General features: G+C 52.2%; 2 protein-coding genes across 6 annotated transcripts; one reads left to right on the top strand and one right to left on the bottom strand.

The window, feature by feature from the left end:
• The first annotated feature begins 7,449 nt into the window (after window positions 1-7,449).
• Window positions 7,450-43,694, top strand: RASAL1 (RAS protein activator like 1). Of its 5 annotated transcripts, none has more exons than XM_025401717.1 (22): window positions 7,450-7,610; window positions 8,086-8,287; window positions 12,703-12,759; window positions 15,428-15,541; window positions 15,732-15,793; window positions 21,298-21,427; window positions 23,473-23,554; window positions 23,656-23,787; window positions 26,046-26,134; window positions 27,154-27,271; window positions 27,416-27,569; window positions 27,936-28,000; window positions 28,284-28,396; window positions 30,924-31,116; window positions 34,883-35,023; window positions 35,882-36,026; window positions 37,236-37,408; window positions 38,815-38,952; window positions 39,040-39,175; window positions 40,905-41,025; window positions 42,290-42,342; window positions 42,901-43,694. In XM_025401717.1, the coding sequence occupies exons 2-22, from the start codon at window positions 8,223-8,225 to the stop codon at window positions 43,038-43,040; spliced, it is 2,421 nt and encodes an 806-aa protein (XP_025257502.1). In that variant the 5' UTR covers window positions 7,450-7,610; window positions 8,086-8,222; the 3' UTR covers window positions 43,041-43,694. The 5 variants fall into 5 exon arrangements, with proteins under 5 accessions (XP_025257502.1, XP_025257505.1, XP_025257503.1 ...); XM_025401720.1 differs by having other exon boundaries at window positions 7,450-7,625; window positions 34,886-35,023; window positions 37,239-37,408; XM_025401718.1 differs by having other exon boundaries at window positions 7,450-7,625.
• Window positions 43,695-44,954: 1,260 nt separating this feature from the next.
• On the bottom strand, window positions 44,955-87,240 carry DTX1 (deltex E3 ubiquitin ligase 1). Its single transcript, XM_025401722.1, has 10 exons — window positions 87,005-87,240; window positions 85,498-86,499; window positions 65,846-66,533; window positions 49,764-49,825; window positions 49,290-49,451; window positions 48,917-48,978; window positions 48,076-48,234; window positions 47,821-47,982; window positions 47,609-47,698; window positions 44,955-46,266 (listed from the first exon to the last, which is right to left on the bottom strand). Exons 2-10 carry the CDS (start codon window positions 85,754-85,756, stop codon window positions 46,042-46,044), a joined length of 1,869 nt encoding a protein of 622 aa, XP_025257507.1. The 5' UTR covers window positions 85,757-86,499; window positions 87,005-87,240; the 3' UTR covers window positions 44,955-46,041.
• Window positions 87,241-104,932: the final 17,692 nt, after the last annotated feature.

Here is a 104,932-nt window from a genome sequence, read left to right as displayed (position 1 = left end):
TTTTTTTTTTTTTTTTTTTTTTTTTTTGAGACGGAGTTCCGTCTTGTTGCCCAGGCTGGAGTGCAATGGCACAATCTCGGCTCACGGCAAGCTCCGCCTCCTAGGTTCAAGTGATTCTCCTGCCTCAGCCTCCCGAGTAGCTGGGATTATAGGCATGCGCCACCACGCCCAGCTAATTTTTTGTATTTTTAGTAGAGATGGGGTTTTTCCATGTTGGTCAGGCTGGTCTCAAACTTCCAATCTCAGGTGATCCACCCACCTTAGCCTCCCAAAGTGTTGGGATACAGGCGTGAGCCACTGCCCCTGGCCATTATGTGGTTTTATAAGTGGTTTTTGCAAATATTTATTGAGCATCTTACCCTATGCCAGACACTGTGCTCAATGCTGAGGATATAGCAGGGGACAAGACAAAACCTGATTTCCTGGGCTTACAGGCCAGTGGAGAGGTCAGAGGAATCAAATCACCCTGCAGATATGTGATGGGTTAGGAGGAGAGGCCTAGAGAGCAAGCATGGGGGCAGGCAGGCCTCCTTGAGGAAGGGATGAGCCCAGGAGGTTGCAGTGAGCCGAGATCGTACCACTGCACTCCAAGCTGGATGACAGACAGAGACTCTATCTCAAAAAAAAGAAAAAAAAAAGCATTCAACTTCCCTCTCCTGAAGCTGCTCATGGCTTAAGGGAGGGGAAAAAGTCCTTGCACAAACCACTTCTCTTAGAGGGCTGGGGCTGTGGCTTCTTCTCTGCAGCCAGCCAATCCACCCACCTACCCAGGCCTCAGCATTCCTCTCTGTTCAATGAGGTGCTGTTCCCAAGCCGTCCCTCCATGCTTCGGGGTGGGAGTCCCAGTTTCTTGCCAGCTCTGCCTCCTTCCTGCCTCTGCCCCTACCTCCTGGAGGGTGGGGACGCTGAGTGACAGCAGGACACAGCTCAGCCGGCTCTCGGCTGAAAAGCTCTGGAAATATCCCCCAACCCGCCCATCTCATGCTTCTGTGCCTTCCCCTTTTCTACTTCTCCATTCCAAGGTGGGGTGTGGGGAGAACTTTGGGGAGTGGGGCTGAGGCAGGAGGAAGTGGGGGTGCCGACTGAAAGACAGACACCTTGTTTTCAGGCCCTGGGAGGAGGGAACCTGTGGGGGGCCCTGCTTCCTCGGCAGCCAGCCTGCAGGAGGGGGTTTGGGAATTCCTGCCCACTCCTCCCACCGATGCCTCCTGTCCTACGTGGCTCCCTGCCCAGAATCGTGCCCAGCAATCACAAACGGGGCTTTGTGTTCCTGAGACAAAGAACAACTCGTCACCCCAGCCTAGGCCGAGGCCCGTGTCTGCTCTGCCCTGGTCTTGGCCACAGAAGGGAAGGTGCCACTTCCCTGGAGGGGACACAGGCCTCCTGGCTTGGGGGTGTAGGTATACTGGGCAGGTGGTAAATTGGCAATGACGTAGCCGCCCTCCTAGGCACTGTAGGGAGGGAGGAAGTGAAAAATAATATGACTATTATCACATGAAAAGAGGCCAAGTTCCAGCCCTCCAGGGGAACTGAATTCTGTTTAACCCGGTGTGCGTGTCGTGAGTCTTTCTAATGTGCCAAGCTGTGTGGGAGGCTCAACATGAATCAGACACTGTCCCTGACATTTAGAAGGTAAGAGGAGCATGTAAATCGCCACAAAACAGGGGAGCAAGAGACCAAGGTCACACAGTGGTACCACCGGGGCCTGGGGTTGGGGGAGCATCTCTGCCTCCCTACTCCTCTGCAAGGGCTTCTCAGAGACTGTGGAAATACAAATAAAGGACAACTATTCCATTTATTTATGTATGGAGATGGGGTCTCAGTACATTGCCCAGTGCTGGTCTCAAAACTCCTGGGCTCAAGAGATCCTCCTTCCTTAGCCTCCGGAGTAGCTGAGGCTACAGGTGTGTGCCACCACACCCAGCGAAATTTTAATTGTTTTTTGTAGAGACAGGGTCTTGCTATGTTGCCCAGGCTGGTCTTGAACTCCTGGGCTCAAGCAATTCTCCTATCTCGGCCTCCCAAAGTGCTGGGATTACAGGTGAGAGCCACTGCACATGACTTAGGACAGTGGTTCTTTTAGAAGCTGGAGGGACCATGAATCCTTTTCTGATGATAAAAGAAGCACATGGGGTTGGGTGTGGTGGCTCACGCCTGTAACCCCAGCATTTTGGGAGGCTGAAGCAGGAGGATCACCTGGGGTCAGGAGTTCAAGACCACCCTGGCCAATATGGTGAAACCCCGTCTCTACTAAAAGTACAAAAATTGCACTTTGGGAGAACGAGGTGGGTGGATCACAAGGTCAGGAGATTGAGACCATCCTGGCTAACATGGTGAAACCCCATCTCTACTAAAAATACAAAAAATTAGCCAGGTGTGGTGGTGGGCGCCTGTAGTCCTAGCTACTTGGGAGGTTGAGGCAGGAGAATGGAGTGAACCCAGGCGGAGGTTGCAGTGAGCTGAGATCGTGCCACTGCACTGCAGCCTGGGCGACGGAGTGAGACTCGGTCTCAAACAAACAAAACAAAACAAAACAAAAATTAGCCGGGCATGGTGGCGGACCCCTGTAATCCCAGCTACTTGGGAGAATTGCTTGAACCCGGGAGGCAGAGGTTGCAGTGAGCCAAGATTGCCCCACTGCACTCTGGCCTGGGTGACAGATTGAAAGTCCATCTCAACAACGACAACAACAACAATACAAAAAATTAGCTGGGCGTGGTGGCACATGCCTATAATCCTAGCTACTCGGAAGGGTGAGGTGGGAGGATCATTTGAACTTAGAAGGCAGGGGTGCCACTCTACCTCCCAGTGAGCCAAGATCACTCCAGCCACCCAGGCTGCAACAGAGCGAGCCGAGATCGTGCCACTGCACTTTAGCCTGGGTGACAGAGCAAGACTTCACCTCAAGAAAAAAAAAAAAAAAAAAAGGGACATGCTATTGTGTGTAAGGAATCCCTCCAGCTCCAGCTGTAGCCCCCATGTCTGCTCCATCATCTTCTCATAGTTCTTTACTCTCTGTGAGTATATTATTGAGCTGTGTTACTTTTGTCGCTTTCCTATTTTACTGAGAGCCCCAGGAGAGCGGCACGGGGCCGTCTTATCCCTCACTTGCACCTCGCTATATCCATACCATCTAGTACATAGTAGGCGCTCAATACATGTTTGTTCAACAAAAGATCTTATATATACATACATAGACTATTTTATGGCCTCAGACTCACACTGTGTATATGGTTGTATATACCTTTTCCTCACCATTTATGCTTTTTCAGTATTTTCCTGTTATTAAATCTTCCTTCAGAACATTTTTGAAAGAGCCATGCAGTATTCATTTACATTGATATCTGTGCTTTACTTCCCCCTACCACCATCTCTTATAATCTTTATTAACCTATTGGGAGGACTTTTGCTTATTTATTTATTTGTTTTTGAGACAGAGTCTTGCTCTGTCACCCAGGCTGGAGTGCACTGGTGCAATATCGGCTCACTGCAACCTACGTCTCCTAGGTTCAAGTAATTCTTGTGCCTTAGCCTTCCAAGTAGCTGGGATTACAGATACATGCCACCATGCCTGGCTAATTTTTATATTTTTAGTAGAGATGGGGTTTCGTCATGTTGCCCAGGCTAGTCTCTAACTCCTGAGCTCAAGTGATCTGCCCCTCTCCGCCTCCCAAAATGCTGGGATTACAGGTATGAGCCACCACGCCCAGCCTTATTTACTTATTTAATTAAAAAGAATTATATAATAGAGACGAGGCCTCACTATGCTGCCCAGGCTGGTCTCAAACTCCTGAGCTCAAGTGATCCTCCTGCCTCAGCCTCCCAAAATGCTAGGATTACAAGTGTGAGCCACCATGCCCAGCCCATTTACTTATTTTTTAAGAGAGAGGGTCTTGCTATGTTGCCCAGGCTAGAATGCAGTGACACTATCATAACTTACTACAGCCTTGAACTCCTGGGCTCAAGCCATCCTCCTGCCTCAGCCTCCTGAGTAGCTGGGACTACAGGTGCAAGCCATCACACCTTGTTAATTTTAAAATTTTCTGTAGCAATGAGGTCTCAAACTCCTTGCCTCAGCGATCCTCCCATCTCAGCCTCCCAAAGTGTTGGGATTACAGGGGTGAGCCACCATGCCTGGTCCTGTAAAGGCCTTCTTGAGAGAAATGACTGATCAAACAAAGGCAGTGTGTGTTGGGGGAGCAGATTGGGAGGATATGAGAAAAGTCTTAAGGGTGTTGAATTCAGGAACGGTATCTAGAGAGCTATGTGACTAGGGATTCCTGTGCCCAGTAGTGTATTGGGAAACTGGCTCTCAGAAATAAATGTAGCTTTTGCCAGTTTCCATACTGTAAATCCTACCCTAGTCAATTTCAAGTTCCCATGTGATGTGGCTAAACATGGAATTGGAAAGTTATGAGCGCAGTCGGCTCTCCAGTGCTGATGGGAGCAGGCTCCAGGACACCCCACCATGCCCAGTCCTGATCCCTCTTCTGGGATGAGGAGCCCTCTCTCCTCCATGTCTCTGAGCCCTCCCTGGGCCCCGGGCCCAGCATCTTAGATCAAGTGAGGACTCAGCCTGTCCTGGACAGAGGGCCCATTGGGAAGGCCGGAGCCCTGACCTTGGAAGCTCTCCATCGGATTTCTCAGCCAGGATGAAAATCCTCAGATCCCCCCAGCTCAGCGATCTGGAACTGCCCTGGCCACTGAAGTGTGGGCCTTCGTCCATACCTGTAATCTGGGGCTGGACCGGCATTCCACCTGGGCAATGTCTCCAGGACCTAGCCTCAGAGCTAAGCCACCAAATGGGGCTCAGTATCAGGCACAGGACGTCCCACAATGGCCATGACATTTATTGAGTGCTTGCAGTATTCCAGGCTGTGCTAAACACCTGGCACTTATTTCTTTTCCAGCCTCATGCTCATTCTAGAGGTGGATGCTATCAGTATCCCCACTTTATGGATAAGGAAACTGAGGCACTGAGAGAGTAACTCACTTGCCCAAGAACACTTGGCTTGGAAGTGCAGGTGCCAGGGTTCAATCCCAGGTCAGCCTGATGCTAAACCTTCTTCTGGTAAACCCTGAACTCAGCATTTCTCCCCACTTAAGTCTTTATGAAGCACCTGCTGTGTGTATCTCATGGGTGTTAGACTATGGAGGGAGATGGCAAGAAGAAGGTTATGAATTTGCCTTTAAGGAGCTTGGGGATGGGGTTTGGCCATTTCTTGAGCACCTACTATGTGCCAGGAATGATGCTATGTGCCTTACTCTGCCCTCGAGATGAACTCTCATAATAACCCTGGGAGAATCACGAGCCTGCCCTCGCCCTGCCTAGCTGGATGGTCCCCCGCAGGCCACATACTCTCTCTGGTCTGCCTTTCCCACTTTGGTTCCTTGACATGGACTGCCCTAGGCAACCTCCAACTCCCTGCTAGTTTCAGGTCAGAGCTTCTCAGAACAACAGGAAATGGCTGGGCCATGTGGAAACTTTGGGGAGTGTGGCCAGTGCCCCAGGCAAATTGTGGGGTCACACTCCAGATATTGCACAGGTGACAGAGCTGGCTTGCTGGAGGCCCAGCTGGCACAGTCTATATCCTTGGTATTTCCCCCTGGGGAGCTGGGGAAGGGTGTTTGGGTATGTGACTTCCTGCTTAGCTCTGGAAGATGGGCCAAGATTGCTGCGTGGCAGTTTGGCTGGCATCCCATGGGGGCTGTAGGAACAGGCCCCTCAGGTTCCATCATCGGGAGGTTCCAACAGGGGTCCTGGGGATCTGGAGGCCTGTCTGAGGTCTTTGCAGGCTCACAGAAGAAAAAGGCTCAAAAGGTAGTTTCCACTAAATGTATGTGGTGGGGGGCGGTGGGGGCGGGGGGCAGGATTCCTGTCTTAAAGCTGCAGTTACATAGCAAATACCATAAGTACCATGCCCCTCACCACCTTAGGTGGTATCTTTTCTTTGGGGGAGGATCTGGGGTAACTGATAAAGATCACAGTGGGCCAGGCGCGGTGACTCACGCCTGTAATCCCAGCACTTCGGGAGGCTGAGGTAGGTGGATTGCTTGAGATCAGGAGTTCAAGACCAGCCTGGCCAACATGTGATATAAAAATACAAGCTACAAAAATCTACTAACAATATAAAAATTCGCTGGGCATGGTGGTGGGTGCCTGTACTCCCAGCTACTCAGGAGGCTGAAGCAGGGACTTGAACCTGGGAGGCGGAGGTTGCAGTGAGCCAAGATGGAGCCCCTGCCCTCCAGCTGGGCTAAAAAAAAAAAAAAAAAAAAAATAATTACAATGGGAGGGGGTCTTTAACGACTCCTTTGGGCTATTATTGTTCTGGATCTAACCCTGGATGACCCCTCATGCCCTGCTGAGGATGTTGCAATACTTCTAAGCCTTGGAGCCTGTTCCGCTACATCCATTTCCCAGACGGGGTGAACTGAGACCCCGTCTCTGGTGGGTCAGAGACTCACCAGGCAGCCACCAGCTGGGGAAGGAATTCCAGGGCTCTGAGTTCCTCATCAGCCCATCTGGGGTGCTGGGTGGGGAGTCAAGTAGGGAGACTGGGAAGCAGACCATTGGGCTGCTGGTAGAGCCGGGCAGGGCACTCCTGGTCCCGCCGGTCTGGGCGTCGTCTCCCGCACTCAATCTGCAGGGGCACTCCCACTGGTGCCTGGCCTTTCTAAGAGGTCTTGGGCCGGTCAACAATGAACTCACAGGGAGAAATAAGTGTCTGAACAGATCCGTCCTGGGACAGACCCTGCCTGTCATATTATCTCATTTAAAATCAGAGAAATGTACAAACCTGGAGCCACTGGAGCAGAGAAAAAGGAAAGAAAATCTCTGCCTGGAGTGGAAGAGCATCCTGGAAGCCTTCCCAGGAGAGGTGACGCGTGGGCCACGCCTCAAAAGACAACAATCAGAATATCAAACACTTTCTGGACGTGTATTAGGTACTTGTCATTGTCCTGAGACTTTTATCTTCATTAACTCATTTAACTCTTTCAAAATCCTGTGACTGAAATGCGATGTCATCCTCACTCAACAGATGAGAAAACCAAACCAAAGCACAGAGAGGTTGAATGGCTTACCCAAGTCCAGACAGCTACTAAATGGAGAGCCAGGATTCAAACCCGGGAAGGCAAATCAATTACTGACTGTGAGCCCTCCGCCAAGGTATTTAACCCCTCTGAACCTCAGTTTCTTTATTCATAAGCTGCGGGTAATGGGGTAATAGTGCAGCAGTGTGTAGTGTACATCTGTGAAGGCAAAAATGAGCTAATCCCAGTAAAGCGCTTAAAACAGTGCCTGGCACCCATGAAGTGTTCAAACAACTGTAGATGACTTTTTATCATCGCTGTAGTGGTTACCTTCAAGCCTTCCCCTCCCCCATCCGGCCGCGGCTTCCTCCCCCGCAGTGCCAGCCCGTGACGTTAGAACAGAGTCTGGGTTCTGTGTTTAACTGGAAACTAGAACGAGATGGAAGAGGATGTTCGAGGCCCCTCCCTTGACTCTGAACGGACGCCCAGGGAACATGCGACCCTCTCTCGCGACGCCTCCCACCCACCGCTAATACTTGCTCCTGTACCGGGGGTGCGGAGGTTGGAGAGAGGAGGCTGGTGTCTGCATGGTAGGCAAGGAGGGGTGGGGGCGGAGAAGTGTGAATATGTTGAATGAGGGACAGGCGGGGACACAGACCATGTCTTTTGAGCCCAATGCCAACTCACCAGGAGCCAGCGGCCACGCCCATCAGGATGGGGGCCCCTCCCCACCTGGTAGTGCACCCTGGTCTCCGCCGCCCGTGCGCTCTGGCGCGCATGACTGGGGTGCCGGCAGAGGGCGCGCGAGGGGGGCCGGGGTCAGGCGGGGTACCCCATGGGAGGCGGGATTGTGGGGAGGTCCCTGGCCGCCCCTCCCGCCCCCTGCCCGCTCAGCCCGCTTGCCTGGAGCTCCAGACGCCTAGGCAAGAGCCCGCTGCACCCCCTGCGAGCTCCTCCTGCTCGCGGCACGGCTCCTACCTGTAGAGTCCGGACGGGCGCTCCCTCCCCGGGCACCTACACCTTCTCCTCCTTCGGAAGTCTCCCGTCCAGCTACCCGGGTCTTGGACAGGCGGCACCGGGACCCCGAGGCAGGGCGCCAGGCTTGAAACAGGTGACATGTAGACGTCCCCTGGTCCAACCTCGGAACCTGAGCGCCCTTCTGCCTGGAAAGTTTGTGGCTAGGCGCCATGGCCAAGAGCAGCTCGCTGAATGTTCGCGTGGTGGAGGGGCGCGCGCTGCCCGCCAAGGACGTGTGAGTACCTCTCGGGCGCTTCGGGGTGATGGGCGCGCAAGGCCTGGGGTGGGGCTGGGATCGCCCTTTCCACGTGCCAGAGCGGGTTGGCAGGGGGGCGAGGGGTTCTTGTCTAAGACTGGTATTGGGGCAGATCCGCTTTAAAGGGGTGAGAGGCCCCATGCCCATGGCTGTCCCGGTGGCAGGGGGGCACCTAGACTTAGCAGATGCCCCGCCCCACCCCTGGGCAGGGGAGGGGATGTCTTTGTTCCTGGGATGTACTAAAGGGGGTCTTCCAGAGCTGAAGAGGGGATTAGAGGGCCAGATTCTGTCAGATCTGGGAGGGACAAAGCCGGGGGTGTCTTCCTTAGTCCAGTCACGTGTTGGAGGCGGCTCCTCCAGGCCTGAGTGGGGGCCTAGCAAGGGAACCCTGGGGAGGACCCTTGGAGGGCCTGGGATCAGATGAGCCCCAACATCCTGTGTGGATCTGGTGCTTAGGTTTGCAGAGTGTCACCAGGTGGCCCTCCAGGGTCCCTTTTACCCTAAGCCCTGAGCTCCCCAGTCTTGTGGCTCCCAGCCTCGTGTGGGCCTTCCCCGGGGGCTGAACTGCTTGAAGAGCCAACTCCCTGCTGGGAGCCCCTCCCCAGCCAGATGTGATGGGACTGGGGGACCCTACGACTCCCTTCACTACCAAGTCCCGAGATATGCTTCCCCCGGGGCTGAGTCAGCAGCTGCTGAATCAGCAGAATGTGTGTGTGGGGGGGTCCCCCTCCTGCTTGGCCTAGAGCTCAGGAGGGGCTCTGAGGGCCTCAGCACCTGCGACAGGTGTGGGATCCTCCGGAGGACATGTGCTGTGTGACCTTGAACCTGCTTGTCTCTGGGCCTTGGTTTCCCATTTGGACAATGAGAGCTCTGGACCGGAGTCCCCGTCTGGTTGCCTGGGGTCTCCCATCCAGCTGGGAGGGTGGAAGACCTGTTAGGAGTTCCCCTGTGGCCCAGGTGAGCCGGAGCATGTATTGGGAGCCTTCGCCTGTGTCGAGGTTCGGTCTTAGCTCTGTGCTGATTCCCCAAGCTGTGGGTTCCCTGAGAGGACTTTCCTGCCTGATTTTATGACACTCCCAACCCCCAAAACACTGCAGCTGTGTTAAGGGGGCAGCTGTTGAGAGCAATTTTTGCCACCCTTCATCCTCATCGGCTACTCCAAATAAACACGCCCTGAATGAGAAGCAGAGTGTGTGCTGTGACAGTTCAGTGACTGGACAAGCCCCCCTCTTTCTGAGATGTCCCCTCAGAGCCCCTGGGAATGAGATAGCCTACACTGTTAGGGCATTGAGGCCAGGCTGGGAGCCTGGCAGCTGCTAGGCGGTGAAAGGAGTCCTTTCCAGAAACAGGGTTCTCACTCACCGAGCTCTGGCCCCTCCACCAGTCCGGGTGAGAGGTCATGAGGGGGCGATGGGTGTCTCCCCTGCACCTGGACACTGGCTCATGGTAACCTGCTGCTTCTCTGGAGAAGGGACTTGAGTCATTCCTGGTTCCTGCAGCTCTTGACCACCCTTCCTGCCCCCAGTTCCTGGGCCAGTGAGCTATGAAATAGGTCATGCCCTAGAGCAAGGGTGGGGAGGAGTCACTTAGCCCCAGCTGGGGGGCGGTCCAGCCACCCTGCCTCAGTTTCCCTAGCTGTCAGCACCCTTCTTCAAAGGGGCTCTTCCTGTAGGCTTCCTGTAGGCTTCGATGCCTGGGGGCTCTTAGTTGGGCTGTGTTTATTCCCTCTTCTCCTAAGGGAAAGGGCCCAGACTCTGCCTAAAGCATTGCCAGGTTTGGGGGGCATCCATTCTGGCCTGGGAGGAGGCCTCTTCAGGTAATTTTAGAGTTTTTACTATTAAAAATAGTAGCAGTCAGTCACTGAGGGCTTAGTATGGATAGGCCCTGTGCTTAACACTTCATATAGTCCTATTGGCGTCTCTTATTTTACAAATGGGGAAACTGAGGAACAGAGCGGCAAAGTCACTTGCCTAAGATCACCCAGCTGCGATTTGAACTCTGACTACTCCATGCCCAAACCAGACTGGGCAGGCAATGGCTGAGGGGCCTGCTTTCCCAAGCTCGAGCTGAGTCAGGGACCGTGGGAGAGGCCACAGGTCTGCAGAGATCAGGGGTCTGGAAGCAGCCACCCCCTCTTGCCACTGTCGCCCTCCCTGATAGGAGTCTGATAAGGCCCTCATGCGTCAGAGCCCTGCAGCTGACTAGTGCTGAGCTCGGCTCCCAGGAGGGCCTGGAGGTCAGGCTGGTTCTGCAGGACGGGGCGTGTCTCCCAGCCCTCTGCTAGTGGGATCCCAGCCCATCTGACTCCACATCTGTAGTAGGGGAAACTGAGGAATGGGAGCCTGCATAAAGGAAGCTTGGGGTGGAGAATCCAGGGAGGGAAACTGAGACACAGGGCATTACCCAGCCACAGGTGTCTGAGGGTGAAGCCCAGATGGGGAAACTGAGGCTTCTGGGGTTACCCAGTCCAATGGATTTGGGATGGAGCCAGAAGGGGAAACTGAGGCCTGGGGCACTCCACAGAAGGATATTCAGAGGTGGGACCCACAGAAGTTCATTAAGACACTGACCATCACCTGTCTAAAGTGTTCAGGGATAGAAGCCAGGTAGGGAAATGGAGGCAATGGAGCGTCCAGCCAGAGGGGGATAAGGGAAGGAGTCTAGAGAGGGAAACTGAGGCACAGAGAAGGGCTTATCCAGCAAGATAGGTTCAGGTTGGAGCCAACTCTTAGCGCCAACATCCCTCTTTCCTGAGGCATTTGTGGATCTATACAAACTGGACAGAAAGACGGTGGCAGAGATCAAGGGAGTGGTGCTGGGGCATCGAGGGAGAGGGCCATTTGGATGGGTAGAGGTGGCATTGGTTTAAGAACGCGAGTGCGAGCCCACAAAACTGGATTCCAGTCCTATCTCCACGATTACTCCCTGCCTCCAGAGAAAGCACTCCATAAACCCAGTCATTCAGAAATAGCTCTGGAGGGCCAATGCATGCTAGATGTGGGGGCCGGGGTGGGGAAGAGGGGGACACAGACTCTCCCCAGGAGTTCACAGTTTGGAAGTGGCAGGGAGGTGGGGAGACAGATACTAAACACATAGAGAAATAAGGGAGGCTGGGCATGGTGGCTCACTCCTGTAATCCCAGCACTTTGGGAGGCCGAGGCGGGTGGATTACTGGAGGCCAGGAGGTGGAGTCCAGCCTGGCCAGCATGGTGAAACCCTGTCTGGACTAAAAATGCAAAAAATTAGCCAGGCGTGGTGGTGTGCACCTGTAATCCCAGCTACTCAGGAGGCTGAGGCAGGAGAATCGCTTGAACTTGGGAGGCAGAGATTTCTGTGAACCAAAATCGCGCCACCGTACTCCAGCCTGGGTGACAGGGTAAGACTCTGTCTCAAAAAAAAAAGAAAAAAGATGATTTTAGGTAGAGGTCATTTTAGACAGGACAGTGGTGGCCAGGGACAGCCTCTCGAGGAGCCTCTCAGACTTTGGACTGAGACTTGAATGGCAGGAAGGAACCAGCCATGGTAGTATCAGGGCTAAAGTGTCTTAGGCAAAGGGAACAGCAGGTGCAAAGGCCCTGAGGCTGGCCCGGGGCCTGATGAAAGACAAAGGAGGCCTGTGTGATGGGATGGAGGAGGAAATGAGGGGCCTGTTACACAGCTTGGGATTTGCAGGTGACTGTTATTATGAAGGGGGGATGGAGCTGGCCTGAATTGGCAGATGACTCACAGCTACTTAAGGGGCTGCAGCACATCTTAAGAGATTTAGAGGGTTGATTTTGAGGCCTGGGTTCCCTGGTCTTTGCCTGTAGGGAGGGTCCGCTGAGTCTGTCCTTGTGGAGGGCTGAGGAATGGGGAGTCCCCTCCCCAGGGAAGCTCCCAGTGAAATGAAAAGCTGGGGACACAGCGTTAAAGCCCCTGCAGGGGAGAGCTGGGGGCCAGACCATGATCCAGCCCCGCATTTGAGTTCCTCCAGCCCCCTAGGAGGTGTGTGTGTGAGCATCACACCTGATTTATAGAGCAGAGAAACTGAGGCCGAGAGGGAAGGGGCCTTGCTGGGATGGCACAGCTAGAGGGTGGTGAAGCCAGGCATTCAAGACGCTCCCCCTGACATGCTCTGGGCCTCTGCATTGGGCTTTCGGGGCCAGGACTCTGAACCTGCTGGCCTCAGGCCTCCCGGTTCCATTTCTATGGGTGGAAGCCCAGAGCGCACAGATGTGGTGGAGACATCTCCTGCTGGTCTCCTGAGGTTCTACTTCTGAGCTGGACTTGCTGTGTGACCCTGGGCAAGTCCCCTTCTCTGTGCGTCCGTCTCCCCTGCCTGCGTCATGACGGGGACCCTCCACCCATGGCTGCCCTGTCAACCTGCTTCCTCCCTAAACCCCCTCCTTCTGCAGGTCTGGGAGCAGCGACCCCTACTGCCTAGTGAAAGTGGACGACGAGGTGGTGGCCAGGTGAGGGGTGGCGACACCAGGCCTGGGGGGAGAGGAGGAAGGGAGGGGTCTTTCTAGACCTGGGTATCTGGGACCAAGAATTCACATTTAAAGGGGTGCTTACCCTGAGGGGGACTCGCAGGCCTGAAGGGGGGTGATTTGTGCACAGCTGGGACTGCCAGCTCCTCTTCCCGACCAGCCCTGCCTTCACCCTCTGGACCTGATGCTGTCCCTGCTGGCTCCCTGGGGCTGACTCAGCGCTGCCAGCCTATGCCTCCTACAGTGGCCTCCCTGGGGGCGGGCAACTCACGCTTGACTGGACTGGCTGGTTCCGGGCCTGCCGGGTGCTGCGGGCACTGGGGATGTCTGTGTGCATGGGTGCGTGCATGTGTGTCTGTGTGTGCACCTGCCCAGCTGGGCCTGCTTGTGAGTTGCAAGGGTGGGGGATGTTTCGGGGCTAGTGTGAGCGCCTGTGACCATGTGCCTATGTCCTCATGGGTGTGCAGGGCACAGGCTCAAGTGTGTGTACCAGTGTAGTGTGTGTGTACATGCACGTGCACATGGCTGCCCTGCACACGCATGTGAACACCAGTGCCTGCCGATTTGGTCACACAGGCACTGGTGTGGACACATGTGAGGGTGTGAGGATGTTTGGGGTGTTGTGAGTCTTGCAGGGGGACATCAGGTTGGGCCTTGCTTGGCTCCCACCCCCGCAGGCCGAGGGACAGCTCTCAGGGGCCTGATGGGGGTGGGTGGGCTGGTGGGTGGCTGAGGCCTTGGTTCCTATGGAGACGGCAGGATTCAGGATGCTCCTATTCGGGTCCAGATGGGCTCAGAGCTGGGGGTGGGGAGCCTGCCTGGGGGAGGGGCCAGCTGCAGCTCCTCCCTCCACTGACTTCCCTCCACTGTCCTCCCTGTGCTCATGCTGGCGCCTTGATACAGTCCCTGACACCACCCCAACCCCACAGATTGATTTTCTGTGTGACCCCAGGCTGCTGTCTCTCCCTCTCTGGGCTGTAAGAAGCCTTTCAGCTCAGGAGCTGGGGAATGTTCAGAAGACATTTGACTGGGAAAAGGTCAGGTTGGGGGAAGAGGGTATTTGGGAGGAAGCACTGGGGGTCCATCTGAGGTTGGTGCCACTGGGCTGGAGGAAGAAGGCAGTGTGTGTGTGTGTGCGCGCGCGCGCATGCACATATGTGCACTCTTTCTTAGGGCACAGTGTGGTGAAAGGAGGGAGGAAGGGAGCAACAGGTGTGAGGACCAAACTTTGCATCCACAAATGTGGGTGTGTCTTTACTGGGCAAAGCGGAATCTTTGTTCTCTGCTGGGTAAAGGGAAGCACCCCTGCAGGGGCGCCACGGCAGAGATGCTGTGTGTGTGTACCTGCTTCTGGGCTTGTCTTGGTCCCCATTCCTCCTGTGCCTCCCTCCTGCTCACTGTGTACTTCAAAGCCCTGAGTGCTCCGTCCCTTGCTCACCTCCTGTCTCCTGGCCCCTCTCCCTCCCCCATTCCCACCAGACACCTTCCTATTCTTCAGCTCACCAAACTCATTGCTGCCACAGGGCCTTTGCCCATGCTGTTCCAGCCTTCTGGAATACTTGTCCTTGTCCTCGTTATCTCTCCCCACGCTGCCTGACTAGCTTCTACAGGAAGCCTTCCCTGATCCCCTCCGACCCTACCCCCAAGACCCAACCAGGGGCCCTTGAGCTAACTCCAATCCCAGGACTTCTCCCACCATGTCCTAATTGCTGGGAGACAGCGCCTGCCTGTGGAAGGGGGATCTGTGGGGTAAACCCTCACACCTCTTCCTCTGATCCCTGGAACTCAGCACAGGCTGGGCCCATAGTCCAAGTGAATGTGGAGTAAATGAATGAACAAATGAAGGAATGGAATTGTGTGTGTGTGTGTCAGTGACTGTGTTTGTATGACTCTGTGTGTGTGTGTGTCTATGTGTATCTGCTTTATATCATTGTATAAAGCTGTGTGTGTGAGTGTGTGTCTCTGGATCTCCGAGTGTGTCTCTGTGTTCCTGACATATGTCTATTTTCATGAATGTGTCTGTTTTCTGTGTGTCTCTCTGTATGTGCCTGGCGTCTGTATTTTCCAAACCCAAAGGCACATATTTTTAGGACTTTCTGAGGGTGCATATGTGTATCTGCTTATGTGTAAATGTGTCTCTGTCTCTGGCCTCCTTGATGTATCTGTGAGCGACTCTGTCTCAGTGTGAATCCGTGTGTGTATATCTGCACATATGTTTCTGCGGGTCGCTGTGCGTGTCTGTTGGTCTCTGTGTATCTGGGACCTTAGTTGTGTATTGGGGCCTTGTGTGTGTGTGTGTGTGTGTAGGACCATGTGTGTGTTCTGTGTATGTGCCTCTGTGTGTGTGTGTGTGTTGAGATCTCTGGTGTATGTCTGATACTCTGGGTATGTGAGTGTTGGGGTGTGTGTGTGTGTCTATGCCTGGATTCATACATGCTCCAGTGTCCCTGGGTGAGTACATATCTAGGATCTTGGAGTGGCTGTCCTTGGGTGTGTGTGCGTGTCTGGGCCTCTAGCCGGGTTCGTGTGGGGGTCTCTGAGTGTGTGTGTTTGTCTGGATTTCCGTGTGTGTGTGTGTGTGGGGGGGTCTCCAGGTGTCTGCCTCCTGTGTGGCCCAAGGACCCTCAGCCCCCTGCACCTCCTTTTGCAGGACAGCGACTGTCTGGAGGAGCCTGGGCCCCTTCTGGGGGGAGGAGTACACTGTGCACCTGCCTCTGGATTTCCACCAGCTGGCCTTCTACGTGCTGGACGAGGACACCGTCGGGTGTGTGGCTGGGGAAACTGGAATGTGTGGGTTGCAGACCCAAGCCTGGGCACCTGAGGGGAGAGGGGATGTGGATCCACACCCCTGAGGGTGTGCCCTCCCACCCAGACCTTGACACCTGCCCCCACTTCTCTCTGGGTGGGGCAAAGAGACCCCTGACTCGGACCCTCACGTGCCCGCCTTCCTGCAGGCACGACGACATCATCGGCAAGATCTCGCTGAGCAGGGAGGCGATTACAGCTGATCCCAGAGGTGGGCGAGGGGCACGGGCAGAGGGAGGAGGGGGCCATGCCCAGGGTGAGCATTTGCAGGGGCATAGCATGTGGCACAGGGAAGCACAGAGCCTTCAGTGGAAACTTATTTCTCTTGTTGCTTTTGTCTTTACTTTTTGTTTGTTTTTAATTGTTGTTGTTAGAGACAAGGTCTTGCTCTGTCACCCAGGCTGGAGTGTAGTGGTGCTATCATAGCTCACTGCAATCTTGAACCTCTGGGCTCAAGCGATCCGCCCATCTCAGCCTCCTGAGTAGCTGGGATTACAGGTGCACACCACCACACCCAGCTAATTTTTTCAGAAATATCTTGTAGACACGGAGTCTTGCTATGTTGCCCAAGTTGGTCTTGAACTCCTGGGCTCAAGCAATCCTCCCACCTTGGCCTCCCAAAGCGTTGGGAGTACAAGTGTGAGCCACTATGCCCAGCCTTGTCTTTAGTTTTTGAGCAGTTAATTTGTTTGCCTAGTTCAATATTCAGATTTTACAATAAGCACCCCAGCTACTCTGTTCCCTTCCTGACATTGTCAGCTTCTTGTGTGTCCTTCTAGAAATATTTTAAACATATATAAGCAAGTAATAGTCATAATAGCAGGCTGGGCATGGTGTGTCACACCTGTAATCCCAGCACCTTGGGAAGCAGAGGCAGAGGCAGAAGGATCGCTTGAGCCCAGGAGTCCGAGAGCAGCCTGGACAACATAGGGAGACCCCCTCGCTACTAAATATAATTTAAAAATAGTAATAGCAGCAAACATTTATATACTGTAACTATAAATATAAACATACAACATATATTTATATGTAATAAATACAAATGTATAAATATTATTCTGAACACTAAGTTCTTTACATGTATGGACTCAGTGAGGGAGGTTCATCATAACCCTGAGAGGTAGGTGCTCTAATTATTAACGCCCACTTTATAGGTGAATAAACTGAGGTACGGAGGGTTCAATGATTTGCTCAAGATTACATTATTAAGTCAGACAGCCAGGATTTGAACCAAAGTTGTCTAGTTCCAGAGTCTGTGCTTTTTTTTGTGAGACAGTGTCTCATTCTGTCACCCAAGCTGTTGTGAAGTGGTGCAATCTTGGCTCACTGCAGCCTCAACCTCCCGGGCTCAAGTGATTCTCCCACCTCAACCTCCCAAGTAGCTGGGACTACAGGTGTGCACCACTACGCCTGGCTAAGTTTTGTATTTTTTGTAGAGGCAGGGTTTCACCATGTGAAACCAGGCTGGTCTTGAACTCTTGGCCTCAAGTGATCCGCCTGCCTCGGCCTCCCAAAGTGCTGGGATAACAGGTGTGAGCCACTGCACCCAGCCGAGTCTGTGCTCTTAATACTGCGTTTTTCTGGCTGGGTGCGGTGGCTCACGCCTGTAATCCCAGCACTTAGGGAGGCCAAGGCAGGCGGATCACGAGGTCAGGAAATCGAGACCATCCTGGATAACAAGGTGAAACTCTGTCTCTACTAAAAATACAAAAAATTAGCTGGGTGTGGTGGCGGGTGCCTGTAATCCCAGCTACTAGGGAGGCTGAGGCAGGAGAATGGCGTGAACACAGGAGGCGAAGCTTGCAGTGAGCCAAGATCATGCCACTGCAGTCCAGCCTGGGTGACAGAGCAAGACTCCGTCTCACAAAAAAAAAAAAAAAAAAAAAAAAAAGCCACGTTTTTCTGGACTTACACAAATTGCAGCCTTTTACACTCTACTCTGTATCTTGCCTTTAAATTTTTAAAATTAATTAATTAATTAATTTTTGAGATGGAGTCTTGCTCTGTCACCCAGGCTGGAGTGCAATGGCATGATCTTGGCTCACTGCAACTTTTGCCTCCTGGGCTCAAGCAATTCTCCTGTCTGAGTCTCATGAGTAACTGGGATCATAGGGGTCTGCCACCACACCTGGCTAATTTTTGTATTTTTAGTAGAGATGGGGTTTCACCATGTTGGTCAGGCTGGTCTCAAACTCTTGACCTCGAGTGATCCACCCGCCTCAGCCTCCCAAAGTGCTGGGATTACAGGAATGAGCCACACCACCTGGCCTGTACTTTGCCTTTTTACTTCACTAAGTATCACTGAGATCTTTCTGTAACAGTGCTGTCAGAGTTTCCGCATTCTTCGTTTGGGATGGCATCGTGGTGCTCCATTGTGTGGCTTTACCATTATTTATTTGGCTAGTTCCCTATTGATGGCATCTAGGGAGTTCATAGTCTTTCCTTGGTTCAAGCAATGCTACAATAACTAGCCTGTATAAAAAAAATTTCACACATATGTAAGTTATATCCATCAGTCAGATAAATTCCTAGAGTTGAATTAAAGAGTACACACATTTGCGTACTTGGTAGTTGTTGTTACATCACCCTCCATGGAAGAGTTAACTATTCACTCACCCCACACTCTCGCAAACAGTTATCAAACTTTTTGTGATCAATTAGTTGTAAATACTACCGCACGCAGACCAGCCAGTTATCAAACTTTTTGATCGTGTATCTGATAGGTGAAATATTGCCTCAGCATAGGTTCATTTTGCACTTCTCTCTCTCTCTCTCTTTTTTTTTTTTTTTTGAGACGGAGTCTTGCTCTGTCACCCAAGCTGGAGTACAGTGGCATGATCTCGGATCACTGCAACCTCTGCCTTCCAGGTTCAAGCAATTCTCCTGCCTCAGCTTCCAGAGTGCACCACTACGCCTGGCTAACCTTTTTTGTATTTTCGTAGAGATAGAGTTTTGCCGTATTGGCCAGGCTGGTCTCAAACTCCTGACGTCAGGTGATCAGCTTGCCTCGGCTTCCGAAAGTTCTGGGATTACAGGTGTGAGCCACCATGCCAGGCCAAACTTCTTTACAGAATGGGAAATCCCTCAGTATTTTTTCCATCTGAAATCATGAAGCTGGGTGGGATGGCTCACGTGTGTAATCCCAGCACTTTGGGAGGCCGAGGCTGGTGGATCGCTTGAGGTCAGGAGTTCGAGACCAACCTGGCCAACATGGTGAAAACCCTGTCTACTGAAAATACAAAAATTAGATGGGCATGGTGGCAGGTGCCTGTAATCCTTGCTACTCGAGAGGCTGAGACACAAGAATCGCTTGAACCTGGGAGGCGGAGTTTGCAGTGAGCTGAGATCAGGCCATTGCACTTCAGCCTGGGTGACAGAGTGAGACTCCATCTCAAATGAAAACAAAAACAAAAACAAAAACAAAAACCATTAGCTAAAACCTAACAGGGAATGGTAAACAAAAAGCAAGGAAACCATGAAGGATTTCCTTGAAAGCAAAGGTCAATATCAATTCTACAGTCAATAAAGAGACTAAAACTTGGACTAGGGGCAAGGTGGATGTTACTCAACATAAGAATTCTCCCTTAGGCTGAGACCCTCAAGGGGTCCCAGAATAACCAACTCCTGCTCCTCTCTAGGGATAAGCATGTTCCTTAGGTTTCCCAGAGTAAGTTCAAACAAACACGACTTCACAAAGATAGCAAACACACAAGGAAATGAGACACCATGGGCAATAGTCAGCAGAAACAATAATCATCTGATTTAGACCCACAAAGACTTTAGATTCTGTAATCATAATATGCAGGATTTTTAAAAAGAATCAGATTTAAAGAAATAAAAGATGTAATCACAAGAAAGGTTGGCAACAACAGCAATAAATTACAAGTAATTACGCAGGCAGATTTTTAAAAAGAACCAAATAAAACTTTTAGAGGTAAGTGTAATTGTTGAAATAAAAAATGGAGTGGTTGAGTGAAACAGCAGATTATTCATAGTTAAAGGGAGATTTAGTGAACTGGAAGAAAGGTCTAGAGAAATTATTCAGAATTTGTTTCAGAGGAAAAGGAGAAAAAAATAAAATAGTTCAGAGACATGGAAAATAACTGTGGAGGTTTAACATTTATTTAATTGGAGTTTGAGAAGGATAGAATTTTAAAAATCAGAGACAGGCAAAAATTTTAACAAAAATTGGGAAGAGGAAATAATTTTAAAAAATCAATCATCTAGAATTTTGCAGAACTAAAGGAAGGATATGATTCCATAAATAGAAGAAGCACAATCTCTACTAAGCAGGATTTTAAAAAATCTGTATCTAGACACATTGTGATGAAACTGCAGTGCATCAAAGACAGTCCTTAGAATTACAATAGATAAGGCCGGGCGCGATGGCTCAAGCCTGTAATCCCAGCACTTTGGGAGGCCGAGACGGGCGGATCACAAGGTCAGGAGATCGAGACCATCCTGGCTAACCCGGTGAAACCCCGTCTCTACTAAAAAATACAAAAAACTAGCTGGGCGAGGTGGTGGGTGCCTGTAGTCCCAGCTACTCGGGAGGCTGAGGCAGGAGAATGGCGTAAACCCGGGAGGCGGAGCTTGCAGTGAGCTGAGATCCGGCCACTGGACTCCAGCCTGGGCGACAGAGCCAGACTCTGTCTCAAAAAAAAAAAAAAAAAAAAAAGAATTACAATAGATAGAAAAAGCTGGGCACGGTGGCTCCTGCCTGTAATCCCAGAACTTTGGGAGGCCAAGGCAGGCAGACAGCTTGAGTTTAAGAGTTTGAGACCAGCCTGAGCAACATGGCAAAACCTCACCTCTACAAAACACACAAAAAATTAGCTAGCTCTGGTGGTATACATCTGTAGTCCAAGTTACTGGGGAGGCTGAGGCAGGAGGATCACTTAAGCCTGGGAGGCTGAGGCTGTAGTGAGCTGAGATTGTACCACGGCACTCCAGCCTGGTGATGGAAAGCTAGAAGTCAGTGAAACAATGTCTTCAAAGTGTTGAGAGATATACAGAGAGGGAGAAATGCCCAAGATTTTTTTGAGGGGAGAGTATGCTGGGATTACATGATGGAGTTCTTTCTATACCAGGGTGAAGTGTGTGATGGCACATGGCTACGAGCATTGGCCCTAGAACTAACTATACTGCCTGCATTCAAATTCTAGCTCTGCCATTTACTAGCTGTGAGACCATGGACAAAACTCTTCCTCCTTGTGCCTCATTTTCCTCATCTGAAAATGGGGATAATTACAGCACCTATATCAGAAGCCAGGGTCTTAACACATTTTTAATTTTAATTGAGGCAGGGCATAGTGGCTCATGCCTGTAACTCCAGCACTTTGGGAGGCCAAGGTGGGTGGATCGCTTGATCTTAGGAGTTTGAGACCAGCCTGGGCAACATAGTGAAACCCCATCTTTAAAAAAACAACACAAAAATTATCCAGGCATGGTGGTGCACGCCTGAAGTCCCAGTTGGTCGGGAGGGTGAGGCAGGAGAATCGCTTCAGCCCAGGAGGCAGAGGTTGCAGTGAGCCAAGATCGTGCCACTGCACTCCAGCCTGGGCAACAGAACCAGACCCAGTCTCAAATAATAATAATAATAATAATAATAATAATAATAATAATGATGAAAATAATGTTAATTGAATTTTTAAGTTAACACAATGCCCAGTACATGGTAGGCACTTCATAAACATTAGTGCCTGTGCCTTCCAGGGATTGACAGCTGGATTAACTTGAGCCGAGTGGACCCAGATGCAGAAGTGCAGGGTGAGATCTGCCTGTCAGTGCAGATGCTGGAGGATGGGCGGGGCCGCTGCCTTCGATGCCATGTGCTTCAGGCCAGGTATGCTCAAGGTGGAGGTGGTGTGGAGGGTGGTCTGAGAATGAGCAGGAGTCCCTTGGGTCTCCCCTGCTGCCTGGCGTTTGGGGCCTTCTCACTCCTGGCACACTTCTGGGCTGACAGTCAGGTTCCCTGTGTGGACAAACAGTCCAAGCTCACTGGGTTTTAAGTTCCTGGGGGCAAAATCCTGTTGAGTCCCCAGGGACTAGCAGCAACAGACCAGACACTCAGGATGACAGGTGACAGGTGAGTGTGGAGGTGTAGTTATTAAATTGTAACTGACAAATACCCAATTCATACTGGCTTAAGCAAAAGAGCTACGTTATTGGCTTATATGACTGACATGTAGCTTCAGGCATGGCTGGGTCCAGGTGTTCAAACGATGCCGTTAGGAATCTGTCTTTTAGCTCTGCTGGTCTCTGAGTTAGCTTCATTCTTAGGCAACCTCTCCTCAGGTGAGAGGTGGCCCTAGCAGCTCCAGTCTGGCACCCTGCCAGCTGAGCCACTCCAACAGAAAAAAACTTCTATTTCCTACCATTTCCAACCAGTGTCCTGGGATGAAGTTTTACTGGCTCAGGCTGGGGCGCATGCTGTCTCTGAACCAATTACATTGAATAATGGGTCAGGCCTGAGTGACAAGCCCATTACTGGAGCGGAGGGAGGGATTGGCCCCCACTAAGTCATGTGAGAGGGGGTAGTGAGAAGGAGATAGGTCCTGTCCCAAAGAAAAGTCAGACGCAAGATGGACGCAAGACCAGGAAAACCCACAGGTGGCCCTCTAGGTGCACCAGCTCATGGGACACCCATCTTCCCTCTTGCCTATTTGTCATGGCCATCTCCTTCTCCCTTCCTCAGCTCTCTGTCATTTTGCTCCCTCAAATATCCCCACTCCTCTCTCATCCTGTTTTTCTGCCTTTTTTTTTTTCACCTTCCCAGCTCTCACTTTTAGGCAAATCCCTGCCCAGATCGGAGAGGACCTCCAATTTCTAGCTTGCTGTGTGACCATAAAGCCGTTCCTTGCCCTCTCTGAGCCTCTCCCACCACCTCCAGATTTTTGCTTCTGGCTTTGGCCCCAGCTGGGGCTCCCTAGAGTCTCATTGAGGGAGAACCAGGGAGGCAGGTGACAGGCTGAGGGACTCAGCAGTGGGCAGAGGCTCACTTTTGCCCATGGCCCCTTCCCCAGCCACAAGGCTGTGCAGGATCCTTGCAGGCATGAGAGGGACTGATTGCTGTCGCTTAGCAACCGGGCCAGCTCCTAGGAAACCGAAGAAGGCTTTGGATGCTGAGCAGGGGTGGGAAGGGATCAGGAGGAAGAAGGAAGCAGCCCCTGGTGTGGGGGTGGGGTGGTGGTGTGTTCCTGGGTTTGGGGAACATCAAGAAGGAGGGATGGAGAAGCTGCCTGGAGTAAGACTTTTGGGTTGTCATGGCAACCAACGGCAAGGAGTCCCTGCCTTCTCTTGGGTCCTAGACAAGATGTGGGCATGGGTGTTTGTTGAATGAATACATGAACCGATCATCTACCACCTGCCAGGTGCTATGCTAGGCCCTTTACACACAGCATCCCATCTAACTCTTGGCTCTGTGAGGTGGGTCTGTTATTACTCCCATTTTCCAGGTGAGGAAATGAAGACTTAGAGAGGGGAAGTGACTTTCCCTAGTGTCCCCTAGCCAATGAGCACAGAGCCAGGCTTTGAACCTTTGCATCAACTTTCCCATCTGGGGCCTCCAGAGAATCTGAGGCTCTTTCTTCCCCTTCCCCGTTGCACTTCTACTTGCTGGGCTTTGTGATGTAGGATATGACCTTTTGGTGCCCCAGTTTCCTCATCTGAAAAATAGGGATATACAAGTGCCTCCTCATAGGGCAGTGACAGGAAGATACAGGGTCTGGATGGGCATGGTTAGGGGTGTCCCCAGCTGGACCGACCCCTACAATGGAACAGTTAATTTCCTTGGAAACCAGCGACATTGGAATGATATACTCTTAACAGCCTTTCCAAGGCCCAACTCGGGTGCCGTGTTCCCTCACTCCTTTCCCCATCTGTTCCCAGGGACCTGGCTCCCAGAGACATCTCTGGCACATCTGACCCATTTGCACGTGTGTTTTGGGGCAGCCAGAGCTTGGAGACCTCAGTGAGTGATGGGGAATGACACCAGGAAGGAGTGGGACATTTGGTGGTGGGGCAGGGTCCCCATCAGCTCTCCCACTCACAGACCACTTCCCTCGCCCACAGACCATCAAGAAGACTCGCTTCCCACACTGGGATGAAGTGCTGGAGCTGCGGGAGATGCCAGGTGCCCCGTCCCCACTGCGGGTGGAGCTCTGGGACTGGGACATGGTGGGCAAGAATGACTTCTTGGGCATGGTGAGCCTCACTCCCTGCAACACCCTCCATGGCTCCCCAGTGCCTCCAAGGGGGAAGGAAGATGAGATGGGCTGAGCCTCCTGGCTCTCAGAAGGGTGGATGTGCAGCTGCCTCATCAGGTTCCCCTGGTTAGGCAGGAGTGATGCAGTTACATTGCTCTGTTTTATAGGTGAGGAAACCGAGGCTGTCAAAGGTACAGCAACCTACCCAAGATCACAGGGTGGGCCCAGATTCTCATTCTGGGATGAGAGCATGACAGATGACTGTGTGCTGGCCCTGTGCAGAGTGTCCCTCCCGCAGAGCCTCATTACTTAACCTTCATGGCCACCCTATGAGGCTGGGACTGTTGCTATCCCCATTTTACAGATGGGGACATTGAGGCTCAGAGAGGCTAAGTGGCCTTTTCAAGGTCATATGGCTAAGAAAGGGCAGAGCAAAGATTTGAGTTCGGATCTTTTTGACTCCAGACCTACGCCCTTAACTCCTACTCCTAGAAGTCCTGGGCTCAGTTTCTTTCTCTTGGTTTCCCAGTCTTTGGAAACAGCCTGACAGCTCCTCAAATAGTTAAAGATAGAGTTACTCTGTGACCTAGCAATTCTACTCTTAGGTACGTACCCCAAAGAAATGAAAACTTATGTTCACTAACACTACTGTTCATAGCAGCATTAGTCATAACAGCCCAAAATGGAAAAAACTCAAGTGTCCATTACAGATGAACAAAATGTGGTCTATAGATATAATGGAATATTATTCAGTCATAAAAAGGAATGAAGTACAGTAAGTCCTCATTTGATGTCATCCATAGCTTTTTTTTTTTTTTTTTTTTTTTTTTTTGAGACAGAGTCTCACTCTATTGCCCAGGCTGGAGTGCAGTGGCGTGGTCTCGGCTCACTGCAACCTCCGCCTCCTGGGTTCATGCTGTTCTCCTGCCTCAGCCTCCCAAGTAGCTGGAACTATAGGTGCCCGCCACCATGCCTGGCTAATTTTTTGTATTTTTAGTAGAGATGAGGTTTCACTGTATTAGCCAGGATGGTCTTGATCTCTTGACCTCGTGATCCGCCCATCTCGGCCTCCCAAAGTGCTGAGATTACAGGCGTGAGCCACCATGCCTGGTCCATAGGTTCTTGGAAACTACAGCCTTAAGCAAAATGACATACTGTATACTGTAGGAACTTAACTCTTATTTATTTATTTATTTATTTAGGAGGAATCTCCTTCTATTGCCCAGGCTGGAATGCAGTGGCATGAACTCAGCTCACTGCAACCTCCACCTCCTGGGTCCAAGCAACTATTTTGCCTCAGCCTCCCAAGTAGCTGGGATTACAGGTGCACACCACCACATCTGAGTAATTTTTGTATTTTTAATGGAGACGAGGTTTTCCCATTTTGGTCAGGCTGATCTTGAACTCCTGACCTTAAGTGATCTGCCTACCTCATCCTCCCAAAGTGCTGGGATTACAGGCATGAGCCACCCACCCAGCCTTAATTCTTGTTTATAGTAATTAGCTCATGGTACATTTGATTTCCTTATATGTTATGAATCAGGACTTACCGTACTGGCACATGGATGAACCATTACACTAAGTGGAAAAAGCCAGCCCCCACAAAACACATATGATTCCATTTATATGAAATATCTAGAATAGGCAAATCTACAGACACAGAAAGTAGATTAGTGGTTGCCAGGGGCTGGGGGGCACGAAGTGACTAGTAATGAGTACGGGCTCTTTAGGGCTCATAGACGATGTTCTGGAATCAGCAGCACAACTAATTGTGGTAACTCTGTGAATATACTAAAAATCATTGAATTGTACACTTTTAAAAGGTGAATTGTTTGGGATGTGAATTACATCTCTATAAAGTTATTTAAAAAGAGAGAGAGGGTGGGGTTTGAGTGCCTCCAGGGCTGTCCTTACGCCTTTTGATAGATGAAATTTATGTGCTTAAACAGAGCTGAAAATACACTCAGTCCAGACATGCTATCTCTAGCAGTAGTGTGACCTTGGGCAAATCACTCCATGTCTCTGAGCCTCAGTTTCCTTAACTGTAAATTAAGTGTCCCTGGGAGGCCCTCGGAAGCCCTCAGTGTCCTGGCAGGAGCTAATAATTTGGGACTTGTAGGAGAGAAGGAGGGGGCCCCTGGCAGGCCATTCTGCCCCTCTGTGGGTGGGCAGTCTGTTCTTCCAGGGCTAGGTGAGACCTGAGCCCGGCAGGGCAGGCCATGACCTGGCTGAGGGTCTGTGTGTCTCTCCCAAAAGGTGGAGTTCTCTCCGAAGACCCTCCAGCAGAAGCCACCCAATGGCTGGTTCCGCCTCCTGCCCTTTCCCAGAGCCGAGGAGGATTCTGGGTAAATGTGGGTGCAGAGGGAGGCGGCCAGGCTGGAGCCATGTCGGGCAGCATCCATAGCTTGTGGGCAGAGCCCATGCCAGCCCATGCATTATCGCTGTGCCACTTCATTCATGCATTCATCCATTTAACAACCATCTATGGAATATCTCTCAAGGTGTTTACGTAAGTCCACAGGAGTTCACTTTACACCCATTCACCTGTCCATGTGCAAACACGTTGGCTCGCACTTGATATATATTCAGAACTTTGGGTCCTTCCACACCTGTCCATACTGTTCATTCTTGAACACACTTATTTATACCATCTCCACTTGCCTGTCCTGTCTATACCCATCAATATCAGTTCACACCTGTTTATACTGGCCTCCCCTATTCACACCTGTCCACGCTTGTTCACACTGTTGATACTCATCTTCACTTGTCCACACATCCTTTACATATTTGTGCACACCGGCCACATCTATCCACTCTGGCCACACCTGTTTATGTTGTTTGTATACATTCCTATTTATGCCTGTTCACACCTGCCTACCCCTGTTCACACCTGTCCACACTTGTCTATACCTGCCTACACCTGTCTTGTTTTGCAAACTCCCGCCCTCCTCCCATATGTTCCCACTGGCCTCTCTTGGCTCTCCACACCTGCCCATGCGCTCTCCCATAAGAGCATCTTTTATTTTATTTTCTTTCTTTCTTTTTTATTTTTTTAGACAGAGTATCGCTCTGTCATGCAGGCTGGTGGAGTGCAGCAGCACGATCTCAACCTCTGCCTGCCAGGTTCAAGTGATTCTCCTGCCTCAGCCTCCTGAGTAGCTAGGACTACAGGCATGTGTCACTACACCTGGCTAATTTTTGTATTTTTAGTAGAGATGGGGTTTCGCCATGTTGGAGAGGCTGGTCACAAACTCCTGACCTCAAGTGATCTGCCCACCTCAGCCTCCCAAAATGTTAGGATTACAGGCGTGAGCCATCACATTCGGCCAGACCTTTCATTTTCTTATGATCTGATCCTGGACAGGAGAAACCTGGGTGCCCTGCGGGTGAAGGTACGCCTGATCGAGGACCGCGTCCTGCCCTCCCAGTGCTACCAGCCTCTCGTGGAGCTGCTCATGGAGTCTGTGCTGGGGCCAGCAGAGGTGGGTGCGTAGCAATGCAGTGCTACCAGGGGAGTGCCAGGGGTCTGGATCCTGGCCTCCCCCTGCCTCACGGAGCCCTATCTAGGCTCATCTGCTTTGGGGTCCCAGGGGCCGAGGTCACCTTTGTCTCCCGCCCCCATCCAGGAGGACACTGCTAGCCCCCTGGCCTTGCTGGAAGAGCTGACCTTGGGGGACTGCCGCCAGGACCTTGCCACCAAGCTGGTGAAACTCTTTCTTGGCCGGGGACTGGCTGGACCCTTTCTGGACTATCTTACCCGGCGTGAGGTGGCTCGGACCAGTGAGTTGCCTGCACAATCCCTGACATCACCGCCCTCAATGGTGGGCTTGCAGGAGGGTTCCTGGGGAGAAAAGGGGAGGCATCGGGCAGAGGGAAAGGGCTCCTTTTTCTGTGGGTCCCTGTGCTGTGCACCCCAGACAGTTGGGAGCCCAGTTGCGGCTCAGGCCCTGGTTTTGCTACTTGTGAGCTGTGTAACCTCAGGCAGTTCACTTAACCACTCTGGGCCTCTGTACTGTGAATGGGATTGATGTTTTGGGTCTTCCTGATTCTTGGGGCTGGAAGAATCATGACCCCCACCTTGGGTGAGTGGGGTGAGCTAGGTCTAGCTCCCTAAATCCCAGCAAACACTTCCTCCTGTCCTCCCAGTGGACCCCAACACCCTCTTCCGTTCTAACTCCCTGGCATCCAAGTCGATGGAACAGTTTATGAAGGTGAGTAGGTGAAGGCCTGGGGGACCGGGCACAGCTTCCTCGGGAACCTCCTTCCCAGTGCCTACCTGGCTCCCTCACTTGGCTGGCTTCAGAGGCTGAGCAGCTGAGCTGCAGTGCTGGTGGCTGGTGCCCGGCCTCGCCCTGAGTTGCACCCGGGTGTGTCCCCCACCCCAGCCCTGGCCTCTCTCTGAACCTCTTCCTGCATGGCCCCCCTGCACCCAGCTCATGGGCATGCCCTGGCCTCGCCCTCAGCCCCACCTCGTGTGGTGCCCCCTGCCCCCAGCTCGTGGGCATGCCCTATCTGCACGAGGTCCTGAAGCCCATGATTAGTCGCGTCTTTGAGGAGAAGAAGTACATGGAGCTGGATCCCTGCAAGATGGACCTGGGCCGCACCCGGTGAGCAAAGCCCGAGGACTCTGACCCTCCGACGGCCCCCTCTGGCTACCTGGAGCCTTGTCTGGGGGCTAGGTTCATGCTGACTGCCACTCACCCTGGGGCTACGACTGCTCAGGAGCTCGGTGGCTGAGCTCAAAGGCTTACACACACGTCCTTAGGTCTTCAGGCTGTGTACTATAGGGGTTATGGCCAGGACTCTGATGCTAAGCTCCCTAGGTTCAAATGTTAGCTCTGCCACTATTGATGGACAAAGTTGCCAAAACTTCTGTTCCTTAGTGGTTAAGTTGTTTTCTTGTTTTTTTGTTTTGTTTTGTTTTGTTTTTCAAGACAGGGTTTTACTCTGTCACCCAGGCTGGGGTGCAGTGGTATGACCACGGCTCACTGCAATGTCAACTTCCCGGGCTCAGGTAATTCTTCCACCTCAGCCTCCGGAGTAGCTGGGACTATAGGCACACAGCACCACTCCCAGCTAAGTTTTTGCATTTTTAGCAGAGACAGGGTTTTGCCACATTGCCCAGGCTGGTCTCAAACTCCTGGGCTCAAGCAATCCTCCTACCTTGGTCTCCCAAAGTGCTGGGATTACAGGCGTGAACCACTGCGCCTGGCATAATCAGATTTTTTTAAGATTAAAAAACTCAAAATATTGATCCTATGTTCTTCTACTTAATGCACACACTACTTCTAAAATGTCCGTTACTCAGCTGGTGAGAATATTGTCACCTGAGAGGTGGAGCTCATGACCTCTACTCCGTTAACTGAGTCATGCATGTGCTCCACAAGCATTAGTGATCTTTATTACTGTGGTGCTGGGGGTCCCCGACATTTTGATATTTACTGCTGTGCTGCTGGCGGTCCCCTGCATTAGTGATCTTTATTAGTGTGGTGCTGGCGGTCCCTGAGTGGGCCTGCCTGCAAGGGAGATCGTGGAGTGCTCAGTGAGATTGGGAGGAAGCAGAGCAGTGGCTAGGGGGTCATTCCACCCCTCCGTGAGTTCCTCCTCCTTTCTCTCCAGAACCTTCTCCTGTCTAGCCCACAAGCCTGGGGCTGTGGAAAATGGTTGCTGGGATATCCATTGGGGACCGTGGCAGAGACAGGAAAGGATCTTTCCTTGTGCTGTCCACACCTTCTGACTACCTTAGAGGCAGGCATCACGACCCCTCTTACTGATGATGCAACTGAGCCTCAGAGAGGGAAGGTCACTTGCCTAAGGTCACACAGCCAGGAAGTTACAAAGCAGGGATTTGATCTCAGGCCCTGAGCAGAAGGGCACAGTCCACCTGTGAGACTCCAAGTCGAGGGCATTTCCTAGCACACTTGATAACGATGGAGGAAACTCAGTGGGCACCCATGGGGACGGGGGTATCTGGGGGCCTGGGCAGGGCAGGGTGGCAGGCAGGCTGTGGACTTGGCAGTCCTGAGTTCTATTCTCAGCTGTACCATCTCCCCAGTAACCTCTCTGAGCTTCAGTTTTCTTGTCTGTTAAATGGCAACAAGTAAGGCTACTTACCCCATCAAGTTGCTGTTAGGATTAAAAGAGACCGTGCCAGAGACGAGTCCAGGGCTCAGCACATTAGGTCCAGGGAGCTGAGAACCCCCAGCTCTCAGTCTGGGTGTGGGCAAGACGGACCCTCAATCTGTAGAGAAAGAAAGGAACACAATAATTGCAGATGGAAAAATGCTGTTCTATCATCCACAAAACAAAACAGTGATTGAGTGCCAGGCTCTGGGCTGAACACTGAGGATACAGCGGGGAACAAACAGTCCCAAGTCCCTATTCTGGGGGGAGACAGATAATGAGTAACTGGAAGAAGAAGGTTTGTTTGTTTGTTTGTTTGTTTGTTTATTTATTTATTGAGATGGAGTCTTGCTCTGTCACCCAGGCTGGAGTGCTGTGGCATGATCTCGAATCACTGCAACCTCTACTTCCAAGGTTGAAGCGATTCTCCCACCTCAGCCTCCCGGGTAGCTGAGATTATAGGCGTGCACCACCACACTGGGCTAATTTTTGTATTTTTTGGTGGAGATGGAGTTTCACCATGTTGGCCAGGCTGGTCTTGAACTCCTGGTCTCAAGTGACCTGCCTCCTTGGCCTCCCAGAGTGCTGGGATTACAGGCATGAGCCACTGTGCCTGGTGGGAAAAAGGTTATTGAATGGGACCAGGGAATGGAAACAACGAGGGAGGGGAGAGGCCTGCAATATTCCAGAGAGTGAGGACAGGGGCAGCCTCACAGGGGAGGGGACGTCTAAGCAAAGACTTGCAGGCGGTGAGGAAGGGAGTCTTGCGGAGATTTAACATTTAACGGGAGAGTGTTCTGGGGGAGGGAGATGAGCCAGTGCAAAGGCTGCAAGATGGGAATGAGCTCATCGTGTTTAAGCAACAGCAAGAAGCCCGGTGGGAAGGGGCAGGAAGGAGGCTGCGGAGGTGGGGGGAAGATGGGTCCCCTCTGAGCTCAGCGGGGCCGGTGGAGGGTTTGGGGCAGGCAGATGCTGTGTCCCGAGTCTGAGCTGCTCCGCCGGCCCCTCCAGGAGGATCTCCTTCAAAGGTGCGCCCTCGGAGGAGCAGATGCGGGAGACCAGCCTGGGGCTGCTGACGGGCTACCTGGGGCCCATCGTGGACGCCATCGTGGGCTCCGTGGGGCGCTGCCCGCCCGCCATGCGCCTTGCCTTCAAGCAGCTGCACCGGCGCGTGAAGGAACGCTTCCCCGAGCCAGAGCACCAGGTGCGCCGGGGTGGGAGGCCCAGCCTGGAGACGGGCTGGAGCTTGTCCAGGGTCACTCGGAGGAGTCAGGACAGAGCTGGGACCAGAACCCAGGCTGCCTGGGGACAGCGTTCCTGGCAGGGTCCGGCTCCCAAGAATGATAATAATAATAAAAATTGCCCAGGTGCGGTGGCTCACGCCTGTAATCCCAGCACTTTGGGAGGCTGAGGAGGGTGGATCACTTGAAGTCAGGAATTTGGGACCAGCCTGGCCAACATGGTGAAACCCTGTCTCTACTAAAAATATAAAAATTAGCCGGGCGTGGTGGCTCACAGCTGTAATCCTAGCTACTCCGGAGGCTGAGTCAGGAGAATCGCTTGAAGCCAGGAGACAGAGGTTGCAGTGAGCGGAGATTGCACCATTATACTCCACACTGGATGATAGAGATTCTGTCTCAAAATAAATAAATAAATAAAACAAATAATAATAAATATAATAATGGCAGCTAACACTCTATAGCCTGGTAGCCTGACCATGGGCCAGATCTTGTTTTGGGTGATTTATGTATTTATTACCCTATTTAATCATCACATGCAGCCTGTGAGGTGGATACCAGGATTATTCCCATTTCACAGAGGAGGAAACTGAGGCCCAGAGAGCTTAAGTCACACAGGTAGAAAGGGGTGATATTGGGACTGGCACTCACCCAGGCAGGTTGGCTCCTGAGTCTGTGCTCGTAATCAGCAAATAATAGAGTCTGGCACCAAGTAAGTGCTTCTTAAAATTCCAGATGTAAGACAGACAGACAGAGAGAGGAAGTAAGAGAGAAGAATGCAGATCTGGCATACAGTAAGTGCTCAGAAACACCCAGAATAAAGTCTAAAAATAAATCCCCGCAGGTGTAGTGCTATACCAACATGGATAGAAAAGTTGAAAACTCAGATGCTGTGAGTTTCAGGCAGGTGAGGCACAAGAACAAAGTAGGTAGCGCGTGGAGTGGTAGGGAGTTGTACAGACTGTGACCAACTGGAGCCCCCAGAGCTTGTCTAAAGGGGGCAGCTCCAGGGGATCACTGCTGTATAGAAATGGAAGCCCAATACTGCCAGATATTTAGAGATTCTGGATTTTATGTGAGGTCTGTAATTTATGTATGTATGTATGTATGTATTTCTTACTAACTTTTGAGACGGGGTCTTGCTCTGTTACCCAGGCTGGAGTGCAGTGGCAGGATCATAGCTCACTGCAGCCTGTATCTCCCAGGCTTGAGTGATCTTCCCACCTCAGCCTCCTGAGTTGCTGGGACTAGAGGGGCGCACAACCACACCCAGCTAATTATTTATTTTTGTAGAGACAGGATCTCACTGTGTTTCCCAGGAGGATCTCAAACTCCTGGCCTCAACCAATCCCCCTGCCTCAGCCTCCCAAAGTGCTGGGACTACAGGCATGTACCACTGTGCCCGGCCTGACCCCTTATTTTTAAAATGTCAGCATGAATTTACCTGAAAACCAAACACACAAAAGAATTTTGGGTCACGCATTATAAAACATTTGTGATTGGACTGGCCAGTTTGCGACCACCTGGTTGAATGCTCAGCACACCTCCCGAGGTGGCTGTCATTGTCCTCACTTGCAGATAACATCGGCTGAGATGAACTCTTATGCAGTGCTGATGTATCAGACCCAGGGTTCACTGCAGAAAGATCTGAGACCTGTTACATGTTGGCAGTGCCGTAACCCACTTCCTAGAGCCTCATTTGAGAGCTTTTGATTTATGCCACATCTCTCTCCACTTACTGTTTACAGATGGGGAAACTGAGGAACAGAGAGGTAAAACACCTTGGCCAAGGGTTTTCTAGACTCCCAGCTGGGGTCTCTCCCCTCGCCCCGGTTGAGGAGTAAGCTCTGGGCCTTGACACTGAGATGTAGCTTGGCTTGCGCCTCACCTTGCTGGGCTCTCACCTGGGCTGCCAGCAGAGGTGTTAAGTGGGGCACAGCTGTGGCAGGGAACAGGGAAGAAAGGGAGGAGGCCAGCTCCCCAGACAGCCTAGACCTTGTGTGGTGAGTCAATATCAGTGACACCCAAGTGTCCTCTAGTTCTCAGCCCCCAAGGTGGGCCTGGAGTAGGGACTTTCTCAGACCCGGGGAACCCAGGGAAGCCCCTTTCTCTGCTGCACTGACACCGGTTCTTCGCCCTCAAAAAGGAGGAAACAAATGAGCTGATGGGAAGACTAAAATGACCCTGGACTACAGATGGCGGTGGGGTGGTGGTGGCCTTGGGGGACAGTTCAGGGCTCCAGACGGAGGAGAATGTGCTCCCTCTGGGCAGTTCCAGGTAGCCAGCTCCTGCAGGGCTCACTGTCAAGGCCAAGATGCCCCAGGAAGGTGGCACATGCCCGGGGAGGGCATTGTTTCATGTGTGACTACAACCTCTAAATAAACACAGGCGCAGACTCTCAGGCTAAATATAGCCGGGCAAGTGTGAGAGGTGGGTGGGGAGCCGGTCTAGGGGGAGCAAGATGCACCCAGGATGGAGGGGCACCCTTCCCTGAGTCACCTCTGCTGGTGCCTTACCTTTAGATGGGCCAGGCCCCGGATTCACATGGAGGGGAACCATACTCTACAGTTTGTAGAGGGTAGAGGTTGGAGGTGGGGAGGTGCACACAGGATGGACTCGGGAGCCCATCAGACTGGGTTCACTACGGAGCCTCAGTTTCCTCATCTGAAAAAATGGGATAATAGCACTTATCTACCCACACGGGGTTGAGGACTAAATGTGATAATTCAGGCTTGGTTTCTAATACTTGGTGAGGGCTCCTTGGTAGCTGGTGTTGAATGGCAAGAGAGTGTGGTGAAAAACAGAGAGTTCAAATCCTTGGCTGGACAAGGTGGCTCACGCCTGTAATCCTAAGACTTTGGGAGGCTGAGGTGGGTGGATCACTTGAGGTTAGGAGATCAAGACCAGCCTGGCCAACATGGTAAAACCCCATCTCTACCAAACAAACAAACAAACAAAGCCACAAAAAACAAAAACTGGCCAGGCGTGGTGGCATATGCCTTTAATTCCAGCTACTCAGGAGGCTGAGGCACAAGAATCACTTGAACCTGGGAGGCGGAGGTTGCAGTGAGCAGAGATGGTGCCACTGCACTCCATCCTGAGCAACAGAGCAAGACTCTGCCTCAAAAAAAAAAAAAAAAAAATTCAAATCCTGCCTGAGTCCAACTCCTGCCTCTGCCACTTATAGCCGTGTAGACTTAGGTGAGGGACCTTCCCTCTCTGGGCCTCAGTTGCCTCTGCTGTAACATGGAGATATAATCCTTCCTGGGGTGAGTATTAAATAAGCAAATGTATAGAGAGGTAGCTGTCCTGCTGCTGTTATTACCATAAATCACAGATCTGGGTTTGAATCCCGACTTTGTCACTCATTAGCTGTGTGACCCTGGGCAAATCACTTGATGTCTCTGAGCTTCTGCTTCCTCATCTGTAAAATGGGAATCATGATGGTGCCTCCCTCTTAGGGCTGTGCTTTTGGCATAGTGCTTGGCACAAAGCCAACTCTGAGGACATCTGGCCAAATCTGCTTTTGTAGGATTGGTTTTGTTACTTCATTTTTCAGGTGGGAAAACTGAGGCCCAGAGAGGAAAAACTTCCTCGGTCGGCCATTGTGGCTTCCTGGTCAATTCCCCATCCCACTTCTCTTTGCACCACGAATTTCTAGTCCTTGTTGCCTCAGTTTACCCAGCTGGGAAGTGGGTTTGGGGGGCTCCTCTTACCTGCTGCCCCTCCCAGCAGGATGTGAAGTACCTGGCCATCAGCGGATTTCTCTTCTTGCGATTCTTCGCGCCCGCCATCCTTACCCCGAAGCTGTTTGACTTGCGGGACCAACACGCGGACCCCCAGACCAGCCGCTCACTGCTGTTGCTTGCCAAGGTGCCAGCCATGGGGTTCTCCCATCCTGGGTGCTCTTAGCCAGGGAAAAAAAGCATGGTAGGAGCAGAGCTGGGAGGCCAGACCCACAGAAGACCCAAAGAACACCCAAAGAAACCCAAGTCTGAAACACCACCATTAGCATTCCATCCCAAGGGTGAAGGCAGTCATTATGCACTCCAATTTCCCCTTTGGAAATGAAAACCCAACCCTTACAGAAGGAAAGTGGAAAGCAGGCTAGCAGTCATTCACACCTTAGTATGAATTAGATCATCCTTTGCAAAGGGCAACAACTTGAGATTCTGCATGACAGTATGCAAGGTAGGATTGAGCAGTCCTGGCTGGGGGAGGGTCTGGGCTTTGGAGGGAACAGAATAAGGTCACTGGGGGGTGCAGATTCCAAAAAGAGGAAGGGGAAACAGATATCACCCAAGGAAGGTGTTGAGTCTTCTTATTGATTTATTTTTTTCTTTGAGACGAGTCTCACTGTGTCACCCAGGCTGGAGTATAGTGGCACGATCTTGGCTCACTGCAACCTCTGCCTCCTGGGTTCAAGTGATCCTCCCACCTCAGCTTCTGGAGTAGCTGAATTTACAAGTGTGTGCCACCGCGACTGGCTAATTTTTGCATTTTTAGTAGAGACAGGGTATCATCATGTTGGCCAGGCTGGTCTCGAACTCCAGCCCTCAAGTGGTCGGCTTACTTCAACCTCCCAAAGTGCTGGGATTATAGGCGTGAGCCACTGTGCCCGACAATAAGAGTCTTCTTTTATTGAGCACTGATTTGGGAGCCAGCAGTCCACAGAGGGCCCTCCCGTCTGCTGTGACCTTGGCCCCGGCATCCCTCGTTTCTTTGCTCTAGGCTGTGCAGAGCATCGGAAACCTGGGCCAGCAGCTGGGCCAGGGCAAGGAACTGTGGATGGCCCCCCTGCACCCCTTCCTGCTACAGAGCATCTCACGTGTGAGAGACTTCCTGGACCGGCTGGTGGATGTGGATGGGGATGAAGGTGAGTTCCAGTGGTCCTGCCACATCTGGCTTCTCAACCCAACTGGGACACCACTCAGGGACTTCCCCTTTTCCCCACCAGCTCCTCAGCACTGAGAATGTGAATCTGTGGGTCAGTCAAGTCAACTAACATTTCCTGACACTGTGCTAGGCCCCAGAGACAAACAGAGCTCACGTGCTGTCCTCCAGGCCATCCTAGCCAACGTGGGGATGTGGCTGTGGGCGGGATTGTGGCATGGTGTGCATGCAATTGACAAACATCTATTAAGCGCTTACTAAATAATAGGCACAGTTCTAGGCGCTGGGGATGCAGCAGTGAACAAGACACAGAAAATCTGATCTCACAGAGGTTTTATTTTGTTGGGGAACACAGGCCATTAGCAAGATAAATAAGCAAGTTATGTGGTATGTTAGAGAGCTGTAAGTGCTAAGGCGGAAAAATAGAGGAGGAAAGAACAGAGACCTGAAAGGGAACAGGTAGAGAGCCGTGAGAATCCCAGGGACGAGTGCCAGGCAGGGCACAGCATGTGCAAGGGCCCTGAGGTGGGACAGAGAGTGCCACTGAGGACACCCGTGAAGAAGAGTGAAGCGGGGGCAGTGGGGAGGCAAAGAGGCAAGGCCAGAGAGGTGGGGGGGCCAGATCATGTGGGGCCTCATAGGCCTTGGGAAGAATTTTAGCTTTGACTTGGAGTGAAACAGAATCACAGGATGATTTGTAGCAGAAAAGTTGTGGTTGAGTCCATACCATAATGTGGGGCTCAGATCATGACCTAGTTGGATCCCAGTCCCGTTGGAGCAACCTGTCAGAACGTAGAGCCCGGTTGTGGCATGGTGGGGTCCCTGTGGTGCTGGGGTGGGGTGGCAGGGCTGTGTCCTGGCTCCCTGAGCGTGGTTAGATGCAGGACATTGCCTGGGTGGGACCCCATAGGGTGTGGCTACCCCTGCTGGCTGCCTGCACACTGTCTGCAGATTTCTCTGGTTGGAGAGAGGTCTTTAAGGGCTACTTTGCCTGCCCCCTCCTCCCGGCCTCCATGATTGCATTCCCTATTGAAGGAGTGGAGTCTGAAGTCATCGTGCTCATCCTCCCACCTCTAGGGGAGCAGAGAACCATGCCCATCCACTGAGGTCCTCCCTGGGCATGCTAGTGGAGTAAGGTAAGCCTGGATAGGGAGGGCTCGCTGTCCACCACCTCTCTTCTCCCATTTCCCAGAAGCTGGTGTCCCAGCCCGGGCCCTGTTCCCACCCTCGGCCATTGTTCGAGAAGGCTATCTGCTGAAGCGCAAGGAGGAGCCCGCCGGCCTGGCCACGCGCTTTGCCTTCAAGAAGCGCTACGTCTGGCTCAGCGGGGAGACCCTCTCCTTCTCCAAGAGTCCTGAGTGGCAGGTGGGGCTCCCGTCCACAATGGAGGGCTTGCCAGGGGTGGCCTTTTTCAGGATGCTGCCTCTTTGTACACAAGGGGAAACTGAGGCCCACAGTGGGGCAAGGCCCCAAGGTGCCATAACAACTTAACAATGACAAACTCTCAGGACAGGCTCTGCTCACAAGTTTAGGCCAATGTGGGCACAGGACATGGACAGGCACCATCACACATCCTTCAGAATGTGCACATGCGGTGGCAGGGATATGCCTCCCAGATGTGGAGGCACACAGGACAGGGACGATGCTGAACCGCTCTCCAATGCTCCCACCCGGATCTAGGGCACGTGCTAGACAGACTCATAACATTGAATGTGTTCACTAGGAACGTGTGTAGATGTTCAGGCACATTCATCCAAGCATTCATTCACTCGTTCACTCATTCAGCAAACATTGAGCCTATTATGTGTCAGTGTCCTAAGCACTAGAGATACAGGAATGAACAAGACAGGTGAAAATCTTGCCCTTGTGGGGCTGGCGTTTGTGACTAGAATGCCCCGAGACACGTGCTGGAGTCTCCCGAATGGGGAGCTATGTGCACACCAGTAGATGAAGACCGCTAATGCTGGGAAGGGAGTCCACACTTACTGTTTCTATTTTATCAGGAGAAAGGAGATTCCAGGGGTCAATTCTCTGGGTTCCAATTTTGGGTCCAACCGATGAGTGACCTTGGAAGGGTCATCTATCTTCTTGCACCTCAGTTTTCTCATCTGCAGGTTGGAGAGAATAACAGAACCAACCTCAGAAGTTTGTTGTGATAATTAAATAAGTTGATCAATGTAAAGTCCCAAGCACCATAGAAGTGGTAGCTATTATTAACAAGGAAACGGATCCCCAGAGAAGTTGTCACTTAGACAGGTGGCTGGGCATGATGGCTCACGCCTGTAATCACAGCACTTTGGGAGGCCGAGGTGGGCGGATCACTTGAGGCCAGGGGTTAGAGACCAGCCTGGCCAACATGGTGAAACCCCATCTCTACTAAAAATACAAAAAACTTAGCCTGGCGTGGTGGTGCACACCTGTAATCCCAGCCACTTGGGAGGCTGAGGCAGGAGAATAGCTTGAATCTGGGAGGCAGAGGTAGCAGTGAGCCCAGATGGTGCCACTGCATTCCAGCCTGGGCGGCAGAGCGAGACTCTGTTTAAAAACAAAACAAAACAAAACAAAACAAAAAAACAAAACAAAAAGGATAGAGCAGGACTCACCCAACAGCTCACATGGATGGATGGACAAGCACACAGAGCACAGACTTACAGGGTTGAATGTCCCGCCTCTGGGAACCCACTCCACCTGCCGCACACAACCAGACGGAAGCTGTCCCCACCCCGGCCCTAGCCCCCAGCCCATCCTGTAGCAACAATCCTCTTCCCCAGACCCGCCACTCCATCCCCGTGTCGCACATCCGCGCCGTGGAGCGCGTAGACGAGGGCGCCTTCCAACTGCCCCACGTGATGCAGGTGGTGACGCAGGACGGCGCGGGGGCGCTGCACACCACCTACCTCCAGTGCAAGGTGAGACCCCGTCGCCATGGGGAGCGGGTGGGGGTGGGGCGTCCCTCGGTTCCCACCCGCCCCCTGATCGCCTCCCACCCGCTGCAGAATGTGAACGAGCTCAACCAGTGGCTCTCGGCCTTGCGCAAGGCCAGCGCCCCCAACCCGGACAAGCTGGCCGCCTGCCACCCCGGTGCCTTCCGCAGCGCGCGCTGGACCTGCTGCCTCCAGGCTGAGCGCTCAGGTGAGGGGGCAGCGCGGACTGCAGGCTCTGCCGGCCCTACCCGTCAATCAGTGGGTGTCCCACTTCCGCCTGGGCTGGCTGTGCAACCTTGGGCAAGTTACTCAACCTCTCTATGCCTCAGTCTCCTCAACTGTGAAATAAGGTTGATAACAGTGCCTTTCTCATGGACTTGTGATAATTAAATGACTTGATTTACACAAAGAGCATAGGACGCTGCTTGGCGCATGCAAGGTGTTATTTCTACTCACTAGGTGCCAGCATCCAGTGGCGCCCAAACATCATGAGCTTGTTCTCAAGGAAGATGAGTGCATAACCCAAATTTTTTTTTTCTTTTTTTTTTGAGACAGAGTCTCACTCTGTTGCAAAGGCTGGAGGGCACAATCTCGGCTCACTGCAACCTCTGCCTCCCAGGTTCAAGTGATTCTCCTGCCTCAGCCTCCTGAGTAGCTGGATTTATAGGTGCATGCCACTGCACCTAGCTAATTTTGTATTTTTAGTAGGGACGGGGTTTCACCATGTTGGCCAGGCTGGTCTCAATCTCTTGATCTCAGGTGATAAGCCCACCTCAGCCTCCCAAAGTGTTGGGATTACAGGTGTGAGCCACCGTGCCCGGCCTTTTGTTAATACAATGTTATAAGTGCCAACATGAGGCTTTTGAGATTCCAGTGGATGCCTCTGACACAGCCTCAGGATGGGGACTCAAGGAGGGCTTCCTGGAGGAGGTGCTGCTTAAATGCGACCTGAGTAGAGCAGAAGTTAAGCAGCGACGCTGGAGACAGAACTGGGAGCTGGGGCTAAGGAAGTGTTGCAGGTGTCATGAGCAAAGACCTGGAGGTTGGGACAAGGTAGGCTGACAGTTGGAAAAAGGTCTTTGTGACTGGAGCCTAGAATGAGAGAGGAGTACTGGGAGAGGCAAGGCTACTGCAAAAGTCTAGGGAGCAGAAGTGGGGCTGGATGAGAGTGGAGGATGTAAGATTCAAAGGAAGTAGTGGGTTTTTTAATTTTTTTTTTTGAGATAGAACCTCTCTCTGTTGCCCAGGCTGGAGTGCAGTGGTGCAATCACGGCTCCCTGCAGCCTCAAACTCCTGGGTTCAAGCAGTCCTCTCACCTCAGCCTCCCAAGCCGCTGGGACCACAGACATGTGCCCGCATGTGAGGCTAATTTTTTTTTTTTTTTTTTTTTTTGAGACAGAGTCTCACCCTTTTGCCCAGGCTGGAATGTAGTGGTGCAATCTTAGCTCACTGCAATCTGTGCCTCCCAGGTTCAAGCGATTCTCCCGCCTCAGCCTCCCAAGTAGCTGAGATTACAGGCATGAGCCACGATGCCTGGCTAATTTTTGTAGTTTTAGTAGAGACGGGGTTTCACCATGCTGGCCAGGCTGATCTGAAACTCTTGACCTCTAGTGATCCACCCACCTTGGCCTCCCAAAGTGCTGAGATTACAGGCGTGAGCCACTGCTCCAGACCCAAGGGTAATTTTTAAATTATTTGTAGAGATGAGGTCTCACTATGTTGCCCAGGCTGGTCTCGAACTCTTGGGCTCGAGTGATCCTCTCATCTCAGCCTCCAAAAGTGCTGAGATTACAGGTGTGAGCCACCCCGTGTGGCCTAGAAATAGTAGGTTTGACGAGGGATTTTAGATGAAGGAGCACGGCTTGGCGACAGCCTGGTTGTGGAGGCTTCTGGAAGGGGAGGGGGCGTTACTGATGAATGAAGCTGTGTCCCCTCAGCTGCCGGCTGCAGCCGTACACACTCAGCTGTCACCCTGGGGGACTGGAGTGACCCATTGGATCCCGATGCTGAGGCCCAGACGGTGTATCGGCAGCTGCTCCTGGGGCGGGACCAGCTCAGGTGGGTGCCCCCACCCATCCCACTTCACCTCCTATGACCAGCCAAGCCAGCCCCCCACCGTGGCCTTGCTGTGTTCATTTATTCATTCTTTCCGTGTGCATTGGTAGATCTTCCCTGGGGGCCTGGCCCAGGGTGGGGACTGGGTGTCTACACAGTCAAGGCTTGGGAAGCATCCTCGGTGGGAGGGGTCCCTCATACAGAACTGGGTCTTGGGATCTTTTAATACCTGGGGCTCCAGAGACCCTGGCACAATTCACATAAAATCCTGGCCCCCTGCACTTGCTAAATGACCTTGGATAGATCTCTTCCCCTTCCTGGCATGAGGATCGCTATCACTGTTATTCGGTGACAGAGATTTGTCCCAACTCATTATAGAGTGGGTTCTGAAGCTGACCTGCCTGGGTTCCAATCCTGACCCAGCCACTTACTAGCTGTGTGATCTTTTAAAAAAAAAATTATACATTTATTTAGACAGAGTCTTGCTCTGTTGCCCAGGCTGGAGTGCAGTGGCATGATCTTGGCTCACTGCAACCTCTGCCTCCCGGGTTCAAGCGATTCTCCTGCTTCAGCCTCCCATGTAGCCAGGATTACAGGCACCTGCCACCACGCCTGACTAGTTTTTGTATTTTTAGTAGAGATGGGGTTTCACCATGTTGGCCAGGCTAGTCTCGAATTCCTGACTTCAAGTGATCCACTTGTCTTGCCTTTGCCCTCCCAAAATGCAGGGATTACAGGCATGAGCCACTGCACCCAACCAGGCTGTGTGATCTTAAAAATGTTGCTTAACTTCTCTGTACTTCAGTTTCCTCATCTGGAAAAGGGGAATAATAATGGTGGTAACCTCGTGGGTTGTCCTGAGGATCAGATGAGCTAATACAGGTGGAGCACTTTGTAGGTGCCTGGCTACATAGTTAGCTTTCAATAAGTGGTAATGATGATGATACTGATGCGGTGTGACCTTAGACAAGTTACCTAACCTCTCTGTGTCTCAGTGATCATCTGTATAATGGAGCTAATACTAAATACCTACCTCATATGAGTTTGTCATGACAATTAAATGAGTTAATACATGTAAAAGGTTTAGAATAGTATCTGACACTCTAGAAATGTTTGCTGTGTAGATGATGATGATAATGATGATGATGACAATGGTAGATGGTGATGGTGATGATTCAGGAAAACTAATTTCTCAGAGAATTTCTGGGGTAGGAATCAGGATTGGGAATCAGGGACCAGACTTGTCTTTCTCCCTCTCACCTTCCAGGCTGAAATTACTGGAGGATTCTAATATGGATACAGCTCTGGAGGCAGACACAGGTAAGGGCTCCTGTACCACAGAATGTAAAGGCTGGGCGCGGTGGCTCACACCTGTAATCCCAGCACTTTGGGAGGCCGAGGTGGGTGGATCACTTGAGGTCTGGAGTTCAAGATCAGCCTGGCCAACATGGTGAAACCCTGTCTCTACTAAAAATTTAAAAATTAGCTGGGTGTGGTGGTGCACACCTGTAATCCCAGCTACTGGGGTGACTGAGACGTGGGAATTGCTTGAACCCAGGAGGAGGAGGTTGCAATGAGCTGAGATCATGCCACTGAACTCCACCCTGGGCAACACAGCAAGACTCTACCCCGCCCCACCAAAAAAAAAACAGTAAGCTAAGGGGTTAAGGAGGTCCTTTTTTCCTCACAGGCGCTTCCCCACTGTCTCCTGTGTTTCCAGTCCATCATCAGGCCACAGGGCTGTGTGTGGGGACTCTCAAGGATTTTAGGGTTCTCAGGGCACAAGGCACATCTGCAGCGTGAGAAACCATCGGGTCCGGGTTACAGCAGCCTGCCTTGGACTGGCTGAGCCCCTGTGGCCTCTTGTCTCCCTCCTAGGGGCCTGTCCTGAGGTCCTGGCCCGGGAAAGAGCAGCAGCCGCCCGCCTGCTGGAGGTGCTCGCAGACCTGGATCGTGCCCATGAGGAGTTCCAGCAGCAAGAGCGAGGGAAGGCGGCCCTGGGCCCACTTGGCCCCTAAGGAAATGCCACAGCTAGCCTGAAAGGAGGAGCAAGGAGGTGGGGGACCCTCTCCTCAGCGCATCCTGCCCCAGGAATCTCCTGTCTCCTTGTACCTCTTTGATTCTGTGGTTTGGAGGCTCCCAGAGACGTTCCTCGTCCTGTGTGCCTTGAGTCCAGAACTCAGGGCATGGAAGCCCTTTGGCAGGGGCTGGCCTTGCACTGAGCGAATCTCGCTCTCTGGGTTGATTCAGACTGGAGTGGATAGGATAAGGAATTTGACTTATTTGACTGAGACCGGGGTCTCTGCTTCACCAAACTGGCCTCTATCCATACCAAGGAGGTCAGCCTGGCTCTGAGCTGCTGGATACAGCTGGACCTGAATTCCTGAAGCCCATGTGATGTTGTTGCCTCAGATAGGCACTAAATGGGCTCACTCCTTCCTGTTTTCATGTCTGCTAATCCCTATAACCTCGCTGATTCTTCTGTACCCTGCCCTTGGCCTAGGACCCCAACCACAAGCTTCCAGAATCAGGTACCCTCAGGGAGAACCAAGGCTGGGTGGGGGTGCGGTGTGCCACACTCAGACCCTTGGAGCCTGGGAGACCTTGGGCCAGGCTCTTTGTCTCTCTTTGGGGCTCAGATTATCCTGTATAAAAAGAGGAGGGAAAGTCTAGATGTGTGATTTTCAAACTGGATTCCAATGAGGTAGTTCAGGAGCCAGGGAGGGGTTTCTGTGACTGTGGGCCAAAGACTACCCGCTGGAATGTCTGCTAGAAATGCAGATTTCTGAGGCCCAGCCAGTTACTGACTCAGAATCTGAAGGTATATGAGGGCAAGAATCAGGGTTATTTAACATATTCCTTAGGTCATTTGGAAGAGCATCAGCTTTGAGGACTATCGGCTTGGGGAGTGGGCAATTTTATTTTATCTTATTTTTAGAGTCCGGGGTCTCACTCTGTTGCCCAGGCTGCAGTACAGTGGCATGATCATAGATCACTGCAGCCTCAAACTTCTGGGCTTCAGCGATCCTCCCACGTCAGCCTCCAGAGCAGCTGCGACTACAGGTGCAAGCCATCACGCCTGGCCAATTTTTAAATTTTTGTAGAGATGAGGGGTCTCGCTATGTTGCCCAGGCTGGTCTCAAGCTCCTGGCATCAAATGAGCCTCCCGCCTCGGCCTCCTTAGTTGCTGGGATTACAGGCGTGAGTCACAGTGCCTGGCTTGCAATTTTATATGCCAGGGTTTGGGTTGAGGTTTTGTCTGAGAATGAACCATGGAGTACAAATGTTTGGGAACACGTGACTGGCAGAACTGGAAGGGCCTCCAAGGACTCATTTCCGGTGTTGTGTCACTAGGGGGTGGGACAGAAACCAAAGCCTACCTGGCAGGGGATCAAGTAGACCAGGAAAGACACGGCGCTATCCCGAGGCTGGCCAGCAGGGGTTGCCCGAAGCCGCAGCATCACCAGAGCTGCAGGGGCATCCTGGCATGTTGCAGAGAGGCTGATTTAAGGCTGGGGTCCATCCCTGTCTTTCCCTAGTTAGAACCTGACCCTCCTCCCCAAGGACAGGGTCCTGACGAGCTCCGAGATCCTGATGAGCTGATCACAGTGTCTCCCAGCTCCTCCGTATTCTCCCCGAGGCTCCCAGTTCTCCGCCCGAGTTCCTTGTTTCTTGTCTCTTGTCATTGTGCCAGGGAGCAGATGTGTGCATTGCCTCGTGCTCTTGTGAAAGAGAAGGGTACTTTCACCTTTGCATTCTTGGAAACTTGGACTAGGAGGGTCTGTCACTGCTCCACTGCCCCCACCCCTTCCGGCCCGAGGCAATGACCCTGAAGTTGCCATTCTCTTGCAAGCCATCACTCCCCAATGGGGCTGACTGCAGCCCCCAGGAACAGAGCCACCCACCCCTCTCTTGGCAGGAAAAGACCAGGCGAGGAGGAGAAAGACCATTTATTTCTCCACCCACAGTGGGACTGGTAGGTTTTGAAAAGAGCAATCGCTGGCATACCTTTAAATCTTGGCTGACTCCCACCGTGGCAGCCAATCAGCAGAGGCAGAGCTGGTGAGTTGCCTGGGCAACGGGCCCCTGGTTGGCCGGAGGCGATTAGCCACCCCACTGCCCACTCCCAACGGAAGGGAAATTGACTCTCTGCTGTCCACTCTGCTTTAAAATACATGGGCCCAAACTAGGCCTCCTCCTCTCGCTCCTGAAGTCAGAAGCGCCAGCCTTTGGCTCTCAAAATTGGGAGCGATTAGGTGGAGAGGATGGGACAGGGAGGATGGGAGAACAGTGCCTTTATCTGGGACAGACAGAAGGCCTGGAGATGGGAAGGGAGAAGGAGATCAGAGTCCAGAGAGATGAAGAGGGACAAACACAAAATCAGGACCCTCTAGTCCCCGCTTGCACTGGCCATTCTTTTGTAGAACTGCCCAGTCATCTGGGGGCTTCCACCCCATGGGCCCACCATTGCCCAATCAGTGGGTGGCAGACATGGGTGATGACATGGAATGGGTGAGGCATCGGGGGTACACTGAGTTTCCCAAGTCCCTGTTTGCCCCCCGAGCCCTGGCAGGCCCCTAAGGGCTTGCCCTGCATCCTCCAGTTTGCAGACAAGGCTGTACAGATGCAACTGAGACACAGATGGGGATCCACATGGGGGGGGGTCATAGGGTCTTTCTGTCGCTTCTCTTCCAGCCTGGGGGCAAGTAGAGGCACGTGGGTGTGCGTGCATGAGTTCAACAGGACGTGTGTGTGTGTGAGGGGGCAGGTCTCTGTCTTTTTGGTAGGGAGGTTTCCAGTACTCTCTGCACGGCCCTCTCAGGGAGCTATGATTCGGAGCCAGCCTGGCATGCCATCTCTCTTCATCCCAGCTGCCACCAGGCAGGTCCCCCGAATGGCTGCGGCTCCTTCCGCAGGCTCCTCCCCAGCCCTGAACCTGGGCCACCAGGACACACCTGGCGAAGGAGGCATTTGCCGGACTAGGGGCAAAGCAGGAGGGAAGGTGGGCAGCCTTGGGCCTCAGGCCTTGGCTGCAGCCTCCGATACACCCTGGGCTGTGAGCTCGGCCAGCACGTTGTCTAGGTAGCTAGCGTCCGGGTAGCCGTGGCCCGTGAGGTTGGATCCAAACTCGGTCTTATGGTGGATCTCGTTCCACACCACGGTGTCCGACTCGCCCGTGGTGTTGGAGGTGCCGATGGTGAAGATCAGTCTTCTTTCCCAGGCCGTGATGAGCAGCCGCAGCACCTGGGGGGACAGGGACACGGTGGGGCTGGGCGGAGGCCACAGGCAGCTTCCAGCCCAGCAGCCTCAGCCTCCCTCCCTCCCCTGCCACATCATGGCTACCTTATGGTTTCATCCATTGGCACCGACTACGTACTGCCGACTTTGCCATTTCCTTTATATTTGTATTTCCTGAACTGCCAGTAAAAGCTCTTTCCAAGTTATTTGTTTGTTTTGTCTTTCCTTTCCTTTTTTTTTTTTTTTGGCGGGGGGGGACAGAATCTTGCTGTGTTGCCCAGGCTGGAGTGCAGTAGTGCCACCAGAGCTCACTGCAGCCTCGAACTCCTGGGCTCCAGCAATCGTCCCACATCAGCCTCCCGAGTAGCTGGGACTACAGGTAGGCACCACCAAGCCCAGCTAAAATTACAAACTTTTTGGAGAGACAGAGTCTCACTATATTGCCCAGATTGGTCTCAAACTCCTGGCCTCCCACCTCAGCCTCCCCAAGTGCAGGGATTACAGGTGTGCCCCCACTGTGCTTGGCCTGCCTGTTTCTTTCTTTTCTGTGTGTGATGGAGTCTTGCTCTGTCACCCAGGCTAGAGTGCTAGAGTGCGGTGGGGTGATCTCGGCTCACTGCAACCTCTGCCTCCTGAGTTCAAGCAATTCTCCTGCCTCATCCTCCCCGGTAGCTGGGACTACAGGCGCACTTCACCACTCCCGGATTTTCGTATTTTTAGTAGAGATGGGGTTTCACTGTGTTGGCCAGGCTGGTCTCAAACTCCTGATCTTGTGATCCACCCGCCTTGGTCTCCCAAAGTGCTGAGATTAGAAGCATGAGCCACCGCACCCAGCCCTGCCTGTTTTTTTTCTGGGGTGAAGAAAGCATCTGGCAGCTCTCTGCTCTATTTAGTTTGGACTCCACACTATATTAAAGAGCAACTTGTAAATTAGTTACTAACATTCAAAAGCCTAGAGATTTCCCATGAAAATCTGGATTTCTTGGTGCTGTTGAAAAGCAGAAAGTCAAATCAGACAGTCTGTAGGGTGATGGTGAGAGCTTAGACTGCCTGGGCTCAAATCCGAGCTCTGTCACTTAGTTTCTGTGTGACCACGGTCAAGTGACTTGCCCTCTCTGAAGCTTTGCATCTTTGTCTATAAAATGGGGTCAGGATCTTGACCTCAGCGGCTGGGGAAAGGAGGTAAGATGTGTGAAGCCGGTGGCCATGGTCGCTGCTGTTGCGGTGCTGCTTTGGGGAGGAATGTGAGAGCAGGGATTGGGAATGATGGGGACCACAGGCCCAGGCCAGTAGTTGCTGGAGCCCCTGCCTGCGCCTATCTCCCGTGCCCTCACGACTGGGCACCCACCTTCCGGCCTTTCTCATTGTTGGGTAGATAGCAGTGGCGAGGGAATCCTCTTGCGGTGAACTTCTTTCCGGGGTTGGGGTGCTCAGGGCCCTGCAGGGAGGGACAGTAGCAGGGATTTAGACCATGAACAGGTGGTGGCAGGGCAGAGGAGCGTCTGGAGAAGTCGGAGGGGAGTGGGGGCTGGGGGCCAGAGAGGCAGAATGGGAGTCCACCTGGATGCCTGTGGGGATGTCGTAGACGATGCGGATGGTCTGGGTGTCAGGGAAGCCAGGCAGCGAGTGGGGGATGAGGTGGAACTCCATCTTCCCAGGTGGCTGCGTACCCGTCTTCTCCCCGTAGATGGCCTTGCAGGTGGGGCACTGCAGGCTGCCATCCTGGGCAGGGGAGGCTGGCAGTGAGTTCCCAGTGGCCCCCCAACCCCACTCCGTTCCCTGCCCACTCCCCAGCCACTGTCCTGCCCAACCCACCTTGTTGCCATTGGAGTACATGGCCACGAGGCACAGCAGGTGGTACATGTGGCCGCAGCGGCCCAGGCGGCCCACGAGCTCAGGCCGCACGCCCTTGTGCCGAAGCACGCCCTCGTAGCCTGACGCTGTGACCAGCCGCTCCATGCAGATGGTGCAGTCCTGCAGGTGGGCAGCAGGGGAGACTGAGGACTGGGAAGGGCAGGGCACCTACTGGGTCAGCACTGTCCCTCGGCGGGTCACCATGGGCAGCAGACCACACTCTCTCTGGCGCCCATTTGGCAAAGGGAGACAGGACACACCCTCTGCCCCATACATTGGTTTCTTTTCTTTTCTTCTTCATTTTTATTTTTTATTAAGAGATAGGCTCTGTTGCCCAGGCTGAAGCGCAGCAGTGCAATCATAGCTCACTGCAGAGTTGAACTCCCGGGCTCAGGAGATTCTCCTGCCTCAGCCTCCATCATAGCTGGGACTACAGAATGAGCCACTGTGCCCCGCCCCTTACCATATATTGAATTCTGATACATCACAGAGGAAGATGGCTCCCTTACCACTCCCCAGGTGAATTAAGGGCTTAACTATCAAAAACAAAACTTAAAAACATTTAGTGGAAAATATGGGTGAAAATGACACAAAAACTCAATCATCAAAAGATGGATAAATGTGAGTCCATTAAACGTAAGCATTTCTATTCATCAAAAAAACCTCATAAAGAAAGTGAAGAAAGGAACAAACTAGAGGAGCTCTGTATCACCCAGAACCCAGGAGGAGGGGTGAGGGTTCCTGCCCCCTCCATGCCAGGGCCCTCCCCCCTGCCCCCCCCACCCCCTCACCCCCTCCTCACCTCATCAGGTGGATTTTTCACCTTCTGCATGTATCTTCGAACCACATCCTCGGGATTCTTACCTGCAGGGACACAGCGGGGTGGGTTTGAGGGTACCCAGAGTCTGTCCCTGAAGGCTTGGCTCAGAACTGGGTCAGGGGTCAGAGGGCAGGGGTCAGGGTGGAAAGGGTTGGTCAGGGTCAGAAGTCAGGGGTTGCTGGAGGTTAGCTGTAACAGGAACTGGTGAAAGATGGGGCCAGGCAAAGGGAGCTGAAATCAGGCAATGGAGGTGAGGTCGTAAATGCTAAGAATAAGTCGGAGACCAGAGGTCACACAGTTGTGGTCAAGGCTTAGTGGGGTTCATCTCGTGTGAGGCAGGGGGCGGAGAGCGTACTCTTTTTAAGGTGCTTCTTCTTGGTCTTGCGGCACACCCCGGGCACGCCGGGCACGGGCTTCACGTCGCTCTTGCTCACTGGCGGCGGGTGCAGGATGGGCTTGGGGGCCCGCGTCAGGCACACGGGCAGCCCGGCCGCGCACAGCAGTATCCCGGTCATCCCTAGGGGTCGGGGGGCGCAGTCAGAGGGCGGGGCGCCATCCTCGCCCAGACCCCCGACCGTTGGCCCTGGGAATCCCGGGGCCCTCCTGTGGGTGGGAGGGTTGCACTCTTGGTCCACACCCACTCAGCCGCTTGAAGGCCCCTGAGGGGCCTTCTGCGGGCCACGCCCACCCCGTGTTCTGGGCCCAGTGGAAGGGGCGTTTCCTCTGGGCCACGCCCGCCGGCCCATCTCGGGGGCGGGGTCACCGGGTGACGGGGGGGCTGCCTCCTAGTGGGCCCCGCCCTTCTTTCCCGCCCCGGGCCAGACCTCACCTGCCAGGGCCGGATGGACTGGCCCAGTACCATTCAAGTTCTTCACCGGGAGCGCGGGGACCCTGCGGGGAGAAGAGGAGACGCCGCTGCTGGACTCCAGCCCCCGACACCACGTCAGGGGACCTGGCTTGCCTTCTGTCTCTGGCTCCTGGGCACACACCCTGGCCTCTTTGTACCTCTCTCTGCCAACTGCAGTGACCTCCAGGAAACTCTCTTTCTACTCTGACATCCTATTATGGGGCGGGGGTGGCCAGGACCTCGGCCCAGGTTCCAGTGGGATGCACCCTTAAGACTTTAGTGCAGACCCCTCCTTACCCTACAGCCGGCTCCTCCCTCGAGAGGGCGCTTTGGCTCTGAGGGCTCCTTTCATTGGCCGCTGTGCCTGAAACCCAACTACTAGTGTTGTAACTATTTTAGCATCTCTCAAAACTTGTTAGATGTAGCATTATTAATCTCCATAAAATGTTCCAGGAAAGAAGGATTCAGGAATCAAGTAAGTTAGGAACACGTCACTGTCTCCCTCTCTGAAATTCACAACATATCTGAGCATATTAAAGGCTCTGACAAGCCCTGCATAAGAACATATCATTAACAATGATAAATTCAGGTTTTCAAAAGCATTTGGTGATGACTTTTTTTTTCTCTTCTGGAATATTTACTGATGCCAGTTTCCGTGACAAGGTACTATCCTCTCTTCAAATGAAGAGCCCCTAGGAAAAGGTATCCTGACTCTTCCCCTGGCCCTCAAAAGAGCTTTGGCTGTTGGAGTCAGTCAGAGCTGCTTTCATATCTCAGTGCAACCACTAATGAGTTGGGCGCCACACAGCATGTCAATCTCATCTCTTGTAAGGGGTGGTCTGTAAAATGGGGATAATATGGTACCTTTTTTTTTTTTTTTGACTGCTGTGAGAATTCCGTGAAATTATATGTGTCAAGGGCCAAGCACAGTTCCTGGTACCTAACAGATACTAAAAGCACAGCCATTGGTATCATCACTGTCAGCTGTGCAATCCTGGCCGAGTAATTTCACCTGTCTGCTTCTCAGGCACTAAGTCCTGGTGTAACTTCTCTCCATCTTAGAGAGGAAACCACAAAACTGCTGTAGTGACAACATTGAACAAGTCATTTAACTTCTTGATCCTCAGTTACCTTATCTGTAACACAGGCATATTAACACCTCACTTATAGAGTTGTTGGGAGGACTAAAGGAGAGCTTGCAGTGATGTGTACGGTGTGTCTGCCTGAGTCCTCCTGGCTTCAGCACTTGTTTATGCAGGGAAACTGGTGTCTTGCTGTTGATGGGCATGGAACCCTGGCTGGATACGTTCTGATGAAGAGGGGTGTTCTGAAATCCAGGGGGCAGCCTGAAGGCCTTGGGGGATGTGCCATGAGAGGGGACAGGAAGGGCTGGGAGCAGTGACAGCTGGAGAAGGAGCTGCAGCAGCCGCCTTGGCTCTTGACATGCCTGTTCAGGTCACAGCCTGTCCAATGCTGTCTGGTCACCTGTCCTTGGCAGGCACAGTTGGCACCAGAAAGCATCTTCAAGCAAATGGTGCTCTTGGCAGGCTTGGGTACTGCTGCAGTGGGTGCAGACACACAGACATACACCCAGGGCACACACCATCCACACAGATCCACAGATCCAGATATACACACAGACGTGGAGAAGATCACACAGACTTATCATACCCCCCGGGACACATTACACACACATGTTTAAGTACACAGACACACAAACACACACAACCCAGGACGTATACCACAGATACATGCACACACACAGACACACATATCAGGGAGCCTCCCTCCCCATCTGTCTACTTGGGGAATGCACTGCACACACCAGGGAATGCACACCCTGCACACATACATGGACACACACAGGCACGCTTCAGGGCACACCCCCCACGAACATACATGGATTAAGATACACACACACTCACATATTCCAGGGAACACCTCCCCACACCTACAGAGACTCATGCACACATGGGGACATACAAATACACACAGAAGCACACACAGCTCTCCTCTGGAAGGACACTCCATGGACAAGAGAGGGGGCTCATGTAGACCAGTACTGCACCTGTCACTGCCGCCCCTCTCCCCAGCTGCACAGAGCTGGGTAAAGTGGGCAGCAAACCCAGAGTTTGGTGCGCTCAGCCCTCACACGCACCCGGCACGCTGCAGCCTGCAGAATGGCCTGCCATCCACACACAGACACATGATTCCGCACTGCCTGTGGGGAAGTACTCATGCGTACTGATTCACATCATGCATGGGGGCGCGGGAGGACACGCTGACTCACTGCACGCGAGGACACACGCGCACATGCTCTCACCCACACCTCCCGACACTGACACACACTCAGCCTGGGAGGCCCACACCCGTACACACGCAGATGCACAATCACACATGCACACAGGTACAGCGCACACGCCCCCACTCAGTGGCTGCTCAGCTATACTGGCTAGTATCATGTGGCCAGGACTCCCATCCCAGACCCCTCTGAGGGCTGTGGAGAGGTCTGGAGCAGACATCTGGATCGAGCCCCTTGAGGAGGCGTGGCATGACTGAAGTCAATGAACACAGCTCCTGAGGGAGGCAGGATGGGATGGCAGGTACCCTGGGTCCCCCAGGACCTGGTCAGTGGAGGTGGGAAGAAAGCACTGTGCCTCGGTTTCCCCATCTGTAATGGATATAGAATCCTGTGAAGGTTAAGTGTGTTAAAACATGTAAAGCTTATCATTTGGCACAGGGATGAGAGTGAAGGTGTCTTGATTTTCTTGTCGGGCACCCTGCGGCGGGGTGCCCATGAAAAGGGGTGCTGAGTATTCATTTGACCCTTTTCAGGGTCTGTCATAATCCTCCAGGACCTTCCTGAGGTGGGCAGCTCTCACCACTCTAACTTCCTCCCTCCCCATACTTTTACAGGAATGCATAGAGGTATTTCCCTCAAGCTTCTCCTCTTCCCTGCCCATTCTTCAAGCACCTCTAGTGCAGACACACCAGTTAAGTCTAGGTCTCTCTCACACCTCTTTCTTCCTTTCTGTCTCACAAGAAGAAAGTATCTCTTTTTTTTCTCCAGAGCTACCCATAAAATGGGTGGAAAGAAAAATATTTAGCATGCATACCACCACTGGTTGGTCTCCTACCTGTGGCAGACATCACTAATCCATCACAGCACTCTCTCAAGCTTAGCAGAGTCCTCAGTACAGCTCTCCAGGCAGCCTCTATAAATCAGTAAAGCCAGTTTGCTACCCCAGGTCTATATAATGCCCAAAGTCTGGCCCAGTGGGTAACCCTGCTTTTGCTGAATGTTTGGCCTAGGAGTTAGACAGAGGGTACTCCAGGAAAGGAAGGATTTAGATCTCAGCTGCCCTAAAATTTCTGGAGCCCCTTAACCACCACATAGCCCTACATTACAAAAGTCAGTCATGCTCCTGGGAAGAGCACTGTGAGGGGGGTGTCACGGTGGGGCTGTTATTTATTTACCCATCAGTGAGCTTGGGGGACAGTCCCGAGGTAGTCGCCAGCCTCTCTCTATCTGCAGGCCTCCTGCGAGAACCCAGGGTAGCAGAGTTCCCACGAACCCTGAGCGTGGGAGCCGCCCGGCCCCCTTTTGATGTGGGACATGCTGTTTCCTCCGAGTCAGTGAGAACATCCTCCCGCCTGGACAAGCGACCGCTGCTCCCGGAAGGGGAGCCAGCCTTCACCCCTAGCTCTGCCTTTTTGTGGGCTCAGCCTGGCACAGGACCTGAGGAGTCCCTCAGGCCCTCCCCAAAATCTGCTCTGACCAGAAGGCAGGTCTGGGCTCCACCGCCATGCAAGCCCCTATGCCTTTCCCAGCCCCGAATCAGATCCCGTCTGTCCTCTGCTCTCACTCCCCCTGCAGCTCCCACTTTGCTCATGGTAATACCTGGCCTCCTGATCTGGCCCCCATCTACCCTCTGAACCTCATTTCCTGTGTGTTCACCCCTCTCCCACCCCACTCGAGCCACCCTGGTCTCTCTGCTCTTTCTCAAGCATGCCAGGCACATTCCCACCCCTTTGCTGTCTGGTCTTTGCACTTGCTGACCCTTTCCCGAGGTGCTCTTCCCAGATATCCTCATGGCACACTTTGTCACTTAGCAGAGGTCTCTGCTCAAATGTCAGCTTATCTGAGACACCTTCCCGACCACTTTATTTAGTTATTTATTTATAGACAAGATCTTGCTCTGTTGCCCTGGCTAGAGTGCAATGGCTTAACCATTGCTTACTGCAGTCTTGAACTCCTGGGCTCAGCGATCTTCCCACCTCAGCCTCTTGAGTAGCTGGGACTACTGGCACACACCACCACACCCAGCTTAAACAACAACAACAACAACAACAACAACAACAAACCTTTTGTGGAGACAGGGCCTCACTATGTTGCCCAGGCTGGTCTGGACTTGAACTCCTGGGCTCAAGTAGTCCTCCCTCCTCGACCTCCCAAAGTGCTGGGTTTACAGGCATAAGCCACTGTGCCTGGCCCCAACCACTTTATTTAAGTAATTAATTAATTAATTAATTAATTTGAGATGGAGTCTCACTCTGTCTCCCAGGCTGGAGTGCAGTGGCACGATCTTAGCTCACTGCAAGCTCTACCTCCCAGGTTCATGCCATTCTCCTGCCTCAGCCTCCCGAGTAGCTGGGACTACAGGCGCCCGCCACCATGGCCGGCTAATTTTTTTTGTATTTTTAGTAGAGACAAGGTTTCACAGTGTTAGCCAGGATGGTCTCGATTTCCTGACCTCGTGATCCACCCGTCTCGGCCTCCCAAAGTTCTGGGATTACAGGTGTGAGCCACCGCGCCTGGCCCAACCACTTTATTTTTAAAAAGCCCATCTTTGTCCTTACCCTACTTAGTTTTTTTTTTTTTCATAGCACTACTCATAACCTGACATTATAAAGTCTTTTTTTTTTTTAATTTATTATACTTTATGTTCTAAGGTACATGTTTGTTACATATGTATACATGTGCCATGTTGGTGTGCTGCACCCATTAACTCGTCATTTACGTTAGGTATATCTCCTAATGCTATCCCTCTTTAAGCATGACCTGGCCCTGTGTGATCTGGTCCACCCCTGCCTCTTCTGCCAGACAAAGTTAGAGCAGGAATGTCAAATATATGAGTGCATACCACTACTGTCCTCCTAGCACCCACGGCAGGCATTACTAATCAATTCCAGCATGCCTTACCACTAAGCCAAGATGCAACTTCAGAATCCTCCTCAACACAGTGCTTTGGGAAGTCACTGCCACTGGAGCAGAGATGGCACATGTGATGAACTCTATTTGTCATTTATTTTGCAGATGATGGGACTGAAGTCCAGAGAAGGGAAATGACTTCACTAAGGTCACCCAGCTGGTCTGTGGTGCAGCTTGCACCGGGTTCTGGAGTTTCCGAGTCAGGGGCCAGGGATGACCCCATGAGGTTGGTCTGTGGAGCCATCTGGAATTGAGCCAGCCTTGAGAGCCCTCTGTGCTCTCTGGGCTGAAGTCTTTGACCTGGATCCTGGAACTGGCTCAGGCCTGGGCAGAGTAGATCAGGGCTGTCTAAGTGGATCCATTGGACTGCTTTGGTCACCTCTCTCTGTCCCAGGACCCCGGAACACAGGAGACCACACTGACAACTGGCCCTCCCTTTAGGGCAGCCAAGTCCTCTCCCTCCAAAGTCTGGTCTCCTTATCTCTCCCCTCCCACCCCCAGCAGGCCTAGACTTGTTATTTCTCTGATGATAGTTTCCAGGCCCCCCACTGGCCTTGGCCCCCTTCAGGATACCTCACACTTATCCAGCAGCCCCCAAAGAGCTCCAGGAGGCTCATGACTCAGTCATTTGGGTCCAAGTGGGTGAGGAAGGGGCAGAAGTGAGGATGTTGCATTATGGGGAGAAGGGAGTTGAATGGTGCTTTGGGGACCCCCCAGCCTCCCCTTTTCTCCTTTCTAGGGGTGTGAGCCTGTCACCTTTCCCCACTTTTTTTTTTTTTTTTTTTTTTTTGAGACGGAGTCTTGCTCTGTGCCCCAGGCTGGAGTGCAGTGGTGCGATCTCGGCTCACTGCAAGCTCCGCCCCCCCGGGTTCACGCCATTCTCCTGCCTCAGCCTCCCAAGTAGCTGGGACTACAGGCGCCCACCACCTCGCCCGGCTAATTTTCTTGTATTTTTAGTAGAGACGGGGTTTCACCGTGTTAGCCAGGATGGTCTCGATCTCCTGACCTCATGATCCGCCCGTCTCGGCCTCCCAAAGTGCTGGGATTACAGGCTTGAGCCACCGCGCCCGGCCACCTTTCCCCACTTTTAGGGCTGTCTCTGCCTTGTAGCTGCGTCTACACTCCTCCCCACATAGTCCTGGAGAACACAGCCTGGGGCCAAGTCCCCGCCGCCACCCCCACTGCAGAGACTTGAAGGACGTCACCGCAAGCCCAGTACCCATGGAGTCCTCCTCAGCCTCTGTCTGGGGTCCTCACTTCCCCTTTCCTTACCCCAGCACCTCTGTCTTCCTAGACAAACCTCTGAGCTTCTCTGGGCTTCAGTGTCCCCTCTGTGAAATGGGACCCCTTACCTCTGTCCCTATCCATCTTCTAGAGATTAAAGGAAGTAAAAGTCCCCTCGGGAAACATTTTGAGGGGTGAGTGGTATTGGAGGTTCAGATTTATCTAGAGGTATGGGGGCTGTGGGGGTCACTCTTTTCCACCCTCCTGGTCCTCCCGCCTGCCCAGCTCTCTGTAGGGGAAGAAACGTGGAGGAGATGGTTGGGGGCAGGGAGGACCGCTCAGGTAGGGGAGGGGAGGGCAGGACCAGCTGTTCCCACGCCCCGGGGCAGCCACGTGCAGACAGGAGTGTGTGTGGTTTGGTCTCCCAGGGAGCAGGGCAGGAAGTGCTTCAGGTGGGGGGAGTGTTTGGTTTGACCTTGTGGCAGCGGTAAGGCGGGGTGACAGTCACTGCACACCAGTGGCTAGCGGGGCAGGAAAGTGGGGGAGGGTGGGCAGCCAGGGGCCTGGTGGGGTCCTTGACTTCACAGAGTACCTGTCAGTACTTTAACATTTTCAGACCCCTGAAATGTAATACTTGTGGAAGATCTGGAGAAAGAAAATGTGGATTATTTTAAATAAAAGCATAAAATCACTGCAAGAAATTTAAAGAAAAAAGAAAACACAAAAAGGAAGGAATACCCTAAAGCACACCCACCACAACAAAGTCCTTTTGCCCCTGGGCTCCTGCTTTAGCCCCGCTGCGGTCTATGCTCAACATTCAGAGTAAGCCTGTTAAAACAGTCACACCCATCTCTCCCAACGCACAGCCCTGCTGGTTCCCTTCTCATGAAGAGCAAAAGCCGAAGTCCTCACCGCAACCTTCCAGGCCCTGTGTGTGACTTGGCGCCTTTTCCTCTCTGACTTCTTTCCCACCGATTGCCCTGAGCCTCTCCAACCACACCGGCCTTCTCAGGCACCCCAGGCCCACTCTGCCTCAGGGCCTTTGCACACACTGTTCTGCTGTCTGGAATGCTGGAATGCTCTTCCCCCAGTTCTTTTGCGTTTTTTGTGTTTTTTGAGACAGGGTTTTGCTCTACCTCTCAGGCTGGAGAGCAGTGGTGCGATCTTGGCTCATTGCAACCTTGACCTGCTGGGCTCAAGCGATCCTCCCACTTCAGCCTCCTGTGTAGCTGGGACTACAGGTGCGCACCACCACACCCAGCTAATTTTTAAAAAATGTGTAAAGATGGAGTCTCACTATGTTGTCCAGGCTGGTCTCAAATTCTGGGCTCAAGTGATCCTCCCACCTTAGCCTCCCAAAATGCTGGGATTACAGGTGTGAGTCACTGTGCCTGGACCATGCCTTGCTTTTTAACTTCCTTCCATCTTTGTTCAAGAAGGTATTACGTTCTCCATGAGGTCTTTCCTTCTCATCACTCCCTACATCCTTTCTCTCCTATATTTTTCCTCTGTAGCAGTTACTACTTTCTACCATATTCTACAATTAATTTATTCTGTTTTGTGTTCGTCTCCCGCCAGAATGTGAGCTCCAAGAGAGGAAGGATTGTCTGTTTAGTTCACTGCTGTGTCCCCAGGGCCCCAAACAGTGCCTGGCACACAGAAATTATTCAATAAATATGAATTAATTAATTAAAAAACAGATGAACATATGCTATAAAGAAACAGCAAACTACAGAAAAGATGGGCGACAAAGGGTTAATGCCCTTAATGCAGGAAGAACACTTGCAAATTAATAAGGAAGCAATAAACAGCTCCAGAGAAGGATAAGCCAAAGAAATACACAAGTAATTGGCAAAAGAAGGAACCACTCATGGCCAGTAAACAGGAAAAAGTTCTCAGGCTCAACTAAGAACCAAAGATATGGAAACTTAAATGACATTTCTTTAGCAATGATCAGCTTGGCAATGTTGTACAAATCTGATAGAGATGGGAGGGACAAGGGTGGATTTAAATGGGTGCAGGCCTGGCTGGGCACTGTGGCTCACGCCTGAAATCCCAGCACTTTGGGAGGCTGAGGTGGGTGGATTGCTTGAGGTCAGGAGTTGGAGACCAACTTGGCAAACATGATGAAACCCCATCTCTACAAAAAATGTAAAAAATTAGCTGGGTTGGTGGCACGCGCCTGTAGTCCCAGATACTCAGGAGGCTGAGGTAGGAGTATTGCTTGAGCCTGGGAGGCAGAGGTTCCAATGAGTGGAGATCTTGCCACTGCACTCCAGCCTAGACAACAGAGTGAGACTCCATAAAACAAAACAAAACAAAACAAAACAAAAGGGTGCGGGCCTAAGAAATCCAAGCCTGACATCTGGCTTCATGATGGACTATGCGGGCCTGTGTTGCCAGTCCCATTTCACAGGTGCAAAAACTGAAGACCAGAGAGGCAGATGAGCTCAGGCAGGGTCACACAGGAATCAGGGCAGGGCTTCTGGGACCACGATCCAAAACAGCACAGGCTGGCTGGAGATGGGGCATCCCCAATACACGAGTCAGCTTGGGTTTCTGAATCTGAGTCCTAATTGTGTTACCTTGTACAAATGTCTCAGTCTTTTGGAGCCTCAGTTTCCTCATTTGAAAAATGGGGATTATAGAACCTGCCACATTGAGTATCTGTGAGAATTAAGAGAGACATGCCTGTAAACGGCCAGGCACAGTGGCTCATGCCAGTAATCCCAGTGCTTTGGGAGGCCAAGGCAAGAGGATCGCTTGAGCCTAGGAATTTGAGACCAGCCTGGGCAACATAGTGAGACGCCCATCTCTACAAAAATTAAAAATTAGCCGGGCATGGTGGTGCACACCTTTAGTCTCACCTACTTAGGAGGCTGAGGTGGGAGGACTGCTTGAGCCCAGGAGGTCGAGGTTGCAGTGAGCTATAATTGCGCCACTGCACTCCAGCCTGGGTGACAGAGTCAGACCCTGTCTCATACACACAAAAAAAGGCATGAAATTGAGAGCCGGGGACATAGGGAGCGCTCGATAAATGGAAACAGGCCCGCAGCTATCCCTGTCCTCCCACCCACCACGTGGGGTGGAAACTCTGAGTGTGGTTCCTCTGCTCCACAGCTGTGTTCCAACACACTGGACACTGACCCCTCAGGGGACAGGGTGGATCTTCCCCACCCCCGCAGGTCCCCCAGGCCCAGGCTGCCAGCTGGCTCCCCGCCCTGTCTGTTACAGGGGCAAGTGGAAAAAACCCTGGCCAGGTGGATGCTCTGCCCCCACTGGCTATGTGACCCTAGACGAGTCAATCCCCCTCTCTGGGCCTCCTTCCCTGTTATCCATCCAGGGCTGAAATGAGGATGGAGGTGAGAATGACATTGGAGATCTCTGCAGAATTCACACCTCCCTTGCATGCTGATCCTTGCTGAGTCTGCCTGTGTGAGAGGTGGTGGTTTTAGCTCTGACAGATGGGGAAACTGAGGCTAGAGAAGCCAAGCCTCAAGTGGGTCCAAGGTCACCCAACCTGTAAAGGGCTCTGGATCTGTCTGGGTCAAGGAGGGAAGAGAAGGAGGGCGGACAGAAGGAAGCCAGGGAAGGGAAGGGATTGACTGAGAGGAAGAGGTGGAAGACAGAGACAGAGAGAGAGACACAGAGCTACAAAGAGATATGGAAAGACTGAAAGAGGCCAAGATACACAGAGATATTGTTTGGTGCAAAAAAAATGGCGGTTTTTGCCATTAAAATTATTGCCAAATTGCAGGAGAATGGCGTGAACCCGAGAGGCGGAGCTTGCAGTGAGCTGAGATCCAGCCATTGCACTCCAGTCTGGGCGACAGAGCCAGACTCCGTTTCCACAAAAAAAAAAAAAAAAAAAAAATTATTGCCAAATTGGCCGGGCGCAGTGGCTCATGCCTGTAATCCCAGCACTTTGGGAGGCTGATGTGGGTGGATCACTTGAGGTCAGGAGTTCGAGACCAGCCTAGCCAACATGGCAAAACTCCGTCTCTACTAAAAACACAAAAATTATCCGGCTGTGGTGGCAGCTGTCTGTAATCTCCATTACTTGGGAGGCTGAGGCAGGAGAATCACTTGAACCTGGGATGTGGAGGTTGCAGTGAGCTGAGATTGCACCATTGCACTCCAACCTGGGTAACAGAGCAAGACTCTGTCTCGGAAAAAGAAAAAAAAAAAAGTATTGGCAAATTATAAAAGAAGAGACACACAGAGACATTGTTATGGGCTGAACCGTGTCCCACAGAAGTCATGTGTTGAAACCGTAAGCCTCAGGACCTCAGAATGTGACTGTATTCAGAGACGGGGTTTTTAAAGAGGTCATTAAGTTAAAATGAGGTCACTAGGGTGGGCCCTAATCCAGTAGGACTGGTGTCCTTCTAAGAAGAGAAGATTAAGACACAGCCAGGTACAGAGGGAAGACCACATGAGGACACAGGTAGAAGATGCCATCTACAAGCCCAGGAGAGAGGCCTCAGAAACAACCAACCCTGCGACACCGTGATCTTGGACTTCTAGTCTCAAGAATGTGAAAGAGGCCGGGCGCGGAGGCTCAAGCCTGTAATCCCAGCACTTTGGGAGGCCGAGACGGGCGGATCACGAGGTCAGGAAATCGAGACCATCCTGGCGAACAGGGTGAAACCCCGTCTCTACTAAAAAAAAATACAAAAAAACTAGCCGGGTGAGGTGGCGGGCGCATGTAGTCCCAGCCACTCGGGAGGCTGAGGCAGGAGAATGGCATGAACCCGGGAGGCGGAGCTTGCAGTGAGCTGAGATCCGGCCACTGCACTCCAGCCTGGGTGACAGAGCGAGACTCCGTCTCAAAAAAAAAAAAAAAAAAAAAGAATGTGAAAGAGAATACATTTCTGTAGTTTAAGCTGTTACCTTGTTACCGCTGCCCTAAGAAACTAATACAGACTTAAAATCATAGAGACAGGCCAGGTGCTGTGGCTCACGCCTATAATTACCAGCACTTTTGGAGGCTGAGGTGGGCAGATGCTTGAGGCCAGGAGTTTGAGATCAGCCTGGGCAACATAGTGAGATCCTGTCCCTACAAAAAATTTTTTAAAATTAGCTGGCTGTGATGGTGTGTGCCTGTGGTCCCACCTACTTCGGAGGCTGAGTTGGGAGGATTTCTTGAGCCCAGGAGTTTGAGGCTGCAGGGAGCTATGATTGTGCCACTGCACTCCAGCCCGAGCAACAGGGCGAGGCTCTGTCTCTAAAAACAAAAAACAAAGACATAGAAACAAAGAGACCAGGGTTGGGAGGGCTGGGAGGTGGTTTGGGGACGAGGGTGACAGTGGGTAGAACTGTCTGCCTGGTTCCTCAGAGACCCCCCACCTCCATCCGTTTCCCCTCACAGGCTGCACTTGGACCTCAGCTACCTCAGCAATGGAAAGCTTTAGGCAGGGGAAGCCAGGGTCTGCCACCCCCATCTTCCTTCCTCCTACTCCCCTTCCCCAGCAACAGGCTCCATGGGTCTTGAGACCCAGACGGATTTTTCTGGGGGGGTTTCTTGGAGATGGAGGGTTGGGGACTTTGAGCCAGGCTTGTCTGGCTGGAGAGGGTCAGTTAGAGGGGCTAGAGTGAGGCTGGGCAGAATCTGCGTGGGTGGGGAGGGATGAGGGAGTTCTTGCGATGTTTCCCCCACCCCACATCTCCTGTTTTCCAGGCCAATGTCTGGGCTCAGGGAGGGTCAGAAACAGTCCCCAAGGGGAGGGGCAGGAGAAATGATGTCGGCTGTGGGGGAGGGGCATGTGGCTGGAGACAACAGAGCCCTGGCAGGTCAGAGGAGGACATGTTTAACAATCTGCACCCACACAGATAAAACTGTTTTCACTACAGCCCTCTAGAGCTCAAGCACACTCTATAGCTCCCCACCGACGGCAGCACCAAGCCCAGGCTTCCCTGTGGCCACCCAACCTGGCCCTGTACCCCCATTTGGGAAAAAAATCTCCGCCCCCACTGTTCCAGAAGGGAGCCTCTATCCCCTGGTGGTCTCCAGAACCTTCTGGATTCATTCTTACCTCCGCCCCTTTGCACCTGCAATGCCCTGCCTGGGGTGCCCTTCCCCTTCTTCCTGGCGCCTCACACTCCAGTCCTTCCCACACCTCTAGGCCTTCCCCGAACACACCACGCCCTTCGAGCCCCCTTGAAGTTGTTCGTGCTGTTCCCTCTGCCTGGGTCAGCTGTTCTTCGCATCTGGCCACCTCCTCAGAGGGCTTTTCCCTGAACTCCCACACCGCCCTGTCCCACTACCTCCCCAGCACTTCTGTCTCATCCAGAGACCGTCTTCATTTACTCTTTGCTTGCTGTCGGTCTGTCTCCCCATCTGTCTGTGTGCCCTTGGGGGACACAGGCCTTGTCTGTCTTGTTCAGCTCTGTGAATACACACCCACAGCACATATTTGGAGAATTAACACTGGGCCATGAAAACTGAGTAATTTTCAGCCTCCTCTAGAACAGTAGCTTTCAAATCTCTTTTTTTTATTTTTTTTTTGAGACGGAGTCTCACTCTGTCACCCAGGCTGGAGTGCAGTGGCGTGATCTCGGCTCACTGCAACCTCCACCTCCTAGGTTCACGCAATCCTCCCACCTCAGCCTCCCGAGTAGCTGGGATTGCAGGCGTGCACAACCATGCCCGGCTAATTTTTGTATCTTTAGTAGAGATGTGGTTTCACCATGTTGGCCATGCTGGTCTCGAACTCCTGGCCTCAAGTGATCCACCCACCTTGGCCTCCCAAAGTGAGCCACTACATCCACCTCAAATATTTCATCAGTGACTAAGAAATTCATTTCACCTCGCAACCTATTAAACGTATGCAGAAATGATGCAAAATATTCATGGAACACTTTTTTTTTTTTTTTTAATGGAAACAGCGTCTTGCTTTGTCTCTCATGCTGCAGTGCACTGGTGTGATCATAGGCCACTGCAGCCTTGACCTACTGGGCTCAAGTGATCCTCTCACCCCAGCCTTCTGAGTAACTGGGACTACAAGCACACCTCCCTGCCTGGCTAATTTTTTGTTACTGTTGTAGAGATGAGGTCTTGCTATGTTGCCCAGGCTGGTCTTGAACTCCTGGACTCAAGTGATCTGCACACCTCGGTCTCCCAAAGTGCTGGGATTACAGGCATGAGGCACTGTTCCCAGACTACATGTAACAATTCTTATTTTTACTATGCATTACACATGCCAATGTATTCTAGTTCCATTCCATTCCATTCCATTCTTTCTGTTCCAAGAAAATTCTGGCTACAACCTTCTGATTTCTAGTCTTCTTGCGGGTTACAAGAAATTGACCCAGAGAAAAGGTTCTCAAATTCTTACTGCAGAGGTCCCTGGAATTTTCCTGGTTCTGTCCCCTCCCACACTCTCTCTGGCTTGCCATTCTAGGACCCACTCTACTTGTCATTCTGGGACCTCCAACCCCTCTTTCTGTAAGGCAGCCAGAGCCCAGCTGCTGTCTTTATAGGGCCATAACTGATACTTCAGCCCCCTGAGATCTCCCTGAGATCTCGGTGAGTCTATCTGCAGTTTTGGACAAGGCTTCCCCAAGGGATCTTCTTTGACCCCCTCAAGTCTCCTCTCTGTTGGCACTGGGCCTGCCCCAGGCTGAAGTCACACGGGACACAACTCTGCGTGTCCCCATGGCACTCTCCTCCGAGAGGAATGACCAGGAGGTAAAGGGGAAGGGAAGGGTAAGGCAGGCAGGTGGTAGTGGCTGGCTGTGATGCGTCCCTGGAAAATTACAGCTTCCCCGCCCTCCATGCCAACCCTCCTCCTGGAGAGCAAAAGAAGTCCGAACGGCCATGCCTGAACTACTGCCAGTGTAGATGCTGTGTTCAGGTACACAGCGTTTTCACACGGTGGGAAGATCTGCTCCCATTTGACAGATGATGAAACTGAGGCTCAAGGAAGGAGAGGGACTCGTCTCAGGTCTCCCAGCTCAGAAGTGGCCAAGAGGGGGACCAGGCGTGGTGGCTCATGCCTGTAATCCTAGCAATTTGGAAGGCCAAAGTTGGTGGATCACATGAGGTCAGGAGTTCAAGACATGCCTGGGAAACATGGTGAAGCCCCGTCTCCACTAACACACACACACACACACACACACACACACACACACACACACACACACACACACACAGAGTAGCCAGGAATGGTGGTATGCACCTGTAGTCCCCGCTACTCAGAAGACTGAGTCAGGAGAATCGCTTGAACCCCAGAGGCAGAGGTTGCAGTGAGCAGAGATTATGCCACTGCACTCCAGCCTGGGCAACAGAGTGAAACTGTATCTCAAAAAAAAAAAAAAAAAAAAGTGGCCAAGAGGGCATTTGAACCCAGGAAGTCAGACTCCCAAAGGGACAAAGGGTGAATAGGGCCACCTAGTTCAGGTTCCTGACCTTTCCTTTTCCCAGGCCTTGTTTGCCCATAATAAGGGGCGACCTGGATGCGGTGACCCCAAAGATCACATCCAGATCTGAGCTTTGGTGATCTCGGGCCATCATTATCAATTCCCCGGGCCATGCCATGGTGACTGAAGCACAGTTGGCTTTGGGTGCCCTCTCTTCCTCTAGTGGCCCACAGTCCACATCCCCCTCGTCTTTCCCAAGTTCAAGGTCTTTGATTTTTCCTCTCATTGCCACCCCTCAAGCCTTGGTTCTTTGCTCAAATGGAATGAATCTGGGGTCCAGGGTGGGCACCCAACAGCAGCTCACCGGGTCCCAATCCTGGGGCCTGGGACACCTTAACCCAATAATTTGCAAACTTGATACAAGCTGGGTGCCCGTCCTTAATAAAATCATGCTGGGAAAGCCAGTTCATAAAAGTGTTTCCAAAAAGGGCTGCTCTCGTTAAAACAAGAGCAGAGAGGCAGACTCTTGTTTGCCTGGCTTTCCCCCACCCCCACGATTCCAGGTCACCCCAGGAGTCCCTGGAGCCCAGTGTGCAAACCATAGTATTAACCCAGAGTAACTGTGGTATTTCAGGTGCAGCCTATGGGGAAATACTTTGGACAAGCAGCTGATGCTTGCTCGAGCCACCATGTGAGGTGGGCATGGACTGGGACAAGGACAGCTTGACTCTGAAGCCCTCTAAAAATCCTAAGACAACACAGCACAGACTTTGGAATCGGACAGGTCTGGACTCCAAGGTCTACCCTTCCCCGGTGACCCTGAGAAGGCACCATAGCTCTCCCAGCCTCGGCTTCCCCATCTGGAATATGCACATGGTAGAACCGTTTGGCGGAATAAACGAGGTGATACATATAACGAATTTAGCAAATAATAAACATGGAACACGCACCATTGCTGATGTTGCTATTATGGCCCCATCACTTGTGAATTGTCTGATCTTGGGGGAGTTAGTTCCTGTCTGTGAACAGGAGGTGATGACGGTACCTACCTCATAGGGTCCTTATGCATGGAGATAGATGCGCGGGAACATGTAAAGGTGCTTAGTTGATGCTTGGCACAAAATGAACATTTAGTGGATGCTGGATATTACTTACCGTCATTAATATTATTGCAATCTTTGCTCCTGCCCTAGTGGCCAACCACCCCCGGGCTTCGTCCTTGCCTGCGGACGACACAGAGGCCCCTTCCCCCTGGGCCCCGTCTTACCCGGGCGGGATGGAGGCGCGCGCGCTCACGCTGGTGGTGCGCTGGGGCCCGGGCCGGTTGAGGTTGTTCTGCCCCGGGGTGGGCGCGCCGCCGGGGGCGCTCGGGCTCCGTGGGGGCGCCCCGGGAGGCGGCGCGGGCTCGGCGGGGCCGGTGACGGGCGCTGCCCAGAGCGCGGCGCCTGCGAAGGTGGCGCTGGGTCGCACGGCGAGCGCACCTGGAGGCCCTCCAGGGGGCGGCGGCGGCGGCAGCGGCAGCGGGGGCGCGGGGGGTGCCTTGCGGCGCTGCGAGGCCAGGATGGCGTTGGAGGCGGCGCGCGTGCTGTTGACCAGCAGGCACTGCTGGCAGGAGCAGGGCTGGCCCGAGCTGGCGCCCACGGGCCACGACTGCGACTTAGGGATGGAGCCCACGGTGAGCGGGTAGGCGAGGTCCAGGCGGCGGCGCAGGCGGCGGCGCCGGCGCGTCTGGCGGTTCATCTGCGACATGCTGTTGAAGTAGATGAGGTAGCAGAAGCCCAGCGACGAGAGGTCGAGCCACGGGTGCTGCTTCTCGTAGGCGTTCTGGATGGTGATGCAGATGTCCATGTCGTAGGCCGTCCATGCACCGCCGTCGTTCTCCCACTCCCACACGATGCCCTTGCCCGGCGCCGACGACGGGTCGTAGAAGTTGCGCCGCACGGGCCGCATGGTGCCTGTACTCGAAATGAGGAGGGGGCGTCAGCACAGCGGGCGGGCGGCTCGGTCAGGGGTGGGGACGCCGAGCGCTGGTCTGCGCAGCTGGAAGGGCGGGCCACAGCAAGGCAGGGGTGGGCGGCACAGGCCTCCAATGGGTCCATCCAGAGTTGGGGAGAGGGTCAATACATGCACGGAGAGGAAGGAGGTCAAGGCCCAGGCATGAGGTTCAGTACAGGCTGGAGGGTCAGGACAGGCGGGACCCAGGGTGAGGGGGGCCGGGGCTAAGGGTTCAGCACATAGCACTGGGGCGAGAGGTGGGCAGGCGCGCGTGGTCAATAGATTAGGGACAGGGGTGGGAAAGCCACCAAATGGGGTGGGGGTGCCAAGATAGCCTGAGGTAGGAAACCAGCAAGGTGTGGAGGGCTCCCCCACCCTCCATCTCTCCAGGGCCAAGACAGACACTGAAGTGGGGGTTTATCACAGGCCCTGGATGGTGCGAGGGAGGGCAAAGGGGGCTTGGGGGTTCTTCAGACCACAGTAAGATAAGGTGGGGCAGGCATAGACAGAGACCAAGGCTATGCACAGAGGCCCCATCCAGTCCTCTCCTTCCTTATAGTTCGCTTACTCATTCAATGATTCATTCATCTATCTGTTCATGCCTTCGTTCATTAATTCAAGCACTAGTTCATTTAGTCATTCAACAATTCTTGCATTAGTTCATTCATTTATCCACGCCCTAGTTCACATATTCATATATTCCTTTATTCAATGATTCATTCATTCAATGATTCTTTTGTTAGGTCATTCATTCCTGCCTGCAGTCATCCTTTTGTACTTTATTTTATTTTATTTTATATTTATTTTATTTTATTTTATTTTATTTTATTTTTTTAGAGACGAGGGTCTCCCTATGTTGCCCAGGCTAAGTCTTGAACTCTTGGGCTCAAGCGATCCTCCCGCCTTGGCCTCTCAAAGTGCTGGGATGACAGGTGTGAGCCATCATGCCCGGCCCCACTTTTTTTTTTTTTTTTTTCAGACAAAGAGTATTGCTCTGTCACCCAGGCTGGAACACAGTGGCACAATCTAGGCTCAATGCAATCTCCACCTCCCAGGTTCAAGCGATTCTTCTGCCTCAGCCTCCTGAGTAGCTGGGACTACAGGCATGCACCACCTTGCTGGGCTAATTTTTGTATTTTTAGTAGAGATGGGGCTTTGCCATGTTGGCCAGGCTGGTCTCGAACTCCTGACCTCAGGTGATCCACCCACCTTGGCCTCACAAGGTGCTGGGATTACAGGTGTGAGCCACCGCCCCTAGGCCCCTTATGCTTTTTTTTTTTTTAAATTGATACCTTTATGTATTCTCCATCTTCAGCCCACTCCCGTATTCAAGCATTCAGACATTCCTTCATTTACCACCATCCTCTTTAAAACTGTGCACCCCCACATACTTTCCCCTCTCTCCTTCCCCGCTCCATTTTCTCCGTCAGATATACTTCACATTCTACCCATTTATGTTGGTTTCTGTCCATCTCCCTCTCGCTAGCATGTAATAGCCACAAGGTCAAGATTTTGTTTTATTTACTGCTGTATCCCCAGCACCTGCACACAGCAGGTGCTCCAGCGATATTTGTTGAATGAATGAATGAATTCATTAGGTCACAAATGGATGCAGTTTTTAAAAAATTCATTCACACTTTGTGCTCATCCCTGCATTGGTCCATTCCTTCATTTGCTTATTTGTTATTTTCATTCATCTGTTTGTTTCATTTGTTACTTCCTTCAACAAACACCTGCTGACTGCCAGGTGGGCCCCTGTCATAAAGGAGGGCACTGAGGCTTTACTCCCAACCACAGCTTCATGTTTGCCAAAGCTCTGCGTGCTCCCCTGAGAGCAAGGCTCCACAGGAAACTCCGGGCTAACTAGAGATAACCTAAGGTCCAGGCTGCAGGACTTCTCAGAGCCTTTAGCCCGCTCTGTGTCTTGGGACTGATGAAGTGAGTCTTTTGCTGGGTTCATTTGGCACACCTGCAGAAACACTGCACACTTGACTGCTCCTCAACTGCGGGCAAGTCCCTTTAACCTCCCCAGGCCTCAGTGGCCCCATCTCAAAAAGAGGGGTGATCATCCATGACCCACCCCTTCCCTCTCACACAGGGTTTAGGGGAGGAGTGAGTGAGAACAGCCGCAGAGGGTCTGGATGGGACGCCAGGGCTGGGAGGCAGACAGACCTCACTTCAAGTCCTGACTTTCTGACTTTCCAGCTCTGTGACTGTGCGTAGGCAACTCAACATCTTTGGGCCCCAGTTTTCTCATCTTGAAAATGGGCACAAGCAGACATGCAATAAAAGACTGCTGCATTGCCAGCTATCGCAACAGTGGCTTGTGGGGTTGCTAAGAGGATCCATTGAGATAAATACCGTGTCTACTCTGATGATTCCAAAATCTGCCATCTTCAGCCCCATCTTCTCCCCTGGGAGCCAGGTTCATGACCCTTCCCTGGAGAGGTCTAACAGACACCTTGAACTCAGCTCTGCTCTCCCCTGCCCCAAACCTGCTCCTCCCGAAGTCTTCACATCACAATTCCTGGCAGCTCCCACCCTTCCGGATGCTCTTCCTTGGACCCCCAAACCTTGGTCTCATCCTTGACTTCCTACCTCATACCCCACCTCCAATCTGTCCGTAAATCCAGTCATCTCCACCTTCAAACACACACACATCTGACCACTGCTCCCCACTGCACTCACACCACCCAGTCCACGCCATGTTCTCTCTCCTGCCTGGACCATTGCAGTAGACTCATGACTGGCCTCTGATACTACCCTTACCTCTGTAATCCATTTCCCACACCGCAGCCAGGGGGATCCTGCTCAATGCAAGTCAGATCACATCCTTCCTCTCCTCAAGATCCTCCCGGGCTTCTGCTCACTTGGAGTAAAAGCCAAAGTCCTTGCCATGACCTACAACGAAACCCCACATTGTGGGGTCCTGTCCTCCTCTGACATTGCCTACCTCCCCCTGTCACTCACTCCATTCCAGCCACCCTGGCCTCCTTGCTGTTCCTCAAATACACCAGGCACTGTCCAGCCTCAGGGCCTTCTCACTGGCTGGAATATGACCTCACCATTCCCATATGTTCTCATCGTTTCCTCCCTTCTTTCTTACAGGTGTGTGTTCAAACATCTAAAACATCTAAAAATGCAGCCCTCCTATTGCTGTCCTCTGAGCTTGCTTTATTTTCCTCCCTGGCACTTGGCATTACCTGAATATATACATATATATATGGAGAGAGAGAGAGAGTCTTGCTCTGTCACCCAGTCTGGAGTGCAGTGGCGTGATCTCGGCTCACTGCAACCTCCACCTCCCAGGTTCAAATGATTCTCCTGCCTCAGACTCCCGAGTAGCTGGGATTACAGGTATGTCTCACTCAGCTAATTTTTTTGCATTTTTAGTAAAGATGGGGTTTCACCATGTTGGCCAGGCTGGTCTCGAACTCCTGACCTCAGGTGATCCAGTTGCCTCAGCCTCCCAAAGTGCTGGGATTACAGGTGTGAGCCACTGAGCCAGGCAAGATGTATTAATCTGCATGCATTCTTTACACTGCGTATCCTCACTCTAGGCTGTCAGCCGCGAAGTCAGGGATCTTGTCTGCTTTGCTCACTCTTGTACTCCCAGCACCTGGCACAGTCCTTGCACACAGTAGGCCCTCAATACCTAGAAGGCGTTTCCATTGTTAATTGGCATCTTCCTCGGGTGCCTGGCCCAGGGATCTGCAATCGGATAGGGGAACTCAGACTGTTCCACACTGGTGTGTCCCTACTCAGGGCTGAAAGAGCTTGTCCTCTGCCCTCTCCTCTGTTAGACTCACAAGGGCTACAGACTAGCCGTGTGCCCTGCCAACTGGACAGGCCCTGACAGCTGGAGAAATCGAGGCATGGAGCTATGGCTGTTGATATGAGAGGGGCGGGGTTGAAGAGGTGGAGAGGTTGGACTGGCAGCCCAGCCCCAGGAAATAAGGTCCCTGGGGCCTATCATGTTCCAGCCAATCAGACACAAACTTCCCCTGCACCTCTGGGGCAGCCTCACTCTGATGCCTGATTTATCATTTTAATTGAGTGTGTGCAGATTGATTTCTTCCCTGGTGATGGGGCTTCCTCCACAGCAGGCCCGGGAGGGGATGCGTTAGAGAGAAAACCCTGGATCCTGCTCCCACCTGCTCTTGTGTGCTGGTCTTCCCCTCTTAGGGTCTCGGTTTCCCCACCTGCAAACTGAGGGGTTGTGGTGACTGATCTTCAAGGCTGATGTGCATGAAGTACCACCATGGAGCTCCTGGTGAGGGGAAGGCAGTGTATGACCTGAAAAATGTGCAGGATAGGAAGGGAAGCAATGGGAACCCGCCTTATTTAACTTCCCCTGTGTGCCAAGTCCTGAGCTCGGCAGGGGAGGGGCCAGGATAGGAGGTGCAGAGTGAAGTGATTCAAACAACTCAGAAGTCTGTCAGGTCGAGCCAGGTGCGGTGGCTCACTCCTGTAATCCCAACACTTTGGGAAGCTGAGGCAGGTGGGTCAACTGAGGTCAGGAATTTGAGACCAGTCTGGCCCACATGGTGAAACTCCCCATCTCTACTAAAAACTACAAACATTAGCCAGGCGTGGTGGTACATGCCTGTAATCCCAGTTACTCAGGAGGCTGAGGCATGAGAATCGCTTGAACCTGGGAGGCAGAGTGAGCCGAGACTGCGCTATTGCACTCCAGCCTGGGCAGCAAAGCGAGACTCTGTCTCGGAAAAAAAAAAAAAAAAAAAAAAATCTCTCAGGTCTTGTGCAAAAACTGGCTGGCACCACACATAGCCTCAGTGCCCTTATCTATAAAATGGGGGTATTAATATCTACCCCAAAGAATTACTGGGGGAACAAAATTAGATAATGCGTAGGCAAAGATGCTTAGCAGAACACTTAGCATTTAGTAAGCACTCAATGAATATAGCTACAATGGCTGATATTACGTATGTTACCCACACTCATCCTCCCCCAGCCCTTGTTCACTTGGCGAACTCCTATTTACCCAACAAAGCCCTCCATGTGCTCATCTCCTCCAACACGGGCTTCTCTGTTCTGTTGCTATAGTTGGCAAACGCAGCAATCTTTTATTGCGTGTCTGTCCTCACACTGTCATTATTTGTTTTTGTTCTTAGTCATTCTCATTGGTAGATGATTTTTGGGAGGACAAAGACTACTAGGTCAAATACACAACTATGTTTCGAGCACCAGGCACAAAGGCTGGTACAAAGAAGGCATCTGCAACCGAGACGGGCAACCTACTTGGCACTTGGAGGAGTGGGAAAGAGGAAACTTTGGGCTTGATGGAGAGGGAGTGGCGATTGGAGACCAAGCAGCCCCCAGGGTGGAGGCCAAGCATCGAGGGGTCCCTGGGGAGGACCCTCAGGCCGGGAGGAGGATTCTCAACGTCAACGTTGGCCAGCTCTGCAGCAAAGGACTCTGGGAGCTCGTCAGGGCCAGCTAGCCCAGGCCTCCCTCTCTCCAGGGCTCTATTTACCAGGTATCGATTTTCCTGCCTGTTTACTGGTAGTTATTAAAGGCTGTGTCCCTGGAGTCCTTTTGAAACAAGATTGGAACCTGGAGAGCGGGAGTAATTAGGGCAGCTGCTGTCCTCCCCGCTGGGCCCTGCACCCTGCAGCGCCCGCCGCTGCCCGCCTGCCCATCCGTCCGCCTCTCCGGCCCAGGCTGGCCGCGGACCAGGCCGAGGGGGTGGGCAGCTGGTTCCCTGGTGACCTGCCTGGACTTCGATCTCAAGATTTCCAAGGGAGCAGTGGTGGAAATGCTCCTTCTTCGCAGTGGCCGTGGCCTAGATTTTCAGCCAGAACAATGGGTCTAAGAAGGGGCTGGAGTTTCTTCAGCCTGGGAGAGAGGCTGGGCCTCAGGCTGGTGGCCCGGAGCAGAACACACCCCACTCTGGGCTTCAGGGCACCCTGCTGTGCTGGCCACAGGGCCTGGGTCCCCCAGGCAGTTAGGGGCCTATGACAAACACAGCTCCGTGCCTCGGCCTGTTTTTGCGTCTCTGCCTTTGTTGTCTTCCCTTTCCCTCCCTAGTTGCTTAAAAATGTTTGGCAGAAAAATTCCAGGCTTCTTGCAGCTGCACCGGAGAAAGGGGCTTTGGTCAGTGTCAGCTGGAGCACTGCACAAGCCGGGCCCCCGAGACCGGGTGTGGGGGCGGCCATAGCCACAGCAGCCAGTGACTGCTTCATGCCTGGGGCAGAGACAGGGTGATAGCGGGATGGAGAGAGACAGAGAGAGACACACATGATCGAAGAGACTGTCAGAGACAGGCCAAGGCCAACATGGGAAACTGAAGCAGATACAAAGAGAGCTGGAGTCAGAGACAGAACTAGCTTGAGAGATGAAAAGAAAGGGAAGCTGGAAACCTAGAGGCTGAGACCATCACGGAGAATCAGGGAAACTAAGGCTAGCATTTATTGAGCACCTACTGTATGGCACATGCTGCGCGCAGCAATCTCCTTGCACTCACTCATTTCGTCCTCACACCATTGCTTCCAGGGAGGGACCAGGACTATTTCCATTTTACAGATGAGGAAACTGAGGCCCGGAGAGGTGAACTCTTGGGAGGGTGACAGCAGAGGGCTGGGAATAATGCCACACTCGTGGAGTAAAGGCAGGCCCAGGTTGGACTGGTTCCAAGGGATTCAGCCTCACCAAGTGGTAGCACAGCCTAGGATACTTTCAGCGATGGAGAGCTCACTACTTCAGCTTTACCTTCCGTTGTTTAGCCATGTGAGGTTTTTGCCCTAGAGCATGGTCCCAATCTGACGCCGCTGCCTAGAGGTGGGTATGTGGCTGCCTCAGCCCCCACGTCTTAGCCTTAAGAAACAGCTGACTCTGGAGAAGGGGGAGGGTTCTGAGCCCCTGAGCCTTCCTCCTGCCGTTCCCTCAGCTTCTAAATGGTTCCTCTCTGGGCTGGGCCAGCTTCAAGGCCCAGCAGGGAACCCCTCCCTTTGGGGTTGGCTTCCCGGAGGGAAATGATCTCAGTTTGGGGGCACCCAGACCTTGACGGGAAGGGGGCACGTGGGAGGCAGTCATGGGACATCCTGTCGGGCTGGGGGAGTCCCACCACAGGCTGAGGCCTGTGACCGGGGGTTGGGCTGTGGCTGGGCCCCAGTGAGAGACTTCACTGAATCCTTCACCAACCCAGAAGTCATAATACTAACAGCCATCCACACTGAAAGAGCACACTTTTCTGCCCCAGGCTGTGTTTAGCTCATTTAAGCTAAAGGGTGTGTTTAGCACCCCTAGGAGGCGGGGGTGTTGTTGGCCCATTTTAGAGGCGAGAAAACAGAGGCACGGAGCAGTTAGGAGCACACCGGATGCCATCTGTGAGTGGTCCAGCTGAAGCCCACACAAGGCCACCTCGTTTCATTTGCTGTTCCCTCTGACTTAGTCTCATAAGCCCATGTTCTGGGGAAGGAAACTGAGGCACAGTGGTTGCACGGTAAGTGACATGGCTGAGGTTCCAACCCCAGATTGCTACTTGACCTTCTGGAATAGCCCCTTAGCTGGCATCTGCATGGCTGCTCATCTCTCTCCCACAACAAGGACAACAGCGGCACCCAGCACCTTACCGAATGCTCCGCAGTGCCAGCAACTGTGCTAGGGGCTCACGCATGTCATCTCCCAGTCCTCACAGCAGCCCCAGGGGTGTGTGCTAATATTAGCCCCATCAAGCAGATGGGGAGACTGAGGCTCCCTGAGAAGACATGGAAGTCTGGCTGGGGGCACTGGCTGGGCTGGGATTCGAGCCGCAGCTTGTGGATCCAGGTTGCCTCGCCGGCTCCTGCCTCAAGATCGATAACCCCGCAGTGTTCTGTTTCCCTCCAAACTCTCCTCTGGGACTCATCAGGCTAAGCTGTGGCCCATTAGTGGTTTCCTCGTGGTTGAAGCCAGCCCAGGTTCTCCAGGGTCTGCTGGAAGCCAGGCCAGGGTGGTGGGGAGATGAGGGGAGGAGAGGGGGTCTGCAGCGCTGCCTAAGGAAGGCGGAGGGGCTGCGTGGCACTCAGAGAGGCTGCCACCTTGGAAGCTGCTGGTAGGCGGAGGCGGGCACTCATATATCATGGGCTTTCTGGTCACCTGGTTTCCCATACACCCAGCAGGGGATTCAGATCCCCAGCAAAGCAGGAAGTGGAGGGGGAGGGGACAGAGGGCTGGACAGTCCTCCACCGCCTGAGCCCTCCAAACTGCTCCTTTCTCATCTGTGAAACGGCATAATTGTAACAATAATACAATAATAATAATAATAAACACTCCCAGAGGGCCTGCTATGTGCCAGGCGCTGTTCTAAATGCTTCATGTAAGTCAACTCTTCAGCCACAAAATGACTGGGGCAGGTTGTTGTGATAATAATGATAATAAACATATGATAATAATGATAACTATTACTATCACTGTCTTGTACAAACACTGAGTGAGGCACAGAGAGGTGAAGCAATTTGCCTGAAGTCCAAAGTCACATAGCTACTAGGCTACTAAGTGAAGACTGAATCTAGCCAGGATTTGAACTTCCCCCACTTCCACTGTCGGCCCTTTGGCCCATGTCACCAGAGTGCTAGCCTGCACTGTTGCAGGGGCCTCCTCTCCCCGTGTCCCCGTGTCTACCCTTTGCAATGTGCAGTGCATTCTCACATGGCAGCCAGAGGGATTTTTCACAGCCTCAAGGCTGTGTCACTCCTCTGCTCAACAGCTATCAATAGCTCCCTAGTGCCCCTAGGAATCAGTCTAAGCTCCTTAGTGTAGCCTCTGAAGCCCATCACAAGCTGTCTGCACAGCCTCACTCTCTAGCCACACCAAAATTCCAGCTATTCTTTGAACACCCCATGTGTGTGGTTATGCCTCTGTATTTGCATATGCTGTTCCATCTGTCTGGAGTGTCCTGCCCACCCCACCCTATTGGCCTCCCTGCTGAGTTCTTTCTCAATCTTCTGGCTCAGCACAAGCACTCTGTCTTCTTGGAATCTTCTCTGCCATCCTTAGGGCAAACCACTCGCTCCTTGGGGCCGCCAAAGCACCTTGCACCCGCAATGCTCCCATCAAAGCACATAGCTCACTAGGTGCGGAGGTGTCTGTGTTCCTTCCAGCCTGGCAGCCTCTCCAAGGCTGGGCTGGTTTACAGTCACCTTGGCGTCCCTCTGTGGTCAGGAGTGTGGGGAGGTAGGTACTTGCGAAATGTTGGATGAATGAATAACCAAATACATCTGAATGAACCTAACTGAATGCTGCTCATGACTAGGCTGGAGATTGCAAGCTGGGCAGATATGGTTTTGTTCTGGCTCATATGCTATTTACATTTTTAAAATAGTGACCAATATTTATTCATTTATTTATTTATTTATTTGAGACAGGATCTCACTCTATTGCCCAGGGTGGATTGCAGTGATGCCATCATCGCTCACTGCAGCCTGCACCTCCTGGTCTCAAGCAATCCTCCAGCCTCAGCCTCCTGAGTAGCTGGGATCACAGGTGTGTGCCATCACGTCCAGCTAATTTTTTTTCATTTTTATTTGGTAGAGATGGGGTCTCACTACATTGCTCAGGCTGGTGTTAAACTCCTGTGCTCAAGTGATCCTTCTGCCTCAGCCTCCCAAAGTTCCAGGATTCCAGGCATGAGCCACTTCAGTCGGCCTCACATTTAAAAATTGGGGCAGACTCACACCAGTCCAGATTTCAGAAATCCCCAGATATCCAAGGGTGGGGCCACAACGATTGGCCTCCTTGGCAACAGTGAGCAGGAGCTGAGTTATGCTGGCCCCATTCATGCCTTCAAGTATTTACTGAGCACCTGCTGCGTACCAGGCACTGGAGAGCAAGACAGTTAAAAAACCTCTGCCTTCCCAGACACTGCACACACTTCTATTAGTTCCCCAGGCCCTGTAAGCATCTGAATTTGCAGCCTTTGTGTAGATGGGTAAGCTGAGCTGCAGAGAGAAACTTGGGCAAGATCACCTGGCAAATTAGAGACAGGTCTTGGACCCAGGCTCCCTGACTGTCATTTCCACAGGGCCAGGTGAGTAACACCTTGGAACGAATGAACCTTTGTTCCCTAGAACAGAGGAAGCTGGGGAGGGCAATGCTTACCCCAGCCAAGCAGAGGGCCCTGGGAAGGTGGTATTCCAGGTAAACTCTGCGCTTCCTCTTGCTGTGCTCTGCTTGCAGTTGGAGGGGGAGGGGACAAAGGCCCAGTCGGTCATCGGGACAAGAGGTGGCTGTGCTGCAGCTGCTGGCAGGACTGTCCTGGCAACCTCCTTTGATTGCCTCGTCCTTTGTTCTGCATCTCAGGGTGCTCAGCTCCAGGGCCCAGTGCCAGACTCCCTCATGCACCCCGTCACCGGCCTGCCACTGCTTTCTGTGCAGGCAGCAGTAGCAGCCTGGAGCAGCTCCAGAGGGATGATGGAAGGAGCCCAGAGAGGGAGAGGTGCTTGGCCAGGGTGGCCGAGCAAGGACACAACCATGCGGGACCTGGAGAAGACTCAGTTCCTAGCCCGGCAGCTCCTGGGCCCCAGGAAGGGGACAATCCTATATGCTGGTGGGGGACAATCCAAGGTGGGGGACAATCCTATATGCTGGGACTTCCTTGGCGCCTAGCCTCCTGTATCACACCCATCATCACCCCACCCCTTACCCCCAGAACAGAGGCACGTTGAGGGCAGGGATTTGTGTCTGTCCTGTTGATTGTGACATTCCTGGTGCCCGGACAGTGCCTGGCACACAGTAGGTGCTCATGAAATTCCTGATGAATGAATGAATAGTGACCACAATCACACGAGTTCGGTACTATCATCAGGTCCATATTACAGGTGAGGAAACAGAGGCTCAGAGGCTCAGGGAGAGAGTGTGGTTTACTTAAGGTCAAAGTCTTTTTTTTTTTTTTTTTTTTTTTTTTGAGACGGAGTCTCACTCGGTCGCCCAGGCTGGAGTGCAGTGGCGCAATCTCAGCTCACTGGCTCTCTGCTACCTCCACCCCCCGGGTTCAAGTGATTCTCCTGCTTCAGCCTCCTGTAGCTGGCATTACAGGTGTCCACCATCATGCCCATCTAACTTTTGTATTTTTAGTAGAGATGGGGTTTTATCATGTTGGCCAGGCTGGTCTTGAACTCCTGATCTCAGGTGATCCACCCGCCTTGACCTCCCAAAGTGCTGGAATTATAGACGTGAGCCACCACACCTGGCCTACACACCCCACGATTCTTAGTAAGCAGCTGGTACTGGGACGGGAACCCACAGCCCGGCCCTCACCAGCAGCATTCCCCAAGGCAACTGGTTCCAGGTTCCAGGCCCCGTGTCCTCAGTTGATGTCAGCCAGAGGCAGCTAGGGGCTGGTGGGGGTGTCTATGTCAACCCAGAGGCTGGGTGGGCTCAGGGGGGGTGACTACCTAAGGGCCTGGAGCTGTCCTGGGGACTGGCTACCACTGGTTGTGATTCCAGAGCCAGGTGGAAGGATAGAGGCCCAGGGAGAGAGACAAAGGTGGTGGGCGGAGGCCCGGGAGCACCCCAGGCACCCCCATGCCCCAAGAACATCACACTGGGGAGAGAGTTAGGGACCCCAGCCCCATTGCCTACTGCCTGAATGGGCACTTGGAGCCACTGTGAGCAGTCCTGCTCCATCCCCTTGGCCTCCCCATGGCCTCCCCCTCCTGGCCCCTCCTCATCACTCTCTAATCACGCTCTCCATCATCTCCCCTCCCATCCCCTCGCCCTTCACTCCTTACCACTTTCTTCACCATCCCCTCCACAGCCCCGCTACCTGTCACTTCTGCATCACCTCCCCCACTCTAGCCCCCACACTTCCCAACACAGCTTCCATCTCCTCCTTCCTCTCCAGGTCAGACTCCACAGCTCCTTTGGAAGGATGAGCCGGGGGATGGGAGGAAGCGGGAGAGGAGGAGGGAGGGAAGAAGGAGGAAAAAGGGGTCAGGGGAGGAGAGGGAGAGGGAGAGAGCTGCGAGGGGGGTCTGTCCCGGGCATCCCCACCCCCAGCCCGGAAGGCGTGGGCAGGTCGCTGATGGTGCTGTCCAAGGTACTCGGTGGCCTGGGCGAGCCTGGGAAGGTCCCTGCCCACCCAGCTGCAGACCTGGATCTAATCTCAGACCCACCTCTTCCCAGTGTGGGCAGGTGGCTCCCCACCCTCTGAGCTTCAGCTTTACTATGTGTAAAAGGGGGTGACGCCTGCTGACTGGGTGAAGGGAACCCAGACAGACTGTAGGAAGTGCCTGAGGCTGCCCCTGCCCCACCTGCTCCAGCTTCAAGGGCCCATGATTAATGAGGCTGGTCCTGCGGTGTGGCTGTGAGTCCCCTGGGGCCTGGCTGCTAAAGGGCAGCAGCTGGCAGCCCAGCCTGCCAGGCCCCAGTGGGCCCCAAGAGGCCTCCTCTACCCATCCCCTATCTCCCATCACAGCCTCCCTCTGCCACCCAGGCCTGAGACCCTCCTCCAGGACCCTGCTGAAGGACCCCTGCTGTTTCCTCCACCTGGAAGTGTTCCTCCCATCATTCTATTTACCTAAACCACACACTCTCAAAGGATTCCTCCTCCAGGAAGTCCTCCTCTCAGAGGCTCCAGGCATACACTGTGCACATCCTATGGCTGAAGGCGCCCTGCATCTCCCTAGTGAGGCATTTAAATCTTTTTCTTCCTTGAGCATGAGTGCTTACTACGTGCAAAGTTGTATCCTCCATGCTTTTACCTACATATCTCATTTAATCCTCATGACAACCCTCCCAGCTAGGGACTATTCTTATCCCCATTTTACAGAGGAGGAAACAAACTCAGAGAGGTTAAGGAATTTGCCCATGGTCACACAGCCAGCAAGGGGTCAAGCTGGGTTTTAGTTCTGTATCTGTTGTCCTGATGAGTCAGAGGGTTCAAAGGCTATTCCCATGATATGCATTTGTCTTCACCTTCACTAGACTCTGAAATTGATCTGAAGTGGATAGATTAGACTCTGAAATGCATTATGTCCTTCTGTCTGAGTCCCCAAGACCCATCCCAGGACCTGGTACTGAGAAGCCACCAATGACTACCAAATACGAGCGATGAATTTATAGTTTCAAAACAGCTTCTGGAGTTAGCTGAGCAGCCAGAGACCATGGGTCTGCAATGGTGGAAATACAGACAGTGTGACTGGTGGTTGGGGAGACACCCACATGTGGATTAGCTGGACCTGCTGCTACCAGAGATGGACCGCTCCCTGCCCCTACACATAATCTTTCTTGCTCCTGGCATCACAGCCAGCCTTAGTCTCCAGTGAGGAGGCTGGAGAGAGGGTCCCAAAGGGTCCTGTAACCAGGAGCTGAGCCCTGGAGGCCTCCAGGGTAGTGCAGGCTGTCCCTGCCTTGGGCTAGACTCCGACAACAAGCCCCAAGAGCGCTCTCAAGAGAGAAGGGGGAGGGGGTTCTCTCAGCCCTTGCATTAAATGTCACCTTGTTTTCTATCCCTAAGGCCTGTCTGGGAGGCCTGGGCTCTAGCTTAGGACTGGTAGGCTGTGTGACCTTGGGGAAGTCACTCACCCTCTCTGGGCCTCACTGTCCCCAGTTGGTGTCTAAATTCCGGAGGTGCTTTCCCTGGTGATGGGAAAAGCTCCTCTCATCTGGGTGGTAACAGCCTAAGGGGCTCCAGCCTAAGTGTCCTCAGATAGTGCTTACTTTCAGGGCAGGGGCCAGGGCTGAGTGAAGCTCAAGGTTTCCGGGGAAGGAGGCAGGCTGGAAGATCCTGGAACCAGCCAGCACCTGCCACTCCAACCTGTCGGCCAGCTTGGGGGCACCAGAAAAGGCCAGGCTTGCAGCCTCGAATATGGCATCTGTGGATGGTCCCCAGCTGGCCTCCCTCAGCCTCAGCTTTCCCATCAGCAGAGTGGGCAGGAGGCTGCCATGCACCCCTCCAGGAGCACATGGAGAGCGACATAGGAGATACCAGGCAGATAGGTGCCCCTCCCTAGCTCTAGCCATACGAGGCCAGGCAGTGAGCTGGGAGCTGCTGCAGAAGTGGCTGAGTTGCACCTCTGTCCAGCTGTGTGCACTGGGTGGGAAATTTAGGGTCTGGGTGAGGCGGCTGTCCCAGTGGCAGGGGATGTAAATGATCCCCCAGGGACGTTGTGGCCTCTTCTCTGGGAGCAGAAAGTCAATCTCAAACCTTTCCCCCACTGCCGGTGGCAGCCAACCCCTCACCCCAAGACCCCGATAGCTCCTGGGCCCGGCCCAGCCACCAGCTGAGCACGCCTTGGCCTTGGGCTTCCCATATGTGGCAATCTTTGTCTGTGGGAGGGACGGTTGGAGACAGAGGGAAATGAAGAAAGAAAGCTTTGAGGGAAACCGGGCACTTGGCTCAGTACTGCAAAGCGAGCAAGCCACCCATCCCTCGCCCAGCTCTGACTCTCCCTCCAGCCCTCTGCCTGGGACACCACTGTGATGGATCTAACATCATCCAGCTCAGGGTCACAGCATCAGGCCTCCCCGTGGAGGGGCCCCGGTTTCCAGTCCAGACTCTGGGCTCTGGACCTAGAGGGCTTCAAAGGGAACCTCACCCCCTGCAGGGAGCAGTGAAAACAGCCCAGCAGGGGAAAGGTGAGGGGGCACCGGCTGAACAAACAGCAGCCCCCGTGGGGCCAGAGCCTGGCCTCTCCCCTGTGGCCCCAGCCTGACACCTGGGCTTTCTTCCGCTGGCTGCACTGCACGAGAGGCACATACACAGGGCATGTGTGTGTCAGCATTGTGCGAGCAGGCTGGTGCTGTGTGTGTACGCACACGCACGTGTACCTTGGTACACACCACGAGGCGTGGAGAAGCCATGCTGGGTGTTCCGTGGCACCAGCACGGTCTTACCCCATGCTCAGGTTAAGAACATGTGAGGGCAGGGGTCAGTGACCTGCAGCACACAGGTCAAATCCACCCACCATCTGCTATTGTGCAGCTCAGAAAGTAAGAATGGCTTTTACATTTTTAAATGGTTGGCGCGGGGGAAAGAAAATTTTTATGACCTGTGAAAAAGATATGAAATTCAAATTTCTGTGTCCACAACTAGTTTGATTAGAACACAGCCACACTCATTCACTTACATATCGTCTATGCTGCTTTTCTGCTCTGATAGAGTTGAATAGTTACAACAGAGACAAAGCTTAAAAGATTTATTATCTGACGCGATCAGAAAAAAATCAGCCAGCTTCTGTATTGGGAAACTAGCAAAGCTAGGGTAGTCTCCCCCAAAAATTAAAGTTCAGCTTCAATGAACATATGGAGAATTTTACAATTAGAAAATCTAGACAGAAGCTTGTGTTGATTTCATCACATACACATGAGTTTTGGGTTTTACAGCATTATGTTGGAGTATGTGTGTGTGTGTGTGTGTGTGTGTGTGTATGAAATATAATATTTTCAAGATTCACGGCCGGGCACGGTGGCTCACACCTGTAGTGCCAGCACATTGGGAGGCCGAGGTGGGTGGATCACTTGAGGCCAGGAGTTCAAGACCAGCTTGGCCAACATGGTGAAACCCCGTCTCTACTAAAAATACAGAAATTAGCTGGGTGTGGTATGTGGTAGCTTGCCTGTAATGCCAGCTACTTGGGAGGCTGAAGCACGAGAATCACTTGAACCCGGGAGGCAGAGGTTGCAGTGAGCCAAGTGCTCTAGCCTGGGCGACAGAGTGAAATACTGTCTCAAAAAAAGAAAAAAAAAAAAAGATGTAAGATCTCTTGCTGGTCTCTCATACACACAGTGGTGAACCTGTGCTACGTGCACAGTAGATAATTCGTTGATGTTTGTGGGATAAAGTCAGCCAGATTCTCTCTGTCAATCTGAGAACGCTGCTGGAGAAGTGATGCTCTCACCCATTTCATGGATGTGGAAACAGATCTGGAGAGGCCTGAGGTCACACCACTGGCACTCGGGTTTGCTCCCTGCCGGTTGAGGCTCTTTCCCAGTCCGTTACCAATGAGGACAAGACGTCCTTTCTTGAGATTGTTTTGCTCCTGGGTAAAGCAGGGGAGAAACCCTCACATGTCTGGTGAGGAAGCCTCTTGCCCTACTCTCCAGCAGATTCCCAGGCAGCCGAGGTCTCCTGCCAATCGCGATAGGTTTCCAGGCCTTCCTCCCTCTCTGGTTGGGGTGGGAGGGGTTCCTGGCAGGCTCCCAGGAGTCCATTTAGGAATGAGTGGTTTTTTTTCCCTTTTCCGGCAAACAGGGGGCAGGTGTGGAGTGAACAGCTCTGGGGAGGGGGTGAGGGGAAGTGACCGGAGCTGAACTTCTGGGGGATCCAGTGAGGCTGAACCATAAAAGGGGTACTATTGAGAGAATGAGGCCTGATGAAAGGGGAGTGTGCAAGTCTGGGTACTCGGGAACATAAGGGGATGCTAGGAATAGAAATGGGGGTCCCCCCAAAGATAAGAGGATCAAAGGTAAATTTGCCAACGTGGCAGCCTTGTGGGGAGTCTGTCCCTGCTTCTAAGGACCCCGGCGCCCATCCCCCACCCAGCTAGGTCCTGGAGGATCGCTACACCCAGCGTTAGCTCTGAACCTGCAGAACAGCAGACCTCCTAGCAAGCAGTGATGTCCACCCACTTCTGCCCTCACAGCCCTGCCCTCTACCCCTAGGAGAAAAGAGAACGGGGCGGGCAAGGTGCAACACTTCCCATTCCTCCGTCAGGTCCTTGGTGCCCCTCTGGAAGAACGCGCACATGGAGCTAACGAGGACTTCTACTCTCTGGATCAAATTCAAAGTTCTTTGCATGGCTGTCCAGGCCTGTACATCTGGCCCTTGCTCAGCTGCGTCTTGCTCCATCTTCCCCTTGGTGGGAGATGCATCCCAAACAGAACGGACTTAAATGTCCTCTGCTCCTTCCCACCCCAGGGCCTTCGCACTGGCTGTGCCCTCTGCCAGGGACACTGGCGCCCTCACTCATTCTTCAGATCTCTGTTCAAACATCACTTTCTCAGGCGAGCCTTCCCTGAGTACCTCTGGGCCGGGTTTAGTTCACGCTTTCAGATCTGCCACTGATTGTCTCTGCGGTGGTATGTTTGCTTGCTTCCTGACCACACCGGGACCTTCGGCGTAGGTCCTCCAGCAGAAAACCTCGACTGATGACTCTGTCTTGCTCCCTGCTGTACGCCAGTGCTTAGCACAGAAATGGATACACAGCAGAGATCAATAAATAATCATATGATGGAATGCACAAACAATTGGCACCACCAGTGATGGTGGTCAATGCCTGGAGTTACGGAAACATAGATGTACTAATCTGTACCATCCATAAGCCATTTGTTATGAATTCACCTGTGTTTCTAGACATGGTAAGCACCCTGTGGGTACCAAGCAATGTTCTAGACTATTGGAACGTCCAATCATTGCAGAAACTTCTATTGGACTGTGCTAGTTAGAAAGGCTGGCCTTCTTTCTAACTAGCACGGTCTAATAGAAGTGTCTGCAATAACGCAATGTTCTGGATCTACACTGGCCCACAAGGTACCACGAGACTCATGTGGCTACAAGCACTTGAAGTGTGGCTAGTGAGACTGAGGAACTGGATTTTACATTTTACTTAGTTTTAATTCATGTAAATTTAAGTAGCCACATGTGGTTGGTGGCTACCGTATTGGTTGGCACAGCTCTAGAGAGAAGGAGAGCACCCTACTAGCCTGGGGTTATTACGTGTGGTTCTGACATCCAGGAATTCGTAGGGACTTCCCCAAACCCCATCAGCTGGTCCTTGGGGGGTCAAACGTGCCAAGGATTTCTAGGCTGCTTCTACACTGCAGGATCCCACCACTCCCCACTGCCGACGAAGCTTGTCACAGGTACCACCGGGCAATGACTCAGGGAGATCTCCCAAACAATGACAAATCTCCAGAACAAAAGAGAGTAGGCCTGAGAGTGGGACCTCATCGTTTTTATCACCATCATCACCTATCACATTACCACCAACACAACCATCAACATCACCATCATTACAACCACAACAGGATCACCAATACCACGAAGTAACATCCACACACAGGGCTACCAGCCACACCACATGGCCACGAAGACTGCCACCAACATCATTTTCTCCATCATCACCACCCCATCACACCACTTCCAGCACCACCACCAACACAACTGTCAATGTCACCAACACCAATGAATTCCAGGGTTAACGCCAGCACTGACATCACCAACACTGCCACGTCACCATCATCCATCCCTCCATTATCACCAAGACCCCACCACCATCAATACTATCACTGAGTCACCACCAACACAACTGCTAACACTGTCTCCTCCATCATTGCCACCCCCCCACCATCAACACCACCAACGCCCCCCATCCCCAATTAATTACCACCAGCAGGACTCCACCCCCCAAACCAACACTTGGAGCCAGTACAGGATACCAGTTAAGAGTTTTGGCTCTGGAATTCAACCACCTGGGTTTAAATGCCAGCTCTGAGTTTAAATCATTCAGCTTCTGGGAGACTCAGTTTCTTCATCTATAAAATGGGACTCATAATAATACAACAATAAACAGACTTACTGCCTGTGATTCTTGGAAAAAATCAAATGAGGAAGTGCATGTGAAGCCCTTATTCGACAATCACATGCTACTGCTATTCTAGATTCTGTGCTCAGTGAGCACCATTTTATTTAATCCTCACTCAGCTGTGAGAGATATTGATCTACCCATTATGCAGACGAGGAAACTGAGGCTCAGAGAGAGGAAGCAACTTGCCCAAGGCCCTACAACTTGCTCAGAGGCTGTACTGGAATCCAAGTCTTAAACTGGACAAGGTTAGACTGCCCTGTTTTTCTGGAGGTGAGGCAGGGAGAGAGGGAAGGGATTTGGGATCAGATTTACTGGGATTTTCTGCAGCCCACGCTGCAAGGTAGTGGTGGTTCAGCAGGGCGGGTGGCATGGGGTGGGTGGGGAGTCTGCTCACCTGTGTCCTGGCGAAACTGGTGCATGGACTGCAGGTCGATGATGTAGGGCACAAGCTGGGCGTCCACCTGCCCCAGGACCACGGAGCCGCGAGCGTCCTCCTTCAGCACGTTCTCAATGTGGTGGCACACGGTGGCCGTATAGGGCCGCCAGCGACTGTGCTCATTCAGCCACTCCCACACCACCACCCGGGCCACGTTCTGCGGTGGGAAGCCCAGACCATTCACAGGCATCAGCCCACCGTGGCCTGGCCGTGACATGGCCGCCACTGCCTCAGGGGCCAGGTCCCCCACTATTGCAGGCCCAGCTACTCCTGGGCCTGGCAGCAGGCGGCAACTTCCTCTCTCCCCAGGGGGACAGCAAGGACCGTCTGGCCTCCTTTCTAACTCTGGGTTCTCTCTGAGGCCTAGAGGCCTCCGTTAAAGGAATGTGGGGTGGCCATCCAGGCTGCAAAGACCTCTTGCCTGCAGAGCCTTCTCGGATAAAGGGTGCTGCCCTGGAAAGCAAGTGTCTCTCTTATGCCGGAGGAAACAGCTCTAAAGTCCTTGGCCCCCTCGGCTGGCTCAGGTAGGGAGTGAGGCAGCCGCCCCCGTTCTAGGTCCAGCCTCTTCAGTGTTGTCTCTGGTCCCTCTTCCCCGCCAGACAGGGCCTGTCACCCAGGAGGCCTGGGCCACAGCCTGCTGCTCCTGCGGCTCTCAGTCAGCCCTCTGCACTCCCAATTGCGTCCCAGACCCTGCGCCTGGCTTCAGTGGGGCTTCTTGCCTCCCTCCAGTCCGGGCCCCCTTCTCCGACGGCTCCTGCTGAAGGGGGCGTCCCTGCCCCCTTGTTCCCTCTCCACGGTGTCCTGGAAGGCCTGGGTGGCTGCAGAACACACGAGGAAGGGGTGCGGCGCGGACCCCCGGGGGGTGCGCCTGGACTGCGGCTCCGGAGCTGGGCTGGGGGAAGAGGGGGACGAGGGGGGCGGGGGCCCGTGGGCACGCCCCACCCCACTCGTGCTCGCGACCTGCCAGGAGACAAGAGGGGAGAGGGCCCTTTAAGAGGAGAGCGCAGCACCCCCTCCCCCATTCCCAGGAGATCATTCGGCTGAGAACAATGGGGGACCGAAGGGGGACAGCAAGGGGGGCGTACGGGGTCGCCCCGCCCGCTTTCCCTTGGGGCAGGCCTGGAGGGAGGGCTGGGGCCGGGGGCGCGGTTTTCAGAGACTCTCCGCCTGGGGGGTGCCCTCCTTCGCTCCCAGAGCCTTCCCTTCCCCTGGGGCCCTCACCCTGCCGGGGGGTATGCCGGGTGCGCGGGGATGCTTCGGGAAGCTAGGGGATGAACGGAGCTGCAGGCGCGGCCCAGGGCCCCTCGGGGGTCGCGTCGCGGAGGGGGCGAATCCAGGAGCTGGACCGTCTCTGCCTCCCGCCCTGGGGATAACAGCCCCCCTTCCCCAGCTCAGACGTCGCCGAGCCGCTCGCGGGCCCCCAGCTGGAGCCGGGGGTGGGGTCCCTAAGCACCCGCGCTCTCACCGCCTCTCTTCGTCTCCGGCTCCGGCTCCGGCTCGCGCTCCAGCACCGCCGCCTTCTGGGCTCCCCCCGGAGTGGGAGGGAGCCGCGGTCCTGCCTCCGCGCCCGTTCCCTCCCAGGCCCCTCGGCCGCCGCGCCGAGCTTTCCGCGCGTGGACAGATTGCTCGGCCGACGGACGGACGCAGGAGCTGGCTGGCGGCCGCCGGGATCCCGCGGGTGGGAGGCGGCCTCGGCAGTGCTCGGGAAGGGAGAGGGGAGGGGGCGGAGGAGGAGGAAGGGGAGGAGACAGATCGCGGCCCTGAGCGCCATCGGCGCTGACACGCGAGTCTCAGGGCGCCCCAAATCCTCGGCCGGGCCTTCCCGAGAACCCAAGGGGCCTTCTGACCCCAAGCAGGGCTTGAGGCAGGGAATGGGGTGTTTAGGAGTCGCTGGCTTGAATCTTTGTCATCTTTATTTCCAGTCTCCCAGTCTAGGGCCTGGCACTGAGTAGGTGCTCAATAAATGCTTGAATGAATGAATAAGATCCAGAGACTGTCTAAAGAAAGATCTTGAAGCATTCAGAGCTAGCCTCCTTTCCTCCTCTAACTATTCCTGGGGGCGGGAGGGTGCTGACAAGGCCTGATTCAGACTCAGATGGAACCGTGGAATCTGAAGAGTACAGATGAGGAGACTGAAGCCAGAGAGAGTAAGACCCAGGCCCAGGATCACAGAAGCTTAGAGCGGTGCCCAGACACCAACCCCGATCTGAATCTCCTGCCAGTACCCAGTTCCCAGCCCTAAGCCCACTTCCCCCAAAGCACCCACCTGCTCCAGGTGAGAGGGGGTGGGACCAGGGGAGGGGACCCTGGCCAGGAGGTGAGAACCTGGAGGAAGAGAAGGGCAGGCCCTCTGCCATGTCATTCACAGCCACCTGCAAACAACTAGTGCTCAATAAATGGTGGGTGAGCATTGGTTGGATGGAAGGGAAGACTGGAAATGGCAGCGACTCAAGTGTTAATGGGATGGCCAGTTCCTCTCTCCTCCAGCAAGCTGGATGCAGCTGAGACACACGTCGGCTGGGAGGGGGGTGGACCACCCGGGGCCTTTGGGTGTTTAGATTGGGGAAGATGAAGGATGCGTCCGGGAACTCTAGCCTGGGTGGCTGACGGAGGTCAGTGACCTGTTTGGGCGCCTGCCCAGAGCAGCCCACGCCTGCCTCCCCAGGGCAGATGAGGATACACTAGGCAGGGGCAGGGGCAGGCTGCTCAGGGGTGCTTTCCCAGAACCCAGCTCTGGCTCTCCGGCCTGCTGGAGGGACCTCCCCTCCCCAGGCCCCTGCTCTGACCAGCAGCCCAGTGTTGGATGGGCTTTTTCATATTGGGTCAATGATTCTGCTTTCTTTCTCCTGCTGCAGACTACAGAGAGAGGCTTTGCATACGGCAGGGCCAAGTCTGCAGTGTGACAGTACTGACAATACTCCCACAGGATCACTGAGTTCTGGGATTTTAGCCTAGGGTCCATGGATGGCCTTCTGGGGTCCATGAAGTCCCCCTCTCCCATTACAGGCAAACTTGTGTGTCTAGGCGTTGTGTGTCTTGTGTGTCTGGGAAGAAGGGCACTGGCTGTCAGCAGATTCTTCTCCCAGGAGACTATGACTGAACAGGTTCAGAGCAGATGCTCAACCACCTTATGTTATAGAAGGATCTGGGGACCCCACAGTGGAGAAGAGATTGACTCAAGGTCGCATGGTGATTTAGCAGCAAATTGGAAAAAAGAACACAAGTCTCTGGACTTCCTGTCAAATGCTATTTAAGGTCTGATTAAATGTCACCTCCTCCAGGAAGCCTTTCTTGAATTCATCCCATCTTCCTCTGTGTTCCTTTGCCCATAACTTGACATGACACCCTGTATCACAATTAGCCTCTTAAATGAAATCTGTCCCTGCTAGAGTGAGATAGCCATCATATTCATCTTGGTGTGGTATGGCTGGTGCCCATTACATAAGGGTGTCATTTACTGAGTGCCTATTATGTGCCAGGCACTTATATAATACTTACTACTCTTCACAACTGCCCCACAAGGAAGGTAATATTGTCCTCATTTTACACATGGAAACAGAAAACCTCCTGAAGCTCAGAGAGGCTAAGTAGCTTACCCAAGTTCCCACAGGGAGTAAGTGGCAGAGCTAGGATCTGTGTCCCAAATGCTTTTGCACCTCCCATAGCACCATGCTGCCTCTGTGTTTGTTGAGTGACTAATGGATGGCATCCAGCTGAGGATCTGGTGCAGTGTGGCCCTTAATGGCCCCTCTCAACTGGGTTTGGAACATCTGGGAATGCAAAACTGCTCCCAGGGAACTTGGGGAGAAAAGATTTCCAAGGAGAGGGAAGGAATTTGGCCACCAAGGAGCCCACAATTCACTGGAGGGATGGCTCAGATGCCAATGAGGAAGTCAATAGGACAAAAGCAATCAATCATGAACTGTTTTTTTTTTTTTTTGGTCCATTGAGGCATTTTATTTATATAAATTTATTACATCCCTAGAAAAACAATCCCAGGATTTTCCCCCTTATGTGTTTTTGTCTTGCTTCCTTATGGTCCCTGATACCAGCTGAGGTTGTCAGGACAATGAAACCAAAGGAGATAGGGGTACCATTTTTCTAGATCTTTGAGTTGCAAATCAACCTGGGGCTTGTCACTGTACACTTGTTTAACCTGCCTGTGAGGTCCACAGTGATTTTTCTAGCTCTGTGATTATTGATGATTTCAAAGTCACTGATATAAACTAAGTTGCATTATCACACTTAGAAACTAGATGACGATTTTGGAACACAACCTAAAACTACCTGGTGTTTGCTTCTCTTCTCAGCATGTTGATGCTATTGAGAGCATTGGCCAGGACGTTCACATGCACCATTATAGCAGCTCAGAAAGATGGCAGAAAGAGACAAACTCATTTTTTTTTTTGTTCTGCCATCCACCATCCACTCATCCATCCACCCATCTATCCATTCATCTATCCACCCATCCTCCATCCATCCACCCACCCACCCATCTATCCAGTCATTCATCCATCCACCCACTCATGCATCATCCATTCATCCATACACCCACCCAGCCATCATCTATCCATCCATCCATCCATCCATCCATCCATCCATCCATTTATTCATCCATTCATCTATACATTCATGTATGAAACTTCTCACCTTCCTTCCTTCCCCTCTTCTGTCTCTCCCTTCCTTCCTTTCTTCCTCTTTTTGTTTATTTATTTTTTTAAGATGGAGTCTTGCTCTGTCACCAGGCTGGAGTGCAGTGGCGCAATCTCAGCTCACTGCAACCTCCGACTCCCTGGTTCAAGCGATTTTCCTGCCTCAGCCTCCCAAGTAGCTGCAATTAGAGGCACGTGCCACCACGCCCAGCTAATTTTTGTATTTTCAGTAGAGACAGGGTTTCACCACGTTGGCCAGGATGGTCTCGATCTCCTGACCTCATGATCCGCCTACCTCGACCTCCCGAAGTGCTGTGATTACAGGTGTGAGTCACCGTACCCGGCCCCTTCCTTCCTCTTATCCACTTATTCATCCATCCATCCATCCATCCATCCATCCATCCATCCATCCATCCAAAAACTACCAGATGCCCTCCTATGTGCCAGGCACTGGGCTATGAACTGAGATACAGATATAACCCAAGCAGCATGGCCTCTGCCATCCTGGGTCTCAGAGTCTAGTGAGAAAGTCAGACATGAATCAAAGAATCACACAAAGTGTAATTTCAAACTTTTGCTAAGACTATGAAGGAAAAGGTCAGGAGGACATCTAACAGGGGTCCTATCAGGTCTAAGGAATCAGGGAGGGCTTCTCAGAGGAATTGATGTTTCAGCTACTCCCTGAAGGATTCACAGGTCTTAATGTGGCTGAGTGGGGTAGGAGGGGGAATGATTAAATCAGAGGAAACAGGAATGTGCAAAGGCCCAGAGGTGGGAAAGAGCTTGGTGTGTTAGAGCAACAGAAAGGAGACCAAGTAACCACTGAGAAAGAAGAGGGGTGAGCCTGGGGCCAGATGAGGCAGGGCTACCATACAGGGCCTTGGAAGACCCAGTATGGATTTGTGATTTTATCCTAAGAGTCATGGGGAGTTACTAAAAATTTGATGTGATTTGATTTGTGTTGGAAAGAGCCTGGAATTAACTAGACTTTATTGAGTACCTACTCTATGTCCAGCCCTGGTCTAGGTACAGGAGAGTCTGGAAGGGGACACAAAACAAAATGAGTGACACTAAAGGCGGTATTAGGGGCATGTGCAATTAGGGTATGAGCCCTGGGAGACACATGCCACCCCTGTCCCCAGCCTGTGGAGCCGAGTAAGTTAGGCTCTTTTGAGCCCTTCTCGCCAGCCCTCTACATCCTTCTGTGCAGACCAGCTGTGACCTCCCCTTCAGCAGCTGAGAAAAAGTTTAAGTGGAAAACAGGAAACAGAGTGAGAAGGACTGTTTAGGTGTCTCTGGGGACTGAAATGGGGCCCCTGGAAGTCAGAGTGTTCCTTGGGCCTGCAGGACCCTGGTGGGGTGGGAGTGGTGAAAGGTCTTTTGCTGCCTGCTGAGAATGGGTGGTGGAATTGGAGAAGCCTCAGAAGGGTGGTATCCACAGCCAGCCTTCCTCAGTGAGGACGGTCTGCGGGCGTGAGGTTAGGCTGGGCATTGCTCTCGTGGCCACGTGTCCAGGTCATGGCTCCTGGGAGCAGTGTCTCCCCATCACCAGCCAGAGGCTGGTTCCAGGTGAGCACAGATTCTTTCCGGGGTCTTGCTCTGAAATTCACATAGAGCCAGAGTTGAAAGCAACTTGAGCATCTATGGGCGAGATGGTGAGATGAACGCCCTCCCCACCCCAGAGCGCTGGGTCCCACGCTGGATTCACGTGAGAATCTCCTGCAGAGTGCATACAAATCACTCACGTTCAAGCCCCACCCTCAGAAACATGTAGTTGGCTGGGGGGTCCAGGTATTTGTAGGCTTTGGCTAATGGTTCTTTCCCTGGATTTAAGGGATTAAAACTGAGAGATGGTTGTCAGCCTGTCTCTAGGTACCTGGGCTAATCATATGCGATACTGTGAGCTTTTAGGGCCCATTTAGAACCATCCATTTACTCATCTAATCAGATGCTGTTTGCTGAGCACCTACTATGTGCCAGATACCATTCTAGGCACTGAAGATACAGTGACAAATAAAAGACACAAAATACTTGCTCTCCTAGAGCTGACCTTCTAGGTGGCAGGAGAAAAAAAGTAAATAAATGCATAAATATAGAGTGCATCATGTAATGTAAGTGCCATGGAGAAAAATTAAGCCCTCTTAGACATTACTGGTGGGGACGTGACTTGGTGCAACCATGTTGGAAAACAGCCCAGCTTTATCTCTGATAGTTAAGCACATATACACCCTGCAGTTCACCCGTTCTACTCTGGAGTATGGACCTCGGAGAAATTCTTGCCCATTCACAGCAGGAGTCCTGTAGAAGGATGTTTATAGCAGCTCTGTTCACAGTGGCCAAAGCTGGGAAGTAACCCAAATGCCCATCTGTGAGAGAGCAAATGAATAAACTATGGTTTAACTCCCACGATGAAATATTACATGGCACTCAACATGAAGGAACTATGGATGGAGCTTTGAAATAAAATATTCAATGAAAAATTTCCTCTTACATAAACATATTCCCTTTTTATAAAGTCAAAGGCAACTAAAATTATAGGCACACATATGCAATAATAGACTGTATGAAAGGGAAACAGGGGAAGAATAAATACAGGATTTAGAATGAGGATTTAGAGGGGAACGTGGCGCTGGGGGTTGGGGGACCATATGGTAAGATGTAAGTCACTGTCGAGATCCTCGCTTTTGTTTGGGTAGTGGTTTCACTGGTGTTTATTACATTCTTCTTCTTTTTTAAGAGACAGTGTCTCGCTTTATTGCTCAGGTTTCAGTGCAGTGGTGCGATCACAGCACTCTGCAGCCTCCAGTTCCTGGGCTCAAGCAATTCTCCTGCCTCAGCTGGGGCTACAGACACGTACCAGCATAAAATTATTTTATTTTATTTTTGTAGAGACAGGGTCTCCCTTTGTTATCCAGGCTGGTCTTGAACTCCTGGGCTCAAGTGATCCTCCTGCCTTGGCCTCCCAAAGTTCTGGGATTACAGGTGTGAGCCGTGGTGCCCAGCCATTCTTTTTTTTTTTTTTTTTTTTTTTTTTGAGACGGAGTCTTGCTCTGTAGCCCAGGCTGGAGTGCAGTGGCCGGATCTCAGCTCACTGCAAGCTCCACCTCCCGGGTTTACGCCATTCTCCTGCCTCAGCCTCCTGAGTAGCTGGGACTACAGGCGCCCGCCACCTCGCCCAGCTAGTTTTTTTTTGTATTTTTTAGTAGAGACGGGGTTTCACTGTGCTAACCAGGATGGTATCGATCTCCTGACCTCGTGATCCCCCCGTCTCGGCCTCCCAAAGTGCTGGGATTACAGGCTTGAGTCACCGCGCCCGGCCTTGCCCAGCCATTCTTAAAATTAACCAATTAATTAAAAGATGATGAAAGTATTATTAACCCCCTTTTCTGTGGATCAAGATTAAAGAAATAAGCGAGTAAGCAGGGAAGGGCTAGATCATCCAGATCATGCTGGGGGTGGAGATATGATTGCTGTTTTTTCTTCTTTTGAGACAGGGTCTTGCTCTCTTGCTCAGGCTGGAGTGCAGAGGCATGATCACAACTCACTGCAGCCTCAACCTCACTTGCTCAATTGACCCTCCCATCTCAGCCTCCCGAGTAGCTAGGACTACAGGTGTGCACCACCACACCCGGCTAATTTTTGTTTATTTTGTAGAGACGGGGTTTGGCCATGTTGTCCAGACTGGGGTTGCAACTTTAATCAGCTGGTCAGGGAAGGTACTCCCAGGTGACATCTAAGCCATTACTTGAAGGAGAGAATAGTGAATAAGGGGAGATCTGAGGAAGAGGGCACAGGGTAGAGGGCACAACAGGTGCAAAGGCCGCTAGGTGGGAGGGTGCTTGATATGCTGTAGGAATGGCAAGCTGGAGGAAGTGAGTGCAGCCATGTGAGAAGCAGGCGTAGGGAGGGAGAGAGATGGAGACATGGGATGGGAGAGAAGAGAGGGAGAATGTTTCCTGCATTCCCCAAGGGGTTCAAATCTCGAATCTGCTCTTTCCAGCGACTGGCTATTCAACTTTTCCTTAGGTTCCATGAGGCACCCCAGTTTCCTTGAGGTGATTTAACTGGGTTTCTATTACTTGTAAGCCAGTGATTCCTACCTGGTGAAATCACTGCCCTGTGGTCAGAAGATCATGGTGTGAGTTTCTTCAAGAAAGATTTCTTAAGAGAAAGTGCAAACTGGAGGGTGGGTGCTCGTGTAACAGAAGCCCCTGGGAGGTGGAAGGGGACCCAGGCAAGCACCAGCTAAGGGGCATGGAATAGTAGTTAGCCCATTCATGGAGTGATTTCTAGGTACAGGGATTTTATTATACTCTTTCTTTTCTTTATTTTTGAAACAGGGTCTTTCGCTCTGTCACTCAGGCTGGAGTGCAGTGGCATGAACTCAGCTCACTGCAACTTCCTCTGCCCAGGTTCAAGTGATTCTCTTGCCTCAGCCTCCCAAGTAGCTGGGACTACAGGCATGAGCCACCATACCCGGCTAACTTTTGTACATTTAGCCAGGCTGGTCTCAAACTCCTGACCTTAAGTGATCCACCCACCTCGGCCTCCCAAAGTGCTGGGATTACAGCTGTGAGCCACCTTATTATGCTCTTTTAGTCCTCCCAAAAACCCTGACAGACGTTATTACAGATTTTACAGGTGGGGAAACGGAGGCAGCAGAGGTTATGGCATACACAGTGAGCAGTTGAGCCTGAAAACCCCAGGTCTGGCTGACGTTGGAGCTCTTGTACCTGGGATGTGAGGTATCTGATCTATTTCCATTGTGGTGTCCCTTTGTCTTTGGGGACCACAGTTTCTCTCCTCTACAGTTTGGGTGGATGGGCCCTTGCCTCCTCTCCCCTCTTCCCCAGCCCCTGGGCCATCGAGAAGGCCTGTGGGCAGCCAGGCGAGGTGGGAGCACTCAATCTGGGACTCGCTGTGTCTCCAGCATGGAGGGAAGGGACCCAGAGAAAGAACGGGGTTTAGAGTTAGTGTGGCCTGGGGTGTGGTGGAAGTTTGGTGTGGCTAGGGGACTAAGAGAGGGAGTTGGGGAGAGGGGTGTGTGTGTGTGTGGTGTGTGTGTGTTGCTTATGTAGAGCTGGTCCATCTGGGGAAGGGAGGGGGAGCAGAAAGGAGAGAGGAACCCTAGTTCTTTTCCCCGCTCTACAAATGGACCGCTGGAGTCCAGCAGGGAAGGCTGAGAAATAAAATGGGAGTGTGTGTGTGGAACGCCCCCTAGTGGTCTATCTTGGTCCCTCGTTCTAATGCTGGAGACATTTCCAGATAATTTATTTTTAATGTTTTTATTGCAGTAAAAATGCATACCATAAAATTTACCATTTCAATTCTATCTAAGCTAAGTGTTAAGTATATACACATTGTTTTACAACCAATCTTTAGTACTTTTTCATCTTGCAAAACTGGAACTGTACCCTTTAAACAAGAACTTTCCCATTTTCCCCTCCCTCCAGCCTGTAGCACTCACCATTCTACCTTCTGTGTCTAAGAACTCGACTAGTCCAGTACCTCCTATAAGTGGAAGCATGCAGTGTTTGCCTTTTTGTGCCTGGCTTATTTCACTGAGCATAATGTCCTCAAGGTTTCCCCATGTTGTAGCTGTGTCAGGATTCTCTTCCTATTTAGGGTGAATCATATTTCACTGTATGTATGTACCACATTTGGTTCTCGATTTGTTATCTGTTCATTCATCAGTGGACCTTTGTGTTGCTTCCACCTCTTGGTCGTTGTGAATAGAGCTGTTATGAGTTATGGGTGTACGAATACCTCTTTCAGACGTTGTTGTCACTTCTTTTGGGTGTATCTCCAGAAGCAGGATTGCTGGATCATACGAGCTAGACTGAACTCCCCGCTCCCCAATTCATATGTTGAAGCCCTCACCTGCAATGTGACCATATTGGGAGATAGGGCTTTTAGGAGGTAATTAAGATCATAAGGGGCCGGGCGCTGTGGCTCATGCCTGTAATCTCAGCACTTTGGGAGGCCTAGGTAGATGGATCACTTGAGGTCAGCAGTTTGAGACCAGGCTGGACCAACATGGTGAAACCTTGCCTCTACTAAAATACAAAAATTAGCAAGGCATAGTGGCATGGTCTTGTAGTCCCAGCTTCTTGGGAGGCTGAGGCAAGAGAATCCGTTGAACCCTGGACGGCGAGGTTGCAGTGAGCCAAAATGGCACCACCGCACGCCAGCCTGGGTGACAGAGTGAGACTCCATCTCAAAAGAAAAAAAAAATCAAAAGGGGTCATAAGGATGAAGTTCCAATCTGATGAAATAGGTGGCCTTATAAGAAGAGGAGAAACAGGGATCTCTCTCTCTCCTTCCCTGTGCATACAGGCAATGAGGAAAGGCCATGTGAGGGAGTATCAAGAAGACAGTTGCCTGTAAGCCAGGGATGGGGGTCTCGCAAGAACCAGACCATGCTGGCACTCTGATCCCAAACTTCCAGCCTCCAGAACTGTTGGAAGTAAATATCCGTTGTTTAAGTCACCTGGTCTATGATATTTTCTTTTTTCTTTTTGAGATGGAGTCTCGCTCTGTCGCCCAGGCTGGAGTGAAGTGGTGTGATCTCGGCTCACTGCAACCTCCACCCCCGGGGTTCAAGTGATTCTCCTGCCTCAGCGTAGCAGGTAGCTGGGACTTCAGGTACAGGCCACCACACCCAGCTAATTTTTTTTTGTATTTTTAGTAGAGACGAGGTTTCACCATGTTGGCCAGGCTGGTCTTGAGCTCCTGATCTCAGGAGATCCACCTGCCTCGGCCTCCCACAGTGCTGGGATTACAGGTGTGAGCCACCGCACCTGGCCAGATATTTTCTCAAGGCAGCCAGAGCAAATACAATATAGTAATTCTATTTTAATTTTTGAGGAACTGTCATACTGTTCCCAGAGCATTTTACATCCCCACCGAGAGTGCACAGGGATCCAAAGTTTCTACATCCTCACCAACACTTGTTATTTTCTGTCTTTCTTTTTATTAAAATAATAGCTACCTGAATGGGTTTTCCAGGTAATTTTTCTCCCAGCCATCAATGAGGGCTCCTGTGTGCCCAGCACCAGGCTGAGTATGTCACATGCCCAGTGGTTAGTATCATTCCCATTTTACAGATAAGGACGCTGTGGTTTGATGGGACAAGTAACTAACTCAGTGTCACCAGTGAGTAAGTGCTACATGCATCACTGGCTCCAAGTTGGATTTCTTGACTCTAAAGTCAAGAATCTTAATGGAAATCCTATTAATCCTGGTGATGATGTTGGTGATGATGACAAGCAGCGATTACAGAGCATTACTCCTGTGATAGGCGCTGTCCCCAGCTCTTTACATACATTTTAATGGATTCAATCCATAACAACCCTATGTGATGTCTACTATTATGATCTTCATCTTACAGGTGAGGAAACTGAGGCACGGAAAACTCAATTTGCTTGTTCAAAGTCATACGGCAACTAAATGGTACAACCAGGATTCTAACTCAATATCCTATTCTGCCTTCATATGAGCACCGATGACTCCAAGAAAATCCCACCTACCAAAATCTAAATTCCCCTAAAGTAAAAATGAGGGAGACAGCCTTTGCTTCAATGAAAGCATCACCACCATAACTCTCCTGGCTAGAGGGCTTAATTCTCATGCCGTTTTTGTGGAGTATGTTTTAGTTGAGTTTGAGAGAGCCTCAGATTGACCTGAGATGAACTCTGGGACCCTGGGAGCCCGTGTGCAACCCTGGTCTCCTATGGAAAGCCCCAAATCAAGTTTGAACCCTGGCTCCTTTCCTTTTTTTTTTGTTAAAATTTTTATTTTAAATTAATTTGAGAGAAGTTACAAAGAGTACAACAAATTATTTATACCTTTCACCCAGATTCCTCAAATGTTAATCTTATATTTGATTTCTTCCTCTTCCTCCTCCTCCCCCTTCTCCTCCTCCTCTTCTTCCTCCTCCTCCTGCTTATTCTCTACCTCTCTCTCTGTGTGTGTATATATATATACACACACACGCACACACACACGAACAAACACAATACATGGATATATATAATTTTCTGAAATTATATATATCCCTCCTTCGTCTTCACAGCCAGCAGCACCCTCCAGTCCCTTTCCCTGCTTCTGCTGTCACTTTTTTCTCCACTCTGACCTTCTGCCTCCTGTTAGAAGGACCCTCCCTCTTATAAAGACCCTTGTCATGACACTGGGCTCACTTGGATCATCCAGGATCATCTCCCATCTCAAGACCCTTACTTAGTACCATCTGCAAGGTCCCTTTGCCGTATGTGCAGGTGTGGGGATGAAGATACGCACATCTTTGGGGGCCCTCATTCAGCCTATCATGGCTACCTGGCTGAGGACTGGCTGAGACCTTCTGAGCCTCTTCATTGCTGCTATTGCTCCTTTGCTCCCAAACCACTCACCTGCTTCGCCAGGGCTGCAGTCGTTGACCAACTCTGTCTGAGGTTGCATGTCTCAGTGGCAGCGTTTCAGTGAATTCCGCATTTGCCTTTTTTTTTTTTTTTTTTGAGACCGAGTCTTGCTATGTCACCAGGCTGGAGTGCAGTGGCGTGATCTCGGCTTACTGCAACCTCCGCCTCATGGATTCAAGCGATTCTTCCACTTCAGCCTCCAGAGTAGCTGGGATTACTGGCACATGCCACCATACCCAGCTAATTTTTGTATTTTTAGTAAGACGGGGTTTCACCACGTTGGCCATGATGGTCTCGATCTCCTGACCTCGTGATCTGCCCGTCTCAGGCTCCCAAAATGCTGGGATTACAGGCGTGAGCCACCGTGCCCAGCTGCCATTCTTAGTTAAGAAGTGAGTGTGTGGGCCCCAGAGTCTGGCTGTCTGAGTTGAAATCCTGGCTTCAATGCTTTGTGGCTGTGTGACCTTGGACAAGTTACTATACCTCTCTGTGCCTCTGTTTTCTCATCTGTTAATGGGAGTGAGATAATAGGTACCAGTCCCATAGGTATGGGGTGTGAGGATTAAATGACTTCAGGACTGTTGCATTCTTAGAACAATACCTAATTCAGAATGACCTCAGTTAATGTTAGCTAGCTTAAAAAAAAAAAATTAAACAAAAACATTATTGACCGGGTGCTGTGGCTCACTCCTGTAATCCCAGCACTTTGGGAGGCCAAGTTGGGTGGATCACTTGAGGTCAGGAGTTCGAGACCAGCCTGAGCAACATAGTGGAACCCAGTCTCTACTAGAAATAAAAAAATTAGCCAGGCGTGGTGGTGCATGTCTGTAGTGCCAGCCACACGGGAGGCTGAGGCATGAGAATCGCTTGAACCGAGGAGGTGGAGGTTGTAGTGAGCTGAGATCTCGCCACTGCACTCTAGCCAGGTGACAGAGTGAGACAGTCTCAAAAAAAAGTTATTAAAAGCAGAATATTTCATCACTTACCATCTACCAGGCTGCTTCACTGTCTTCTAGGCCTGGGCTTTGAGGTCTGAGTGTGCCAGGATGTTTAATGCCAGCGCCACAACAGACAAACCCTGGACTCGCAGTGGCGAAACACAATCAAGCTTGCTTCTTGTTCTTCTTAGGAGGAGGGCAGCCCTTCCCCAGAGAGAACACGTGGCCTCAGGGTCAGTGGGGCAGGGCAGGAAAGCAGTGGGACTGCTCCATTTCGCAACACCAGCTCTCCATTGCCTTAACTCCCAAAGTCACATGTCAGTCTCACTCCAGTTCCAGCCCAGGAACTAGGTCAGTGGAGGCAGGGATGGGGTGGTCAGTGCTGCGTTGGGAGGTGGAGCCTGGGACAGAGAAACCACTAATGTATCCCACGGAGTCACAGAGGCCTCAGCGAGGAGGTGATGAGTAACTCCAAGCTTGAACAGGAACTTGCCTAGGACAATCCTGGATGTGGTCCTGGGATAAACCCTGCAGGAGATTAAGGTTTCAACATTCAGGGTGAGAGACTAAACCTGGATACCTAGAGACAGCTGCACTCCAATGCTCATTCCATTATTATTCACAATAGCCAAGATATGAAAACAACCCAGGTGTTCAGGGCAGATGATGGATAACGAAACTGTGGTATATATACACAGATTATTCAGCCTTCCAAAAGGGAAACTCTGCCATTTACAACAACCTTGATGAACTTGGAGGACATTATACTGAGTGAAATAAGCCAAACACAAAAAGAAAAACACTGCAGGATCTCACTAGTAAGCGAAATCTAACAGTCGAATTCATAGATGCAGAGAGTAGAAGGGCAGTATCTGGATTATTTTGAGATGGGAGATGATCCTTGAGAAAGAAGGATAGGGGAGAACTGGGTGATTCATTGAGGATTTGGCAAACCCAGGAGACATTACCCTGACACATTCAGATTCCAAAGCTCTAGCCTAGAAGACAGCAAAGAACCTCTTGGCTGGGGTTCTCAGCCTGGGGACCACAGACTCCTTTGAACTTGGATAGGGAAAGTGATTGTCTTTATTCTCATTAACCATGAATTGAAAGACAGCATTTCCTTCTACTATGAACATAGGCAACAAACCACAATGGCGTGAGTAGTGTCTGACTGTGTCGTGAATAGAATCCTATAGTTTCCTATTACATTTCACTTGTTGGTGCTATTTCAAAATATATTGCCTTTACTCATCACTGCTTTGAAATCATTACAGTAATTAGACTGGGATCTTCATTTTATTTTATTTTTTTGAGATGGAGTCTCACTCTGTTGCTCAGGCTGGAGTGCAGTGGCGCCATCTCAGCTCACTGCAATCTCTGCCTCCTGAGTCCAAGCCATTCCCATTCTCCTGCCTCAGCCTCCCCAGTAGCTGGGATTACAGGCGTGCACCATCACACTCGGCTAATTTTTGTATGTTTAATAGATATGGGGTTTCGCCATATTGGCCAGGCTGGTCTCGAACTCCTGACCTCAGGTGATCCGCCAGCCTCAGTCTCCCAAAGTGCTGAGATTACAGGGGTGAGCCACCTAGCCCAGCCTATTTTAACACAGCCCGAGTTAACTGTAGCTCAAGAGGGGTGACCCCAACAACCTGCAGCTGAGGAGTCTTGATGAGATCCGCCAGGCTTTGGGCAGCACTGGTGCAGCGGACTGAATGTCTATGTCTCCCCAACCCCTAAATTCATACATTGAACTCCTAACCCACAATGTGATGGTGTGAGGAGGTGGTGTGAGAAGGTGATTAAGTCTTGCAGGTGGGGCCTTCATGAATGGGATTAGTGCCCTTTATAAAAGGAACCTTGGAAAGCTTCCTTGCCCCTTCAGCCATATGAAGACACAGAGAGAAGACAGCTGCCTATGAACCAGGAGGAAGGCCTTCATCAGACACCAAATCTGCAGATGCCTTGATCTTGTACTTGCCAGCCTCCAGAACTATGAGCAACACATTTCTGTAGTTTCTAAGCCACCCGGTCTATGTATTTTGTTATGGCAGTCCTGAAAGTAACCCCCGTGGGTGAGGGTCTTTCTCTGGGTCTTAAATCAGCATGACTACAATGGGAGGAACCCAGTCTGGGTGTAGGGAGCTGCACCCCGGCTTCAGGGCTCAGTGGGAAGACTTTGGGGGCTTCTTATCATTCAAGGGAGAACAGCTTTCTTTCTTTCTTCCTTCCTTCCTTCCCTCCCTCCCTCCCTCCCTCTTTCTTTCTTTCTTTCTTTCTTTCTTTCCTTTCTTTCTTTCTTTCTTTCTTTCTTTCTTTCTTTCTTTCTTTCTTTCTTTCTTTCTTTCTTTCTTTCTTTNTGGATTCTTTCTTTCTTTCTTTCTTTCTTTCTTTCTTTCTTTCTTTCTTTTTCTTTCTTTCTTTCTTTCTCTTTCTTTCTTTCTTTCTTTCTTTCTTTTTCTTTCTTTCTTTCTTTTCTTTCTTTCTTTCTTCTCTATCTTTCCTCTCTTTCTTTCCTCTCTTTCTCTTTCTCTCTTGCTTTCTTTTCTCTTTCGTTCATTCTTTTTTTTTTGAGACAGAGTCACTCTGTCACCCAGGCTGGAGTGCGGCGGTATGATCTCGGTTCAGTGCAACCTCCGCCTCCCAGGTTCAAGTGATTCTCTTGCCTCAGCCTCCTGAATAACTGGGATTACAGATGTGCCCCACCATGCTCAGCTAATTTTTGTATTTTTAGTAGTGACGGGTTTCATCATGTTGGCTAGGTTGGTCTTGAACCCCTGGCCTCAAGTGATCTGCCTGCCTCCGCCTCCTAAAGTACTGGGATTACAGGTGTGAGCCATGGTGCCTCGTCAATACTTTTGTTCTTGATTACCCATGGCCTTTATAACCTTATCTCTGTGCAAAGTGACATCTTAGCTAGGGGGTGTCCTACCCAAAACCAGGTTTCTGGGAGTCCATAGAGTTAAAGAATTAAAAGCTGAGCATTTGGAGGTCGAGGGGGCCCAGGGTAGAATTCTGCCAGGCTGCTTGTTTGTGCAGGCTCTTTGGGCAAGGGACTTAATGTCCCTGGGCCTCAGTTTCCCTATTTGTAAAATGTGAATAATGGTCTTCAACTTAGAGGGCAGTTTGGAGGCATGCAGGGCTATGAGGCGCTTATCTAAGGTCTTGGCACAAGGGAAGTGAGTGCTCGGTAAATAGCAGCTGCTCTTGTCAACTTCGCCTGGGCCAGATCAGGGCCCGCAGCAGGTTCCTTCTCTTCCCTGGCCATCCCTCTTCACTCAGTCTGCAGTGAGCTGTATTGCTGGCTTCCTGGAGGAGGCCATCACAGTCTTCTAAATCAAGCTGGACTGTGGGACATGCATTGCCCATTAGTAGGGACATCGGGACTCAGAGCAGCCTTGAAATAGCAGGGCCCGACAGTGCCCCTGAAATGCGGTTTGCTAATGAAGTTTCTGCCTTGGCTCTGGGCCCTTCTGGACTGTTTACTGCAGGAGACTTGGAGGACATGGAGATGGGAGGAGGGAGAAGAAGGACTGTGAGCCTTTAGTCGCCTGCAGGAGGAGGCGGGTAGAAGACAGTGAGGCTCTCCAGTGTCCAGCTGAGTTGAGGTTCCAAATCTTGTACAATGAGGATTCCAGGGTGTGAGTGTGGGAATACTTCCTGATCAAGACCTGGGCAGTGACCTTGGGTGGGAGAGTTGCTCTGAGCCTCAGTTTCCCCCTTGGTCGGATGGAGATGAAAATATCTACCTCATAGGCAAGGATCCAATGAGGATGGATGAAAAATTTGAGCTGAGCACACAGAACACTGTGAGAGTGAGCTGCTTTTGTTCTCTCTGCGTTGGACAGGATGCCCAGGGCTGAACCTAGCTTGGCCTTGGATGAGTGAAGAATAAGATGGGGATGCAACCCAGTGTATTTAGTCCAACAGGATTTCCCAAGAGCCCTTAAGAAGAGTTATGGGCCAGGTGTGGTGGCTCATACCTGTAATGCCAGCACTTTCGGAGGCTGAGGTGGATAGATCACCTGAGGTCAGGAGTTCAAGACCTGCCTGGCCAACATGGCGAAACCCCATCTCTACTAAAAATACAAAAAAATTAGCCGGACGTAATGGTGGGTGCCTGTAATCCCAGCTACTGGGGAGGATGAGGCAGGAGAATTGCTTGAACCCAGAAGGCGAAGGTTGCAGTGAGCTGAGATTGCACCATTGCAATTGCACTCCAGCCTGGGTGACAGAGCAAGACTCTGTCTCAAAAATAAAAAAATTAAAAAAAAAAAAAGAAAGAAAGAGTTATGAGCTAGCATTTAGCTGGAGCTTCACCCGGGCCTGGTAAGTTTGGCTGGGTGAGTGTGCAGGCTGGGGAGAAGCGTGGAGTGTGTGCCCCATAGGAAGATGGTGGTGTTAGGGGTGGGGATAGGTGGGTTTGGTGGTAGGAGGAGACAGACCTGGAGGTGGGCGGGTGCTAGTTTTGTATGGGCTGCTCACCGTGTGATGGAGGACATACACAGGTGCTTCTGCACTGCCACACTTAGCGTGTGGGGTCACATGCACATCACCTTGTCCTTGTTAGATGGCTGTTGCAGCTACAGACTTGATATTGCATTCAAGGGCAAGTAAGGGGAACCCAGGTGGTGGTGGCTGAGCTGTTCCTTTTATCAGGAAAGTAAAAACTCTCTGAAGCCTCCTAGCAGATTTCCCCATCAGTCCCATCGTCAGCATGGGGAGCCAGCAGAAGGCTCCCTTTAGCTGTGAAAGACTGTGAGAAGAGACAGGTTTTCAGCCCCTGCAGTGAGAAGCAGCAGGCGAGAAGGCGTGGGGATGGCTGTTGGGCCGGTCAGTTGATTGTGTCCTCCTCAGCTATGTGAACCCCACTGGTACCTGGGGGCCACTCAGATACCTCTTCTTTCTCTGAACTTCTACCTGAACACTCTAGGCTCTTAGCTACAGCCAGGGACAGCTTTCTAGGTGTGTCACACAGAGCCCTTCACTCAGAAGTGCCCGTGGTTAAACACTCTGGTGGTATAGCCTTAACCATTTTTGTTTGTTTGTTTCGAGACAGAGTCTTGCTCTATCACCTAGGCTGGAGTGCAGCAGTACAATCATGGCTCACTGCAGCCTCGATCTCCTGGGTTCAAGCGAGACTCCCTCCCTGACCTCCTAAACAGCTGGGGCTACAGACTCATGTCACCACAGCCACCTACATTGTTAAATTTTTTTGTAGAGATGGGGGTCTCACTATATTGGCCAGGCTGGTCTCCAACTCTTGTCCTCAAGTGATCCTCCCACCTTGGCCTCCCAAAGTGCTGGGAGTACAAGCATGAGTCACCGTGTCCAGCCAGTCTTGAAACTCTTTTTTTTTTTTTTTTTTTTTTTTTTTTTTTTG

This window comes from Theropithecus gelada, chromosome 11 (genome assembly GCF_003255815.1).
Source record: "Theropithecus gelada isolate Dixy chromosome 11, Tgel_1.0, whole genome shotgun sequence".
NCBI classification, from domain to species: Eukaryota; Metazoa; Chordata; class Mammalia; order Primates; family Cercopithecidae; genus Theropithecus; species Theropithecus gelada.
This window is presented reverse-complemented; position numbering and strand designations above follow the sequence as displayed.

Excerpts from the sequence above, each read along its gene's own strand:
- RASAL1 (XM_025401717.1), top strand. The coding sequence starts at position 8,223 with ATGGCCAAGAGCAGCTCGCTGAATGTTCGCGTGGTGGAGGGGCGCGCG. Across the intron at positions 15,794-21,297 it reads GATTACAGCTGATCCCAGAG|GGATTGACAGCTGGATTAAC; the intron begins GTGGGCGAGGGG and ends TGTGCCTTCCAG. Across the intron at positions 26,135-27,153 it reads AGAGCCGAGGAGGATTCTGG|GAGAAACCTGGGTGCCCTGC; the intron begins GTAAATGTGGGT and ends GATCCTGGACAG.
- DTX1 (XM_025401722.1), bottom strand. The coding sequence starts at position 85,756 with ATGTCACGGCCAGGCCACGGTGGGCTGATGCCTGTGAATGGTCTGGGC. Across the intron at positions 49,452-49,763 it reads AGTCCATCCGGCCCTGGCAG|GGATGACCGGGATACTGCTG; the intron begins GTGAGGTCTGGC and ends CCCGACCCCTAG. Across the intron at positions 47,983-48,075 it reads TGTACTCCAATGGCAACAAG|GATGGCAGCCTGCAGTGCCC; the intron begins GTGGGTTGGGCA and ends TCCCCTGCCCAG.